Below are 143,614 nucleotides of genomic sequence, written 5' to 3'. Positions count from 1 at the left end.
GACCATGGGTTCAAGTCCCAACCTGAGGTGCACAGTTTCAATCCCACAGTCTAATTAGGCAAAAGAGATCTAACCATCTTGTATAAAGTCCATTCAAATATACCAATTTTTATAAACTGTCACCTCAATTCTATCAACTCTTATACCTTTAATTTTAGCCTTGATTAGGATCCCATCAACGAATCTTCTGAAATAAGAAGTCTCAGAAACTTACGTTTTATCCCCAGCCATTTTACCCATTTTTGTACAAAAGGCTTTGAGATCCCCATTGAGGGACTGAGCCAAGGGACTCAGGCCCTTTTGTCAGTATTTAACTTGATTTATTATCCTAACTGTCCCCAAGCAATTACTGGTCAGGTATCTCAGTGTAATTTTCTTGCAGGCTTTTAAAAAGTTCTTTGAATTGTGGGAAATAGAGCAGACTTGTTCCAGGCCCTTTAATGTTGGGGGAACCACCAGGGGATCCCTTTGTTCCATTCAATCCTAGGTGTGTTACCGAGTCCAAGCTCACTCTGCTCACCACACAGGCCAATAAATCGGACAGCAGGCGTTGAGGCAAGGAAAAGACTTTATTCTTCGGAAAGCCAGCAGACCAAGAAGATAGCAGACTAATGTCTCAAAATAACCATCTTATCGGGGTCTGGATGCCAGTTTCTTTTATAGAACAGAGAGGGGGAGGAGATGAGGAAGTAAAGTAAAAAGGTCATTAGTTTTGCCTGGCTTGGCCAGCGCTGGGGAGGGAATGTATTAATTCCTTCTTTTCGGCAGCCATTCACAGGTGGGCACGGTCAGATTGCCTCCCTGTGAGCTGAACAAAGGCACTTTAGTTTAACATTCTGGCAAAGGGGCAGGGTTCCCTGAGGCAGGCCACTATGTATGATTATAATAATAAAAGCAACGAAAAGCAAAGGTTACAGTCGAAGAAACAGATCTGAAGAGTCAAAATTGGCTCTTCCCTGTTACAGGTGGTGTTGTATTAAAACCTTTGTTTTAATTCCATTAATGTCATTTTTATTTATTCCATTTCTTAATAACCATCTAAAGATGTCCATCCTGGACATCCAGTAGATGCTGGAGAGGGTGTGGAGAAAAGGGAACCCTCTTGCACTGTTGGTGGGAATGTAAATTGATACAGCCACTATGGAGAACAGTATGGAGGTTCCTTAAAAAACTAAAAATAGAACTACCATATGACCCAGCAATCCCACTACTGGGCATATACCCAGAGAAAACCATAATTCAAAAAGACATGCAGGGCTTCCCTGGTGGCGCAGTGGTTGAGAGTCCGCCTGCCGACGCAGGGGACACGTTTCGTGCCCCGGTCCGGGAAGATCCCACATGCCGTGGAGCGGCTGGGCCCGTGAGCCATGGCCGCTGAGCCTGCGCGTCCGGAGCCCGTGCTCCGCAACGGGAGAGGTCACAACAGTGAGAGACCCGCGTCCCGCAAAAAAAAAAAAAAAAAAATTCTTGCAATAAATGATTTATTTGCTTTCATTTATATAATATTTACTATTCATTAGACCTTACTATGTTTCATTTCTCTTTTCCTTACTTTCTCTGTGTTTAAAAAATTTTGTAAATTATTTATTTTGGGGGGCCTTGCCATGTGGCATGTGGGATCTTCCCCAACCAGGGGTCGAACCCGTGACCCCCTGCGTTCAGAGCCCAGAGTCCTAACCACTGGACCACCAGGGAAGTCCTATCAGAATTTTATAATCAGTTTCTTGTATGGAATTCTTTGTGTTTGTTAAGAAATGTATTGAACTTAATTTTTGACACAGTTGATTAATTTTGTGACTTTTGAACTTAAAGATAAATTTCCTCCAAATGTTTTTTTTTTTTATTCAGTCTGAAATCTTCTTTATCTCTAGATTTTACTGAAAAATGTTATTTAGTGACTTAAATAGACATCAGATTTTCTTGGGCATTTGTAGTCTCTGTGGTTTGTAAGAATATTTAAATTTTTCATTGAATTCCATTTATTGACTGAGTTATGTTTTATGGTGTTTGTTGTTATTAGGAGGCAAATATGGTAACATTCTATTTCAGCAATTCCCAAATAAGATTTAATAAGTAGTCTCTATATATTCTATCCCTCTTAGGACTTGTAACTAAAAATTTGTAAAACTGGAGGATACATTACATATATACACACATATATAAAATGCATATGTATATTGTATATATGTATGTAACATATAATATACAAAAACTTTATAACTCATCCCCCAATTTATAGATAATAGTGATCTCTTAATTTTCTTTGGGACAGGAAGGATTAATTTGATAAAATGAGCAATAAGACAATGGCTGAGGATAAAAAAAATCACTGAACATGTTTTGCCTGCCTAAAAGTAGTTCTATAGATAATTATTTAAACAAAGCCTACTTAAGTTTATTTTAAAACTGCAAATATAATGTTGAAGTCATCATTAAACATGTAATGTTGAAATAAATGGAGATGAACTCTAAGAAAAAAAAACAAAAACTATTATCTAGGTACTTCAGAGAGAAGCTAAAACACAGGATATGGGGGAAGGCCTGTCCTGGGAAGGCCCCATAAGGTCCTGCTCCGTTACAAGTCCAGGATTTTCCTTGAAAACAATTTCAAGTCTGTTGTAATAGTCATGCACAAGTTTGTTAGTCCTTGAGTGCATGCTTTGATTTTATTCCAATCAACAGGTTTTGGGAAGGCCCAAGGAATGGCTTCATGTAAAGTTTTTGCTATTTCTTTGGCTTCAGAGCTGTCAGCTAGCATGAAACATTGAAGATCCTCTAAAGGATTATTCCAGCCAGCTTTAGCCATCCAAAGTTGGGCGATCAGGAAACACAAGCTCATAGATTTGAATGACAATGTTAAATTCCTTTGCAAAATGGTGAGGGTTCTCAGTAAGCTTGGAAATCCCTTTGGCTATAGCTAGCAATTCTGCCTTAGTCCCAAGTATGTAAATTAGATTTAAAAGGGTGCCCTCATTATTAGGTTTCAATTTAAACGTATGATTTTGTGTATTTATTTATGTATTTATTTTTTGGCTGCACTGCACAGCTTGCAGGATCTTAGTTCTCTGACCAGGGATTGAACCCGTGACCCCTGTAGTGGAAGTGCGGAGTCCTAACCATTGGACCATCAGGGAATTCCCTAAACCTGTGAGTTTGAATTGGTTGAATGAAAGAGGTTGGGGGTGGAGGATCAAGGGAGGCCTCAGGGTTTGGGGAGTAAAAAGGGAGTTCAGCAAGGGAAGAGGAAAAGAAGGAGGGAGATGGGGGGAAGTGTGGAGGACAGACTTGAGGAGCTGGAGGGGGTGACAGAAGAGTTACCAGTCTTGTAACTGAGAAATCTTTTTCAGAAAGTTTAGAATTATTGTCTTGGAAGGAACTGATTTGGGGATCAAAGAATTGTAATTCAGGTCACATAGATTCTGGTAGCAACCTAAACAGCGTCCTGCTGGGGAGTAAAAGTCAGGAGCTTTTAAAGGCAAAGACGGGAGATTTGTATTACAAAGAATTTTAATTGTAGTTGGAGGCAGAAGCTAGTGTTGACTAAACAGGTTTGATAAGGCTAACACTAGAGGGAGGGGAAAGTCCGGTTCATAACTGTGACAAGTTTCAGGTGTTCTTGCAGAGTCCTTGGAATATTTGTGGTTTGGCCCAATTCAGAAGTCCATGGTTCCATCCGTGTGTGAGGTTCACCTCCTTAATGGGTTCCTGGCTCCATTTTAAAACCCCTTGACATAAGTGAATCTTATGTCAAGATTCACAATGTGAAATCACATTTCACCAAACCTTACCAAGGTCTTACTTCATTCCCACTCTAAGGTTATAGGATACAACACTAGGCATGCACAATTGTGGCCAACTATGTAAAATTAAATTTAAACTGTGTTTAGTTACATTTCAGAAGGACAGAAGGCATGATTTAATGTGTAATATAGATTAAAATTTTACAATAATGGAGCAGGCTATCTTCCTAATGTTAGTCACTGCCATCTAAAGGCATTTACCAAGTTACGTGCAAGTGATTCCATACAGCATGAAGTAAAAAGCCAAGTAAAAAGCCTTTTTAAGTACTGAGGGAGTTATAAAATAAGATACTATATAATACAGTCCCTGGCTTTAGCAAGCTCAAATCCAGAAAAGGGATAAAATATGCAAAGGGAAGTTAAATAACATTGCCAGGAAGAGTTCGGCTAGTGGTTCTAACAGTGCTACGAGGTCAGAAGAGAGAGAGGTCTGTAGGGGCTCCAGTCATGGAGAAAGACTAAGGAAGGAGGTGGGAACTGAGCTGACTTGGACCCTAAAGGATGGGTAGTTAGGCCTAACAGAGAATATGGAGAGCAAATCTTAGCAGATCATGAGTTCGATTGCATGATAAACATGCACATGGCATCCTGGCTGCACTGCGAGGATTAATGTGGTGTGATTTATTTTCTGCTCTGCCAGTCCTCCTCTGCTCTAGTTATTGTCTCTACTCTGTACACTCAGCCATGCCCAGCTCCTTCACCACTCCTGACCAAAGGGGCACTGTCTTAGTGACCTCACCCTCCCAAGCCTGGACATGAGGAATTTGACTTGCTATGGCAGTGTGAAAGAATTGCAGTCCAAAATAGAACTGGAGGAGATAAAATGGAGAATCTTTCATGTGTGCCCTCAGGAAGACAAAATTAAGGACTAAGAGACTGATTTCCCATAAATGACTGATTTATCAAAAACTGATAGTGTGGGAATTTTCTCAGATGATGGGGTTGGATCCGGAGATTGTCTCCTATTGACCTTGGGAAGTTTAGCCAGAGGCAGGCAAGGAAGAGGACCCGGATGGTATTGGTCTCACAAAGTGGATTGAATTGAGCTTTGTTTGCATGACTTGTTGGCCTGAAACAAATAGACTGCTAGATATTTTTCCAGCAAAGGTGGGATTATTTCAGATCAGTAGAGAATCGCAATTCAGGGTCTGCAACCATGGCGAGCCACATGCAAGTTCCCTGTACAGTAAGGAAAGGAGAATGCTTTTATTGAGGGGAGAAAGAAGTTGGGAGGGCTATAGTAGACAAAGAGTCCGTGGCTTTTCATTGGCTGAGTCCTTTTCAGGAAAGGAGTCTTTCTTCTTCCTGTTGCGTTTTGCTGTTGCTGCAGGGTGTGAGAGCGCCCCCTGCTGGTATCCGAACTCTTTAATTGCGGTTTCTGTTTATTAATTTTTTTGCTTACTTTACAAGAAAATGAAGAAATCATAATATAATATTTTTGGTAATGTTTTTGTAATCGTAATAATCAGTATGAATTTTGTTAGTTTAAATGTATGAATGGCTAAGAGACCCTGATATATTAGAGAATCTGACTTACTAGACTTGTGATTTTAATTTATGTTTAATTTCTATTCCACTTGTAGTTTTTTTTGTCCTTTTGTTTGTTTGTTTACGTATTTATTTTTGGCTGATCCGCACAGCATGCAGGATCTTAGTTCCCTGACCAGGAATCAAATCTGTGCCCCCTGCAGTGGAAGCATGGAGTCTTAAACACTGGACTGCCAGCAAAGTCCCCCATTTGTAGGATTTTTTTTTTTTTTTTTTTTTTTTTTTGGTGGTACACGGGCCTCTCACTGCTGCGGCCCCTCCCGTTGCAGAGCACAGGCTCCAGATGCGCAGGCTCATCGGCCACAGCCCATGGGCCCAGCCCCTCCGCGGCACGCGGGATCCTCCCAGACCAGGGCACGAACCCGTATCCCCTGCATCGGCAGGCGGACTCCCAACCACTGCGCCACCAGGGAAGCCTCACTTGTAGTATTTTTATTGGAAAGCTCTGTATAGGGAAAACTCTTCCTCCCATGTGTTTCTTCTTTACTCTGACACTACTATCACACTGACAATGCTTCCGACACCAGATGTGTGGGATTTTTTTCCATGTCAAGCAATTCTGTGACACCCTCTGAGTGTCCAACAATTCAACTCAATTTTGACACTATCTACCTGGAGATAGCATCAGATCCCACAGGTGAAGATCTCAGTCCCACAAAACTGCTCCTCTCCCCACTTTGGATGACAAATAAATGCAAGTCCAGGTTGTCGCCTATGCTTCTGACCAATTGATTGACTCTAAATCAAGGTTCCCATGACCCCATCCTTGGTTTCGATTAATTTGCTGGAGCAGCTCATAGAACTGAGGAAAGCAGTTTACTTACTGTTTACTGGTTTATTATAAAAGGGTAAGATGAACATCAAGATGGAAGAGATGCAGAGGGCAAGGTATGTGGGAAAGGATGTGGAGCTTCCATGTTTTCTCCAGGAGCACCACTCTTCCATACCTGCAGGTGTTCACTGGGTGTTAGAGAAACTCTCCTAATCCAGTACTTTTGGGATTTTTATGGACGCTTCATCATGTAGGCATGATTGATCATTAATTTCATTTCCAGCCCCTCTCTCCTCTCTGGAGAATGGAAGTGAGGCTGAAAAGTCCAAGCTTCTAATCATGGCTTGGTCTTTCTGGTGGCCAGCCCCCATCAGCAGCCCACCAAGAGTCACCTCATTAAAAGTGACTAATGACACTGCTATCACCCGGGAAATTCCAAGGGATTTATCAACTCTGTGTTAGGAACTAGAAAGACATATATTAAAACAAAGGATGCTCCTAGTGCTCTTATCAATTAGGAAATTACAAGGGTTTCAGGAGATCTGTGCCAGGAATGGGGTGAGGGGCAGTGACAGAGACCGATATATATATATTTCTATTATCTCACAGCTGTAAAAGAGTTTCTTTGCAAACAGTATTTCACTGTTTAAGAAAATCTGTTTTAATCAAAAATTTTGGACTTATTAAGTTTGTAAGTAGTGTTTAAAATACTTTGGATGATTTGTTTTGTTAGATTTTTAGCAGTGGTGCATTGGTAGATGTAGCATTTGCCAGTTTCACTGTGTACATGTTCCCATTATGGTCAATTTCACGCTACCTACATGATGTCACTGAAGATGAGATTGAAATTTGAAATTAACAACGTTAATAAATTTTGTATTGATTTAAACACAAGTAACCATGTTTTCTTTTGTTTTCCTGAGCACAAAACGCTCCCTTAACATTAAAAAACAAACAAAATAAGCTCAAATGACTATGGCTGGGGGTAGCGGAGCCATCAGGGGTAAATGTGTGAATGGAAATCTCTTCTTTAAATTTGTTGTTATGAATCTCACCATCTTTTTTTGTGTGTGTGTGGTACGTGGGCCTCTCACTGTTGTGGCCTCTCCCATTGTGGAGCACAGGCTCCAGACGCGCAGGCTCAGCGGCCAGGGCTCACGGGCCCAGCTGCTCCGCGGCACGTGGGATCTGCCCGGACCGGGGCACGAACCTGTGTCCCCTGCATTGGCAGGCGGACTCTCAACCACTGCGCCACCAGGGAAGCCCGAATCTCACCATCTTTAAAACCAACATGCCAAATCTGATAAATGCATTCAGGTAAAGGGAATAGGAACAAGATGTAATATGGATAATTTAGTGTGATTTGACATTGGTTATACTTAAATCACTCAACAGGCAAATTTTAAGCCAGATTAAGAGAGGCAGGATCTAATTTAGTAAATCTGTGGAGATGTTTTAGGGCAGAACGCTCTTCCCACTTCAGAATTAAATCCCTAGCACATCTGCACAAAAATGTACACATGGTTTCCACCATCTTTCCGTGCCACTACAATGGTAGGCATGAATGTCCTGGCTGATGCTCTCAGGAGCATCAACAATGCCAAAAAGAGGCCCAAATGTCAAATCCTTACTAGGCATTGCTTCAAAGTCATTGCCTGGCTTCTAACTGATGTTGAAGCATGGTGATATTGGTAAATTCGAAGTCATTGATGATCACAGAGCTGGGAGAATTGTGAACCTCCTGGGCAGTTAAAGTGTGGAGTGATCAGCCCTAGATTAGGTGTGTAACTCAAAGATCAAGAAAAATGGCAGAATAATCTGCTCTTGGTTTCATCGTGCTGATGAACTTAACTGGCATCATGGACCAAGAGGAAGCAAGACAAAAACACACATAAGGGAAAATCCTTAGGATTCTTTTTCTAGGAATGTAACATATAGATACAGATAAATCACTTAAATGGGGGGAAATATACACCATGGGAGGATTCTGATTTCCAGCTTCCTCCATGCCTGTGTTCCCAACTTAAACTTTCCACAGCATAGAACAGCATTGCCTTGGCCACTAGGTGAACAGACATGGTAATAGTGGTGCCAACTGAAAACAGTGTTGCTAAAATTTACCTCTCTCCATGAAACATGGATTTTACATCTAGGGACCTTGTTCTGGTTTGTATCTTACCCTCTTAGACTTCAGGAAACCTTTGCTCAGGAACAGCCACATCACTGTTAATAGTATCTTGGACCTTGGCTCCTGGGTGTCATTCAGATCTCATATCACTGAACTATTACTCATTCAAATTGGTCTGACTTGGCATTTCACATCCATAATGTAGCTCAAACTCTTCTTGACTCCCAGCCAAGTGATGTTCTCAGTACTGTCCTCTCTGGCAGAGATTAAGGTTCGTGTTATGTTATATATCCATGATATAAAGTATGATTCATGCCTAAACTGGAACATAAGTATCTACCACTGAAGCCTCAAGGGAGAGGAGGCAAGGTTAAGAGATTAAAATGATAATACAAAGAGATACTGCTGAACTTTCCCCTTTCTGTACTCCATTTGTTACTTTATGGAACTTTGTTGAAAGAGGCATACAAATTTTGTCAAATCCTTTCATTGGAAATATCTTACTTTTCATAAATCATAGAAACTTAAAGTCAGAAAAAATCTGAGATCTAACATAGCTCAATTTTCCATGGAGTTTGGGAATCTAATCCACAACATACCTAGTCCAACACAGATGTTTCATCTAACTCTTGTCTAGATATGTCACGTGGTGGTCCATTCAACTGTTGGCCACTTCCTTTTATTTATTTATTTATTTTGCAGTACGTGGGCCTCTCACTGCCGTGGCCTCTCCCGCTGTGAAGCACAGAATCCGGACGCGCAGGCCCAGAGGCCACGGCCCATGGGCCCAGCTGCTCCGTGGCACGCGGGATCCTCCTGGACCAGGGCACGAACCCGCGTCCCCTGCATCGGCAGGCGGACTCTCAACCACTGCGCCACCAGGGAAACCCTGGCCACTTCCGATGACAAGAAATCTCCCTCTTGTGAGGCTAAGAGTAATTAGTATATGCCATTGTGTACTGCCCTTTAGGGACATCCTCAGACCATCTTCCAGGGAGGGACTTTACCACCATAAATTCCATCTAAAAGAGCTTGGAGTAGCTCCAGGACAATCCAAGCAGGTTTAAATAGACACGATGGGATTAAATCTAAGATAACATGAGAATGTGATATGACTTTGAGGAGATATGAGTTGATAATAATGGCTATTGGTAATATTTTACTGAGTATTACTGTACATCAGGGATCAAGGAACCGTTTAAGTACTTTATATTTATTAGCCATTTATTTCTTACAACCATCTCATGAAGAATATTGTCTTCATTTTCCCTGTTGAAACTGAGGCACAGAGTAACTAGTCCAAAGTCATGCAACTAGTAAGTCAAAGAGCTAGGATTTGAATCCAGGTCATTTGGCTCTGGAGCCTGGATCCTTAACCACCATAGTAGACTATCTCAGTAACTGTAACTAAGAATGCGTAAACCGGACTTCCCTGGTGGCGCAGTGGTTGAGAGTCCGCCTGCCGACGCAGGGGACGCGGGTTCGTGCCCCGGTTCTGGGAAGATCTCACATGCCGTGGAGCAGCTGGGCCCATGAGCCATGGCCGCTGAGCCTGCGCGTCCAGAGCCTGTGCTCCGCAACGGGAGAGGCCACAGCAGTGAGATGTTGGGAGCCAAGAAGTTTTCGCCATTAGAAGATGGCCGACATCCTGCTTCTCTTCCTGCTTAATGAGATAAAAGCCCGCGCCTAAAAACGAAAGCCCGCGCTTCCAACGAAAGCCCGCGCACGCAGCACCAATGATAATTTGCCAAGTACTTCCCTTATTCTGGATCCCGCCCCCCTTTCTCTGTACTGTATAAATACAGCTACTGCAACAATAAAGGTTTGAGGCTTGATCAGGATTTTGTCTTGCCTCCATTCTTTCGCGTCTCCTGCCCCTTCTTCTCTTTTCAACCCCTACAGGTTCCTCCTCGGACTCACAAGGATTTGTCCTGCTGGTCGGGACTCCCGGGGACGCCCGGGGCCGAGCACAGTGAGAGGCCCGCGTACCTCAAAAAAAAAACAAAAAAGAATGCCTAAACCATGTGCGAGGTGTTATTTACTCACTTAATCCTCACAACAACAATCTAACGAGGCATGCACTATTACAGAACAGCTAAGTAAACTGCCCAAGTTCTCACAGCTAGTGAGTACTGAAGTTGGAATTCAACTCCAGGTAGTCTGGCTCTAGATCTGATACTCTTCTCCACTATTCTAGATCCTCTTGGTGGTATGCTCCATGTAGATGATGATGGTGTCAGATACAGAACTTTGTTAAGTGCAGGGAAGACAAATGACAAGGTGGAAAAGAATAAGATAGGCACCAGCTGGTAAAAGCATGGAGGGAAATTTTTTTTTTTTTTTTGGTGGCACTGAGCAGCATGCAGGGATCTTAGTTCACCCACCAGGGATCGAACCTGTGCCCCCTGCAGTGGAAACACAGAGTCTTAACCACTGGACCGCCAGGGAAGTCCACCATGGAGGGAAGTTAGATGCTAACTGGTATTCGGGACACTCAGAGGACTCCCAACTCCCAACCCCAATCATTCTTGCTAAGGACATAGAGAAGACAAATTATCTCTAAACAGATGGAGCCTAAAGAATCAGAAAGAATAGCCTCCCTGCAGGAGTACATTCAGGAAGCTGCCTCTGTGCAGAAAGGAAAGTTATCTTTCCAGTCTGGTAGAAGACAATCTCCAATCTTCACTGGATAATGGGGAAATGAAATCTAATATAATTTGCCACTTTTTGGTTTCAGGAAGGGGGTGAGAAGTTTGCAGATACCTGAATGTTTACTGTGAACATGTGGATTGGAGGTACTACTGGGGCAAGTAAAGAAAGGTCCGTTTAAAATTCTACTCATTGGTGATGATCATTTTGAGATGTGTAGAAATATCAAATCACTATGTTGTACACCTGGAACTAACATGTGTTGTAGGTCAATAATGCTTCAAAAAAAAAAAAAGAATCAAAAATAAAATAAAATTCTATCCACTGGATTACTTTTTTAAAAAAATTTATTTATTTTATTATTTATTTTTTTTTGGCTGTGTTAGGTCTTCGTTGTTGCGCTCGGGCTTTCTCTAGCTGCGGCGAGTGAGGGCTACTCTTCACCGAGGTGCACGGGCTTCTCATTGCAGTGGCTTCTCTTGTTGTGGAGCACAGGCTCTAGGCACACAGGCTTCAGTAGTTGTGGTGTGTGGGCTCAGTAGTTGTGGTGCACGGGCTTAGTTGCTCCGTGGCATGTGGGATCTTCCCGGACCAGGACTTGAACCTGTGTCCCCTGCACTGGCATGTGGATTCTTAACCACTGCGCCATCAGGGAGGTCCCTGATTCCCTTTCTGAACAGGTTTTTGTTGTGTGTGTGTGAGCTATGTAGAAGGTTTCATGGTTCATGAAGGTATTAAAAAAAAAAAGGCCTCAGAATAATGAATAGTGAGTTGTACTGAATATTAAGCAATGCAATTAGTTCATTTTTCAGAAATCCATATAATAGACATCTTAACTAAGAATGAAGGTATTAAAAAAAAAAAGCCTCAGAATAATGAATAGTGAGTTGTACTGAATATTAAGCAATGCAATTAGTTCATTTTTCAGAAATCCATATAATAGACATCTTAACTAAGAATGAAGTCCTTTGGATTCCACATTTAGTTATTTTTTTGTTCATTCAGAGGACATCACTCAGTCATCTAAAATAATATCTAAATCAATGTTTAGAAAATCATATTTGCAGAGGAACTTTACAATTTTTTAAAAAAAGAAATGGATTCACTTTAAAAAGAAGTAATTATTTAAAATATCCAATGCTTGTTACTTGCAGTCATTCAGTAAATATTTATTGAACACCTACTGCTAAGTACTGTTTCAGGTTCTCAGTATGCAACAGCAGCAAAGCAAAACAACTTTCAGCCCTGCCCTCACAGAACTGACGTTTTAGTGGGGAAGGAGGAAATGACCAACAACAACAAAATGACATTTTAGAGTGCTAAGCATTCAGAAGAAAAATGAAGGGGATTAGGAGTGGAATGTGCAAGTTATATAGGATGACCAAGGAAGACATAAAATGCACAGATTTCTTCAGGTTTAGGATTATGTAGTATTTCACCTGCACTGAGACATATCTGATATATTTTTATATGCTACCAAAATAATGATGTTAAGAGGCAATAAAAAGAAAGTGTACTGGGTTTTAGAGTTCTAGGTAGCAACACTTTTTAAAAAAATAAACTTTTTATTTTTGGCTGCATTGGGTCTTCATTGCTGCGAGCAGGCTTTCTCCAGTTGTGGAGAGTGGGCGCTACTCTTCGTCGAGGTGCACGGGCATCTCATTACAGTGGCTTCTCTTCCTGTGGCGTACCGGCTCTAGGCGCATGGGCTTCAGTAGTTGTGGGGCCCCGCCTCCAGAGCGCAGGCTCAGTACTTGTGGCTCACGGGCTTACTTGCCCCGCGGCATGTGGGATTTTCCTGGACCAGGGCTCGAACCTCTGTTCCCTGCATTGGCAGGCGGATTCTTAACCACTGCGCCACCAGGGAAGCCCTACCTTTTAAGATTAAATCCATTGGGAGATACCCCTAGTTTCAATTCCACTTTAATAATGAATACTTGGAGTCTTTTTTTTTTTCCTTCAAACTTAGTTTCCCAAGAAGTAGCAGGACTGACTTTTCCTGTAGTCCAGGAACACTGACAAGGCTACGTGTGCTCTTGAGAGTAGGCAATATGTCTCATTTTTATTTTTTATTCCCCAGAGTCCATGACAGTGTGGGGCACATACCTTTCAAAGCAAGTATGGTGCTTGGAAGCCACTGAATGTGTGTCCAGTAAATACTAACTGCAAGTGTTGGTGCAAGGGAGAATGTTGAGCAACAGGGCCTGCTCAGGCACAGCACATCCCAGAGATTCCAACTTCACAAGGCCAGATTTCTGAAGAAATCTCTTTATTTGGATCAGAATGCTTTCTGGTGCTCTCCCTCTGCCGAGACAGCACGAATTTATGAAACGTGCTCCTGTCTGCTTTAAAGGCTGCGTCCGATGTTGACAGCTGCATTGGGCCGAGAGGCCAAGTTTGTCCTCTGCCAGTGTTAGACCTGTCCCTAGAGGAGCCCCTCTAGGTGGAGAGACTCACGTCTGCCTCTTTGTCTCCCCCGTTTCTCCTAGCCCCTCGTTCCCAGTCCCGAGTTGCCCAATTCAAAGGTCGCCTCCCGCCCGCCCACGCCCAGGTCGGAGGACTTCTGGCCACAGCATCCATCCAGAAGAAGAACACCTAGCGCAGACCTCCAGCTTGGCCTTCCTCCTCTACCGCCCCGCACACTCACTCCCGCCCCGCCCCTCCGGAAGCTCCCCGATTGGCTCCGACGGGCGAGGGTGCCGCTGATTGGCCAGCGGGCCTCCACCGCGCAGTGACGCTGCTTTCTCCCGGCCCGGCCTGCCCCTGAGTGACTGCCTGCCGGGCAGCGCACGGGAACGAGGACTTTGCCTGCGGACTCAGGCAGCGCGGGTTGCAGCTCCCGGTTCAGACCGAGGCTCACTCGGCCGGGGAGAGGGTCGCAGGAGCAGTGGGCCGAGGGGTAGGGCTTGGGGTGCAGGGAGGGCCTCGGGTCTTGGGCTGCGGGTGCAGGGCTGGGAGGAGGGCGGGGGCGCCAGGCGGCCCCAGGGAGCCCAGGGACATGGCACTGCCCGACGATGAGGAGGGGACAACGGTGGCGAACGGGCACCCGCCCGCGAACGGATACCTCCCGGTCCCGGGGGACGCGCCCGCTGGAAAGGTGAGTGCGGAGACGCAGAACGGGCCCAAAGCCGGCTGCTTGGCCCTGAATGGGGTCTCTCGGGACAGCCCCAAGGCCGCCTCGGGAGCTCTGGACCGGCCGAAGACTCCGCTGGCCCCGGAGGAGGAGACCCAGGCCCAGTTGCTGCCCAAGGACTCCGGCGAGCAGACGCCGGCGGTCGAGGGCACCCTGGTGCCCCGGACTGCGCTCTCCGCGCGGCGCTTTTTGGTGCTACTGATCTTCAGCCTGTACTCGATGGTGAACGCGTTTCAGTGGATCCAATACAGCATCATCAGCAACGTTTTCGAGGGCTTCTACAACGTCTCCTCGCTGCACATTGACTGGCTGTCCATGGTATACATGCTGGCCTACGTGCCCCTCATCTTCCCGGCCACCTGGCTGCTGGATACCAGAGGCCTGCGGCTCACCGCCCTGCTGGGTTCCGGCCTCAACTGCCTGGGAGCCTGGATCAAGTGCGGCAGCGTGCAGCAGCATCTCTTCTGGGTCACCATGTTAGGCCAGTGCCTGTGCTCTGTGGCCCAGGTGTTCATCCTCGGCTTGCCCTCCCACATCGCTTCAGTGTGGTTTGGGCCCAAGGAGGTGTCCACAGCTTGCGCCACCGCCGTGCTAGGTAATCAGGTAAGGACTAGGGTAATAGATGAAAATCGGATCCTGAAGGACCAGATAAAACGTCATAGGCCATGTGAGCTAGGTATATGGATCCTTAGGAGGCATTCTATAAATGAAGGAGAGGAGGTGAGCAGTCATAAAATAGGAAGCAGTCTTGGATTAAAGAGGGGTTTTGATTTATTTGTGAAGACAGACCTTTCAAAACCAGTTTAAAATGACTACCTGGTCATCTTTGAGAATTACCTGTAAAGTAATTAACTGTACAGGCCCATATTTAGGCCTAACATCATAAAAAACTTGTCAGTGCGATAATGAATGAGTCTAAAGTAGGTATTATTTTTGTCATCAGTGTATTCTTTGCAAAAGGAAGGTGCTGTGTTCTGGGAAGTTTGTTCTTATTTTGAGTGGTCCATGTAAACAGCTTCTGTTTAATTTTATATATTAGCAGTCAGCAGAGTGCCTGGTACATAACAGACGTTTGTAAATGATCGCTAAATAAATATAGTGATAAAGACCTCACAGCATTACTGAGTCCTATTACCAAATTTTAACGGTAAGAAAATGCAAGACAAATCATAGATCATAGAATCCATTGCAAAAGCGTGGCTTATTTTGCCAAGTCTCCATTAAACTGTTTCCTAGACTTGCCAACACCATAGGTTCAAATTCATTAGCATTCCAGTAGCATTATTAGGTAGAATTTGTGTGTGTGTGTGTGTGTGTGTGTGTGTATGTGTTTTAATTGCAGAATGGTCCTTTTACTGTAATTTAAATTTTGCATATGGAGTCCTATGATACTTTATGTAAATTATTTCGAGTGTTCATTCAGCTCGAGGAGAATCAAGTTAAAAACCTGTATAACAGGGGACTTTCCTGCCGGTCCCATGGTTAAGACTTCCCCTTCCAATGCAGGGGGTGCAGGTTCGATCCCTGGTCAGGGAGCTAAGATCCCACATGCCTTGGGGCCAAAAAAAGCAAAACATAAAACAGAAGCAATATTGTAGCAAATTCAATAAAGACTTTTAAAAGAAATTGCTTAAAAAAAAAAAAAAGACCTGTATAACAAAAATGTTACTTCTCTCTATACATATATCATGTAGCTATGTAACAAAAGAATGTTACTCTTTTACTTCTGGTCTAACACTTGTTTCAAGATCACAGATCTATTTAAATTCCATGTAAAGAGTAACTTTACATGTGGGCTTATTGCTTTATATTTATTTCCTTTAAAAGTACAGAAGAAGGGATAGCTTGAAATATAGTTGTATATCCAAAATAATTTGTGACTGATATTTTAGTTGGTTGCTTCTGCATGTTTGGATAGGAACTGTTTCCTTCAACTATTTTTTCATTTACGAAATTATATGCAAGATTAATACTTCATTGAGCATGATGGAAATATTATCAACTCCATATCTATGGATTATCTATTTCATGGATAATAAATGGAAATGTTTTCTCATAGGCAGATTTCCCTCTAACACTTGGCACACCTCTGGGCCTTCCTCCTACATTCTCCCTAAGTGTTCAAATCCTTCCTTGACTCTAGTAGCTCTGTACTTGCTCACGACCCGCAAGTATGCCTAGATTATGGAGTGATCATTCATAGTAATATTCAACATTATTGAGCATTCACTAAACCTGGCACCATGCTAAGTACTTTCACACATTGTTTCGTTTAGTTTCATTATGTAAGGTAGGAACTATTAGTCTCCTCATTTTATATATACAGAAGCTGAGACTTGAAGGGATAAAATTATTTTCCAAAAGTCACACAGCTAATTAGCAGCAGAATTCACACTTAGGTCTGTCTGATTCCTGAATCCTATCTTTTAACTACCCATCTACTGTGCCAAGTCTCTAACCTGAGAGAACCTTCTAAAAAAAATTTTTTTTTTAATTTTTTAGCCATGCCGCACGGCTTGCAGGATCTTAGTTCCCCAGCCAGGGATTGAACCCAAGCCCCAGCAGTGAAAGCACCAAGCCCTAACCACTGGACTGCCAGGGAATTCCTGAGAGAACCTTTTAAAACATAGATCAGATCATGTCATAGCTCTGCTTTGAACTCTCCAATGATTTCCCATAGTAATTAAAATAAAATCTAAATTCCTTACTCTGGATTACAAAACCTTACTAATATGTTTTTGCTTCCTTAAACGACACTAAGCTTGCATTTTTCATAAGGACCTTTGCAAAAACATTCTCTCTGTCTGGAATGTTCTTCCTCCTAAGATCACATTGTTATATTCTTATTATCATTCAGCTCTCAGTTTAAATTCATTTTAAATACCATTCAGTGGCATTTCTTCAGGATCCCATTTAGAGTTGCCCAGTCACTGTCTTATTACATCATTGTACTTTAATCCTCTATGTAGTGCTTATCACTGTCTGATATATTTATGTTTATATATTAATTGTTAATTATTACTCTTCTCCGATCCCCACCATTAGGTTGTAAGTTTCATGAAATAGGCACATCGTCTAAATGTACAGCATTCATTAGAGTGCCTGGCATGTTGTAGATTCTCCATAAAAATTTATTCAATAAATTAATGAGCTTCAGACTTATGTAGATACTGGTCAGCTGGATATTTCCACTTGACTATCCCATATGACCCCACCAATCAAAATTTACCTTGTCTCCCAGCTCATTACTCTTCATTTCCACTGCCACCATCTTAGCCTTGGCCACCCGTAGCTCTCACCTAGAGCTTGCTAACTGATTTTCCTATCTGCAGCTCTTGCTCTCTTCCCTCTCTTCTCCACATTCATCCATTGTGGTCTTTCTAATGTGCACATCTGTCCTGGACACTCCCTTGCCCTCTGCAGTGTCTTCCATTGCCCTTAGGAAAAAATTCAAACTCTCTTAAGTGTCAAGTGAGACCTTCCAGTTCTGCCTCCTGCCAATTCCTCAGCATCACCTCTCTGCACAGCCTCCATTCCTCATATACAGACTTGCTCTGCTCTGAGGGGACTTGTGCACTACTTACAGTTTCTCACAAGGTCATGCTCTCTCCTTCCTTTGTACATGATGTTCCGTTGACTGGGAACATATATATATTTTTTGAATTTTATTTTATTTATTTTTTATACAGCAGGTTCTTATTAGTCATCAATTTTATACACATCAGTGTATACATATCAATCCCAATCGCCCAATTCATCCCACCACCCCCACCCCCGCTTTCCCCCCTTGGTGTCCATACATTTGTTCTCTACATCTGTGTCTCAATTTCTGCCCTGCAAACTGGTTCATCTGTACCATTTTTCTAGGTTCTACATATATGCGTTAATATACGATATTTTTCTCTTTCTGACTTACTTAACTGGGAACATTTCTATTTCACTTGGTTAACTCTAATTTCTTATTCAGATCTTTGTTCCTTTAGAAATTTTGCCTCAACCCCAAGTCTATACAAGGTGCTCCTCTAAAGTACTCTCTTAGCTAAGGTGACCATATGCTCCAACTGGCCTAGAATAGTCCAGGTGTACATCTGTCGTCCAGTGCAACTGCTCATGGGGTCCCTTTCACTCTGACTAGTGTTCTTGCTTGAATGATCAATTACATGATCTTCCCAGTCATGGCACTCTCTACCTCTCATCACAGTACTGCTCTTACTACACTTGTAATTACCTGTTTAACTGTCTCTATCCAGCTTTTTATAGGGAGCAAATGCAATATTTGGTAAATGTTACTTCTCTGCCTCAGCCTCCTCTTTGAAACCTATCTTGGGCCCTTCTGTCTCACCTCCGTCCCCCAAAGAATCTGAATTCTCCCTCCACTGATCCCCCTTTAATACTTTGATTTTATTTCTCTTGTTGTGATGATCATAGTCGGCCTAATTTTTTTTTTCCTGAGGTAAAATTCACATAAAAAAATTAATAATTTTAAAGTGTACAGCTCAGTGGCATTTAGTACCTTCACGATGTTTTGCAGCCATCACCTATATCTGGTTCCCAAACATTTTTATCTACCCTCGAAGAAGACCCAGTTCCCACTAAGCAGTCACTCCTCATTCCCCCCTCTCTAGCCCCTGGCAACCACTAATTTGTTTTCTCGCTATGGATTTCCCTAGTCTAGATATTTCATATAAATAGAATCATACAATATGTGACCTTTTGTGTCTGGCTTCTTTCATTTAGCAAGTTTTCAAAGGTCATCCGTGTTACTGCATCTATCAGTATTTCATTCTTTCTAAATAATATTTCATTGAATGGATATACCACATTTTGTTTATCCATTCATTCATTGATAGGCAATTTGCTTTTTTCCACCTTTTGGCTATTGCAAATAGGGCTGCTACGGATATTCATGCACAATATTCAATACCTGTTTTCAGTTTGGGGGTATATACCCAAGAGAGGAATTGCTAGGTCATACGGTAATTCTATGTTTAACTTTTTAAGGAACTGCCAAATTGTCTTCCATGGTGACTGCACTGTTTTACAGTCTTATTAGCAGTGTACAAGGGTTCCAATTTCTCCACATCATGACAACATTTGTTACTTTCTGTTTTTTTTTTTTTTTAAATTATAGCCATTCTAGCAGGTATAGTTTTGATTTGCATTTCCCCAATAACTAATGATATTGAGCATTTTTTCATGTACTTGTTGAACATTTTATATATCTTCTTTGGAGCAATGTCTATTCAGGTCTTTTGCCCATTTTTGAATTGGGATGTTTTTCTTTTTGTTGTAGAGTTGTAAGAGTTCTCTATATATTCTGGATGGTAGATCTTTATCAAATATATGATTTGCAAATATTTTCTCCCATTTTGTATGTTGTCTTTTCTCAGCATTCTTTTGTGTATATGTGTGTATTTTTGTTCTCCTTTTTTTTTTTTTTTGGCGGTATGTGGGCCTCTCACCGCTGTGGCCTCTCCCGCTGTGGAGCACAGGCTCCGGATGCGCAGGCTCAGCGGCCATGGCTCATGGGCCCAGCCGCTCCGCGGCATGTGGGATCCTCCCGGACCGGGGCACGAACCCGTGTCCCCTGCATCGGCAGGCGGACTCTCAACCACTGCACCACCAGGGAAGCCCTTATTCTCCTTTTTTATTGTAAGTAGCCAAAGGGTAAGGAGTGTGTCTTGCACAACTTTATAGCAGCATCATTTGGATGGTTGGAGCTTAGTAAATGTTTATTAACTAGGGAAGACATTTGACAACAATTTTCCTTTAATGGTATGGTAAAAAGACATTAGAACATGGTGCTTTAGAGCTTACGAAAGGACCTTGCAATAGTGGTTGTCTTTATGTTGATTACTTTTTTTTCTCTTATAATAAGAAGAAAGAATTAACAGGACTGTTTATTTTACAGCTTGGAACTGCAGTTGGCTTTTTGCTGCCACCAGTTTTGGTGCCGAACACACAGAATAACACACAACTGCTGGCTTGTAATATCAGTACCATGTTTTATGGAACTTCAGCTGTCGCCACACTTTTATTTATTTTAACGGTAATTGGTAAGTGAATTATTTTCCCTAAAGCTTAAATAGATAAGTGCATGACAAACATATGAAAATAAAAATAACCAACCCTGAAAATTTGTACTGGTAATATCTCAAGTGCTATTTGCTTGTTTCATTCTTGCTGTTCACTTTCTTGTTTAGGTAATGAATGCTACCGCCTAAGGATATGTTATGGTCCGCTACATCCGTTTTAATGTTGTAAAGGGTTTGAAGACTAATTCATCTCATTTGTCTCCCGACTAACTTTTCTTTCCTGATAACTGTTGGTTTCAAACATATTACCTGCCTCCTCTTTGCCTATCCATCTACGTGTCTGCATCTTACACTAACCTCGCCAGGAACAAGTTCTTGTCGTGCTTTGAAATGATGCGAATAGGCTACAACCTTCCTTTAAATGATAAATCCTTCCAGGGATCCCCAATTTAACAGTTAACTGGATCTGAAAATGTTGACCAGTGAATGATCCTGGGCAGCAGCAAGCTGTTCAGCAGAATTTCAAACTGTGGCAACTATCTGCTTGTTAGGCCACTCCAGCAAAGCACTGCTGCCACCACTCGTCCCCGAGTCCTCTCGTCCGGGCCTGTCTCTTGAAGCAGTCAGTCAGAATCAGCTGCAAGCAGCCATCATCAGTTTGGAAGAAGGTTTGGGAAGGTCTGCTTTTTAAAGTTATTTTTAATGGGAAACAATTTTGATTTCAGGGAAAAGAATAGGTGAGGCTTATTTAAGTAATAGAGCTGCTAACATAACTGTAATATTGCCTTTTGGGCACTCAGTATATCTTAAATTGATTTGAAGAAGAAAGGAACTTTAAAGTTGAAAGGCCATCTTTCAATCATTAAAATTTATAATTAAATTTCATTATAGCTGGAGTTTTAAATTTTATATGTTGATTTTTACCATGTTTATAACAGTAATGAAAAATGCAATTTTTTTTTATGATCACCAGATATAAAATCCTCAGTTTTCAAAGAAAATGTATATTAAAGACTATGGAGTGTTTTGATAGAGATGCCTTTATTTTTTAAAATTTTATTTATTTAATTATTTTATTTTATTTTTGGCTGATTTGTGTCTTCGTTGCTGCACGCGGGCTTTCTCTAGTTGTGGCAAGCGGGGACTACTCTTCGTTGCGGTACGCAGGCTTCTCATTGTGGTGGCTTCTCTTGTTGTGGAGCACAGGCTCTAGGCGTGCAGGCTTCAGTAGTTGTGGCACATGGGCTCACTAGTTGTGGCTCGTGGACTTTAGAGCGCAGGCTCAGTAGTTGTGGCACACGGGCTTAGTTGCTTGGTGGCATGTGGGATCTTCCCGGACCAGGGCTCGAACCGGTGTCCCCTGCATTGGCAGGCGGATTCTTAACCACTGCACCACCACAGGTGCCTTTAGAGATGAACTGCTGGACCCAGGGATAGGAAACTCAGCCCACATATTTTTAATTTCCCTTAAGATAATGAACAAAATATTCTCATGGTAGCATTTAAAATATTCTGACATGTCCAATCTACCTATGATTGGTTTTTATGTTTCTGTTAGGGAGTGGCATATTTGCTGTGTGCTGACTACTGAAAAAGGATAAATTATCCCTTGTACTATTTTGGCAGTTTAACACGGTTTTAAAAGAAATCTATATTTTTAAAAAACAAATTCCTATATCTACTTTTCTGGTAGCCATACTTGATGTGCTAGATGAAGTATGAGATATAGTTTATATACATTTTGCATAAATGGATCTTCCATTAGCAATAGGGATTATTAAATTATAAAATTCTCAGGCTTCCCTGGTGGCGCAGTGGTTGAGAGTCCACCTGCCAATGCAGGGGACACGGGTTCGTGCCCTGATCCGGGAAGATCCCACATGCTGTGGAACAGTTGGGCCTGTGAGAGGCCGCAACAGTGAGAGGCCCGTGTACCGCCAAAAAAAAAAAAAAAAAAAAAAAATATATATATATATATATATATATATAATTCTCTTTCCTTTGATTACTATGTATCTTTGCATAAATTCTGGTTTTCCTTTTTTTATCGTCTTCAATTGCTTGTCTCTTTGGAAGACGTGAGAGTAATAGACTATATAAGATATCTATAGATACAAAATTATATATATTACACGTGTATTTAAACATATATGTGTATATATATATATATATATATATATATGAGATGCTACAAATATAAGATTTTTATTTGTCAAAGGAGTGGGACAAAAAACATAGGTATGACCATTGGCGTATCACCCTGTATTATTTAAGAAATTAAAAGAGAGCTATTCATGTACATAATTATTTATGTACTCATGGCTTATGAGTAGACAGTGGAAATGGAAATGGGAGGTGAATGGAATGGAAATAGAATAGGAAAAAAAAAAAGCTCATTGTCAAGTTTTGCTTGGTGACCTATAAACTTAGTCTTATGATACTAAGCATAGTATAAAAGCAAGATAATATACAGTTGTGATATGAAAGTCTAGGTTGAAAATTGTGACGTTTAAATTAAAAATTTACCTGTTTTCCTTATACCTAAATATTTGCTATTAAGGAAAATATGGATTATTTTAAAAATCCTAACTTTCTTAAAGTTCCTTAATTACTAAGAGACAATGCTACTTCCTTCTAAATTCTACCCATACATACTTTGGAAGCCCAATCAAATCTTATAAAATAATCTAGTTTTGTGCTGATGCTTTTCAGCAATGTGACATGTACCAAACTGGTATTCAGAAGTCTTCCTAAAATACTAACTTGAGGAGGGTTCATGTCATGTAATCCCATTACCCTCCCTAAGTGTAATCCATCTAACATTTCTAGGAATTAAGCCCAACCTTCCACTGAATTTCACACTAATACCCCATTATTATTGGGAGAATACTATTACAGTCTCTAACATTTGATTGACATGTACCAAACATGTTTAAAAGCACAACTGCATGCTATATTTCATTTAATCCTCAAAGCCCTATAAGGGCGGTACTATTATTATCATTCCCATTTTATAAATGAGGAAACTGGGCACAGAATTTAAGTAAATTTAACTGACTCATGGTCACAGTTAGTATATAAATGCTAAAGATGAAATTTGAGCCTGGGCAATCTAACTCCATTAATAAAATGTTACATATACAAATATATCATTTTAATTTTTACTTAGTCTGATCATTTGTTTCAATTCCTCTTGTATAAGTGGTAATGCTGTTGTATTTGAAAGCTGTTCTTCTTATGCAGAGCAGTAAACTATATCACTTAAGTATGTCAGTTAAAATCCTTATCATCCTGATTCACTAAAATGAGTGGATGACAGAAACCAAAAGTAATGGCAGTCAAAATATTTAATATTAAGGTATTTAAATACATGAGTATAAAACATGCATGCATAGTTTTACTTTTGATTCTTATATTCAGGATATTTATATATTGGCTCCTATTATAAATTGTTAATAGAAGTACATTTTACTTAGTGTATAAGAATTTCAAGCCCTGAGAAAAGTCTCTGATTTATTTTTAAATATTTATTTATTTATTTATGTTTGGCTGCACTGCACAGCATGTGGAATCTTAGTTCCCCGACCAGTGATCCAACCTGTACCCTCTGTAGTGGAAGCCAAGTCCTAACCACTGGACTGCCAGGGAATTCCCTGAAAAGTCTCTGATTTTTAAAAATAAATATTCCTCAAAAAGACAATGTATTTTGTGTAGTACTCAATAATTACAAAATTCTTTTACACATATCATATAGTCCTCATACCAGCTTGTTGTTATTATCTCCATTTTATGAATGAGAAAGCAATAGCTGAGAAGCAGGAATTGATTTCTTCGAGTCATATAGTGAGATGAGGCAGAGCCAGGATTCAAACCTGTGTTTGTCTTATAATAAATTAATATGTGTAGTGTCCGCTTGAATCACAAAGGCACAAATAATGAAATCAAAAGATAATATTATAACCTGATTTCAAAAAATAGAAGTGGTCCTAAACACAATAGATTTGTTATTTATTCATCATGGGAGAAAAAGTTTGAATGTGGTGCCCAAAATCCTTTGGCTACTTTCCATTCCTATTGCTAAGGGTGGAGAATAACTTTTACTAATTAATTATTGTATTAGTTATTTTATTTGCACAACTTTTTGGTGGGGAGAAGAGAAGTTAGAAGTCTATTTTTCAGTTTCAAAGGAGAAAGAAAAAGCCATATTTCATCCTTTGAAAGGAGGAATGAGGCGTAAACAGGGTCATAGACCAATGGTTTTTTTGTTCCTCTTTTTTTTTTTCTTTATAGACTTAAGCCTGACTTTACTATATTGTGTAGCTGGTAGATAAAATCTTGATTTTGTCCAAGAGAGCAGTTAACTTCCTGAAACTAAGACATAACACTTGTATTCAGAAAACAAGTCTAATGGAATTAAAGACTACCAGAACTTGCTTTTATTTTGCATTTGAGTTCAGATCTGAGCCATTTAGACTTATTTTATTGTAGTAAATAAAAATCTAAGTAAGAGACTTAGAACTCATTCAATACCCATGACTACGTTGTAAGCATAGTTTTTACATTCTGAAACATTGTTTTACAACATGTGAGTTCTGTTTTACCAATATTAATAAAAAGAAGTATCTCCTATCTTAACTAGGATGCAAAGAGACTTTCAGGAGAGGACAACAGGTGTCCTCAGCAGTGCAAGGAGCAGATAGGGTGAAAGGAAGGGGAGGGGTTGCAACCACTTAAAACGTTTTATGTCTACCAGTCCTCCAATGTAAGGATATTGAAAAGTAAATATGAGTTATGTCTCTGCTTCAATTAGTTGTAAGACCTATAAAAATAGAAGTCTAGTTTGTTGTTTTATTTATATCATAATTAATCCATGTTTTGGTGAGCAAAGAGCTGTAATTTTTAATTTTTAGCAGCAAATAGGAGAATTAAGAGAATTACAATATTGTGTGCAAGTTTTAAGAATCATTTCTTTCTTTTGCAGTGATTTTCAAACCTGGCTGACTGTTGAGTTTTGTGTAATACAGTTCTAAGGTTCTGTTCTGAAGGTTCTGATTCACTGAGCCTTCTCTAGAATCCCCAAATCTGTATTTTTAAAAAATTTCTACATGATTACAGTTGACAGTCAGGTCCATCAGATCTAGACCACTTTCAAACTACAAAGCAGGCTTCTTTGTTGGAAGAAAGAAATAGCCACTATTTAAAAAGAGAGAGAGAGAAAGAGAAGGAGGAAATTCTAATATTTTAGAAAATATTACTTTCTTCTGAATCCATATACCTTCTTTTTGGCTTTTGAATTTACCCTACTTTATTGATTCTAAAGTGTACATTTTTAAAATGACGTCTCTGAAATTGAGGTGCCTTTAGTAATCAATCAATGGCATCTAAGATGACTAAGTTCTGGCGATATGATGTATAACATTATGCCTATAGTTAACAATACTTATTGTACACTTAAAAGTTTGTTAAGGGCTTCCCTGGTGGCGCAGTGGTTGAGAGTCCGCCTGCCGATGCAGGGGACACGGGTTCGTGCCCCGGTCTGGGAGGATCCCACATGCCGCGGAGCGGCTGGGCCCGTGAGCCATGGCCGCTGAGCCTGCGCGTCCGGAGCCTGTCCTCCGCAACGGGAGAGGCCACAACAGTGAGAGGCCCGCGTAACGCATAAAAAAAAAAAAAAAAAAGTTTGTTAAGAGGGTAGATTTCAAGTTAAATGTTCTTCTCACAATAAAAAAAATCAATGGCATGTAACACTGGTGTCAATTGAGGTATGGTTATGTGAAAACTGTCTGTTGATGCCTGCCAAGATCATTAAGGGCCAGCATCAGACCATTTTAGATTCAGTGAAATACAGCATTTTTCCTGTATGTATTTGAGTTTAAAATTTTGAGTCAGTACTAAAACTAGATTTTAATTTCTGATGTACCACTCTTAGCAGGTCAGCTCTTCTATCAGAAAGTCTTGACTCCTGGCTAGCCATACCCTACAGAAATCTCTGCCTAGCCATCTGTTGTAGGAAATTAGTAGATCCTTCCCTGCCCAGCAAAAGGGCAGTCTCTAAATATCTGGCTGAGAAGGCTGTGCGATCTTTCTCTAACTACATAGTAATGGGCAGTGCTAGAACTTACAGTATCAGAAACTATGTATCACACTTTTATGTCTCCCAGCTCTACCCCTAGATTTTCCATATGCAGCTGAAGTGAGTCGGCAAGCAGGACCTAGCTCTGCTCCCATGAATCCACATGGACCTTTTCAGTTCTAGAGGGGTAATTGCAGCAGATGATAAACTTTATATCAAATTTCAGAAGAAAATAGATACTAACTCAAGACAGTCCTCTAAAAGTTCAATAAGATACTGGCTTGCTCATATCTGATATTACCTCTAATTACAGATTGAACCAAGTTTAGAAATACAATTGTTGAATACTTAATATAATAAAAATTAATCTTGCTTAACTAAAAACAGAATAATCACTGGGCAAAGTTGTGACATAGTATTGATGGTTTTACAGTTCAGTTCTGTGAATTGGCCAAATCTCTGAGTTTTAGTCCATCTCAGAGGGTTGAGATGATAATATCAAACTATTCTTCACTTAGAAATGAGTGAAAATGAAAAGCCTTCCTATAAAAGACTTTTACTACCTCTTTAAACTTAAACTGAATTTAGTCTGCTCACTAAAGAAGACTTGTATATTGAATTATCTTTTCATGTATGTTTCCAGCATTCAAAGAAAAACCTCAGTATCCACCAAGCCAGGCTCAAGCAGTTCTCCAAGACAGTCCCCCTGGAGAGTATTCCTATGGGAAATCAATAAGGAACCTATTTAAAAATATTCCTTTTGTCCTTCTATTGATCACTTATGGTAAGTGGTTTTATTTTTGTTGGTGTCTGTGTAAACCTTTGAGCATTACAGGTTATTTTCTTATAATCTAGTAGTTTGAGCTAGATTATTATTATAATTATTATATAATATTATTAATATATAATAATATATTAATAACAATATATTATTATATAATATTATTAATATATAATAATGTATTAATAATAATGTATCATTTATATATTATATAAAATATATTATATTATTTTCTTATAATCTAGTGGTTTGAGCTTTAATTAATGAGATAATGAGATAGGTTTATTAACTCTATAATAATAGCATAGTCATAAACTTAAATTTTTAACCAAAAGCAAAAACTTCAGAATGGATTTCCTTGCATGTTTTTAGAACAAAAAAAATTGGTGGATATTAAAGAGAGGAGCACTCGGGTTTTTTTGTTTTGTTTTTGCGGTATGCGGGCCTCTCACTGTTGTGGCCTCTCCTGCTGCGAAGCACAGGCTCCGGACGCGCAGGCTCATTGGCCAAGGCTCACAGGCCCAGCCGCTCCGCGGCATATGGGATCTTCCTGGACCGGGGCACGAGCCCATGTCCTCTGCATCAGCAGGTGGACTCCCAACCACTGCGCCACGAGGGAAGCCCGAAGCACTCGTTTTTTAAAAAATTTTATTTAATTAAAAAAAGTTTTTTTATACAGCAGTTCTTATTAGTCATCCATTTTATACATATTACTGTATATATGTCAATCCCAATCTCTCAATTCATCACACCACCACCCTCCCCCACCACTTCCCCCCTTGGTGTACATACGTTTGTTCTCTACATCTGTGTCTCTATTTCTGCCCTGAAACCGGTTCATCTGTACCATTTTTCTAGGTTCCACATATATGCATTAATATACGATATTTGTTTTTCTCTTTCTGACTTACTTCACTCTGTATGACAGTCTCTAGATCCATCCACGTCTCTACAAATGACCCAATTGCATTCCTTTTAATGGCTGAGTAATATTCCATTGTATATGTGTACTACATCTTCTTTATCCATTCGTCTGTCGATGGGCATTTAGGTTGCTTCCATGACCTGGCTATTGTAAATAGTGCTGCAGTGAACATTGGGGTGCATGTGTCTTTTTGAATTCTGCTTTTCTCTGGGTATATGGCCAGTACTGGAATTGCTGGATCATATGGTAATTCTGTTTTTAGTCTTTTAAGGAACCTCCATACTGTTCTCCATAGTGGCTGTATCAATTTACATTCCCACCAGCAATGCAAGAGGGTTCCCTTTTCTCCACACCCTCTCCAGCATTTGTTGTTTGTAGATTTTCTGATGATGCCCATTCTAACCAGTGTGAGGTAATACCTTATTGTAGTTTTGATTTGCATTTCTCTAATAATTAGTGAAGTTGAGCAGCTTTTCACGTGCTTCTTGGCCATCTGTATGTCTTCTTTGGAGAAATGTTTATTTAGGTCTTCTGCCCATTTTTTGATTGGGTTGTTTTTTTTTTTTTTAATATTGAGCTGCATGAGCTGTTTTTATATTTTGGAGATTAATCCTTTCTCCATTGATTCATTTGCAAATATTTCCTCCCATTCTGAGAGTTGTCTTTTGGTCTTTTTTATAGTTTCGTTTGCTGTGCAAAAGCTTTTAAGTTTCATTAGGTCCCATTTGTTTATTTTTGTTTTTATTTCCATTACTCTAGGAGGTGGATCAAAAAAGCTCTTGCGGGCTTCCCTGGTGGCGCAGTGGTTGAGAGTCCGCCTGCCAATGCAGGGGACACGGGTTCGTGCCCCGGTCCGGGAAGATCCCACATGCCGCGGAGCAGCTGGGCCCGTGAGCTATGGCCGCTGAGCCTGTGCGTCCGGAGCCTGTGCTCTGCAATGGGAGAGGCCACAACAGTGAGAGGCCCGCTTACCGCAAAAAAAAAAAAAAAAAAAGCTCTTGCTGTGATTTATGTCAAAGAGTGTTCTTCCTGTGTTTTCCTCTAAGAGTTTTATAGTGTCCAGCCTTACATTTAGGTCTCTAATCCATATTGAATTTATTTTTGTGTATGGTGTTAGGGAGTGTTCTATTTCATTTTTTTACACGTAGCTGTCCAGTTCTCCCAGCACCACTTATTGAAGAGACTGTCTTTTCTCCATTTTATATCCTTGCCTCCTTTGTCATGGATTAGTTGACCATAGGTGCGTCATGGATTAGTTGACCATAGGTGCGTGGGTTTACCTCTGGGCTTTCTATCCTGTTCCATTGATCTATGTTTCTGTTTTTGTGCCAGTACCATATTGTCTTGATTATTGTAGCTTTGTACTATAGTCTGACGTTGGGGAGTCTGATTCCTCCATCTCCGTTTTTTCCCTCAAGACTGCTTTGGCTATTTGGGGTCGTTTGTGTCTCTATACACATTTTAAGATTTTTGTTCTAGTTCTGTAAAAAATATCACTGGTAATTTGATAAGGATTGCATTGAATGTGTAGATTACTTTGGGTAGTATAGTCATTTTCACAATATTGATTCTTCCAATCCAAGAACGTGGTATATCTCTCCATCTGTTTGTGTCATCTTTGATTTCTTTCATCAGTGTCTTATAGTTTTCTGAATATAGGTCTTTTACCTTCCTAGGTATTTTATACTTTTGTTGCAGTGGTGAATGCGATTGTTCTCTTAATTTCTTTTTCTGATCTTTCTGATGTTTCGTTGTTAGTGTATAGGAATGCAAGAGATTTCTGTGCATCAATTTTGTATCCTGCAACTTTACCAGATTCATTGATTAGCTCTAGTAGTTTTATGGTGGCATCTTTAGGATTCTCTATGTATAGTATCATGTCATCTGCAAACGGTGACAGTTTTACTTCTTCTTTTCCAATTTGTATTCCTTTTATTTCTTTTTCTTCTCTGATTGCCGTGGCTAGGACTTCCAAAACTATGTTGAATATTAGTGGCGAGAGTGGACATCCTTGTCTTGTTCCTAATCTTAGAGGAAATGCTTTCAGTTTTACACCATTGAAAATGATGTTTGCTGTGGGTTTGTCCTATATGGCCTTTATTATGTTGAGGTAGGTTCCCTCTATGCCCAGTTTCTGGAGAGTTTTTATCATAAATCAGTGTTGAATTTTGTCAAAAGCTTTTTCTGCATCTATTGAGATGATCATATGGTTTTGATTCTTCAATTTGTTAATATAGTGTATCACATTGATTGCTTTGCATATACTGAAGAATCCTTGCACCCCTGGGATAAATCCCACTTGATCATGGTGTATGAGTCTTTTAATGTGTTGTTGGATTCTGTTTGCTAGTATTTTGTTGAGGATTTTTGCATCTATATTCATCAGTGATATTGGTCTGTAATTTTCTTTTTTTGTAGTATCATTGTCTGATTTTGGTATCAGGGTGATGGTGGCCTCATAGAATGAGTTTGGGAGTATTCCTTTCTCTGCAATTTTTTGGAAGAGTTTGAGAAGGATAAGGGTTAGCTCTTCTCTAAATGTTTGATAGAGTTCACCTGTGAAGCCATCTGGTCCTGGAGTTTTCTTTGTTGGAAGATTTTAAATCACAGTTTCAATTTTATTACTTGTGATTGGTCTGTTCATATTTTGTATTTCTTCCTGGTTCAGTCTTGGAAGGTTATACCTTTCTAAGAATTTGTCCATTTCTTCCAGGTTGTCCATTTTATTGGCATAGAGTTGCTTGTAGTAGTCTCTTAGGCTGCTTTGTATTTCTGCAGTGTCCGTTGTAACCTCTCCTTCTTCATGTCTAATTTTATTGATTGAGTCCTCACCCTCTTTTTCTTGATGAGTCTGGCTAAAAGTTTATCAATTTTGTTTATCTTCTCAATGAACCAGATTTTAATTTTATTGATCTTTGCTATTGTTTTCTTTGTTTCTATTTCATTTATTTGTGCTCTGATCTTTATGATTTCTTTCCTTCTAATAACTTTGGGTTTTGTTTGTTCTTCTTTCTCTAGTTCCTTTAGGTGTAAGGTTAAATTGTTTATTTGAGATTTTTCTTGCTTCTTGAGGTAGGCTTATATTGCTATACACTTCCCTCTTAGAACTGCTTTTGCTGCATCCCATAGGTTTTGAGTCATTGTGTTTTTACTGTCATGTTTCTAGGTATTTTTTCATTTCCTCTTTGATTTCTTCAGTGATCTCTTGGTTATTAAGTAGTGTATTAGTTAGCCTCCATGTGTTTGTATTTTTTATGTTTTTTCCCCTGTAATTGGTTTCTAATCTCATAGCATTGTGGTTGGAAAAGATGCTTGATATGATTTCTATTTTCTTAAATATACTGAGGCTTGATTTGTGACCCAAGATGTGATCTATCCTGGAGAATGTTCTGTGTGCACTTGAGAAGGAAGTGTAATTTGCAGTTTTTGGATGGAATGTCCTATAAATATCAATTAAATCTATCTGGTCTATTGTGTAATTTAAAACTTGTGTTTCCTTATTAATTTTCTGTCTGGATGATGTGTCCATTGGTGTAAGTGAGGTGTTATTAAAGTACCACACTTTTATTGTGTTACTCTCGATTTCCTCTTTTATAGCTGTTAGCATTTGCCTTATGTATTGAGGTGCTCCTCTTTGGGTGCGTATATATTTATAATTGTAATGTCTTCTTCTTGGATTGGTCCCTTGATCATCATGTAGTGTCCTTCCTTGTCTCTTTTTTTTTTTTTTTTTTGTGGTACGTGGGCCTGTCACTGTTGTGGCCTCTCCCATTGTGGAGCCAGGCTCCAGACGCACAGGCTCAGCGGCCATGGCTCATGGGCCCAGCTGCTCCGCGGCATGTGGGATCTTCTCGGACCAGGGCACGAACCTGTGTCCCCTGCATCGGCAGGCGGACTCTCAACCACTGCGCCACCAGGGAAGCCCCTTCCTTGTCTCTTGTAACATTCTTTATTTTAAAGTCTATTTTATCTGATATGAGTATTGCTACTCCAGCTTTCTTTCGATTTCCATTTGCTTGGAATATCTGTTTCCATTCCCTCACTTTCAGTCTGTATGTGTCCCTAGGTCTGAAGTGGGTCTCTTGTAGATAGCATATATATGGGTCTTGTTTTTGTATCCATTCAGTGAGCCTGTGCCTTTTGGTTGGAGCACTTAATCCATTCACGTTTAAGGTAATTATCGATATGTATGTTCCTATTACCATTTTCTTAATTGTTTTTGTAGGTCCTTTTTGTCTTTTGTGTTTTCCACTTAAAGAAGTTCCTTTAGCATTTGTTGTAGAGCTGGTTTGGTGGTGCTGAATTCTCTGAGCCTTTCCTTGTCTGTAAAGCTTTTGATTCCTCCATCAAATCTGAATGAGATCCTTGCCGGGTAGAGTAATCTTGGTTGTAGGTTCTTTCCTTTCATCACTTTAAATATATCGTGCCACTTCGTTCTGGCTTGTAGAGTTTCTGCTGAGAAATCAATTGTTAACCTTATGGGGGTTCTCTTGTATATTATTTGTTGTTTTTCCCTTGTTGCTTTTAATAATTTTTCTTTGTCTTTAATTTTTGTCAGTTTGATTACTATGTGTCTCGGCGTGTTTCTCTTTGGGTTTATCCTGCCTGGGACTCTCTGTGCTTCCTGGACTTGGGTGGCTATTTCCTTTCCCATGTTAGGGAAGTTTTCGACTATAATCTCTTCAAATATTTTCTCAGGTCCTTTCTTTCTCTCTTCTCCTTCTGGGATCCCTATAATGAGAATGTTGGTGAGTTTAATGTTGTCCCACAGGTCTCTTAGGCTGTCTTCATTTGTTTTCTTTTTTTTTTCTTTATTCTGTTCCACGGCAGTGAATTCCACCATTCTGTCTTCCAGTTCACTTATCTGTTCTTCTGCCTCAATTATTCTGCTATTGATTCCTTCTAGTGTATTTTTCATTTCAATTATTGTATTGTTATCTCTGTTTGTTCTTTAATTCTTCTAGGTGTTTGTTCTTTAACTCTTCTAGGTCCTTGTTAAACATTTCTTGCATCTTCTTGATCTCCATTCTTTTTCCGAGGTCCTGGATCATCTTCACTACCATTATTCTGAATTCTTTTTCTGGAAGGTTGCCTACCTTCAGTTCATTTAATTTTTTTTCTCAGGTTTTATCTTGTTCCTTCATCTGGTACATAGTCCTCTGCCTTTTCATTTTGCCTATCTTTCTGTGAATGTGATTTTCGTTCCACAGGCTGCAGGATTGTAGTTCTTGTTTCTGCTGTCTGCCAGCACTGTCTTCTTTTGTGAGTTCTCCTAGGGTGTTTTAGGTCCTTTATAAATTATAGTTGTGACCACCATAAGCATATGGAAAGTGTCATCAATAATTCCTTTCTTTGACCCCGTGCAAACTGTCATGTATTTTGACTACTCTATCAACGTCTCATCCTTCTGGGTCTTTCAGCATAGCAGACAGATATTCCTCCTAACACTGTAGCTTTGACTGCAGGCACCAACACACTGTGTTCCCTTCAGAGTTGTCTGACAGAGTATTCTTCTGTCCTTATATTAACACTGTTTATTAACCAATACCCCCTATTTCTGTCTTACTTGCCTTCAGAAGTCACTCACTGCTATTCTTTTCTTTATGTTTTTGGGGGGCAGTGCACACAAGAGTACATAATTGTTTTATAAGTTGTAACAAGTTATGCTGTGACCTAAACTCTTACCCTTTTACTGGGATTACTTCCCCCCACCCCTTTTCTTAGTGGAAATTATTAAACACAAAAGTAGAACATTTAATTTAATGAATTCCTAAGTACCCATCATCACCCAGCTTCAACAATTACCAACAGTTCACCAATCTTGCTTTTATTTCCTCTGCATTTTTCCTGGAATATTTTACCTTTTTAATTTTTTTTTTTTTTTTTGGCTTTGGCCACGCTGCAGCTTGTGGTGTCTTAGTTCCCCAACCAGGGATCGAACCCGGGCCCTTGGCAGTGAAAGCACAGAGTCCTAACCACTGGACAACCAGAGAATTCCCTGGAATATTTTAAAGCAAATACCAGATGTTATATCATCTCATAATTAAATACTTCAGTTCTTTTTCTTAATTTTGGTTACCTCCACTGCTTAACTTAAACCTAAAATTCATAACTAGGAAGCAGAGAAAATATAGTGGCTCACTGTTATCTAGTAGAGCAAATTCATTTCTTTAGCCTATCATTTAAGGTGGCTTCTTTCCTTCTTTTATACCTCATTGTTTCCCAATACAAAATTCTCTTTTAGCCAGAATTATAACCAACCCTGTGTCACATACACAGACACACAAACATGCCTTCACATGCACATACACTGTTAATTCTCATCTCCGTAATACATTTTGTGCCATTATTTCTTCTACCTGAAATGTGTCCTTTTTTTCCTTAAGCAGTCCTATAAGAGCTAGCTTAACGTTTACCTCACTTATTGTTCATTGTATTATTCATTCATTTATTCATTTATCCTACCAATAATTATCAAGTATCTACTAAATGTATAATAGTGCCCTAGATGCTGTGTGGATTAGAAAGAAGCATGATACATGATTTCCACCCTGAAATAATTCAATTGAGGAGTTTATGTAAACCTCTGAAAAGTAAACAATAGTGTAAAAGTTATTTATCAGAAAGATAATGACATAAGAGAAGTTGTATGGCAAGTGCATGCTAAAGGCCTTCAGAATACATAATTGGGACAAAATACAAGAAAGGAAGGGGTGTGGATGGCAGGGAGGGCATCACAGCAAAGATGGTGGTTGAGGCTGGCCTTGAAGGACAGGTCAGATTTGGATAGACAAGCGGGAAGAGGGTAATGGCATGAGCAAGGGCCTTAGATGGCACTGTCTCTGAATATTCTGATTTCTGTGGAGCTTTTATGTGTTTTATAGCACATTATTTAGCACCTGGTTATGCATAAATCGGTAAAAATTTGTTTGAAATTTGTAAAGGACTTCCATATATATTATTTCAGCTAAATTTTTGAGATAGAAAGATTATTATACTTGTTTTAAAAATAAAGACTCTGAGTTCTCATTTCTTTTTCTTTTTTAAAAAAATATATTTAAATATTTATTTATTTGGCTGTGCCAGGTCTTTTTTTCTTTTTGGCTGCATTGGGTCTTCATTGCTCAGTGCAGGATTCTCATTGCGGTGGCTTCTCTTGTTGCGGAGCATGGGCTCTAGGCGTGCAGGCTTCAGTAGTTGCAGCACGCAGGCTCAGCTGTTGTGGCGCACAAGCTTAGTTGCTCCATTGCATGTGGGATCTTCCCAGACCAGGGACTGAACCCATGTCCCCTGCGTTGGCAGGCAGACTCTTAACCACTGTGACGCCAAGGAAGTCCCTGTGCCAGGTTTTAGTTGTGGCACGTGGGATCTTCGTTGCCGCATACGGGATTTTCATTGCAGCATGAGGGATCTTGAGTTGTGGCATGCAGGAATCTTTTAGTTGTGGCATGTGGGCTCTTAGTTGTGGCATGCGGGATCTGGTTCCCTGACCAAGGATTGAACCAGGGCCCCCTACATTGGGAGCATGGAGTCTTAACCACCGGACCACCAGGGAAGTCCCCTGAGTTCTCATTTCTTAATTCTAAATTTTATTTGTATAGGATTTAAAAGGTACAAAGGACATACAATGAAAAGTCAGTCTTCTCCTATCTCTATCCCCAGGTCATCCACTCCCTGGAAGGAATCACTGTTACCACCTGCAACTTATTTGTTATCATCTGCAATTTATTTGTGAGGCTAGTATAACCTTGATATCAAAATCAGACAGGGACAGTGTAAGAGAAAAATTATAGGCCAGTTTTACCTATGAACCTAGATGTAAAAATCCAAAATAAAATATTAGAAAACCTAACCCAGCTATTTATAAAAATGATAGTGTATCCTGACGAAGTTTGGTTTATCTCAGGAGTGAGAAATGATTTAGTACTAGAAATGTATGCATATAATTGACCACAGTAAGAGATCAAAGAGGAAAATTTACCCAATGGCTGAGGAAAAAGCATTTGATAGAATACAATACCCATTGGTTAAAGACTCTTAGCCAATTGTGAGAAAAATGAACTTTCTGAACCTGATAAAGTTTATCTACAAAAACCCTATAGCAAACATCATTCCAAAGGCAGAACCTTAGGAACATTACCCTTAAAAATCAATAAGAAGGGCTTCCCTGGTGGCGCAGTGGTTGAGAGTCCACCTGCCGATGCAGGGGACACGGGTTCGTGCCCCGGTCCGGGAAGATCCCACATGCCGCGGAGCAGCTGGGCCTGTGAGCCATGGCCGCTGAGCCTGCGCATCCGGAGCCTGTGCTCCACAACGGGAGAGGCCACAACAGTGAGAGGCCCGCGTACCGCAAAAAAAAAAAAAAAAAATCAGTAAGAAGTATCCCTTAAAACAAGGATGCCTATTGTCACCACTTCTATTCAACATCCAACTGAAAGTCCTGGCTGGCCCACTAATACAGGAAAAATGAAAAGTATATGAATTGGAAAGAAAAAAGATGCTATTATTCGCAGATAATATGATTATGTATACCAGAGGTCAGCAAACTGTCTTAGGAGCCAAATCCAGCCATTGCCGGGTTTTATAAAGTTTTGTTTGCTTACGTATTGTCTATGGCTGCTTTTGAACTACAAGAGCAGCAGAGTAGCCACGTCAGAGACCATATAGCCTGCAAAGCTAAAATATTTACTGTCTGGTCTTTTACAGAAAATGTTTTTGCTAACCCCATGGTCTATAAAATAATTCAAGAAAACCTACAGACTCTATTAGAACTAATAAGGCTGGGTTCAGAAAGATTATGAGATACCTAACAATGTGAAAATATCAATTGCATTCTTATAAAAAGATATATTTTATAATAGCAACCAAAAGTATAAGATACGTAGGAATAAATCTACCAAAAAGAACTTAATGTAAATCAGCTATACTTAAATGTTAAAAAATAACATTATAAAACATTGAAAGACATAAGAGAAGACCTCAATTAAGTGGAGGGATATACCATGTTTTTGGAAGACTCGAGATTGTAATAATGCCAGTTAACCTTACAGGACCACTGTATTAACAAATGCCAGTTATGGATTTGGACTGATGGAAAGGCCAGACACAGACACAGTCTTCAGAAACTGAACAGAGTTGACTTGTTGAAGGAATTAGAAAGAGGGAGTTGGGAAACCCTGTGGAGAGTTCAATAATATTCCCCAGGACAGTTGGAGAAGTTTCTCCTTATTCGTCACCGAAGGGGTGCATAGTTAGGGATCACAATGTCTGAATGAGTGAGAGTCATATCACACCTTTTGGAATTGTACCTGTCCCCCTCCATGCCTAGTATTATATACAAAAGATTGGAGCAGACTTGCACATGGGATAGTCTGGATAGGTACTACACTCCTAGGATAGGTTTTCAGGATATTTTAGTGTCCAAAACTCAGGAACCAAATAAACCAAGAAACTTTTTTTTTTTTTTTTTTTGAGTTAGGGCTATTTGGAGAAAGCATGATCCCTCACTGTCCCCATCTGTAGCTACTTGCTCTCTGAAACGCAGACAAATACCATACTCTAGATTCAGCTAACAGTGTTCTTTGCTATTATAATTCTTTCTCCAGATTCTGGCTATCCTCACTGAGGTCTGGAATAGATTTGAGATCACCGTAGGGTACAGTGCAGTAGAGTACACTCAAGCCTCAGCACAGGCCTCCTTTATTTTCCTTGGCCTCCTCAGGCTAACCTGGGTCCCTATGCATTCCTGAGCTCGGTGGGAAGAGAGTAACAAAGGCTAGTTACCCAGGGATTTTTGATAAGATCTTTAGACCTAGGCCTCATCTTGCAATCTCCAACTTAAACAGGGTTTGCAATAAAACTTGGCTAATTCTGAAATTACTGTGAGATAAGTAAGGGCCAAGAACAACAATGGTAATTTTGATAAAGAACAAGGTAAGGAACTAATTCTCAGATATCAAGATTTATAGAGCAGTGGTAATCAAGATGTCATGTATTAGTAAGGGATAGGCAATTAGATCACTGAAACAGAATAGAGAGCCCAGGGACCTAGCCCTGTGTATCAGTTGGCATAGGCTAGGTTGTATTATAGCACTGAAACCCCACCAAAAAAAATCTTAGGGGCCAAACACATCAAAAGTTTATTTCTTGCCAATGCTACCTGTTCACTGTGAGTAGGCAGCAAATTACTCAGGGATCCAGGCACATGTCTCCATGATTACTCAGGTAGGAAATGAGAAGTATCACTTTTACTCACCTTTAAAGTCATATGGCCATGCCACTAAGTGCCTGTATAGAGAAAAACTAGAATATTTGCAGACAGCTGTGATGACTAGAACATTATGCATATATGAAAACTTGATATTTGTAGCAGAGAATCTACATAGTAAATTGTCCTGGGACAATCACTTAGCCATAGAGGAAAAATAAGGTGAAATTAGAAAATGAATTGTGGATTAAAGATCAAAGGGTAAAAATCAGAACTTTAATTTTTTTTTTTTTTGGCCACACAGCACAGCATGCAGGATCTTAGTTCCCTGACCAGGGCAGGGATTGAACCCGTGCCTCCTGCAGTGGAAGCATGGAGTCTTAACCACTGGACCTCCAGGGAAGTCCCCAGAACTTTAATGTTTTAGAAGCAATAAAGGGAAGGGAAGGGAACCATCTTTAGTATTCTTAAAAGAATTTCCTAATGCAAAAAACATAAACCCTAAATAAAAAGATTGATAAATATATACATTAAACTAATGATATTTTCTAAAAGGACATGACATAAGCTATGAGAAAATGTCTGCAATGCATATAACCAACAAAGGCTTCGTACTCACAATATAAAAGTGACCCCTACTAATCACTAAGAAAAGAGCAGTCTGGGGAAATCAGAAGGCATTATATGTTTGTGTGTGTGTATATTGCTCATGTATGATGCTCAACCTTACTAGTAATTGAGGAAATCCGAGTCAAAACCAAAGTAAGATACAATATCCCACACATTCAAATTGGCAAAAAAAAAATTTTTTTTTAATCTGATGCAAACAAATTTGGCAAGGATGTAGAGTAAAGGGACTCTCTTGGTAGTACAGCAAGTCCCCTACATATGAACCTTCAAGTTGTGAACTTTCAAAGATGCAAACGTGCATTCCATCAACGTCAGGTGTGAGTGAAGTTGCAGCTTGCCCCCCGTCTCCTATTGCTGACGCTCCTTCAGCTCTACCATCTCCCACCTCCTCTCCCTCCTCCAGTCAGTAACTCTTCTTGCCTGTTCACTTGATGCCAGCCCCTGTATGTCAGCTGTTGTACCGCACTACTGTACCTTTCAAGGTACTGTACTGTAGGATTAAAAATGTTTTCTTTATTTTTTGTTTGTTTTTTATGTATTATTTGTGTGAAAAGTATTATAAACCCATTACAGTACAGTACTATATAGCTGATTGTGTTACTTGGGTACCTAGGCTAACTTTGTTGGACTCACGAACAAATTGGACTTACAAACCCACTCTCGGAACGGAACTCGTTCATATGTAGGGGACTTACTATATAAACTGGCACACCCATTTGGAAGAGCAGTTTGGCTATATCTAGAAAGTAGAAGTTTTACTCCTAGGTACATACTCAGAGAAACACTTATACATAAGAACAAAAACATAGTATTTATTGCAACATTGTTTTAAATAGCAAAAAACTGGAAAAAGCCTTAACATGTCTATTGACTTAGGACAAGAGATAATTAAATGGAAGTATATTCACACAATGTACTATTATACACCAGAGAAAACTGATGAGCTAGAACTAAAAGTATCAACATGGTTAAATCTCAAAACCATGATATTGAGTGATATGAGCAAATTGCAGATGGATACTAATACCATATTATTTATATAAAATTTAAATACATGCAGAATAATTCTCACTGTTGTGTATTGATACACATATGTTATAATATCTACGATGATAAACACCAAGATCAGGATGGGGATTACCTCTGAGGAAGAATAGGATTAAGGAAAGTCTAAAAAAATGAATCTACAGCAAAGATGGCAAAATGTTAATGTTTAGCAAGAGGGTGATGAGTAAGGGTATTTGTTAAATTAGTCTCTGTACTATTTTGTATGCTTGAAATATTTAATAATAGAAAAACAATAAACTTAAATTTCAGCTAGGTTAAAAGACTTAGACCTAAAGTTACACAACATATGTGAAGAAACTCCATGATTCAAACCTAGTCATATGATTCCTGATAACCAGCTGTTTTTATTTTTCCTTTTTAAGTATTCTTTAATTAACATTGTCTTACTAATTGCCTTATAAGGCTTCGATGCAGGGGTGAGATCTCTGAAAGAAGGATTCTGTCTTAATGCTTTAACATTCATTAGCTTGTGTAAGCGCTCAGGAAGCAATCCGTTGCTAGATTGCTGTATACAATGTTATGCATGGGACTGTGATTTCTGGTCCATATGTCTGAATCTAAATAATAGTAAATGATGTAATGACAGAATTTTACAATCACAATCTCTAGTAAGTTTAGGTGTTACGTTGATCAGTCCACATCCTGAAAGGGAATAGCAAGAGGTCTTAATTTCTTCTGTCAACTGTCTAAGAAGACATTATATTTTCACAGCTGTCACAGAGTGTTCCATATTACTTTATGAACTAGTACATGGTACATTGATAGTTTTCTCTTTATTTATTGTAGGTATCATGACTGGAGCATTTTATTCAGTCTCAACATTATTAAATCAAATTATACTGACATACTATAAGGTAAGCTTCTGCCTATATTGTGTTGCATGCCTGGCCAAGAATTTTTCTTTAGCAATATAATTCCCGTTAGCATGATCATAAGGCTAAAGATTTATGACCTTGTTGCTGTAAAAGATTTATATTTGTTTTCACTGAGAATACATTTAATCCAGTTTATAAAACAACATGGAAAGCAGAAGTCATTATTGCTTTGACAATACCTCAGTCTTTTTAAATTTTTTTTTTAAAGAGATAGTGTGACTGGTTATATGAAAAAAGAAAAAGAACAAACTTTAAAAGAAACCAACACAAATATAAAGATGTAAATATCAAGCTCTGATCTCTCTTTGCTTTTGAAAGGAGAATGCAGTTGTAGTATGTAAAAGCTATCAGCTTAACTTCCTTTTCAGACATCTGTGAATTACTTAAGAATTCTAACAAAAATTACTGTACTTTCTAACCATGGAAGATCAAGAAAAATTCCCTTTTTGATTTCTCCCATATATCAGGGGTTTTTTTGTTTGTTTGTTTTAATGTAGAATGTCCTTTAATATGTGCTTTTCCTTCCTCTACCCCATTCACCTTAACACATGTACTGAATTCTTCATGTTATATTGTATGCTTAATTTTATCTGCTATTTCCATTGACTTTGAGAAGGTATTGGAATGTGAAGGATCTGTTTGAATTAGAAGTATCTGATCAACTTCTTTTGAAAAACATTTTAAGGGAGAAGAAGTGAATGCTGGAAGGATTGGGCTAACGCTAGTGTTAGCTGGAATGGTGGGCTCTATTCTTTGTGGTTTATGGCTGGATTATACCAAAACATACAAGTAAGTGAAAGTAGGCAAATGGATGGTGTACAACCTAAGGTATTTTGGTTTTGAAGGAACCTTTACTTTTTATTTTAAGAAATTTACAAACTGTTATTATTACTAAAAGACTTGGATTCTAGACACTCTTAGGTTCCCTTAACTTTTGAATACAGTAGTCTCTGTATTATCTTATCGGTCTTGTTTATTTCAACTTTGAGAACTTGGATACCTTATGAACTCTCCTCCCCTCTAATAATGCTCACATATACCTCTTCAGAATGGATCATTTCTATTCTAAAAAGGGCCCTTTCTGAGAAACATTTGACTTCTGACAGAGACTTTATATTGCTCTTTTCTCATGTTATGAACTTAAAAACAAACAAATAAAAAGTTGTTCTTTCCTATCAAAAGGCTTTTTGGTAAAAATTGTTTGGCTAAAATGCCCCCAAACTGTAGTTCCACTTAACTATAATACTGTAATACATAATATGAAGATGCTATAGTAATTGTACATCTTTATGGAACCAGAAAAATGCTAATACAAAAGAAAAAGTGAGTAATACCAACTAGGAGACTGAGAAAGGGGTTTCAGAGGCAGCATCTTTTGCACTGGGCCTTAAAAGAATGGCTATATTTCAAAAAAAAAAAAGAAGAAGAAGAAGAAGAATAGCTACATTTCTTAACAGACAGAAACTTCCCATCTGTTTGGGAGAAATGAATGAATGGAACTATGAATGAATGAAGTAATGGAACTATGTCCTCTGCGCCTTTCAAGGCCTAAGGTATATTTGATACCATTATCTAAACCCTTTCAACGTACTGCTGATCTTGAAATTCTCCAAGATAGTTCTCGTGTAATTTAAGACAGCACTTACTGTGGCTTCATTAATACGTAATGGTAGCTTAGAGTAAAACCCATTAAATTTGTAGATGAAGGGAGCATATGTAAAGGATTTATATTTATTAATAGTCCTTTGGTCCATTTTATAATTAGGAAACTGGATTGGCATAGAAATGTTCTTTGTTGCCCTGGCTTTCTTCTCAGGATAACTACCATTCATTCACCAAGTTCCTGTTTTGTTTTTTTTTTTTGTTTTGTTTTGTTTTGCGGTACGCGGGCCTCTCACTGTTGTGGCCTCTCCCGCTGTGGAGCACAGGCCCCAGACGTGCAGACCCAGCGGCCACGGCCCACGGGCCCAGCCGCTCCGTGGCACGCGGGATCCTCCCGGACCGGGGCACAAACCCGCGTCCCCTGCATCGGCAGGCGGACTCTCAACCACTGCGCCACCAGGGAAGCCCAATGGGAAGTAATATTTGATCCCTGTCCTTAGGATCAGGTGTTCCTGATAAGGTGTTCACATATATAAAGTTAAATAATAATATAACAGACTAAAATAGATGTCAAGTGCCAATTATGTACATAGAAAATGATTAGGGAGTTTGGAAGAAAGGAGAATCTTGTAAGCTGCAGTGGTTAGGAAAAACATTTTGGAAGAGGTGGAATTTGATCTGTATCTTGAAATACGGATAGGGAACTATCCCATTTGGTGGCACAAAAATGATTTTATCCTTATGGGTTTTGCTTCTTGTCTGAGCATTGGATATGATGTGAGTTTTGTTGTCTGTTGCTGTTGAAACTTAAATTTAATCTTTCAAGTCCATGCCTTGGTGGAAACATTTTCCATAGATAAGAAGGGGTTAATCTTGAAATCTGAAGGATTTATTACTGTATGGACAGAGCATAGCTAGACATGATTTTTATATACCTAAGAAAATCAGACAAAATACTAACAATTTTGTTGTTTTTGTTTTAGACATACTACTTTGACAGTTTACATTTTGTCTTTTGTTGGAATGGTTATATTTACTTTCACACTAAACCTTGGGCACATTATCATCGTGTTTGTCACTGGAGGGTTGCTTGGGTAAGCATCACATGTATTTAGGAGGAATGATAGCATACTGTTATAATTCTGAAGTATCACTACGGTGGTTTTAACTTTTTTAAGTTCATCTAAAAGTTCTTTAATATTTTATTTTTAGTTGTTTAACGTCTTTATTGGAGTATAATTGCTCAAAAGTTCTTTAATATTTTAAACTTTAAAAATCTGTCTTGTGCATGTCAATGTGTAATTCTTTACAACTATAAAAATTAGCTTAAAATTATTTTTTTGCTATACTATAGGTGAAAAATGGATAAGCCTTACTTAATCCAAGTAACTTTACTTGGCTAGAAAGACAACTGACTTAGAAAACTAGGGGTAAATTTTTCTCAGGAAAAATAATTAGAAACTGTTTTGCTTCCTAGTTCATGGTTTTGCTTCTCAGTTCTCATGTCCTTGGGTTAATTGGTGAATCATAATAGTACCTTTCTTTCACATACCAACCTCAAAACATTCACTTACTTGATAATTAGAATAGGTCTGAGAAGTTAAGCAATTGCATCAATATGTGATATTGTCCTTTTAATGATTCTTTCTGTGATTTTGGATTTATTTTCTTAGTTTCTTCATGACTGGTTACCTCCCCTTGGGTTTTGAATTTGCTGTTGAAATCACTTACCCTGAGTCTGAAGGTACTTCATCTGGTCTTCTTAATGCTGCTGCACAGGTAAACCTCTGATTTCTCTTAAATCTGAGACCATTAGTTTACCAAATAGTCTAGTGGATAATGAGTTTGACCATAGTTTTTGTTTTAAAACTTCCACCTTTCAATGCCTGTTTCTAGAAGCCAAATCATATGAATAAAATAGTTAAGAAAAGTTCTGGGGAAAACATTATATTTGTTTTAAAGAAGCAAACAATAAAAATATTTCTCTTACTTTATTTTAGATATTTGGAATTTTATTCACATTGGCGCAAGGAAAGCTCACATCAGACTATAGTCCTAAGGGAGGGAACATTTTCCTCTGTGTTTGGATGTTTGTAGGCATCATTTTAACAGGTAAATTAGGGAATTTGCCTGCCAAAGTACTCGTGTCATGTTGTCTTTATATTTAATTTTCATTTATATTGCTTCTCAAGGCTTGACAGAACTCAAGAAAAAAATGAGATAAAAAGCAGGATATTATTGTTTCCCTTCAAGGATATGAATCTACGAATTCATTTTTCAGGCTTCAAATTCAATGCAATTACTATGCATAGAAAACAAAACCATTGTAACAAGTGTCAGTAAAGGCCTGGAATGGACAGACCTGGCCTCAAGTTGTGATTCTGCTGCTCACTAGCTGTGTGACTTTGAAAAGTTACTCAGCCTGTCACATCCTCCCTTTCTCATTTATATAATAGGGTATTAAAAGCCTGCTTTATGATGGTTATACAATTTTTTGAATATAATTTTAAAAACACTGAATTGTATACATTAAAGGGGTAAATGTTATGACATGTGAATTGTATCTCAAAAAAATGTATATTATAGATGTAATATAAATATGGTAAAAATAGCAAAAAGAAAGGGGGAAATGCAACTATACTATTGTAAGATTTCTACATCTTTCTTGAAGTAATTCTGTATAAAGTCTAAGAAGATTGTGATAAATTAAAGATGCACAGGGTACTCCCTAGAGCAACGAATAAAAAATAATAACAAAAAAAGGCTGCCTTAGGGGGTTGCTGTGAGGATTAACTGAGATGGTTGATGAAAAGCTCCTAGTATAGTGTCTGGCACCTAGGACATGTCTGATCATGTATCACATAGGCTGCTTTTTTTTTTTTTTTGCTGTACGAGGGCCTCTCACTGCTGTGGCCTCTCCCATTGCGGAGTACAGGCTCTGCACAGGCTCAGCGGCCACGCCTCATGGGCATAGCCGCTCCACGGCATGTGGGATCCTCCCAGACAGGGGCACGAACTCGTGTCCCCTGCGTCGGCAGGCGGGCTCTCAACCACAGCACCACCAGGGAAGCCCTGCTTTTATTTTTCTTAAGATTTTTTTTTTTTTTTTTGGCTGCGTCGGGTCTTAGTTGTGCGGCATGTGGGATCCTCCGCTGTGGTGTGCAGGCTCTTTGTTGCAGCACACTGGCTTCTCTCTAGTTGTGGCCCGTGGCTTGTGTGCTCAGTAGTTGTGGCACATGGACCTAGTTGCCCTGTGGCATGTGGGATCTTAGTTCCCTGACCAGGGATCAAACTCATGTCCCCTGCATTGGAAGGCAGATTCTCAACCACTGGACTTCCAGGGAAGTCCCCTTAAGATTTTTTTGATGTGGAGCATTTTTAAAGTCTTTATTGAATTTTTGCTTCTGTTTTACGTTTTGTTTTTTTGGCTGCGAGGCATGTGGTATCTTAGCTCCCCAACCAGGGATCGAACCCACACCCCTTGCATTGAAAGGCGAAGTCTTAACCACTGGACCGCCAGGGAAGTCCCAGGCTGTTATTATAATGTGGTAACCATGGGACGAAGTCAAATGGTGGTGGTGGAAATAGCGTGTGGAATTATTTGCCAGTTCTTCTTAGGTTTAGTCAGAATAGACATGGGCAGGAAAGAGAATAGCGCCCGATCTCCAGAAAAAGAGCATGTAAAAGAACTTTTATCCATAGTTTGTCCAGGCACATGGGTGTAAGGATGAATTTCAAAGCAAGATTTATAGGGAATTCCCTGGCAGTCCAGTGGTTAGGACTCTGAGCTGTCACTGCCGGGGCCCGGGTTCGACCTCTGGTTAGGGAGCACAGATCCCACAAGCTGTGGGGTGTGGCCAAAAATAAAAAAGCAAGATTTATATCCAGTAGTGCTTCCAGGCCCATGTTGGCCTCAAATGTTATTTCACTTTGTTAATTTCTTTCAGAGTCCCCTTGTCAACATGAGAGACAGAAGCCATGGAGACTTGAAGAGGGATTATTTTTTTGATCTGCTGTAACTTGATTCAAGGATAGAATCTAACAGAAAGATATGAATCAAGGCTTCTTTTTATATTCGTTGAATACCTGATCATTCTTTTTGAAACCCCCAATGTGATAAGTGCTTACCAGTGACAAGCACTTATTTTGGAAATACACAACCACCTAAGGTCACTATCATTCATTCATTACACTCAAAGGGACTAAATGTACCATTTCCTCAAAGAAAAACATCCTACCAGGGAAGTCTTTTCTTCTTATTCTCTTCAGTTAGTAAAACAAAGCGTACAAAACAGAATGTTTTGTAACTGAATGTATGTAATTTAATACATTAACTGTCTTAACTACTGATCTGTCATAAATAATTCCATATTTGTTCTTAATTTCCAGGGAAGTAACACCTAGCTATCAAATAGTGTTTCTGTTGCACCAAAAAAGGGAACAGTTTTGTGTTCTCTTTTCACATTATCTTATAGTAAGATTCATAAATGTTAATTCAAACAGGTGAAGTACAGAAAATTAATTAAGAAGTGAAAAAAAGATCTTTAAAATTAGTTTTACATTGATACTTTTGCCACCTAAAAATGCTAATTAACGTCTCTCATATGTTGAATATTTTACTGGAGAGATGATGGATTTATATCCAGTAGTTATTTGTTTAGACAGAGGAAAGGAGGCTGGGAAATTCCTGAGGTGTGGTGAAGGTGGTACCTTTTCTTTTTACATTTTTTTGAGAATTGTTGGCAGGTCTTGTTTTGACAGGGGAATTACCATTTAAATGCAGTGCATTCTGCTTTTCCAGTATTGACAGCTCTCTGTAAAGTCTATTATATAGGCTCCTTAGCCCATTTATGTCCATTGAAAAAAGTGTTTCTAAACACTTCACAGTGTTTCTAAATTCTATGATTAATATTAATGGTAGGGCTTCCCTGGTGGCGCAGTGGTTGAGAGTCCGCCTGCCGATGCAGGGGACACGGGTTCGTGCTCCGGTCTGGGAGGATCCCACATGCCGCGGAGCGGCTGGGCCCGTGAGCCATGGCCGCTGAGCCTGCGCGTCCGGAGCCTGTCCTCCGCAACGGGAGAGGCCACAACAGTGAGAGGCCCGCGTAACGCATAAAAAAAAAAAAAAAAAAAAAAAAAATATTAATGGTAAAGAAATCCACAGTTTCCCCCTATAAAAAATGAGTAGCCTCTTTGATTTGGTGGATTGTACAACAGTGTCGAGCGGATCAGCCGATATCGATCATTGCTGCAATTTAAAGCATGACGTTTTAATATCAAGCTGCTTGTAAATATGAGCTTGTTATACAACATCACTTTAAAATCATTTAAATGCATTTAGAAAGGCCATTTTACATATATCCAATTAGTTCAGCGTAAATATCTGAATTTCTAAAATATTGGTATCAGTAATGGAACAGAATTCTAAGGGGCCGTGTGGATTTCTAAAGAAGCATTAGTCTAATTTTTAAGACTGATTTTACTTTCACCTTTCAGACTTTGCTTTATGACTGATTAGATTAGTTAACTACCCACAAACTTTTATCTTTTCTTGTTTTACACTCTCTTTGTGCAGTCTGTGGCCTTAACTACCACATTAATCTGTACCTCCATACCCTGATCGCTTTTACATTTCAGACCAATATGTCTAATCATCTGTTTATCTCTGGACCTGGATGTCCCATGGGATTTTATACTCAACCTATGCAGAACTGAACTCACCACCTTCCCAATCACACCAATTCGTCTTGTATTTTCAGTTTCAATAACTAGGACCTCCATCCATTCAATTGCCCAAGCCAGTCACCCACTTCCCCCTCCCTAATCCCCATTTTTCATATCCTATCAAACCACTGAGTCTTTTTTTAAAAATATTATTTACTTATTTATTTTTTGGCTGCGTTGGGTCTTATTTGAGGCACACGGGGCTTTTGCTGAGGCGTGCGGGCTCTTCGTTGCGGCGCTGGGCTTCTCTCTAGTTGTGGCGTGCGGGTTTTCTCTTCTCTAGTTGTGGCGCACAGGCTCCAGAGCATGTGGGTTCTGTAGTTTGCAGCACGCGGGCTCTCTCATTGAGGCGCACCAGCTTAGTAGTTCTGGCATGCGGGCTTAGTTGCCCCGCGGCATGTGGGATCTTAGTTCCCCGACCAGGGATCGAACCAGCATCCCCTGCATTGGAAGGTGGATTCTTTACCACTGGACCACCAGGGAAGTCCCTCAAACCACTGAGTCTTATTGGTTCGATTCTAAAATATCTCTGAAACCTGTCCCTGTATCACCATTTCTCACACATGCAGGCTTTCCCACCTCTCGGCAGGATGAAAGCCTCTTGACTGGTCTTCCTGCCTCTAGCCTTGTTGCTGATGACGTCCCCCGCACAGCTGCCAGACTGAGTTCCCTAACGCACAGACCTGATCATGTCCGCCCCTACTCAGACGCAATGTCATCCTGCCAACCCAGCCTCCCATCTCGCCACCTGCCTCTTGTACTTGATGTTCCAATGATCCCAAACTACCTCTAGTGCCAAGAATAGACTGTACTCTTCCTGTCCTGGTCTCTTGGCATGTACTGGTTTCCGCCTGCCTAGAATGCCTTCCCCTCTCCTCTTATCTGCTTGACAAGTTCCAACTCATTTTTCAAGTTTCAGTTCAAACATATCTCCTCTGGTAAGCCTTTCCTGATTTCCTTCTGACATAGGCATTTTTTTCCCCACACTTCCGCGACACTGTGCATGCCTGCATCATTGGAGTTGTTATACAGTGTTATAATTGTTTGCATGTCAGTGTTTCCCTAGCCTGGAGTGTCCTTTAGGGAAAGAATGGTGCTTTTCATCTTTGTGGGTTCTTAGCATCCTGTATTTGTTCACTAATGAATGACTTGCTAATTAAGTTAATGGCTTAGAGAGATACTGTCAGTTTTTCAGGCTACAAGAATGTTATGGAATATTATGGTACTGTAGAGTGCTAAATTTGACAGTATCAAAAAAGATTTTGTACTGCTTAGAAAAAAGTATATTTATACATACTCTACGGTAACTCCATTGATGCTTCTCTGTTTGCAGCATTAATCAAGTCCGATCTGAAAAGACACAATATAAATAAAGGAGTTACAAATGGCGATATTAAAGCTGTAAGTAGTGAATACTTTTATGATTATACTATTGAGAAATGTGTGCCTAGAGTGAGTATAAACCCGTCTACCCCATCAGCTTTTTTTTTATTCCTGTGAATCTGTCATAATGGCATATGCCAGATACGTACTATAAATTTTTTATCCTCTTATTCTTTCTACAGGTACCAGTTGATAGCCCCACAGATGAAGAATCAAAAACTATTCTGATGTCCAAGCAATCAGAATCAGCAATTTGAGGTGAAAGGAAAAGTTAATATCATGTGATAATTGAGTAATAAAGCTTAGTTTATAGGTTGTGGGAATGGACACTTACTTGAAAATTATTGTATGACTCCTGTATGCAGTTACTGTTCTTATTTGTTAATTTAAGCAATATTTTGCTTAAAATACTTTTGTTTACATCATTTTAACACTACCATTTATCTAATGAGTGTCCCATCTTATATTATTGACCTAAAAGTAAGCTTCTTGACATTTGGTTTTTAAAAGTAAATGTTATTTTCCTAGAAAATGGAAGCTTAGAAGGCTTTCTAAAGTGATAATATGGAGGTCCAATCCCTTCAAGTCACATAGGAGTACATGCAATTTGTTTATATAAAACTATCCAGTGGAACCAAGTGTATAATGTATTCCTAATTATCTCCCTTTCCATTGTTCAGACCAGCTGTCCAAGCCCCCTCAGTGTGAATACAGTCTACGAATATGACACTTCTAACCCACCAAATGACACTATTGGGATGAGACTTCCAGATGACCTCTTAAGATTTTTCCCATTTCTTACATTCTTGTTAGAAAATACTTTGTAACAGGTACTGTCAGCGACCATAAAAACTTTTCTGTGTGCAGACGGAACCCATAACTTTGGTCTTAGGCATATGTTCTCATTAAGCGAAGTAGCTCAGACACAGACTCATTACCTTGAGTTCTTCTTTGTGCTGTCTTCCCATTCATCGCAAGAATGCTAACGCTATATTTTTTCACTCCAACTTGATATAGAGTAGTTTTGTATCCACTACCTTTTTTTACTCTTTTTTTCTTCAATATATAACTTTCTAGTAAGAAAATTTCATCCTATGTGTTACTGGCTTTTTCATGATTTTTTGTATCACACCTTATACTTTTGCCTTGAAGATTCCTGAGATAAGGAAATCTGTAATAACTTCAGGTAGCCTAGGTATTCCCATTTAGTGGAGACCTCTTGAAATGCTGTCTGTTCTAATTCAGCAAATCATTCTTTATGGAATCTTTATCATTCTTTGAGGAATCCTTTGCCCAGGTCTGTGCTCCCTCAGTGTGTTGGGGGAGTGGATTCTTTTCTTCACCACAGAATGTGCATAGGCTCCAAACTGTTGGAACATCTGCTCTTTTACATGCTCAGGGTAAGGAGAATAGGACCAAATGCATTTCCACAGTGCCTACTACTGCATTTTGTTTACAGTGAGAATCTCAATGTTGTACATGTCCTGGCTCTCTAAGCTGATAGGGAATATCTTTAGAGTAATGGCATTTAAACAGCCATAATATTTATATTATGTCCACAGAAACACAAAAAGCCAATCAGGTATTCCCTTGAATATCCTTGAAGTGAATTAGCAATTCTGATTTGGGTGTACTATATGCATCGCTTTATACTGAAATTATAACATTCTCTGTAACCAAACGACAGTAAATTATGTGGAATCTTACCCTGGAGAACGTGTTACCGGAAGAACTTAGCTGGGAATCAGGAACTTCAGGTCTATGTCCTGGATCTGTTTCTAGTTTCCCTGTAAATCAGCCAGCACTTTCCTCATCTGTATAATGAATGTGTAAAATTTGATCTCAGAGATCTTTTTTGAATTTTAAATGCACTCATCGGGGGATAGACCAAATCATTGTACCACAGGAACTTAAATCTAGCTGTAGAAAAATTCCCTGGACAGTTGAATGAACAACTGTGGTTGTTACCTTGTAGATACAGGGAACTTAAAATCTGTTTTTAGAACTCCCCTGGTGGCACAGTGTTTAAGAATCCGCCTGCCAAGGCAGGGGACACGGGTTCAAGCCCTGGTCCGGGAAGATCCCACATCCTGCGGAGCATCTAAGCCCACGCGCCACAAATACTGAGCCTGTGCTCTAGAGCCCGCGAGCTGCAACTACTGAGCCTGCGAGCCACAACTACTGAAACCCATGCACCTAGAGCCTGTGTCTGCAACAAGAGAAGCCACCACAATGAAAAGCCTGTGCACCACAACGAAGAGTAGCCCCTGCTCACCACAACTAGAGAAAGCCCTCACGCAGCAACGAAGACCTAACACAGCCAAAAATAAATTAATTTTAAAAATATGCATGACAAAATTTTTAAAAAATAAAATCAAATCTGTTTTTAGCCTTTTTGTTCAGTTGGTGATAGCTCAGGCAGAATAGGCTGAATCATTAACTTCCTTAGATATTTACGTCACAGATTTTATGGCCAAAAATATATTTTAAGGTACCTCCTCTAAATAATTGTTTTTACTTTTAAACAGTCAATGTTATTTCAAATAATCATATACTTGTCAAGTTCCTGAGGTTTGAACAAATTACAGATAAAAGTTGGAATATTTTATTTCTAAAAAGCGTATATACATATATGTCATATGTATTTTTCCTTGTTGATTAGAAAAAGAATGAAATATGTTGTGACAAAACACAAAATGAATTGATAATTTTTCTGTATTTTGAATTAAATTTGTCTGTAATACATCAAACAAGAATGTCATGTAATTCTATGTCGTATCTTTGGAATATGGAGTTGGTAACTATCACTTGTGTAAATTTTAATCAAGTGATTTTAGAAAGAAACTGGATGCTTTCAAAAGCTCTTGTATTTATAAATGTTGCAAATATAGCTTTTACCTTTTGTGAATGTTGGAGAAATGTCTTTAAAAATGTGTTTTAAAAATATGTGTAAACATAGAGTATTGCCAGAAGAATGCCTGTCTGTCTTAAGTCATTTTTCATGTTCTGATTTTTGCTTTTTGTACTATTTAGCTGTATGCTTGGTCTTCAGTTATTTCAGACTTGAGATAAATTTATTTTTTTAAGGTTAATTTTGTGTGGCTTTTTTCTTTTTAAGTTATGATGTTTTAGTACACATGGGGAATGGAAAGGGATTATAACATTTCAGAATGGGCCAAGGGAGAGAGGTGGTTTGTAGAACACAGTAAGTCCCCTACATATGAACGAGTTCTGTTCCCAGAGCTCATCCCTAAGTCCAATTTGTTTGTAAGTCCAACAAAGTTATTTTCACTTTTGTTTCCATTGTTATTGCTTGGCGCTTCTTAGCAGTAGTACCAGCTACATCCCTGCTGCTTTCACACTTGCTTCCAGACATCCTAGGCTTGAAATAAATATGCTATACTACTGTACTCTATATAGTACTGTACAGTAAGGTACACAAAAGCACGTGATTGGACATGCAAATGCACGTTCGCATCTTTGAAAGTTCGCAACTTGAAGGTTTGTATGTAGGGGACTTAACTGTACAAGGTAACAAAGCCCACCAGGGTCAGGGTCCAGATCAGGTTCAGGGCTGAACCAGCAAAGTAGCCAGGGCTCAATCTCTTCCCCTTACTTTGGTGCCTGCCTCTCATTGGCCAGATGGGTGGCCCGCCATGAGCCATCATGGACACTACATCTAAGCTCCAGACTGTTCTCTGCCTTTTTCTCCTGGTAGCACGTGCCTGTGTGGGACCGTATATCCTAGAGTATGTGTCACTGTTCCTCAAGGCCTTGCTGATTAATGTAATAATATCAATCTACAAGTTTATTCATTGAAAATAGGGTAGGATAAATGTTCATTCTTCATAAGATTAAGTGAGATAATACATGAAAAGTGTTTAGAATTAAGCTTGACATAGTCAACACTCAAAAGTTGGGTATTGGGACCTCCCTGGCAGTCTAGTGGTTAAGACTCCACACTTCCAATGCAGGGGGTGCAGTTTCGATCCCTGGTCGGGGAATAAGATCCCACATGCCACGCAGTGCAGCCAAAAGATTTTTCTTTTTTAAAAAGGGACATTATTCTAATACATTAATGACTGGTAACTAGCAACGACTACCACTTACACGTATTTAAATTTGAAGAGAGACGTTCAAGTGACATATCAAAAGAATACCAATGAGGAAAATCTGAAGTCCTGTGCAGGGTCAACAGAGACGATATTTGGGGAGAAGGGAAGTGGTGGCCTGCACCATTCAAATCAAACCGGGCAGGGGTCTGCCCACTCCAAATCCTCCCGAAGCTAGTCTTGTGTACTAATAAATGGGTTAGTGTCTATTAAGGAAACTGTAATAGAGACTGGAGGCCAGATGAAAGATTGGTCTAGGGCAGTGACTCCCAAAGGTTTTGATCTCAAAATTCTTTTACACTTAAAAATCAATATGTATCATATTAGAAACTAAAACAAAACTACTTTATTCATTTAAAAATAACTTCATTATATCTTAACATAAGTTATATCTTTATGAAAATAACTATTTCCCAAAATAAAGGTGGTGAGAAGAGTGACTCTTAAATGTTTAAAGAATGCAAAACTCTTTAATGTCTGGCTTTATAGAAGACAGCTGGATTCTTAGATCCTGGGTTCAATCTGTAAAGATAAGCTATTTTGACATGTTTGAAGGAAAGCTTTGCAGGTATCTGGAGCTGGAAAGGGAAACGTACTAGTCTTTTCAGGTAATTGTGGATATTCTTTAATACTATACCAAAATTCGAACTGGTAGTGTCTTAAAAGTTAGTTGCTATGTGGAATCTGAAACTTTGTTACATTAAAATCTAATGGTCTGTCTTCTTGTTTAAATAGATCTGTAACCATGCATGATTTTGTAATATTATGCATTGACATTTGGAAAATAGGATTTCACTGAATTATGCTGCTCTTCCAAATACTGATATATTTCATTATATGGTGCCAGACATATCACCTCTGATCTCATCAGAAAGTCTTTCAAGTATTGGGAAGCAGTCAAGCTCATACAAGTCTTCTGAATCTTGTTTTGGCAGAGGCAGGATTTCCAAAACACTAATTTTAGTTTGAAAACTTGATTCTTATCATTGGCAAAAAAAATTGTCAGTTGTTTCTTGAAGTGACTCGCTTCGTTGTCTCTTGAGAAAATATCTACTAAATGCCCATCTAGGTAACCGTAATTTATGTCAGTCATTCTTTCAAGTGAAAATGATTTTCTGTGAAAATAAGGCTCTAGTTCAGCTTGCAACTCAAATAATTGTACAAGTGCTTTTCTGCGAAACAGCCCTCATACTCTGGTGTGTGGCAGGGTGTGTTATGCATACTTTCCATGTCATCACAAAATATTAAAAAGTCATATACCCAAGGATTGGGATTCAATAGCTCTTACTCCTTCACTGAGGATATTCTTAGGTGAAACTGACTTTTTTTAAACTGCAAATGTGTGGTGGTGAAGGATCCAATGACCACCAGTAGTATAGTTTGGTGCCACAGCCCTATTCGGGCTAAGATGCCAGCAGTTTTACCAGTTACTGCTTTTTGCAAATGTCACCCAGTAAAAAATGCAAGTAACTTCTTTGTATTATTATTATTACAAGAATTTTGACATGGATTCCCTGTAAAGGGTCTTGGGGACTCCCAAGGTTCTGCCAACCGCACTTTGAGAACCACTGTTCTAGAAAAGAGATTGGTTTTTAATCAATGATTGACAGTGTGAGAAAAAAGGAAGAATGGAGAGTAAGAGGGGGTCAAGGATCAAAGGTGTCTAATAAGGAGACAGAAGAAAGAATCATTGGAGACAGAAGAGTCTGTGAGAAAGGAAGGCAGAACTGGGTAGTTTTATTAGTTACCCTATAATAAACAGAGACTTCAAAATCTAAGCCCTTTCTTAGATCCTATTGAAAAGCGCTAAAATTACATTTAGATTTTCAGTGGAAAAAAAGACTTCCTTTCAGAAAAAAAGTACCATTCTCATTTTCCACAGCAGGCAAAGATATATAGGTAAGTAGCACATTTCTTTTTTTTTCTTTTTTAATATATTTTCTAATTTTAACCATGTGCATGTTATTGCATGTATTTATACCTTATTAAAGCTTAAAAATATTATCCAAAATTAAAATCTGGATTTCTTACTGTTTTTGTAAAATCTCCTATATTGACTTCATCACTTTGTGCCACACCCCCTGGGAGGGTCACCTTGCCTCAGTGGTCAAAAATATAAATAAGCAGGGCTTCCCTGGTGGTGCAGTGGTTGAGAGTCCGCCTGCCGATTCAGGGGACACGGGTTCGTGCCCCGGTCCGGGAAGATCTCACGTGCCGCGGAGCGGCTGGGCCCGTGAGCCATGGCCACTGAGCCTGTGCATCCGGAGCCTGTGCTCCGCAGCGGGAGAGGCCACAACAGTGAGAGGCCCGCGTACCGCAAAACAAAAAACAAAAAACATATATATATATATATATATATATATATATATATATATATATATATAAGCAACCAAGACTGTTCCCACCTGATTCAACAGGAATATTGTCTGGGTCACAAAGTCCATTACTCGATGAAAAGATATCCCTTCTCTCTATTCTCATTTTTCTGTCTGCACAGAAATGGCCTTGAGGAGGACAGCCCACAGAGGCTACAGAAATCCACAGAACCTTCAGATTATTTTCTCTTGTAATGTCCTCTGCTATACAAGCTTCACAATTCAGGAGATCTGAGAATTTCTGTACATGCCCATCCTTCACAGCCACAATGACTGGAACATTGTCATTGTGGATGCCCCTTTAAATGAGGCACATTCCAGCCAGCTTGTACTAGTGTCCTCCTCCCACTATTAATCCAATGTTTTCCGTAACAATTATCATTCCCCCTATAATCTTACAACCAGTGATGCTATGCTACAGAATTCTGCACATAAGGGCACATGGCTCTACTGAAGGACCTGGGAGAATATTCTCCTCACTAATGCTGAGCTCAAGGCAATATCCCCTGTGAACAAGACAACAATTTCACGTTACTCTCAGAAGCAACGAAGGTTGTCACAACAATTGTTCCTTCCCCAGGCTGACCTCTGAACCAAGAAAATATGGCACTCGGGCCACAAATTAGGACCAGAAAGCTCTGTAGTCTTCCCTTGGAAGCCTTGGGCAATAATGCAAACAAGGCCAAAATGGAGAGAGGTATATCTGCTATCATACCGTGCTCTTGAGGCACACAAAGCATGGGATTCCCAGCAAAAGCCGATCACTCCTTTATGTTAGCAGAACCCAACTGTTTTCAAATCATCCCATACAGTGAATGGAACCTCAAGATTTAATGTGGCTTAAACAGTGAGACCTTTATAATTGCACAAACCAGAGCAATGGGAGGGAAGCTACTCCTGGATTGGTGACTTGATGGCTAGAAAATCCTATCATAGGAGTTAATGTGAGGCCAAAAATATCCCTGAATAAGGTCGTCCATTTTTGCAAGTCACAAGCAGAGTCCTTTGGGCCAAAAATGGGTCAGGTCGGTGACTTAACTCATCAGAAAAATGAGAAAGGAGTGAGTGCTCGGGATTCTCACAATCCCTCCTGTGAATGGGAAAAACCAAGGTTTCTTTTCCTGAACACACTGTGGCGGGTGAATGCTGTACACTGTGAGTACCTGCCAGGTGGGAGACGTGAAATGGCTTTGGCCACAGAAACTGTCAGTGACAGAAATCTGGCAAGGGACCTGGGCAGGTTAAAAAGTACAATGCAGGTCCCACATGCCTGGGATGTTTGCAGATGTTTGGATGTATGAGGTTCAATTCAGATGGTACCACAAGGAGGGATCTCAAGTGTTGACGTACTGAAAAAGGAAATTGTACATCCCTGCACATGTAAGATGTTTTTTTCCTTCTGAAGTCTGTGGTTCCAGAGTCAAAACCTTGGGCCAATGGCCTTATCATATTCATTGCATTAACAAGGCCTTGATCCAGTGCAAACAGTCTAGTGTTTGAAGAGACTGGAACTGTAGTTAAAGAACTCAGCATATTCCCCAAATTGTAAGGCCTTTTCTCAGTGTGAACTCTCCGATGTGTGATGAGGTTAGAGCTTTGGCTAAAGGATTTCCCACATTCACTGCACTCATAAGGCCTTTCTCCAGTGTGAACTCTCTCATGTCTAATGAGATGGGAGCTTTTGCTAAAGGATTTCCCACATTCGCTGCACGTGTAACACCTTCCTCTCGTGAGGACTCTCTGGTGCTGAACAAGTGTGTTTGCCACTGAAAGATTCTGGATAGACTCCCCATTTATAATGATTTTTTTCCCCTTGGAAAGGGAGCCTCACGCTCAGTTCCACTATTTTTGTTTGTTTGTTTTTTTGCGGTATGCGGGCCTCTCACTGTTGTGGCCTCTCCCGTTGCGGAGCACAGGCTCCAGACGCGCAGGCTCAACGGCCATGGATCACGGGCCCAGCCGCTCCGCGGCATGTGGGATCTTCCCGGACCGGGGCACGAACCCGTGTTCCCCGCATCGGCAGGCGGACTCTAAACCACTGCACCACCAGGGAAGCCCCAGTTCCACTATTTGACTTCTCCCAGGTGCATGTGGCCTGTTGGTGAAGAAATCCTGAGTTGCCCAGGAAGTCCTTCCTGACATCCCCAAAGGTAAAGGGCTTCCTTGATACATAGAATTTGCAGCTGTTCACAAACAAGGCTCTCCTCACATCACTTCTCAATGGCTTGTCTCCAGTGTGCTGCTTTTGGTGATGGAGGTTTGCTCTGAAATAGAATGGTTTCTCACACGCCCCACGTGAGTAGTTTCTGCCCACAGCATACCGCCTGGTACTCAGACAAGTGAAAAATGTCACTCAAGATCGGGCCACACATCTCATAGAGGTTGGCCTTCTGGGTAGACTGACCCGCCTTAACAATTCTGATCTGTGAGCTTCCTTGATCAGAGACACTCTGCTCAGATAGTGCCTTGCATCCTCTTCTGCACGCCAACAACCCAGGGGAGTTGTAAGTGCCAAGTCCTCCAGCATCACGTCATGGTACGGGCATCTCTGAGCCTCGTCAAGGAGACTCCATTCCTCCAAGGAAAAGTTCACGGCCACATCTGCAAAAGTCACGCTGCCCTCAGGCGGGTCCCTCAGCGCCGCCGCCGTCATTGGACTCTGTGGGCAGAGCGGGGCCGGTAGCGGTGGGAGAGGAGGCGGGACGCGGACACGGCGGTCCCTCTCCCGGGCCTGGCGCGGGGCACCCTGAGCGGCGTCGCCGAACCTCGGGCCAGCCTCTATGTCGCAGGGACAGCCCCTCCTCTCGCACCTCTTCGGTCCCGTCACCTCCGTCCCTATCCAGCGTTGCGGAGCTGAAACAGGCCAAGGCCAATTAAAAACTAATATTTTTTTAGAATTAAACATTTTTATTTATTTAGGGCTGCGGTGGGTCTTAGTTGTGGCATGCGGGATCTTTCGTTGCGGTGCACGGGCCTCTCTCTAGTTGTGGCTCAGTAGTTGCGGCATGCGGGCTTAATTGCCCTGTGGCATGTGGGATCTTAGTTCCCCGACCAGGGATCAAACCCGCATGCCCTGCATTGGAAGGCAGATTCTTAATATCTCACAGGAGATAAAATACCTTTGGGTTCCTAAAGAGAGATAAGGTGTCAAAGTGCACTGACCATCAAGGAAGAATACCTTATCTTAAATCTGTACAAAGATCTATAGATGTCCTGTGAGCAGGTTTGAATTGGAGGAAGGAGGACATGGGTCTGGAGGCCCTAGAGCCTTGAGAAAAGAGGAGAATGGGATTCAGGAGAGAGGAAAAAACGACTCATAAGGTAACGTATATGAGCTTCATTTCCTATTTAGACAAACGACAGATCAGGCTTCTGCCTAGTTCTGTTCCATGTATTCATGTGCACTTTTCCCTTCATTCCTATTATTTTAATCCCATGGTGAAATGGTCACTCTAAAGAGAAATGTCAGAAACCAGTAGACCCTTGATTTCTGGTTGCAGCCTCCAGGTTTCGGTTGACACATGCTGCTTGAGTACACCTTTCTCAGGGAAACATCTGATTCCTCCAGGGATTGAAATGGCCCCTAACCCCCTGAGATTAATGGATAGAATAAATTTTCATAACGCTTCAGAATGTAAAAGAGTGAAGCTGAAATAAGAGTAACAGTGGGCACTTCCCTGGTGGCGCAGTGGTTAAGAATCCACCTGCCGATGCAGAGGACACGGGTTCGAGCCCTGGTCCAGGAAGATCCCACATGCCACAGAGCAACTAAGCCTGTCCGCCACATCTACTGAGCCTGTGCTCTAGAGCCCAAGAGCCACAACTACTGAGCCCGAGTGCCACAACTACTGAAGCCCATGCGCCTAGAGCCTGTGCTCTGCAACAAGAGAAGCCTCCGCAATAAGAAGCCGTGCACCGCAATGAAGAGAGTAGCCCCTGCTCACCACAACTAGAGGAAGCCCGCAGGGAGCAGCGAAGACCCAACGCAGCCAAAAATAAATAAATAAAAAGAGTGACAGTGATTTCTTTTTCAGTGAAAAGTCTAATCCTTCAAAACATATTTTGACTGAAAACCAAGAGAGGTAAGCTCCAGATCATCAGCTAGGGCACGATTTATGGGTGGACGGAGCTTCCCGTTACACAATCAGCAGCTCAGTATTAGAGAAGGGGTCCCTGGAGACATTACCCATAGGCATAGACTCATTGTCTCCAAACCTATGCAGTGCTCGGTACTATTATTTTTTTTTTCGGTACTATTATTCATGACAGTTTTCTTGTATAGTTAGGCTGTATTATTCATGTGCGTTATTTTATTGCCTCTGCTGCATTGTGAGCCCTTTGAAAGCATCCGTCATGTTATGGCGGGTAAAAACATGTGCAGCCTTTGGGAGCCTAGTCTGAGGTATGAAACCCTACTGCCTATGGTCTTGGGGAAGTAATTGAAACCCTCTGAATTTCTGTTTCTTCCTTTATGAAATGGGATAATATTTCCTTGCTTGCAGGTTTGTGGTGAGGATTAAATTTATGTAGAAGCCACATGGTAGCTTCTGAAAAACTCAGATCCATTATTATTCTCATTGAGAAATGGTACGTATAGGGACTTGCTATAGATAACACTTGAGAAGCAGTTGACTGATTTGGGAGAACTTCAGTTTAAGTGTTTGAACTCGATGTTATTCACAGCAGTTGCCATAAAATCATTAACATCCAAAGGATTTAGATACTTCTGTGTGCATGTGGGTGCAGCTCCGGGCATTGTGACCAGCACATGGAACAAATGAATTCTGAAGAGACAGAGATCTGAGCAAACAGGATGGGAGTCAAGGTACTTTGGCACCAAAGAACAAAACTGAGACGCTCTTGTGAGCAGAAAAAAAAGGTTTTTATGTTTATTGCACAACCCACAACAAAGGAGATTAAATCACAAGCTAGGAAGGAAGCTACCCACAAGTCCACTGCCCTGCCACAACTCTTCATTTCTCCTTGTTCCCTTTTTGTTCACATGAATGTGTAATCTTCTGTAGATATAAAGCAATTTGTGTACTCAACATAATATCATAAGCATTTCCCATGTTGCTACATAGGCTTTGTAAACAATATTTTATTTTTATCCAGTTTTATTGAGATATAATTGACATATAACACTGTATTAGTTTAAGGTGTGCAACATAATGATTTGATTTATATATATAGTGAAATGATCACCACAGTAGGTTTAGTTAATATTCATCACCTCACATGGTTACAATTTTTTTTTCTTGTAAGAGCTACTCTTTTAGCAATTCTCAAATAACCATTATTTTATTTATTTATTTAAACATTTATTTATTTATTTGTCTGTGCCTGTCTTAGTTGCAGCATGCAGGATCTTTTAGTTGCGGCACGGGGGATCTAAGTCACTGACCAGGGATCAAACTCCGGCCCTCTGCATTGGGAGCGTGGAGTCTTAACCGCTGGACCACCAGGGAAGTCCCTGAAACAACCATTATTTTAAATCACTGAATAATATTCCAATAAGGCTGATACACCATAATTTACTTAACGGTTCCCTACTCGTGGCCATTCATTTGTTCACTTAGTCAACTTTTATTGAACATTTACAATTGTGTCAGGGTTTATGACAGGAGCTAGAAATACAAAGCAGTGTCCCGTTCTCATAATGCTCAAAGGCAGGAGAATAAATCATCAGGATCCACAGCACTTGATCAGAGACTGTCCACGTGCAAATAATAACGGACCCGCAAGGAGGTGGCGTCCCTCCTGAGGGACGCAGACACTCAGGCAGACTAAGCTCTCACCCTGGGAATCACACAAGGCTTTTCTTTTCTCTGGAACAGAAGAGGATTTTGATGCTTGTGAGGCCCCAATCTCATTGTTTTATGCCCCGAATGCCTCTCTGCTCACCCCAGCACTCACTCACCCTCACTTTCTAGTTTGTCAAAACCCTCTCAGCTCCCTCCATCTCAAAGAGACAGGAAGCCATGAAGTGTAATCCTGGATTATATTTGCATTTTAAATGGATGAACCTCAGACAGTCTCAATTGTCTGGGAAGACAGACTATGCGAGCCTTTGTACCTCCCTGTGTCCCTGAAGTCACTCTGCGTTAGGCTGGTGCCTCTTTGATCTCCGAGTCAATCTGGGTTTTCCTTAGCACTGAAAGCCTGCCTGCTAGACCCATAGAGGGCTCAGGGCCCGGAGAGCCGGTTCCGCCCCAAACTGGGGCGAGCACGCCCTCTACTGGGTGGTCTCACAAACCGTTTCAGGCAATGCAGAAATCTCGCTGTTTGGGGAATGGGGGATAGGATGTGCGGGTTCATTTCAATCATATCCAGGCCAGCAGGAGTCACTTAACCCAAACACACACACACACACACACACCACATCGCGGGGCAACAACAATCTCTCATACTTCTAGTGACGCTTCCAAGCCAAATAATGGGATGGTTGGTGAACGTGCTGACTTCTCTTAACTGTCCTGCACAATTTCTGTAAGATTGGGAAGACCACAGTGTTTTCTCACTGGAGGCTGCTCCAGTGGCCCTCGGGGTACCTCTGGCCACACTGCTCCAGACCCAGCCCGCTAGCCCAATGGCGGGATTCCTTCCACTGACACCCTTCAGCTTGGCCGTGGGCTTTCTCCCTTCTCCACACCTGCTGACCAAATATCAAGAAGTAGCGGGCCTGTGCTGAATGAAACACGACAGTTTTATGTTGGGCAAGAGGATCTGCACACACTGTTAGTCTCCAAGCCAGGTTACCAGGGAATCTGTGGAAACATATTCTCCAAGTGGGGATAAACGGTCATCTGCACCTGGAAGAGGGAAGGCATTCTTCAGTAGGTGACTTTCCTCAGCGTTTCTCCCTGTCATGTGTTTCTCAGCGGGCTCTCAAACGCTTTTCACCTGCCAACACACCTAGAAAAGGATACTCTTTGTACAACACACTGGGGCAGATGGATGAGACTGATCTGACTGGAGGCCCCCTGGGGGGAACCCGCCCCTGGGCCCTGCCTCCCTCACCAGGGCTCAGGGCTCCCTATCCTGGCAGACCTTACCCGGGGGCCCTGCAATCCGGGCCTGCCTCAGAATCCCCGGGAAGGCTTGTTAAATCACAGCGTGCTGCGCGTCACAGCAGAGGTTGTGATTCTGCCCGTCTGTGCCCAAGAATTGGTGTTCCTAACAAGTTCCAGGTTATGTAGATGCTGGTTCCAGGACTGGGGACCACTCTTTGAGAACTCCCACCCTACAGTAGCTGCCTCTGGCCTCGCGTCCCTGGGTGGGCTGAGCGCATGCCGCCTCTTCAGGGGGGCCTCCCCTGGCTCAGCACTCCCTCCCCACGCATGCGCCCCCTGGCTGCCCTAGAAATGCTTCCTCCAGGCTCACTGGAAACAGGCCCCGGCTGTTTCTTTCATGATCTGGATGGGAGGCTTTTTTCTTTCCCCTGGTGAAGAGGAACAAGGTAGAGACTGGGTTTCTTAGCCACCTGGACAGTTCCAAGGCGGGCGGGTGCATCTGTGGCTGCGGAGGGAAGGCACGCAGATGGCGCAGGGGGCCCATCTCCAGCCTGCCCGGGACACAGCCACCACCAGGCACCTGCTTCTGTGCAGAAACAAGCCGAGCACCCATGGGAGACACGGGGAGGGCCAGGCTGGTCCCTGGAGAGTGTCGGCTGGCGCTCTTCCCAATCAGACGTTTATCTTCCTACCCTCCCCTTGCTTTTGGACCAATTCAGAGAGTAGGGTGGATTTGAGATGCGAGCGAAGGACTCTGCTTCAAGGAAAGGAGGGTTGGAAAAACCAGCTTCCAGGAAAGCTGCTTTCTCCCTGGTGAAGACAACACTAACACACACCCTGTTTCCGCAGCCACTAAGGGAGGGAGGCAAGAAACACCCTTAACAGGACTTCCCTGGTGGTCAAGGGGGTAAGACTCCGCGCTCCCAATGCAGGGGGCCCGGGTTCGATCCCTGGTCGGGGAACTGGATCCGCATGCATGCCTCAACCAAGAAGTCTCATGCCACAACTAAAGATCCCGAATGCCACAACGAAGACCTGGTGCAGCCAAATATAAATAAATTTAAAAGAAGAAAAGAAGCACCCTTACCTGGTTTGGAGAAAAGATAGCAAAGGAGAGAAGAGGCTCTGTCCCAGAAACTGGGCGCAAAATCCACCACTCTCAACAGGGCAACCTCTTAGGCTTGATGCTACGGCCTCTTTCCGAGAGACTAGAGGAGGGAAAGCGATGCTTGTGGTCTTGATTTTTAATGTCTAGGAGTCACATAGTGATCTGGGATGGCCACACTGGGTCAGACCCACAGAAGACAACCACTTCCCTGAATTACATATTCACCTCTAGAACTCTCAAGTATGGGTTTGCCTAACCCTTCCTCTGCCTGTTTATGTTTTCCCTCTATTATTTATAAGGATAATGAATTGTATGATTAGACTTCCATTTTTTTTTCTTCTTCTTTAAATTCTCTCTTAAAATTCAAGATCTTCTCTGGGTTTCTATCTCACAGGTTAATTATGGGATTTGTTTGTTTATTCGTTCAACAAACATTAAACAGTACGTTGGGCCAGTGGATGGGTTGCAGAGCCAAGCAAGACCTGATGCCAGTTTTCATAGTCTGGTATGGAGAATTTTAATGGTGAGAAAGTGCTAAGGAGGGGATCTGTGCCGCGTGCTGAAGCACATTAGCAAGGATGAACTCTATGGGTGGAGGTGCCGGTGCGGTGGGCAGGGAGTTGGGGAGGGAAGGCTTCGGGGTAGAGCTGCTGTTTGAGCTGAGTCTTCCAGGAGCATCCCCTAGCCCCCTGTGAGACCTCCCCTAGTTTTCTATCGTTTCCAGACAGGAGCTTCTGCCCTTAGCAAAAGTTCCTAATGCATTTAAAACCCTATCTCCCTAGTTCTGTTTTTATTCTCGAGTTTCCTTCTACACTATTTCAACTGACTTTTCCAAAAGGAATACGTGGCTGGTGTATGTAGTGTGTTCCTGTCACTTCATCACCTCCCAGGGACTAAGCGAGTACTTTAAAATTGGGAAAGATTCTCCTGAATTTGAACGGTTTGCAGGAACTCTGTTTGGGCAGGGCACCAGATCCCAGGCAAAACCCTTTCCAAAACTCAAATTCAGTTTGCACAACAATAACCAGGGATGCTTGTGATGAAAAACCAAATCAAACCAAAAAAAAACCTCACAGATTGTTCCAGCCCACTCCCAGAAATTAATTCCTTAGACCAAGGGTGCGGCTGTGGAATTTTTCACAAGCATCCCACTGGTTCCGGAAGCAATTGGCCATCTTTGCCTCTGAAGGTTCTTACCACCTATTTGGAGGACTAATTGGGCTGCTGATAAGTAGGGAGATTCCTCCAGAAAACAATGCTTTGGGGGGGTTGGGAGGATCCAACCAAGTCCCTGGCGTAAGAAGGAGCCAGATAACCACTTGGGACATCGTCCACAGCTGGGAAAAGTGCTTATTGGAGGCCTCGCTGCAGAAGCGTCCACAGCAACATCACTGATCCATTAGCAAGCAATGCTGGTCAGGCTCCTGGCTGAAGGGCTAAGGTCCTTCTTTAGGAGGAGGCAATAACATACTCCGTCTGTTGAGAGCATTACAATTCCCAGAGGGCTTCACTGCATGATCTCATGTGACCATCACAATCACCACGTGTGGGAGGCAGGTTTTGATTCCTATAACCATGGCAGCACTAAAAGATGGCTGGAAGAGGCTTCAGCATCGCCCTGGCTCCCCGTTCCCCAACCCACCCCCAACAAGCCTGTAAGCTAAGCAAAATGTGTATGTGCTTGTCGACAATTTCCCAGCACCTCCTTCCTTAGGGCCCATAAGTGCCTCCTATAAAGAACTCTGGAGCCTCACTGATTACAACCATTTTGCAGAAGAGTAAACTCAGACTCAGCCTTGCCAAAAGTTGCAGGGCTAGAAAAGAATGGAGCTGGGACTAGGAAAGATTTGCAAGGCAGGCCTTTCGCTTGCTGCATGTTGCCTCCTTGGGAAAAGAAGGGTCAGAAAACCCAAGCTGGGAGATGCTGGCAGCTGCCCCCGCCTCGGGCAGGCACCAGCCCACCCCGGTGACCCAGAGGGATGCACGTCTCTAAGGAGAAGTCAGCGCTGATCATCAGCCTTGAGGGGCCTCAGGGGCTGGCTTTCTTAGCCCTGGAACGAATCTGCTGCTGGCACTTCTGCCTTCCAACACCCACGGGACAGCTGCCTGGATTGCTCCCCGGCATCGGTCCCGTGCAGACTCCCACATCCGACCTGTCTGGGGCAGCCACTGCTGGCGCCCTCAAGGCAGTCCCCTTTCTATGCCCACTCCATCCTCTGGGCCTCGAAGTCAGGCATATGGCGGTGGACACTCTGAGCTGCGAATTATGTCAGTGATTGTAAGCCACGCTGGTGATTCCCTTGGGGATCCTGGGAAAAAGTCCAACAAGCCACACCCACCTGCTCCTGAGTCAGACACCCTGAGGGGGCAGGAGGTTCATATATGTTAGGCTCTTTGATGACATCCATACGTTGAATAAAGCTTAAAGTATAAATCCACTCATGCTTTCCCTGTGTTTTTCGTGTGTTTATTTTAGTGATGGTTATGTAGTTTGGAGTCTGCAGCAGAAAGTGTATCTTAAAAAGCTCTTTGGTTTCAAGTGACCTGTGGCATGAGGTGGCTGTGGCCCACCTGATGGACCCAGGAGAACAGTGGGGCATCTGGGCATCACCTCACCATCCCAGGCTCAGCTCGGCTTGGCTGGGCACCTGCACCTGGGGCTCATGGTGGCCAGGCTGCTCTGTGCTGCACCAGGGACCTCATCTGTCCCTCCTCTGGGAGAGCTGAGCTATTGCTTTTCCTCATTCTCCACCCTCCCCAACTTGGGCTCTGCTCTGCAGCCCCCGCTGGGAGCCCTGAGGGTGGAGACGGGCACCCTCTGCATGTAGCTTTGCCCTGGTGAGAAGGCTTTCCCTCTGACCTGGGAACACAGGCCAGTGTTCCTGGTTTCTGAGTTGGTTGGAGCATCTTCCCTTGTCAGAGCTGCTGTTGAGCCACCAAAGAGGGCCCTGGGAGCCGAGGGCAGGGCAGCTAAGCAAGGATGCTCTCTTGCTGTTGGATCCCACAGGTTTCTGGGTGTGAGAACTGCCTGGCATGATAGCCAGCCCAGAAGGGTTCTGCGGTGGGGAAGTGGGCAGCAGGGAGAGATGGACAGAGAATACAAAGGCTTTGGTGTTCGATCTTACTAGCTGGGGGCTTACTAGCTGTGTGACTTTGGGCAGGTTACTAACCTCTCTGAGCTGAGTCTTGCTGGGAATTCGGTGTGAGTGGGCTAAATGAGACGGAGATCACGGGTTCCCCACACAAAACAGGATGCCCTACAGACACTGGTTCTCGTGCCCTTCCCCCTCCCTCAGAGTCTCCAGAGCACAGTCAGGACAAGCCAGATGTGTCAGGACCAAATGAACAGCCTACTCAGCAAGCTGGGCACCTCCCCCCAGAACCCCGCAGCTGCCAGCTCCTTCCATAAAAATGCAAAATCAGAGCCAGTCCCCCAAGCACTAAGCCTCCTGCCCTGCTGAGTCTGAGGTGGGTGGGTGGGGGGGCAAGGGAAACAGCAAGAGGCCTTTGTCTCTGGACATTTCCTCCTGGTTGAGCTCAGGTGGCGAACCCCATCTCTGCAGTGCTGGTCACAGCGGATCATCTCTTGTTCTCTTCCCCCCAGGCTCCTGGCAGAGACCCAGGGAGGGCCAAACCAGGTGAGCCCTGGGATCTTGGGGGCCTAATTCACAGGATCCGGCTGAAGTTGTGTGCTCTCCCAGGGAAGAAGGGGCTCTGCTTCTCCTGGCACCCCCTGAACTTGACGGCAACTTTTGGACCCTGACCCCTAATGGGGTCATCAGTGTGAACATAAAGGCCTCTTCCAGCCAGCTGTGCCCACTCCCCATGAAAGCCCCAGGTGGGTTTGCCTTTCTAGAAACAGACTTTGGGTTTGTCTCTGGGCTGGACTCTAATCTAAGTCTTAAAAAGTGGCTGCGAGGCAGCCTCGGGTGAATCCCCTGTGGAGCCTGTGGATTCCCCAGTGCTTTCCAGAACTTGTTTCCTAATCTGTGTATTAGCAGTGCTGCCTCCTCAACCCCAAGTTTGTCCTGCGCTGGAAGCTGGGTTGTTGTTCACGCCGCGGCCACTGGGTGGCAGAGTGAAGCACTGTCCTGTCGGCGCCCTCCACCTGGGGCTCCAGCACTACAGCAGGGATTCTCAGACTTGTGTGCACCAGAATCACCCAAGGGCTTGTTCAATTGCTTTTGTCCTGCCTCTTACTAGCTGTGTGACTTTGGCAGGTTACTAATCTTTCTGAGCCGATTTTCTGATCCAGCAGGTCTGAGGTGGGGCTGAGAATTTGCATTTCTACCAAGTTCCCAGGTGATATGGCGGCTGCTGGTCAGGGGACAATGTCAGGGGCTAAGAGCCCCTTCCAGGCCCCTGGGAGCCCAGCGCCTTTGATCCCCGTGGGATCAAACTCTCTGATTTCACAGGAGGTGTGTGGAGGTGGCCATGGCTGTCCTTCCTGTAAGGCTCCTGCGCCGGCATTTCTCGCCTTACCCCCTCCCAACATCCTTTGTCATTGTCCCTAGAGCATGTCTCCACTGAAGCCCTCAGTGGGCAAACAATCAACCTTTCTGCAACCACAGAACCCCAACAGAGGGTAGGCGCCATTCGAGAGAGAACAGGAATTGGAGGAAAGTAACTGGAGAAGGTCAGAGAGAAAAGAGAGAGAAGACGAGCCCTGCACATGCGCAGTGGTCCCAGTGCTGCTGCAGATGGGATAACCACTACCTGTGCTAGGGCTTGAGATGGGAGACAATCCTATTGGCTCCCTCCAGCCCTTCTATTTTTTTTTTTTAAATTAATTAATTTATTTATTTTTGGCTGTGTTGGGTCTTTGTTGCTGCGCACATGCTTTCTCTAGTTGTTGAGAGCAGGGGCTACTTTTTGTTGCCGTGAGCGGGTTTCTCACTGAGGTGGCTTCTCTTGTTGCGGAGCACGGGCTCTAGGAGCACTGGCTCAGCAGTTGTGGCTCACGGCCTCCAGAGTGCAGGCTCCGTAGTTGTGGCGCACGGGCTTATTTTCTCCGTGGCATGTGGGATCTTCCCGGACCAGGGCTCGAACCCGTGTCCCCTGCATTGACAGGTGGATTCTTAACCACTGTGCAACCAGGGAAGCCCTCCAGCCCTTCTTCACAGCACCTTTCCCAGGCTCCCTGTGGCATGACTGGGCTCTGGCCAGTGGAATGCCCGTGGAAGTGACGCCATTCCCACATGGCCCACTAAAGCTCCCAAGATAGTCTTTCTCTCTCTCTCTTAGCTTGTGTGCCATGTGGTTGTCAAAGCCCTGGGCTGCCTTGGGGGCCACACCTTGAAGATGATGGAGCCTCTGACATCCTTCATGACTACATGGGGCAGAGCACCCCCTTCCCCCGCTACCGTTAGACTTTATGAGAGAAGAATGAACTCCCACAGAATTAAGCTGCTGAGATCTCAGGCTCTACCTGCAACAGGATGTAGCATTCCCCAACCAATGTGTCAGACATGGGAAGGGAGAAAGACAGCAGATGCCACCACATACAACATACAACCTTGCTGGTCACTCCATCAGTCTGATCGGAACAAGCACGTTTAACATCTGCTCTAGGATAGTAACAGTCACCACCTAGTGGGTGTGCTCATGGGCCAGACACTGCTTTCCCTTCATGAATTCATTTGTTCCTTGTAACAATGCGAAAGGCAATGCTGTGATAACACCCATTCTGCAGATGCTCATCTGAGGTGGGGGGTTGGGATGCTAGATATGTGCCCAAGGTCACGTAGTGATGACCTCTGGTAGGAGGGCAGAGGCAAGATCTGAATCCAGACTGCCTGTCTGTAGCCCACACACTCCACACTACACCAAGCCCCCCAAAGACTCAAGCCCCGGTCCTCGGCTGTGAGGGGCTTAAGCTGAGTTGGGAAGACATGGTGTGTACTTGGGAGTATGGATTTGGGCTCACGGAAAAGAATTTTTCTGGCCCTAAGTTTGCTTGCTAACTGCAGATATGATGATCCCACAGTTGTAGGAGGAGGTAGGGAGTAAAGGAAGATGGGATTAATACAACAGGGACAGACCCCTGATAACCTTAGGAGTTTGATGAAATAATGTGTAAGTTTGGGAACTCTGTGTGAATCAACACATTCCCAAAATTTCCTTCCCACTCTCTGCACCATCCTACACCCTCCTCTTTAGCTTTGTGATTTCAGGTCTGTCCCAAGAGTTGAACACAGAAGAGGGTCTGTCTCATTCCAGCCCCTAGAATGGTGCTAGGCATACAGTAGGTGCTCAATAAGTATTTGTGGAATGAATTGAAAAGGAGAAACAGCTGGCTGGAACTTGGCAGCAAGAGCCTGTCCACTTGGAGCCTCAAATCATTGAATGCTATGGGCGGTGGAACTCTCAAGTGGCCATCTGGTCCATGCCTTGCTTCCACCGAGGACTGCCTGCCAATCATCCCCTCTCTGCTTTCCTTAAAGACTTAATATATGGCAGCAGGGCTGATTGAGACCTTGAGAGACCACGTAGCCCTGTGGATCTCAAACTTGGACCCATACAGGATTTTAGTTTATGGGATACTGATGCCTGGACCTGCTCTTGGAAAGATTCTGATTTAGTTGGTCTGGACTGTCGCCAGGTATCAGAAGTTTTAGTAGCTCCCTGGGTACTTTTAATGTGCAGCTGAGGTTTAGAACTAGGGATCTAATACAATCCCTTCATTTTATAGACCGAGCGTCAGAGAGGGGAAGGGGCGGGGGTGCCCAGGATTACTCAGCCAGTTCGTGGCAGGGATGAGCCCCAAATCCAGTGAGCTCTCTTCTCTACTTCAAAGGCCTCCCCATCATCTCTTCTGAAAATGCATTTTTCGATCTCCCGTTTTTTGTGGCCGAAAGTTCTTCCCAAGGTGAGGAACTTTAAGCTTTTCCTTGATCTGCCCAGAGTGGATTTAGCTTTAATACAGAGTTTCAGTGCAGCCCCCAACGCAGCTTCACCTAGGTCCTCCTTCCTGCTCTGTGAGGTCCTCCCTTTATGACCACTTGCAGGTTCTTCCGTTTCTGGGGGAGGTCTCCCTGTATGCCTCTCCGGGAGGGTCTGCTCCGCTAGCCTCCGCTGCCCAGCTCCCTTCTGGCCTTCTTTCCTCCACCTCACCTGCCTTTAACCCACCCATTCTTCTCCAGGTCAAAGTCCTCGCCAGAGCATTCCCCCAGTCCCAAGCTGTCACCAGCAAGACCTGGCAGACAGTGAGTTTTGCCTCCTTCTTTTGCATGTCTCCTCCTTGGTGACTCCCGTCCGGCTCTGCAAAGGGAGAGCTGGCCCCAGAAAACCAACTCTGTCTCCCTCCCAACTGGCAAAAGCTAACTTGAGTCATGGCCTTGGAACACACATAATGGCTCTCATTTGTTAAAAAAAACAAAACAAACAAACAAAAAATCCCCCACCAGCAGCCAAAAACACACACTGACAGAGGCTTTGCTGAAAGATGATACAAAGTAGATAAACTGTTCCTTAATCAGCAGCTCAGTAAATACTCCCTTCCTAGGGGAGCCTGTCTGAGACTATTTTGAGCAGCCTGGAGAGTTTTTAACCCTCATTAGCCCCAACTCAAAATGGACCCACCGGAATTTTTACAGGCAGCTATTAAGCACAAGAACTTTCAGTGCATTATTGCAAACACTGTTACTAATTCTCCCAAGCCCTCCCGAGCAGACGAGGCTGCTTGGCTCCTGTCTTCCGGGGGTGAAATCACTGCTCTCTCATTCCTGACAATCTCTCCACCTCCCAGCCAGGCCCCTGGGCTCTCCAGGTCACCCTCTGCTGATTTGTAGAACTTGGCGGATGGTTTCTCTTTCGAGCAAGTTACAGCCAACAGTATCCTGTGGGTAAGGAGCTCACACACAACACTGAGACGCCTGATGATGTATGGGAAGGCTGAGCAGTGCCTCTGAACCCAGCAGGGGCTCCACACACAGCTAACTTATCATCTGCCAGTGGCTTCCTCCTGCAGCGTCTTATTTAATCCTACCACAACTCCTGCAAGGTGGGTATCGTTGGACTAGTTTTCAGAAGAGGAAATGGGCTCAGGGTTTCATGGCTCAGCCAAGTCTGCACATCATTCTTTGCATGGACTGTGCTTGGAAACATTTCTGGATCACGTTGGTGATTATTTTCCTGAAGACAAGGGACTTAAGAGACACCACAGGAATATCTCCAAAGGCAGAGAATCATGGCCAAGTGGAGAGGAAGGAAGAGAAGGCAGGGTAAAAAAATCACCTAGTCCAGAGGGGACATTGTACACCAGACATGGCCTGTAGACATGTTTTAATTGGCCTGCACACTCTTTTATGATGTAATTTGTTGCCAGTATTTGAAAAACCAGAACATTTCCCCAAAGGATCCAGACTTCTAAGTTTGTCTTGAAAAACAGTAACCACTTGGCCAACGATTGGTGGAAGCAGACTAGGGCCTCCCTCCTCTTTAGAGAGGGCAGTGGTCTCCAGCGTGCCAGGGTCCCCACTCTGCCAGCTTCACCTGTTTCTGTGACCTGCATGACCTCTGTTGACAATTGAGTTTATGGCCCCTGACTTATTTCCTCCTACCCCCTTCCTATAAGAAAAGCAGGACCCTGCGAGGTGACAAGATCAAAGTCAAAGGCAAACGGGGTGACCTAAGAAAACCACTCCCCTTCCCTATGCTGCAATTTCCTCATCTATAGGATGGAAATATTGATAGCGCTTGTCTTGGCTCGGGCTGATATAACAAAATACCACAGATTGGATAGCTTAAACAACAGACATTTATTTGCTTACAGATGTGGAGGCTGGAAAGTCCATGATCAAGGTGCCGGTAAATTTGGTTTCTGGTGAGAGCTCTCTTCCTGGCTTGTAGACAGCCACCTTCTTGCTATGTCCTCATGTGGCCTTTCCTCACTGCATGTGCTCCGGGAAAGGGCAAGCTATCTGGTGTCTCTTCTTATAAGGACACTAACCCTATTGGGTCAGGGCCCTACCCTATGACCTCATTTAACCTGAATTCTTTCCTTAGGGTCCCCATCTCCAAATATAGCCACACTGTGGGGTTAGGGCTTCAACATACAAATCGGGACAGGGGGACACAATTCAGTCCATAATGGCGCCCAATTCCTAGGGTTGCTGTGTGAGGCTGGACTGAGTCCATGCAGGAAGAGCACTCAGTGTCTGGCACATCATATGTTCTCAGTAAATGTTAGCAGTAACGTGTGATGATAACATTCAGGGTGTGGACTTCCTCTTTAGCTTTTCGTAGCGCTTCCTCTACCGAAAGAGATGTTTGTCATGGGTACCCGCCTGGTCCCCAAACAGCTGTTGTTTTTGATAAGGTCGAGGAAAATGTTAAAATTAAAAAAGGAACATATGTTGGCACATTTCTAATGCTGACTCTTTCCTCAAATTGGACATTCAGGGAGCATCCAGGGAGACTGTCAACAAGACGCCCCTTGGTCCTCTCCTCAGGGAAGGTTGAACACCTCCCTGCGTAACTTGGGCTCACATTCCCTATTCAGTATCCCCCGGAAGACAGTCAGCCTCTGAATGTTCTTAGCTCATGGTCTGGATACATGAATGCCTTGTTTTCCCTCCTGTGTTAAGTCCTCGTTCCATCTTATCTGTCTTTCCCTTTCATCTCCAGGTATGTAAGAGTCCCTGGAAGGCACTGGGCCTGCGCCCATGCCCTGAAGATCAAGGTGTACTAGTCATCTTTGTTTGCCCCCCAGCCCACTTTCTGCTCTGCTCTCTGTGCAGGAGGCCACCCTCGGTGGACTGGGCTCCTGTCTCCTGCCCTCACCTGCTCAGGCCTCAGGCAGGTAACAGCTTCTCGGTTCCGCCCCATCCCTGGTGTTCCCCTTTATCCCGCCTATGCCTCTGTCAACAAGGCCTTCAAAAAATATCTTTCACTTAAACCTTTTTTGAGAGTCCCATCTGTTTTGCGCTTGACTCCTGACTCATATAGGAGGAAACTGATCTGTACATAGATTTTTTTTTTTTTTGCGGTACACGGGCCTCTCACTGTTGCGGCCTCTCCCGTTGCGGAGCACAGGCTCCGGACGCGCAGGCTCAGCGGCCATGGCTCACGGGCCCAGCCGCTCCGCGGCACATGGGATCTTCCCGGACCGGGGCACGAACCTTTGTCCCCTGCATCGGCAGGCGGACTCTCAACCACTGTGCCACCAGGGAAGCCCTGTACATAGATTTTAACAGGACAGTAGAGAGATCTGAACCCAGAAAAACTTCTCAGTGGCTGGGGTGATGGGTCACACACTCATCCTGCTCAGGGATGACTGTCCTACTCCAATTTCCATGAATATTCCAAATACACATTCTGTTGCAGTCACCAAATACCTAGAGATGGCTACCTGCCTCAGCCGGGATGTTGCAGGCAGAGCTAAGATTGGTAGATGGCGCGCCCTTCATATCACATGGGTTCCTGGACCTTCAGAAACTCTCAACTGTAGCTCCTGTATGGACCCCAATCATGTGTCTCCATAGCAACTGCCTTAGGTCTCATTCGTCAGACGGGGCAGGCCTGGGTCACTGTGTTCCCATTTTCCTTTGGGAAACAGATGCTATCTTGTTAATTTGCTTCATTTTAGTCTTCCTAAAGTGCCAGAGAGCCAAAAGGGGAGCTTCCTCACATAACCCCAGCTGTCCCAAGGCATCTGAGCAGTGGCTCCTCTCTGCGTGAATCTCAGGAAGCCCACAAAGGCCAAGTACAAGTTTTTGCGAGATGGTTGCTATTAGAGACTGAATTTTTGTGTCCCTCCAAAATTCATATGTTAAATCCTAATCCCCAATGCAGCGGTATTAGGAGATGGGACCTTTGGGCAGTGATTAGGTCAAAAGGATGGAGCCTTCATGAATGGGATTAGTATCCTTGTAAAAGAGGCCCTGGAGAGCTCCCTTGTCCCTTCCACCAAGTGAGGACACAGTGAGAAGCCAGCTGTGTATGAACCAGGAAGTGCGTCCTCACCAGACCCTTGAATCTGCCAGCACTTTGATCTTGGACTTCCCAGCCTCTGGAACTGTGAGAAATTAATGTTCGTTGTTTATGTCATGCAGTCTATGGTCTTTTTGTGAAGGGGCGAGCACAGAGCCTCTGACTGCAGTGTCCGGAAGAGACACCAGGTTTCTCCTCTGACGGCTGCCACTGTAAATCTACAGCAGATGATCCTCTTCCTCTCTGGGCAAAAAGTAGCTGTAATCCAAGAAAGTCTTAAATTTCTGCTCCCTCTAGCCAAATGTCCTCAAAGCACCTTAGCACTCTAAACCTGGCAGGGAGGACCATTGTCCAGGGCCCGTTGCTGCCAGTGGATCATTCCAGTGTGGTTCTTTCCCTGGCGGCTCCCCTGGTCTTAGTAATTTTGTTTCTAATTCTCCTCTGTGCTCCCCCTTCTCTGGCCTCCCCTCTCCAGGGGATAGGTTAGAAAAATTAATGAACCTGAAATTCAAGGGACTTCCCTAGGAGGCAAAAGTTTGAAGCATCAGGACAGTAAAACTTTTTGATCATAAAGACGCCTGGGACTTATCTGTGATGAGCATTTACATCCATGTTCTTCTTACTATTAAAAAAAAAAGAAAAGAGTTGGATTAAGATAATCTAGTTCTTTTATTTACTTATTTTGGCTGCTTTGGGTCTTAGTTGTGCATGCGGGATCTTTTGTCGTGGCACGTGGGCTTCTCTCTAGTTGTGGCGTGTGGGTTTTCTCTCTCTAGTTGTGGCATGTGGGCTCCGTAGTTTGTGGCACCCAGGCTCTCTAGTTGTGGTGCGTGGGGGCTCAGTTGCCCAGCAGCATGTGGGATCTTCGTTCCCTGACCAGGGATCGAACCTGCGTTCCCTGCATTGGAAGTCGGATTCTTTACAACTGGACCACCAGGGAAGTCCTTAATTTCTAGTTCTGACACTCACTAATTGTATCACCTTATGCAAGTTACCTAACTTATTAAACCTCAGTTACTTCCTTCGTAAAATGAAAATAATAATACCTGCCTCACAGGGCTAGTAAAATAGGCAGTTATTATGTTTTCAGGGATTATTCAGTCTGCCCCCCTGTTTTAACCTTTTACTTTGAAATAATTTCAAACTCACAGAACAGTGGCAAGAATAAGAATAGTGCAAAAAATATCCACATACTCTTTACCCAGATTTATCAACTGTTAACATTTTACCTTATTTCTTTTATCATTTTCTCTCTCTGTACACACACACACACACACACACACACACACACACACACACACAGTGGGGTGTTTTTCTGAACAACTTGAGAGTAAGTTACACATATAATGGCCCTTTGCCCTGTATACCTCAACGTATATTTTCTAAGAAAAGGAATCAGGATATTCTCTCACATCATGGTAGGACAGTTATTAACTTCTGTAAAGTTAACATAAACACAATTCTTTTACCTAATTGAACACCTAGATTCCAATTTTGTCAATTGACCCAATAATATCACTTACACCATTTTTTCCCCTATAGGTCAAGATCTAGTTTATAATCAGATATTACATTTAGTCATCATGTTTTTTCTTCTTTTTTCTTTTTGTTGGCCGTGCAGCATGTGGGATGTTAATTCCCCGACCAGGGATCGAACCCGTGCCCCTTGCAGTGGAAGCATGGAGATTTAACCACTGGACCACCAGGGAAGGCCCAATCATCATGTTTTTTTAGTCTTCCTTAATCTGGAACGTTTCCACAGATTTTCTTTGTCTTTTATTACATTGACAGTTTTAAACATAAATTTTTTTTTTTTTTTTGCAATACGCGGGCCTCTCACTGTTGTGGCCTCTCCCGTTGTGGAGCACAGGCTCCGGACGCGCAGGCTCAGCGGCCATGGCTCACGGGCCCAGCCGCTCCGCGGCACGTGGGATCTTCCCGGACCGGGGCACGAACCCGCGTCCCCTGCATCGGCAGGCGGACTCCTAACCACTGCGCCACCAGGGAAGCCCCAGAATGATGATTTTCTAACTGTAGTACTCCTTTCACATTTATATTCTTCTCTAAGCAAGTCTTCCCTTCCTCCCCACTTACTTATCTATTTATAATCAATATAGACTCATGGATTCCTATTTTTCCAGTGCTTTGTATTTCATTATTGTAGTTAATTATTTTGTGCTCAGATCGTCCCAGATTTGACTCATGGGAGCCCCTTCAAGCCAGCTTCCAAGGGGTAAGGTCCAATATAAATTTACCTGCCACCAGGTGGCTATATGGCTTTGTTGAGGAATGCTGCTGTATTGGGGGCTCAGCGTCAGTCTTTTCTGTTGGTCAGTTGGGTTCCTCAGCAACAGCAGTCACTTTGGGCCAGATCTCGTTTAGATTTGGAAAGGAGGAAGGGTCTGTGATTTTTCACTATGGTGCCTAAAGTTGGCCTTCTGCTCACAGCTCTCTGTTCTGTCTGATGATACAAATTGTGCAACGCTCGTATTGGCTGCTCATCTATCTCACCTCTGGTAGGGTGACCATGGGTATCAGTTTGACTGGGATGGTTCTGGTGTATACCTATGCTCCCCATGTAATTATTACTAGGACCCTTGTAACTCTTAAAAGTGGCTCAATTTAGACAACAAATTCTATGCATACCCTCCCCCTGGGAACACCATGACTTATTATCCAAACACCAGGAGTCCCTGCAGATATAGTCACCCTAATCTTCCCCCCTCCTTGCTGTCCATTGTGGTAAGTATTCCACCTCGTCCTTTACGATTAAGTGCTTTGCAATTCTGTGATTTTTATCATCTCCACGGAAAGTATGGAGCTCAGTTCCACAGCAGCTTTCTCCTTCCCATCGACCCTGGACTACAAGGATAGCCACTACCAGGTGCTCAAAAAACCTCCTTGCTAGTACGCTCTTTATTGCTTTAGTGAAGGGAGTGTCCTCTGGGCTGGCCCAGGGAACTAGTCAGGTGGAGGGTTCTTGAGCCACGTATAATAAATGCTTCTAATATTCCTTCCTTCCTGAGACTTCTGACCCGTTCCTCGACACTACACAAGGAAGTCTGGCTTCTCCACTTTGCTTACTATAGGCCGTCGATGAGACCAGGCTCCAAAGAGCCATCCCAGCAAACTATCGGGACAAACTCCGAGCATCCTTGCGAAAACATTAAATCTCGAGTTCTGTGTGAGTATCCCCAAGTCAGTGGATCCTCCCAATTGAGCTTCCTGTTGAACCCCAAATATAACATCTTCCAGATCCACTCCCACACATATTTCTACAGTTCCTGCCAGTACGTGTTAGCCAAGTCCCGCAAGATCTTTGGCAGGTATGCTTTTTCTCCCTGGAAGAGGACTTTTTCCTGCCAGTGTGGGCTGTGCTGCAACTTGACTCTGGGTTTTGGCAGAGGCAGTAGTGGTGGGGCCAGGTCTCGAGAAGAAGCAGCAGCCATGGAGAAGGGGACCTGGTTTGGGCAGGAACATTCAGGGGATCTGAAGGGTCAAGATGCTCATCCACCGAGATATGCCCATCCCAGGTCTCAGGGTTCCAGTCTTTCCCTATCAGGGCTCTGCTTTGACATGGTTGCCTATCAAGGCCATGCGTTTAGTCCTTTTTTTTGCAGTTCTGCTACCCTGTGATCAGATCTTGGGCTTGATTTTATAAGTCTCTCCCACAGTTTCAGGAAATAAGACTTTCCCTTAAAGCCACAGCGGCTCTCTGGCTTTCAGAGCATTCCATGAGTTGGTAGTTAACTGCTCTGAGCCTGTCTTTTTCTGTTTCCAAGGTCTCTGGTACCTGTCATTAGCACTGTTTCCAAACTGACTACCACAGTCACTTGCTCTCCCAATGTCTCGCTCTCCACTCAGTTCACCCCAATTAACCAAGTGAAAGCTTGGGTGCGATCGCATATCAAAGCTATTGCCATCTCTCTTATCACCAGCAAAGGACTCTATTGATTTCAGACACCTGGGAGATACAACCCCAAAATCCATCCTGAGGACTTGCTTTTTGAACCTCTTGTGGAACTAACTGTCTTAGCTCTGTTTCTCTACAAAACGTATCTGAAGCAAAGACTAAATCTGACTGAGAAGGCAGTAAGAGTGAGCGAAAAGGGGAATGAGGTGGGCTAGGATGAGAAGCAGTGCAAGACAGTGTGTTATCACGCAGGTAACTGCTTCACCACCCACCGCAAAGAGCCCTGGCAGGTTACTCAGGAGGTATGTCTGCTCAGCCATGCAGGACATCTCCAGACAGGCTGTGTTAGAAAATCATGACTTGGAACAGTCCACAGGGGGCAGGAAGGAAAGAGAGTTTATTTGCCCAGCTCCCTCTCATCTCTTGTTTCTTATTGGTCAGAATGTTCCCTAGAGGGAATTAATTCCCTCGGATTCCCCTTTGATGGCTGCTTAGAAGCCACACCCTGCAGTGTGGCATTTCTTCTGATCCAGAAGTAGTGGAAGAGTCACAGGCTCCGGACATGTGGTCAGCCAGCTTGGCTGTGCAGCAGCAGCCTACAGGGACCTGACTGGGCCAGTGACTATCAGTCCTAGGTGGCTGAACTACACAGATTTGGTCGGCTGTGCAGGGAGCTGCGGAGGCAGGAGGAAGGCAAGGTCTTGCCGGTGCGATTAGGCTCATAAGGTGCGTCTGATACATCCATCAATAGGCTATTAACATCAACAGGTGGTAGACCTAGAAATATGATCATCGGGTTAGGATTTCGTGTTATTTATCTTTGAGACCCCAGCGACTGGCACTTGAATCATAAGATACCATCTGAACCCACTTTTTTTTGTTCCAAACCTTCCCACTACATGTCTCTGCTATGCCAGTTGTTATGCCAGTGAATGGACATGACCATGCTCTCAGAGGTTGGGCAGCTAGTCATTGTGTGTCCCTGTTCAAGTTGCAAGTAGGCCCTGCCCCACTGTGTGCTATGTCATTCTCACTAACCATCTGAGCTATGGTTACCAAAGGGAAAGGGTGGGGGGATAAATTAGGAGTTTGGGATTAAGATATACACACCACTCTATATAAAATAGGTAGCCAACAAGGACCTATACTCAATATTTTGTAACGATCTATAAGGGAAAAGAATCTGAAAAAGAACATATATATATATTTGTATATATAAAAGAATATGTATATATATATATAACTGAATCACTTTGCTGTACACCTGAAACTAATACAACACTGTAAATCAGCTATAGTTCAATTAAAAAAATTAAAAACAAGCAGAAAACAACAACAACAAAACCCCAAAACCCATAATCTGTCTGGCCTGTGTTCACTTGAGTGTCATGTAACACAAAATACACAAAGAAATGAAGAACAGAGTTGGCTGGTCCACACAATTAGCACAATTCTCAAATGCAAAAGAATTCTGAACAAAAGGGCCCTTCTCCTTTCCAGTCCTTTCAATGCGACACTGCAGCTCACTTCACAAGGCTTCTTACCACCTCTTTGGAAAATTAGCCAAATCTCACAACTCTCTTCATGGACCATTTCACTTGCCTCCCCACTGCACCCCAGCTCCTAGGGAAAAGAGAACAGACAGTTGGAATACTGGAGATGAAAAACAAAAGCGTTGCCCTCAACTGTCAAGGAGTCCTGAGGTGCCTGGGGCAGGAAGATGAACCGATAATCCTCTCTGGTCCCTAGGATTTTGATTCAGGTAAAGCAGGAACCAGGCCCTGGTTTGACAGGGACATTGTAGTTGTTTGGATTTGGCCTGAGTCGGGACACTGGGAATCGATGCCAAGGACAGTGAAACATGCCAGACATTCTTCGATGTTCACCAACTGGTCTGATCACTTGAGCTTTGAGAACTCAGTTTTCTCCTGAGGGGTGGTTAGGCCATATACTCATCCTCTGTATAGAGTTCTGCATCCTGAAATCCTAGTCACCTGGGACTTGAAACCCCTGGGGAAGCAAGAAGGGGACAGATTCGAGAGATGAGTGAGAAAAGAAGGGAGGAAGAATGTTCGAGATGAGAAAACAGCTCACCCTCTGAGGCATGTTTTCTCCTAATCAGGAAATGAAAACTGAGGCAATTATATATTGAGAGGATAATTCTCTTTCAATTCCCTAATGTTTTCTTCAAGTGTGCTTGTTCCACTTGAATTATTCAGATAATTTCCTGAATATTATTCTTAGGGCCATTTCCTCTGTCTATCCAGACCTAAGTTAGTCTCCTTATGGAATCTATAAAGTCCTGGGCATGGGCTCTGTCTGTAGCTGTGCAGGACTGGTCCAGAATCCAGGTCTCCTCACCCAACACCTGGCTCTCAGCTACCCTCCAACGCTCACCTCTCACCACGCCCTCCTCTGAAAGAGAAGTTCCAGGGTTAAGCATCCAGATAGAGATCTGTCATCAGTGGTCTTTGATGACCGCATTCTTTTTTTTTTTTTTGCGGTACGCGGGCCTCTCACCGTTGCGGCCTCTCCCGTTGCGGAGCACAGGCTCCGGACGCGCAGGCTCAGCGGCCATGGCTCACGGGCCCAGCTGCTCCGCGGCATGTGGGATCTTCCCGGACCGGGGCACGAACCTGTGTCCCCTGCATCGGCAGGCGGACTCTCAACCACTGCGCCACCAGGGAAGCCCTGATGACTGCATTCTTAATTCGAGGTTAACTTAGCATTGCTGTCACAGCTGCTTCACTCCCCTCAAAGCTGGCGGGCTGGCCTGGAGTTTAAAGAGAAAGCATATTATGGCCAGGTTCCCAAGTGTCCGTAAAGGAGGAAGTCAGAAGATCACAGAATCTTAGAGCCAGAACAGGCCTTGGAGAGTGAAGGGTCTGCTCTCCTCTTTTCATAAAGCAGCTACGGCCCAGAACAGGCAAATGGCTTGTCCTGGATCACACAGCTTTGCCAAGTGATAAACCTGGACTTAGGGCCAGACCTCAGGTCAGTAGTCTGGTGCTCCTCCTCACCTTGCTCTTCTTTTAAGAAAAAAAAAAGAAGAAGAAGATGCCTTTAAGGAAAAGGTGTTTCCCTGGAGAGTGTGGGAGGGTCTCCACTTCACAGTGGCTCTGAAGCATCTCTGCACCCTCTCATAACTCAGTAGCTGTGACAGAACAGTGGGGACCTGGCTGACCACCCCGGCTTTAGTGTCGCATATCAGCTTAGTTTAAAGGGACTTTATTAATCATGACTAATGTCAGAGGATATATGGCTGTGTCCCCTTCTTAGTTTTGGGGAATTTGTAATGTAGGATTAAAAAAAAAAAAGATTTAATATTGTGCCGTCACGTTTACATGCCTGCCTGAACCATCCATCACTGCCTGGTAGCGGCAGGTGACTGTGTGCCCAGCCTTCTTCAGGGAATGCTGTCCTATGACAAGCCCTCCTCTACCTCAGGGTCACTTCTTGGGTGGCTTTAATTCTCCTCTGCTTCCCATAGTTGCTTCCCCCGTAGTGCCGCGACCCCTGGGGAAACTCTGTCTTAAGTCCCAGGGACAAACGCTCCAGCCCCGCGGGGCTCGCAGGACAAGACAGCGATCGGATTTCGCGCTGCGGCCCAGCTCCCCCTGCTCTTCACCCCTCCCGCCCGGGAACCCCGGGAGCCAATCAGAGCGTCGCGGAGCTCCGGGTTGTAGAGTCCCGCGCCCGGGACCCGCCCCTCTTTGTTGCGGTGGCCAATGGACGCAGTCGGAACATCGGCGGCTGCCCGGGTGACTCGCTTATATGTCACAGAATAACATTAGAGGATGGGACATGGAATGAGGCGACGGCCGCAGCGGCCCCAGCAGCTCCCGCCACCCCCGCCACCCGGAGAAGCCGTGCAGCCATGAGGCCGACCGTCCAGAGGTAGGGTCCGTGAGCTGCGGTGCGCCCTTCCCGCGCCCCGCCTGCAGCCATTTCCCTGGGGTGCCTGGCGCTGGAACTCAGGGAAGGGGGCGGGTGGAGCCACTGCCACTGGAGCCTGGGGGCCGGGGCCGCCCCTCGTCCGCCCAGCTTCGGGAGGGCTTCTTGGAAGAAACGCGGCCGCTTTTGCAAGCCGAGGCTGTCGCTGGTCTCTCGCGGCAGCCCCGGGCGCTCACGTGCCGGCACGTTCTGGCTCGGCTCGGCGCTCGGCCACATCTGGCGACCAAGGGACGTGTGGAGCCTTGCGGGGACCTCCTGTTCCATCCCGCTGCACGAGCTGTCTTTCTTCTCCCTACCCCGTCCACTCCGCAGCCTCCACGCTCCTTGTCTTTCCCTTCCGCGGTTTAGGTGGGTGTGAAGCTTTGTGGCAAAATTCAAGTCGCCTTTCTAGGTAATGGCAGGGCTGGAAGCTCGTGTGCAATTCCCTGGTGGGTGGGGGGGCGTCCTGTCCGCTCGCGGGGGGAGCGGACAGGGAAGTGGGGACACGTCGAAGCCCCCACACCCCCGTCTTGGCCACGGCCCCCTCCTTGGTTCCTCCGGGTGTCTACTTACCCGTGGTATGTGCTGGGTCTCACTGATTTCAGGCACGGCCCGTAAGCGGAGTTCCAGCCGCCGCTGCCCCTTCGCGCGTCCTGCGGCAGCCAGAAGCATGGAGAAGGCCGCCCCCGCGGGGCGCTGATACCCGTGCCGCGCCCGCGCGCACACGCCCCTCGCCGCCCTCCCCGCCCCTGCCCCACCATGACCGGCTCGGCGGCCGACACTCACCGCTGCCCCCACCCCAAAGGCGCCAAAGGCACCCGGTCCCGGAGCAGCCACGCGCGGCCCGTGAGCCTCGCTACTAGCGGGGGCTCTGAGGAGGAGGACAAAGACGGCGGGGTGCTGTTTCACGTTAACAAGAGCGGCTTCCCCATCGACAGCCACACCTGGGAGCGCATGTGGATGCACGTGGCCAAAGTGCACCCCAAGGGGGGAGAAATGGTGGGCGCCATCAGGAACGCCACCTTCTTAGCAAAGGTTAGTGGCTCTGAAGGAAGGGGGAGGCGTGGGCAGTGATGGGACCATTTTGCCTATACGTAGCAATTTCCATTTTCCTGGTCCTGCTGCAGACTCCCTTCCCCTCCTCATTTTTCGCAGCAGCCTCCACCCCCTTTGCTTAATTGAGATGTTTGTCTTGGACGTCTTAGAAATGGGAGAGGGAGAGAAAAGGGGCTTGCTGTCCTGGGACTGTGTGGTCGGCTTGTGCCAAGGTTTCTTTGAATCTGGAGTCAAACTCTATCATTTACTTAGCTCCGTGTACATCCTGCTTCAACGAAGACTGTAGCCACCAAGTAGCACCAGTGATGCCAAGCATGCATAGGCCCCCTAGGGATCCCACCCCGCTTATCCTCTTTGGAGTCTCTTGGCCCTCCTCTGTCCCCGCTTCGCAAATGATTTATTAGGCTATGGATGAATTTACAATCAACCAGTCAGACTTCTCAGCGTGAATCATTCCTAGACTTTTTGCCAATTTTTCTTTTTTTATGACAGTGACTTTCACCTCTGAAACTTGCAAAACAGTCAGCTCTCTCTTTTCCCAGCTTATCTGAGCTCTGACAAAAAAGAGTTTTAACTGTGGCTTAAAAGGGACTTTCCAGTACACATGATGAATGAATCTCACTGGATAGAGAAAGAGGCTCAGGAGTGAAACTCTTTCTACCTTGGAGAGAAGCCAGTGAGCCAATTGGGTTTGGTGGCCAAAGATAATGTTAGTAAGATGGAGGAAGATGCGCAGCGGTCGCTGTACGAAGCACGAAAATGCAAACTGGAGGAGAAACGCCGCAGAGCCTGGGGGTTGTAGCATGGCGGATGGTTTCCCATCCATCCTGGGGACACTGGTATGGCCAAGAAGATTCCTGGACAGGTCTAGGAATGCCAGACCTGAGACCTGGAAGGCCATCTGGTCGAGCCCCCAACCTGGAGCATCTGGTGACCTGAGCATCTGAGCCTGCAGGCCAGAAAGCTGTGTGTGCCCTTGGGAAAAATGACAGAGCCTGTAAGCTTCCTGCTGTAGTTGGTTACGGTGTTTTATTACCCTGCTGGTCAATGAGATCTTCATTATGCCCAGCGAGAATCTTGCCTGCTTTTATGTCAGCTATAATGACCCTTGCTGAGTCCTCCTTGAGGACTCAGAGCCTGAGAACAACCCTGATACTGGAGTGCAGTTCTGACTTCGGAGTCTGTCCTCACTTAAGTGAGCCTTTTTCATTTAGCATCCTTAGCACCTGATTGTGACTTCTAATTGTGGCTTCATCTTTCTCCCAACATTGTGGGTGGGGACCCCCTCTTTGTGGGAAAATCAGACAATGTCAGGGTTGGTAGAGACCAATCCTGTACCTCTCAACAGAATCCCTTCCTCTTTCTGAAGGCCTCCTGGGAATGGGGGCCTTGTCGCCTCACAGGGCAGCTCCTAGGCCTGGCCAGATTGGGTCACTGGGATACTCTTCTCTGAAACTGAACAGAGCTCCTCCTCGGTCACATGTCACCACTGATTCTTGTGCTCAAGAACCAAAGGGCGGCACACATCGACTTCCTGTGCTACTCACAGCTCCCTCGAATGTTACGAGATGGTTCTCTTGGAGTCAGGAAAGGACCTGGAGTGAAAAAATCAAGGGACTGAATTCTGGTTGTGCTACCTCTAGCTTTGTGGCCTAGGTCACTCACTGAAAATCTCCGGCCTTAGTTTTCTGACCTATAAAATGTGAGTAGATCAGATTTCATGTGAAGCTCTTTCCACCTCTCATATCCCGTGGTGTTGTGACCCATTAGTCTTCAGGTTCTGGTCATCTGTGTGACACGTGCTCTGGATTATTCTGCATCTTCCTTTAATCCTCTTTGTCCACAGGTAGTTCCTTTCACCTTTTCTTACGTGTCATAGTTCCCAGATCAGCTCATTTTCCTCCTCCTCTTTCTAGGACAGTTGCTAGTTTGTCATCAGTCAGTCCCCGAAAACATGAGCACAGTAAGAAACACCATGTTCTAAATGTTGTCTGGGCAGCTTAGAACATACATTACTGCTTCCTGAGACTCGTACTTGATACGTCCGTTATTGTGGCTGAAGTGTGGGTTCTTGAAAAATGAGCTTTCTTTCTTTTTTTTTTTTTTTTAATATAGCGGCCATATCATATTGTACTTTCATAGTAACTGGAAGGTCACATGAAAACTGCCAAGCCAGGGCATCCCCGGGCTGAACATGGGCATTGGCTTTTTGAACCTAAATAAAGAGCTTCACATTTCTCTCTTACACTTGATCGTAATGCTTGGTTCTCCATCCTCAATGCCCGTCACAGCATCCCCTCTCTCCCTGGTCCTGGCATTCCCCAAACCATGACCCCTATGCAGGCCCTGGGATGGGGACAGCTTTGGAAGTTCCTGTTTCCAGGAGCCACTCCTCTCTGATTTGAGGGCTATTCCTGCACTCAGCTCAGCAGACTTTTTTCCTCTGGGGCCAAGTCCTTTTCTCCTTTAATCAGATCAGTGTCTTGCTGAGGAATTTGTACAGAAGGGGGGTGGTGAAGTGGTGGTGGAAGGGTTGGAGTGTTTCAGGGAGGTGAACCTTTTTTGGCAATTGAATTGTGGACTGAGAAGCAAAAGACGTGGCCAGGGGAAGGTGTCAGAGGCCTAAGAGGAGGACTGAATGACACTTTCTTTGACCACAGGACATTTTGTTAGCAGCCGTGGTAATTTCTGCCCAAAGATCCAGGTGCCCCCACTGGGGAAAGCGGGACAGGTGTCACCTGCCCTGCAATCCTAAATTTGTGACTGCAGCCTTCTCCCCTGGTGGTTACTGAGTCTGAAGTTAACAGTTGACTAGGTGAAAGCCAGGGTTTTTCAGGGAAAGTGCAAGAAAGCAGCACGGGTCAGTTGGAGGATAGTAGAGGTTGGGAAGGGAGGGGCAGAGAGGATGGCTGGCCCAGAAAAAACAGCTGGGCCGACTAGGAAACAGCACCTCCTGCTTCTCGACTGGCTGGAGCCCGACTCTCCTGGGGCAGACAGCCAGACGGATTGAGCAGGAAACACCAGGCCGTTTCTTGCAGACACCACGTTTTTGTGGCTCATTTTCACGCTGATCCCAAATTGGGAAATAATTCACATTTAGAGGACTCAGCTTTGCGTGAGTGAAGAAGAGTGAGGGCTTTGGGGCCAGACTTTGCTGTGGTCAGGGCTCCACTCCTGCCCCCTGCTGGCTTACACAGGCAGTGCACTTTCTCCCCTGTCCTGCGTTCAAAACCATCCATATGTCTGACCTTCCTGCTCAGCCCAAGGTTGTGACCGCTGGACCAGGTCACTATCAACAGATTCCTGGCTGCTCCTGATGCAGGGGCCTGGGGCCCATCCTTGGCCCAAGAGTGATGTTCCATGCTCGCCCCCCACCCAAGGTTGCCAGAGAAATTTCTGCCTGGCCCCTGCACAGTGTATATAATACATATTCAGAGCAGGGACGGCAAAAGGCTTCGCTTTCTCCTTGTACTTTCTTGTTAAAGACTCCTGGTGCCTGGGGCTCTCGATGCCTCCCTGGCTCCTTTCCTGGCTTCTCCCTTCTTTCCACACGGTGATGCATGGTGATGATACACATTCGTGTCCTTCCACATCCCTTCTTGCATTCTTCTGACAGGGCATTGCATTTGGCAAGAATGGAGTGAAAGAGCCTGTCCACAAAAGCTTGCCTGTGGTTTGTTTCATTTTTCTTCTTGAACAACCGTATTCCTGTCCACTCCCCTCCTTCCCCCCCTATTCCCTACCCTCAGGGACCCCACCCCCTAACGGTAGGCACAGTGCCTGTGTGGAGAGGGTGGTTTTGATGTGTGCCCCCTAGATTCTGCCATCATCAGCTGGGCTGTGGTTTGAGATGGCTGGATGCGGGTGGCAGGAGGGAATCTAGAGGGCCAGGGCCAGGGGAATTCTAGGTTGGAGTCTCGGCTGAAACGGGGCAGGAAAATAACAGGAGAGACTCTCAGGACCCCAGTCAGGGAGGAGGAGAAAAAAAAGGAGTGTGCCCTGGTCTTTTCATAAAAGGTTGTACCAATTAATTTTCCCATCATGCCGTATGAGAGCATCCTCACCAGCACTGAGTATCCACATTTCAGAATATCTCTGCTAATTGGAGAGGACAAAAATGACATTTTGCAGTGGCTTTAATTTGCAGTTCTTAAACTGTTGGTGTGCTGGAACATTTAAAAAAAATATTTATTCCCTATTTGCATTTCTTCTTTTGTGAATTGTCTTTTCATGGCCATTTAAAAAATTGTGGTAACGTATAATTTACCATTTTAACCATTTGAAGTGTACAGTTCTGTGAATTAAATATATCCACATTGCTGTGCAACCATCACCACCTTCCACCTCCAGAAATTTTTCTTCTTCCCTGACTAAAACTTTGTACCCATTAAACACTGAGTTCCCATTGCTCCCTCCTCTCATCCCCTGGCAACCACCCTTCTACTTTCTGTCTCTATGAACTTGACTACTATAGGAATCTCACATAAGAGAAATCATCCAATATTTGTCCTTTTGTGACTGGATTATTTCACTTAGCATAAGGTCTTCAAAGTTCTGGCACGTATAGCATGTGTCAGAATGTCCCTCCTTTTTAAGGCTGAATGATACCCCATTGTATATATGCTACATTTTGTTTTATCCATTTATCTGTTGATGGACACTTGGGTTGCTTCCACTTTCTGGGGCCATTTTCTTTTCATTGAGGCCTAGAGAGCTTTCTTATCACTTTGTATGAACTCTTCATGAATTAAGGATGCTAACTCATGGTCACCACATGTCCACAGGGGAAGTGGATGTTTTCGTCCTCTTCCATCAGGCTGAGAAGGCATCTTGGTGATGCCCCTGAGTTGAGTGTCTGGGGGCTCAGGCCCCGCTGATTCTGTTTTCCAGTTACTGAAAAGTGGAGGCCATTCAGGCTCCCCCATCTAGACCTCTGAAAACACACTGTCGATGAATAATGATAACACAGCTAGCACTTAAAAAACACCGAGTGCCAAGCCCCAAGTTGCCCGCTTTATACATTAGGTCACATAATCCTCACAACCAGCTCAGAAGGTTTGAAGTAGGTGATCTCCTCTCCTATGTTATCAGGAAGGAACTGGAGGCTTAGAGAGGCCATGCAGCTTGCCTAGGGTCCACAGCAGTAGGTGACAAAGCAAGGACTCATAATTATACCCCAAGGAGCCTGCCTGGTTTATAGTCCATCATCCTGTAGGGCCTTGGCAGCCCAAGGTGCTGGTTGGGAGCTGCCCCAGCCTGAGCCCCAGCCTGAGCCCCCGCCAGCTGTCCCAGACGGCAGGGTGGGCTGTAGCCAGATGACATCATCCCCTCAGCAGTCTGGGCTTTTCTCCCACCACAGCCCGGTTCCCCAGCTGGGGTTTGGGGAATGTGACTGCAGCTCCTGCACTCACTCTTAGCCCGGGGCTGAGGTAACCAGGCAGCTGTTTTTAAAAGCCCTGGGGCGCCACTGGGCTGCTATTCTGAGGACCGGCTGCCGCCTGACTCCCCCCATCATCTGGCTCTTGTGGGTTCTGCTGGGCTTGGGGGAGTTGCAATAACTTGGTGGTCGGCCCCCAAAGCTGAGCCAGAGCCAGGTCACTCCGGCTTCCTCAGGGCTTTGGCCAAGGGACATCCCTCTGGGGATCCTTCAGGCGGCTGGTGATTCTCCGGGGCGTTGTCCCATGCATGCCAGGGTAGAGGTGTGCTCCTGCCTTCATAAACTGTGTCGTTCGCCACCTCCCTCTTGTACCTGGCCTAGAGCTGGGAACACTGGAGGTGCGAAAGGAATGGTTGTTCCGTCTCCCCTGCTTCCTTACTTCTCTGTGAAAGCTCTGGCGCATTCTTATGCAGAATTCCAGGTGTGGGTAGCTCAGTGGATGTTACTGCCCAAAGCAGGGACGAGCGTCCTCATGTTTGCTAGGTCGGAAACACCAGGACGCGCTTTGTATTTTGACGCTGGGCTGGGCGGGGGTGTTGTGGGAATGGCCGCATAAGCAGATGTTCAGATGGGAACATTTTGCTCCCAAAAATGACTCTCCAAGACAGGAATGTGATTGGAGTTGATATGTTGTAAACAAAATGTTTGCGGAACAGCTGTGTGAGTGTGTGCACACAGTCTCACATTCTCTCTCTTTCACACATGCAGTCATGAACACACACACACACACACACACACACACACACACACTCTGCACCTTGGCTGTGAAATAGGATGTGTGACTAGTTCCCTTCTATTTTAAGTAAAAGCAGCAGAAGGTGTAGAAGTATGAAGAGCCTCCTGCTTCAGGCCCGGGGGACCCACTCGCCCTCCAGCTTGTCTGTGGGGCCTGAGCTTGCAGAGCTGGGGACAGAAGTGGGGACCGTCTGTGGGCAGTGTCTGGCGCTGGTGCCCAGCCAGGCCGCCCAGTGCTGTCCCTCAGTCTGTTCACCAGTGGCTTCACCTTCCATCAGCTAAGTACTAAGTCCCCAGGGCCTCCCTTTCCCTGTTTTCTTAGAGGGTGGAACTAATCTGTCCTGCGGCCCCTTCTGCCCCTCCCTAAGAGGCTTAGTCCTCCTTCCTGCCAGAGCTACAGACCCACGTGGGCTGAGTGTCTCTGTCACCAGCGCCCCTCCCCCGCACCCATCAGACAGGCCGAGATTAAGGGACTGGGTAACACAGAGAAGAAATAAAGCAGAAACTGCTCCCTTGCTTCCCAGGAGTGACTGGATTGGAAGCCCCTGCTTCCTCTCGCTCTTGGCCTGGTCGGCAGGGTTGCTCAGAGCTGGGTGGTGTCTCAGCTCTAAATTCCCGAGAAGAGGGACTTACCTCCCCCTTTTCAGTCCTGGCCCGCCATTGCTCCCTTCCCTTCCCAGCGGGGGTTAGAACTTCATACTCTCAGCTGGTGAATGTTGACCAAGAGGCAGACTAGGAGATGCCCAGGCAGACTGGGCAGCCGGGTGGGGTCAAAGGGTAAAATGGCTCATGAGTGAGAGGAGCCGCACTTAGCTGGGAAGATTCAAGGCAAGAAGGGAATCTTTCCTAGTGCACTCGGGGCTGGACTCAGGCAATGGATGTGATGGGCATTGCAGGGGGTGCTGTTGAAGAGAAATGGCCTGTGTAGCGCCATGTTGCATTCCTTCGGGGCGCCATTCATCTTGTATTCAGTGGTGCCCTGGAGTGGACACATACAGTGGTGACACCAGCCGTGCAGCAAAAGTGTAGTCGTGCAGTAGAAGTGTGAGGATTGATGGAGCACCTCTGAACCCTCTTGGACCAGGCCTGGGGAGGAGGGTACACTATAGGACGTGGTCCTTGGCCTCAAGAAGGGCTGAGGCTCCCATGGGGAGGCGGGCGGTGTTCATACCACAACACATAAAGGGTCATAGAGAGCCGCTGCGACCCAGGGCGGAGTGTGTACCAAGGGAACGCAGAGAGAGGACTGGCCGGTCTGGGGAGACCTTGTCCAGGAGGCTCCGGTTGAACGGGTGCCCAGGCCAGCGTGGCCATCTGCCTTCAGGAGTAGCTCTGCATCTCCTTGATAAAATGATCTCTCTCTACTTCCCTGCAGCCTTCGGTACCCCAGGTTCCCAACTACAGGCTGTCGATGACGATCCCAGAGTGGCTCCAGGCAGTCCAGAACTACATGAAGACACTACAGTATCCTTCCGACCAGGGTCTGAGCAGACCCAGCCCGGGGACAGGCGTGATGATCGCAAGCCTGGTGGCGGCTCTGTCCCCACCTGGTCAGCAAATGCTGTCTGAGGTTGGCGAGGCTGGGCACGGAGGGATGCCTTGATGTGAGAGTCCAGAAGAAGTGACACTGGAGGACGTCATTGCAATGATCAGACCCTCTCCGTTTAAGCAGGGTGTGGGCCGGGACGGCAAAGGGCAGCGGAGCGGCAGTGGGCAGCACACGCCCCTCTTCCTTCCACCTACTCTTTCTCCACCTCCTCCTCCTTGGTTATCCTTGGCTCCCTCCGTCTCTCTTCCTGTACCAGCTTTCTTTCTCCCTGTTCGTTCCTAGTCTTTTTTTTTTAGTATATCTGTTTATTTATTTATTTATGGCTGCGTCGGGTCTTGGTTGCGGCACACGGGGTCTTCGTTGAGGCGTGCGGGATCTTTCATTGCAGCGTGTGCTCTTTGTTTGGGCGCGCAGGTTTTCCCTCTCTAGTTGTGGTGCACGGGCTCCAGGGCGCGTGGGCTCAGTAGTTGTGGCGTGCAGGCTTAGTTGCTCCGTGGCATGTGGGATCTCAGTTCCCAGACCAGGGCTCGAACCCGAGTCCCCTGCGCTGGAAGGCGGATTCTCAACCACTGGACCGCCAGGGAAGCCCCCCTCCTAGTCTTCTGTTCCTTTTCTTTCCTTTCACTTTTTGCCCTGATCCTGACCACTCATCATCTACAAGAGGCCCACCTGGTGTTGCCTTTGGCGGCTGGTGCCCTTGGTCCATTCTGCATGAATGAATGGGGCCCCGGGCTGGGGGCCCTCTCCCCTCATGTGAGTTTGAAGAAGAGCTGAGAAGTCCTGTGGGTCCAGGCTGGGTGCAGACCAGCGAGTCTGTGGCCCCTTTTCTCCCCCAGTGTTCGCAGTCAGGAGTACATCTGTTCTGAGCGCCCATATGAGCTACGTTGTAAGAACCAAGGGGCAGGGTCAGATGTTCCCCTCGCCACGGCTGGTGCTTTATCAGGGATGGGAGTCAGACGGGAGCCGGGCCAACAGAGGGAGGTGTATGTGAGTGGGACAGGCCGTTTGCCCAAGCGAGTCCGTGAGCATCTCAGCTAAGCCAGCATCGCACTCCCTGCCGAGGCAGCTGCCGCCATCCTAGCCCCCAGCACATTGTTCAGGAGGTCTGCTGACCTCTGCCCTTCCTCCCTAAAGGCATAGAGCTTAGCAGAAAGGATTTCACGGGGCACTGCACACGTGTCCCACGTGCCTGGGAAGAGGCCTCCCCTCTCTGTGCTATAGGCAAGAAGCTTTCCTGTGGACTTCTGTGTTTTCCCTGAAGGGAAGGGTCCTACCAGATGAGAACTGCAGCTCGTTTGGGTGGGCAGATTACTTGATTAGCCTCTCAGTTCCCACTTCACGGACTGTGAACTCCCCTGCATGGCATCTTCCTCGTAGAATCCTGAAGCGACATTAGAGAAGATAACACCAGCCTCCAGGGGTCAGGCGGACAGTTCTAGCCCCCGGAAGGCTGATGCCGGTGCTGATCGCCGAACTGGGACCACACGTGGGGAGTTCCATGTGGCCCAGAAGCATAAACTCCTGCCAGAGTCAACCTGGACCCCAAAAGCTGAGCCTTCCTGGATGTGATCGACTCCTCACGGAACGTTCCAGAAGGTGACAGAAATTAGCATGGCTCCCCCCTTCTATTTAGGACATGGTCTTCACAAGGATCATCTGGCTGGAGATTAAAGAGGACGAGCCTGGCCGCCAGGAATGCACTGATGGGGCAGATTTGCATGTGCTTTACATATCATTGGCTCATTCTGCCGGAAAGGCTGCAGCCCATTCTCAGTCCTGAAGGATCTGCGTTTTCTGACCCACTGTGATGTTCACTGAGCGAGCTGGTTCAGTGACTGCAGAGAGGGCTGGAGAAGGGAAAGCACCACCATGCTACTGGGATCAGGTTCCAGGTCACCTGACCATTGGAGTCACCTCTTTGCTCTACCTCCTGACCAGCCTTTTATTTAGTTCCTTGGGCCTTCCTACTGCTTTGTCCTGGTGCTAGGGTATGGGGACCGATTGGGGCCAGCCCTGACCACAGATGTCCTCAGCTGGGGACAGGAAAGGACAAATCCTGCCTTCCCTTCTGACAGCCTCACAGCGTTGGCCAACTGGAGTGCTGACCTTGCACTGGGTTCTGGAAAGAGAAGTCCCCAGCCCCGAGCCCTGCTGTGTAGGGAGCAGAGGGTGAAGTCTCTCTCTTCAGGCAGCGTTTACAGGAGGCTGTCCTCCCCAGCTCACTTTCAGGGGCCCATAACTGTAAGGAACGGAGAAAGAATGGTCAGGTAGTTTTTTATTATTTTATTAGAGGTTTGTCTCACTCCATGCACTCGATGTATAAACTAGATATAGGAACAGAGGGAAAATTGGGCATATAAATAGAACTTTTGCCAATTGCATGCTACTTTAAATATACAAGGAATCTCACTATTTGAATGAAATCTTTGGTAAAGTGAAAAATCATTTCACAGTGAGGCTACATAGCCCTTCATTTTTCTCTCTTATCTCTAGGGTTTTGTATATTGTATTTTTAAAAATCTGGGCAAGCCTGTATTGTTATTGGTTATTCTTATGGCTCATGCTGGTAATTTCTAAACGGTGAGCTTGTTAAAATCATCCCCTGGCCCTCACCCTAGAACTTCCAATTCGACAGTCCCAGGTGGGGCGACTCTGACATCAGGGGCTAAGACCATGGCCTGAAATCAGAATCTCTTAAGAATGGAGCCCAGAATCTGCTTATAACGAACTCTCCAGGTGATCGTTACATATGTTTGTGTCTTAGCGGCCAAGCACGTCTTTGCCCGGAGAGGAATCCCAACCCTTGTCGGGAGGGTGTGCAGTGCATTGAGGTGATCATTGCCACTTTTCTGCAGCTGCCCATACCACTGTAGGGGCACACATCTAACCTCATACTTCCTGCCTGGGCTACAGGTTCATGCTTCATTAGCACCTTCCCAATGTGCACTTTTTCTATAGGATTTTGTTTGAGGCAGGAAAAAGAAACGTATAAAACAACTTTTCTTCAGGCTCAGAAAAAAATCAAGATCCAGTCTCAGAGAGCCCGGTATCTGAGAATCTCCAGTCTCCTTCAGAAGCCCTCCTGGTGCGGGCTTGCCAGTCCCTGAGACCTTGTGGGCAACCAGCTAAATCCCAGTTTGTGGTTAGTGCTGTCATCTTCTCAGATCTAGTCATCAATGTCAGATACCAGTCCAGGCATGAAATGAAAGTGCTGTCTCCACAGTAGGCTGGGCTGCAGAGTCCGTGCTCTTGAGAAACCCTACTACCATCTATCCACCTTCCATCCGTAACCCTTCCATCCTTCCTTTCACCCATCCGTCAACCTACCTCTCTGTCTGTCCAGCCACCCAACCAGCTTTCCATTAATCCATGTGTCCACTCTTCTATCAATTCCATCCTTCCTTCCTTCCTTCTATCCACCCATCCATTCACTTATTCTTCATTTATTTAATAATATTTGCTAAATGGAATATGTTGGGATTGCGCCAGGCTTTATGGGTGACACAAAGGTGATAAATGGTCCCAACTCTCAAAGGGCTTTTAGTCTAGTAGGTGAATTAAGACATGTAGTCAACTAAACAAAATACAGAGCAGATTGAAAATAGCTATTGTATAGATCCAGGGTGCTTTGGGGCCTAAGTTAGAAAGTAGATTTCTAGGGCAGGACAGAGAGGAGGAAGATACTGTCGGCGATCTTCTGGCTACAGGCCACCTTCTGGAAAGCCCCCACTTCCTCATCCCTTTGAGAAGTCCCTCTGCTGGATTACTGGGACCTTTGGAGTTTTCTGTCACTTTCCCTTTACATACTTCACACAGATACAATCATACAGGGACCCAGTTCTTTGAAATTAGGAAAATGAGACCGCTGAGTGGGTAAGTGGTGCATGATCCGTGGGCCAGGTGGCCGTGCTTCTACCTGAGAGCGGTCATCTTTCTCTCCCACTCTCTCTCCTCCATCCCGGTGCTCAAATATTCTGGTCTGTAAGGGGTAGGGGTGCCCCGGGCCGGGTTGGAGGTGGGGCTGAGCTAAGCTCAGTGGTGGAGACTAACTCAGGGGTGGGGCAGCCCTGTGAAATTTGTTTTATGTGGCCTTTTTCACTTGCTCCGTGGTGACACCCGTGTCCTGGGTTAGTGGGAGGGTGCTGTGGAGTAAAAGGACTAATCTCCCGGAACTACGTCTTGCAGAGAGGAGTGGAGAATTTAGGAATTTAGTTCCACCAGGTGCGGATGTGCTTTGCGAGCCTCCTCCGAGGCAAGTTCTGCCCTTTCTCTCTGTTCTCCTGCACGCTGCCTAGTGTGGCGATGGGCATGCCTGGTGGATTGGCACACAGACCGACTGCATAATTAAATAAGTCTGAGATCCTTTGCTGTGCTCTACCCTACAGGTTAATGGAAACAGCGAAAGAAATGACTCGGGAGTCCTTGCCTATCAAATGCCTTGAAGCTGTCATCCTGGGCATGTATCCTTTAAGTGATGTAAGCTTAAATTTACTCCATAGATGATGGCTTCACTGTGGGGCTGCTTGTGCCATTTTTTTTTTTTTTTTTTTTTTTTTTGCTCGTGCCTTTAACATCCTAGATCCACAGAGATGATGCCTGTTGTCTCCTTGGAGGAAAGTGTCAAGCCCTCCTGGTGCTTCTCTCGAACTTTCACCATCTGGAGTTGAACCAAATCAGAGCTTGGACCATCATCAGTGTAACTTGTGAGCTGAAGCCTGCATCACGGCCAGCTCCCAGGCCAGACGCATTAGTCACGAGGAGAATTACAGCTTCAAGGGACTAGTGAGAGAGTGTGTATCTTTATTTTTTGCATTAATCTGGCATTGCAACAGGAAAGACCCTCCAGGGAAAATGGGATTATCCAAAGCCATCTCCAGGGAAAGTTCTATGAGTGGATTGTGGAGGAGACCAATGGCGTAATGTCCTGACCCTACAGGATGTAAAGCTGAAACAAGGGTCTGGTCTCTCCACACTTTCTGCTCGGTTTTGCACCAGACTCCTGGATCCTCAGCCTGAGGGGGAATATGGTCCAGAATAACTGTGATGGCACTGACTTATTAGTGGTGGTGGCAGTAGAATATGATCTGGTAGAAAAGCAAAGAAACTCCCAGTCCTGGGGCGGACGGCTGGGGTGAACCGGCCAAGGGAACACAGTAAGACATGAGCTCGAGAGGTGATCCCAGGTTAGGACAGGTAGGTCCTTGAATGCCATTCTGAGAAGAGTAACTTTTTCCAAAGGCAATGGGCAGCCCAGCCGAAATCTCTGGAGCAGAGACAGGACATGATGAGGTGTGCACTTTAGAGAGGTAGTTCTTGGGGCCAATTGAAGGGCAGCCGGAGAAGCGGGGGCTGCATCTGCAAGGCCAGTTTGGAGCTGCTACATGAGGGCAGTGGTGATGCTTGAACCATGGTTTTGGCAATGGGAATCGATTTGAGGGGACCGTTTCAAGCGATCTCGAGGAGATAGAATTTACAGGACTTGGAGGCCAGAGAGGTAGAAGGAAAACCAGGAGAGAGAGCAGATACAGAAGTCAGTGGGAGGACTGGTGACTCAGAATCGGACTGGGGACAGTCGGCTGTCATCCTGGGCATGTACATGTCATCCTGGGTCTGGTCTGTTCTGCCGGCCCCCTGGACATCTTCGTGGGGAGGAGAATTTCCGCCCCTCTAGTCTGCAGAGCGCTGGCTGGCTGGATCTGAAACAGGACTGTCCGCAGGTGCCCAGGCTGACGTCTGAAAAATGGAAACTTGAGCTTTGTGGAGGCCTTTGCCCAGCCCTCCAGTCATACCTCCTCCCTGTTTCCCCACCAAGGAGATGGACCGCATCTGGGAGCCCAGCAGGAGGGCAGGATGGGGGCGGTGGCGGGGGCAGCAGATGGCTCCGGGCCCCACCCTTTGGAGGCAGGAGTCAGCACAGCTGTTGGGCAGAGCCTCCTGCAAGTTTAATGGGGTGAACAATTGTCGGGGATTTGCTGGTGATGGGTGAGGGAGACCATCACCACGGGCACCAGCTGCCGTCAGATCCTGTGCTGACAGAGGTCGCAGGGCCCCCGGATGGAGGTCATCTTGCTTCACGCGGCAGTCCCGTACACAGTTGTCTTGTCCCCGAGCAATTATATCAGTCCAAGCCGAAATTAGCTTAGGTTACCGGAGTTACCAATAAAACCTTTGCGGTTGGGGAGATGGACCTGTGGCCAGCCTTTGGGCCTGTCCGAATCAGAGGGTAGCGTGCTCTGGGTTCTCCTTTGTTCTAACCGGTGTGTCATTTCAGAAAAGTGGAGGGAGGGTGGAGAAATACAGCTGAACTCAGGGAAATGTGACTCTTGCAGACAAGAAACACAGCTGAATTCTAAAAGTTATGGCCTCTTTGTCTTTGCTCTGTGTCAGCAGCCCTGTGGCCTGCTTTGCTCCCAGGCACAGTGAAGGATGGACTTGGGTCATCGGTCGGCCTCCCATGGGCCCTTCCACAGGTCCTAGGGGACAAGCGGTGTGTTGACAACTCTGAAACAGGTTGGCTTGGCTGCTGCTTGGAAGCTGTGTCCACGGGCTTGTCCTTGTTTTCTCTTGTTTGACGTGAGCTCCGAGTTCAGGATTCATTCGCGAAGGGCCACTTCTTTTGATCTTGCTTTTTTGATCATGCTGGAGAGATAGACTTTTGGTTCCAAATTATTTTCTGAATCATGGCAGCTCTTTAGGGGGCCTCACTGGCCCTGGTGGGGCTTAATCATGGTGCTGAAGTGCTGTGGTTTGTTCAACAACAGGTGTGTAATTAGAGGCAGGGGAGGCATAGCCCCAGCAGGCTGGGTACTGGGCAGATCTTCCCCAAGCTTGGGGCACTGCTGCTCCCTTTTCCCTAGAAAAGCTCAGGCTACTTCCCAGCCCTCATCCATACCTCTTAGTCCCCTCCCTCTCCGTTCACAGAGGCTCCAGGTCCCAAGGCTTTACTGATGGCTGTAGTGATGGAGCAAATCCAAGTGATTGGTGACTTGTCACAGGAGGGACTGGTGGTCCCTGCAGTCCCCTCCCCACTCTTCTCCCCTTGGCTGACTCTGCCTGTCCTGTGGGACTCATTCTGGTCCCGAGGGCTCTTCTCTGCTCTTCCTGAGGTGGCAGGGATGCCTCTCTCACAACACACGTCACGTTGGGATGGGTTTTTTTTTTCAGTTTGAGATAAAATTGATTTAGGGCACCGTGTAAGTTTAAGGTGTACAGCATAATGACTTGACACATATATTGCGAATGTGGGGTTTCTAAGAACTGTAAAATATTCATAACACAAATTTACCATTTTAACTATTTTTAAGTGTACAATTGAGTGGCATTGAGGACATTCACGCAGTTGTGCAACCATCACCACCATTCATCTCTAAACTTCGTCTCTCCCAACTGAAATGCTAAACCCATTAAACACAGGGTCCCCAGTCCCTGGCAACCACCATTCTACTTTCTGTTTCTATGAATTCGACCACTCCAGGGACCTCATAAAGTTAAATCATAACAGTATTTGTCCTTTTGTGACTGGCTCATTTCACTTAGTGTAATATCCTTGCGGTTCATTCATGTTGTAGCATATTGCAGAATTTCCTTCCTTTTTTATGACAATAATATTCCATTGTCTGTATATACCACACATTGCTTACCCATTCATCCCTTGATGGACCCTTTGGTTATTTCCACCTTTTGGCAATTGTGAATAATGCTGCTGTGAACATTGGTGTGCGAGTATCTGTTTGAGTCTTTGCTTTCAGTTCTCTTGGGTATATACCTGAAGTACCTGAAGTACAATTGCTGGGTCATATGGTAATTCTATGTTTAGTTTGCTTGAGAAACTGCCATACTGATGGTATTGTGTGCACTTTGAGTCTGTCTCCCTATCAGACTTCCGGGGAGTCTTCATCTTTGGCTCTGCAGCCCTACCTAGCAGTCTGTCTGGCACAGGAAACACTCACCCAGTGTTCATTACACTGACTTAACTGAGGAATGCCCTTGTTCCAGCCCCAGAGAACTCGCCCCAGAAAGCAAGTAAGAATTTATGTAAGAGGACTTAGAAGGATGTGATTTCACTCCCTTACTGCCAGTTTATCTCATATGATAAAGTGAAGAGAAAGCAGGTAACCATTTTTATAGAGAGGAGCCATCTGTGATTTAATTGAGGGTAGAGGACAAGTCTTCTTTCTTTTAAGGGCACTGGATTAGCCCCACACCCAGTGCAGACATTTTTTTAAAAAAATTATTTTAAAAGAAATTTTAATATAATTCTTAAAGGTTACTTTCCATTTACAGTTATTACAAAATATTGGCTATATTCCCCATGTTGTACAATACATCCTTGAGCCTGTCTTACACCCAACAGTTTGTACCTCCCACTCCCCCATCCCTATGTCGCCCCTCCACCCCACTCATAACCACTAGTTTCTTCTCTATATCTGTGAGTCTGCTTCCTTTTTGTTATATTCACTAGTTTGTTGTATCTTTTTAGATTCTACATGTAAGTGGTATCATACAGTGTTGGTCTTTCTCTGTCGAGTACAGTCTTTTTAAACGTAAGGAAACGTATCCTCACAATCTAAGATTCATCCTTTCAGCAAGCACTAACCAGGTACTTCTGTGTGCCAGGCCTGTGCGGTGCCTGGGGATACCAGGATGCAAAGCACAATTCCTGCCATTACAAGATACAAACGCACACATGTGCTCGCGCATACACACACACACACGAAGCGGGATGAATAAACACCAAGTGCTGTGGGAGTTCTTGAAGGGGGTGTGGGAGACTTAACCCACACTGAGGAAGGTCAGGGAAGGTATCACACCCAGGAAGTGAGGCTGTTCCAGTCAGAGTGCAGCCTGTGTAAACAGAGTGAGCCCAATAACATCCTTTTTAAAAAAATAAATTTATTTAATTATTTTTGGCTGTGTTGCGTCTTCGTTGCCGTGTGCGGGCTTTCTCTAGTTGCGGCGAGCAGGGGCTACTCTTCGTTGTGGTGCGCGGGCTTCTCGTTGTGGTGGCTTCTCTTGTTGCGGAGCACGGGCTTTAGGCGCGTGGGCTTCAGTAGTTGTGACACACAGGCTCAGTAGTTGTGACGCACGGGTTTAGTTGCTCTGCGGCATGTGGGATCTTCCGGGACCGGGGCTTGAACCCGTGTCCCCTGCATTGGCAGGCAGATTCTTAACCACTGCACCACTGGGGAAACCCCCAATAGCATCCTTATCGCTCATGATTCTTAGGAGACCCTAAAGATCTCTGCCAGGTTTAAATCCCCCACAATATAAGACTGATGTGTGAGTGAAGCCATAAAAGAAGTTATACTACGATGGAGACATGAGGTCATATACAGTGGGTTTAGTAGCTTGTTTTTGAAAGTTTCATAGGTCACTTTGGTCTCATGGCCTTGTAATGTAAAGGTCATTTAAAATATTCAGTTATATTTGACTTCATATTCTGGGGGAGTATGTGCTGAGGGCAGTGGGCACAGATCTTTGGGTTCTTCATGGTCTCAGGGTGTATCCTTCAAAAATGTCACAGGTCGGGAGTTCCCTGGAGGTCTAGTGGTTAGGACTCTGCGCTTTCACTGCTGAGGGTGTGGGTTCAATTCCTGGGTGGGGAACTAAGATCCTGCAAGCTGCACTGCAGGCAAAGAAAAAAAAAAAGTCATGGGTCATCAGTAGGTCAGTGTGTGAGCCCAGAGTGTGGGGGAGATGAGACGGTACAAAGGGATGATGAGCAGGGGCTGAATCATGGCAGGACTTTGCTGAGGGATTTGGACCAAGTCCTGGAGAAGATGAGAGACCCTGAAAACTTAGGCAGAAGAGTGACATGTACCAAATTTTAGCTTCAATAGATCATTCTGGCCACTGTGTGGAAGGTAAATTGGAGCAGGGGCAAGAAATGGTGAAGACAAGTTCTCAGAGAGTGGAGAATGGTACCCACTTACTGAGCACTCACCGTGCACAGGCCACCACGTTAAGAGCCTGGATTGTTATTTCCCTTAGAAAAGGTCTGGAGACACCAACGGTCTTCAGCAGGGTGTATTTGAACTTCCAGTATCCCTCTCCAGAGGAGTTGGGTCTTTGAGTCTCCACGACCACGCCAGGGCTGTCCAGAAACTTCGAGGTGGACTTGAGGATGTGGTGCCTCCTGTCCGTCGTTGCAGCGTGTGGAGTCAGTGGGGGTAGTTACTTGAAACTGCACCATGTGGGGTTGCTGGGCCCAAACTGAGTTAATGGTAAGAGGCTGGGTGGCTCAGTCCAGACGGGCCAACACGTGGAGGGAGCTGAGCTGTGACACCAGCTGGGTTGGGGACTGAAGGGAGCCTGAGGTTCGGATGCTGCAGGCAGCTCTCTGTGGTACCCAAGGCTACCGGCATGGGTATGCTGGGGCCAATGAGAGGAGCAGACAAGGCGCAGATATGACCCATTCTGACACCATTCTGTCCCTTCCCATCCTGTCAGTTGGTCTGTGTCTTACATCTCCACTGCCTTGCCTGGGCTCTGGTTGTCATTTCTCCCAGCACCATTGCAGAGGCCTTCAATTCCTGGTCTGTCCCACATACTCCAGCCAGAATTAACGACTGAGAACATCCTTCCAATGGCAGAAACCAACTTTTAATAGCTTATCATCCCCTGTAGAGCACCAAGGGAGGATAAAGTACGTTGTTAATGGTTTCGTTTGCATTTATTTATTTACTGAAGAAGACGACAAGTCTTCCCTTTTTGTCCCATATTAATTTGGTTTGGTATGCACCATGTAGCGGGTACTCAAAGATATCCAGTGAATCCTTTATAAGAGGATCGGCCTGGAAAGGGCAGGCCTGGGCCTGCTCAGAGGCAGAGGGGTGGACCCACTGACCGTATGGGCTACCTTCCTTTCCTGGGAGTCCAAGTTCTGGTGTCTTCAAGCCTCGTTTCTCTTCCTTGACTCAGATTCTCTAAGATACTTAACCAATGGACAGCCTTCCATCGAGCGATTCCCCATCAGCTTTAAAACCTACTTCTCAGGAAACTACTTTCACCATGTTGTGCTGGGGATTTACTGCAATGGCCGCTATGGCTCACTGGGCATGAGCCGGAGGGCTGAGCTGATGGACAAGCCATTGACCTTTCGGACTCTGAGTGACCTCATCTTTGACTTCGAAGACTCCTACAAGAAATATCTTCACACAGTCAAGAAGGTCAAGATTGGGTTGTATGTCCCCCATGAGCCTCATAGCTTCCAGCCCATCGAGTGGAAGCAGCTGGTCCTCAATGTCTCGAAGATGTTGAGGGCTGACATAAGGAAGGAGCTGGAGAAATATGCCAGGGACATGAGAATGAAGGTAGGTGCAGGGGAGGCAAATGAGCAATGTAAGAGAGTTCTTTCCTCGTTCTCGCCCTCTCTCTCCCTCCCTCCCTCTCTCTTTCTCTATTGCCACGTGCCCCGTGTTTCTGAGATGGTCAAAAGTTTCTTGAGGTTACCTTGCTTAGTAGGCACCCTGTTAAAAAAATGTCATTCAATTTTTGACATGGACAATTTAAGTCTCTCTGCATTTACTACTTTAAAAACTAGAGCTAAGCTCAATTTAGGTGTTGTTGCTGAAGCAGAGTCTTGGCCTGCAGTTCCTTCTACGAGTCAATCTAAAATGTTAGTCATTTTATACTAAGGCTCTAGTTTTGTCTTATTCTGTTTTGTCTTTATAGTAAGAGTGGCCAGTCATCTCAGTTTCCCTGAAACTGAGGGGTTTCTGAGGAAATGAGATTTTCAGTACTTAAAGCCAAGAAAGTCTCAGGCAAGCCAGGATGAGTGGGTCACCTTGCGGTATAATCTGTTTCAGAGTCGTGTTTTATCTCTGCTTTGCTTTGTAAGTTGCAAAGCCCTTTGGCATAAAATTCTGACCTGGAGTCACAAAAGCAAACAGAGGAGCATGTGCTCTGCTGGCTTTATATAAACTACACTCATAAGCCCTTCTTCCTTCTACCATGTCACTTCCAAGGTGACAGGATGCCTGTTTGTCCCTGCTCCTCCAGAGCTCGTGGAATCACTGAGAGAGAAAGCCTGTGTGTATGCTGAGACCCGCAGGGGCAAGGGATTATGCCGAATTCAGGCTTGGTTGTGGTTAGCACCTGGGGACTTCACTTGGCAGCACCTGTAATGGAGATCCTGGATCAGCTGGACCCACTCTGCGCATGCGTGCGGGGTGGGAGGGTCAGAAAAGGAACAAGCTGGCTTCTGGGGCAACATGGATGGGACTTTGCCTTTGCGAGAGGGGAATTTTCTGAGCAACCGAACAGCCCCAGGAGGCTGAGACATTGGGCTCTGCTCCTCTCTCTGCCGTGGGGAAAGGGGTACAAGTGTAATCCTGTCATCCTCTGGGAAGTGGTACCTCTGCTTCTTGTCAGTGCAGCATGAGAGAAGCACATCTGTGTGTCAGGAGGAGGCCTCCAGCTCAGGGCTTTCTAAACCCCGGGATCACGAATGGGCAGGGGTTGAGATGCTGGGCTGTAGGGAGGTGCGAGGCTGGGGCTGTTAGGAAGCAGTGTGGTAACTCCTCGTATCTCCTCCAGCTCCTGAAACCTGCAAGTGCCCACTCTCCAACCCAAGCGAGAAGCCGGGGAAAATCACTGTCCCCCCGACGGAGGCAGGCGAGCCCCCCAAGACGGCTCGGCAGGCAAGACAAGTCGTGAGTAGTATTTCCTCTTCCCCAAATTAAGGCCTAACACACACGTTTGGGAGGTTGTCCTGGCCCTTGGGGATGAAGTTGTGTCCTGGGCTCGGCATTTGAACCAAATGGTGATCTCCAAGAGATCTGCCCCTCGTTCGGTGGACATCTCTTATGGCCATGCACATCACCCGCAGTGCTCTTAACCCTCCTGACTGTCAGATGGAGACACAGTTGGAGGGATAAGTCCCAGCTGGTGTGAGATGGAGAAACAGTGCGAAATCCCAGCAGCATGGAAGGAGCATTGGCCTTAGAGTTAGGAAACCTATGTCTGGAGCCAGCTCAGCTGCTTAAGGAGCTATGGGGCCTTAGGCATGTCATGCAGCCTTTCCGGGCTCAAGTTCTCTCACCCCAAAAATGAGATTGTTAGAAGTGATGAACTTGCCTAAAACCTTAGCCTTCTGTGCCCAGCAGAAAGCGCGATCGCCCTCCATGGATGGTGGCATCAGAAATACCACTAGGCTCATCCTCTCCCCTGGTTGACTGTATCCTCCCCTGTTTTAGCCCTGAAGCTAGTGATTCCACACCTGCATCTTAGTTCAAAATGACCCACTTAAGAAGTGATGGATTGGAGATGCTGAGGCTACCCAAAGTAACAGGTGATAATCCACTGGCAAATATGTGGGTCGTAATTACACTGGGAAAAACGACTACTTTGATTAATAGCAGCAGCATGCTATGTCTGTCACATGGGTTCTCGCCGTGCAGGGCACCGAGTGGTACAGGGCACAGAGGTCAAGCTTGGGCCCCGGCTCTGCTGCCTATTAACCTTGCAGCCTGGGCAAATCCTTCGGGAGCCTGAGTTTCCTCATCCGTCAAAAGAGGATAAAAATGCTTTTCTTGCCTATATCACAAGGTACTGTAAGGATCAAGTTAGAAGACGTAATGAGAGCGATGTGTTAATGGTGAACTGCTGTACACAAGCATGTTACTGTCACATCAGTTCTGTAGAGGGAGAAGGGAGAGTTTCACGGTTTTCCTTTTTAGATGAAGCAACCAGAGCACGAAAAAGGTTTGTCACGTTTTGCTGTGTCGTGTAGCTGGCCAGTGATGGCACTGGGGCTAGAACCCAGGTCTCTTGACTCTGGGAAGGTGGCGGGGGAGGGGAGCATCGGTTCTGTTTTTGGAAGAATAGGACAGGACCACGTATTGTCAGTTCTGAGGAAGGTTTCCTGTTCATCTCCCCTCCACCTCCCACTGCCAATCCCAGGCTTCAGCATCGGCAGCCAGGAAGGCCTTGGGCAAAATGACTGCAACCCAGGGTTCGAAAGGGGAGGAGTGACAAAGCAGGAGGGTCAGGTGCTCCTCCTGTAGCTGAAGGTCAGTCAGGGTGCTTTCAACATAGGTGTGTCCTTTCAGGGAGCAAGATGGCTTCAAGCCTTTCATACATGGCCTCTGACCCTGATACCGACGAGTACCCTTGACCCTGACCCTAACCCTGTGTCTCCTCCTCTCTAACATCCATTCATTGCTGTCCCTGAACAAAGTAGCAGTTGTCTCACAGGACTATGGACATGTAAGCCCTTCCGAGAGGGTCATTTGGTATAGAGTGAGTGACCTAGAAATGGGAATCTGGTGGCTCCTGAAGCAGGGAAGGGGGCCCTTTAATCTGATAGGTTATCCTTTCTGCCCGTGGAGGCCTGAGTGAGTCCTTTCCTGAGGGGCTCCCACTCTTCAGCCAACGTTGAGCAGTGCATAAAGTCTTTCTCTCCCCTTGAGACCCTGGCGTTCAGGGTACATGAAACCCTAGGCGTTCTACCTGACGGATTTATGCACAGAATGGCAGCCGTTGGTTTTTTTTTTTTTTTTTTTTTTTTTTATTTATTTATTTTTGCGGTACGCGGGCCTCTCACTGCTGTGGCCTCTCGCGTTGCGGAGCACAGGCCACTCCGCGGCATGTGGGATCTTCCCGGACTGGGGCACGAACCCGTGTCCCCTGCATTGGCAGGCAGACGCTCAACCACTGCGCCACCAGGGAAGCCCCAGCCGTTGGTTTTTAAGGCGATTCCTGTACGAGTCATTTTACTTGGATCCACAGGAACTTTGCGGTCCAAAATACTCTAAGTTTTTAACCAGAAAAAGTTTACTGTGATCGCCCAGGGATGGTAAAGCCAATAAGATCTTAGAAACTGGTTGTAGAGACAAAAGTCAGGATGACAAGCTGCTGGTGATGGTGGTGGTATTGGTGGTGGTTTGAGTGGGGTAAGAAGGTGAATTTGAGTTTGGACTGTGGACTTTGAGGTACTTCTTAGGCACCCAGGGAGCGGGGTGTTTGTTTTAGAAGTTGCTGAAAACGCAGATCTGGAGTGGGAGGATGTTGGGAAAGAGAGATCATGCTTTTAGAGCCATCCCCTCAGAAGTGACAGCTGAAACAACAGCTGGATACATCTGCAAGGAAAGAAGGGAGAGAAAAGAGAAAAAAAGAAGTGATGTCAAGGTCCTGAGTGGGCCAGAGGAAGAAGACCCAGCGTAGTAGATGTGGAAGAAACAGAGGGCGAGAGAAAGGGTCAGGAGTGTGGAGGCGTACGCCTGTGCCCGCAGAAAACAGTGGGGAAGAGGGAGGGTTTAAGGGGGATGAGGAGGTAGAAGTTGACGACTGTACGTCGTTGGACGGCTTTGATCCTGCTGGGGCAGGAGGCCGACTCATCTGGTAGGAGTGAGGAGGTGGGTTATCAGTACAGGGTGAAAAAAGGGCTGCACACAGGGTCCATCTGAGGAGAGACAGAAGGATCCTATAACCCGGTTCTCAAGCTTGAGCAAACCTAGAACCACCCGGAGGGCTTGTTCCAACAGGTTTCCGGGCCCTGCCCCCAGCCTTCCTGATTCAGCAGATCTGGGTGGGGCCTGAGAAGGTGCCCTTCTCACAAATTCCGTGGTGATACTGATGCTCCGGTCCAGGGACCACACCTGGAGAGCCACTGTTTGATCAATCAATGTGGGAGAACTGATTTGGGGCTTGACTTAAAAAAAAAAAAAACCCAGAACGTCAAGATGAAGGTCCTACATCTGCTGAGAGGGGCGGATGAGGCCATTGAGTGTGGTTCAGGGGCTCAGCCCTGCCTGGTCCTCTGGATAATGAGGTTGCTGGGGTGAGGTTAGAGGGTGTGACCGGGGCCTGGCCCCATGGTTGGGCCCCACTGAAGTCACTCTGGGAGGAACCCAACTGGTCTTTCTCCTGTGGGCCAGATAGAGAAATCTTATTCTCAGTCATCCCCCAGGCCATGCCCCTGCTCTGATCTGCAGCTACTTTGTCGTGCAGCCGAGGCACGCAAGCACACCGGTGCCTGCAGAGGACGGCTGTTACACTGCGGATGTGAGTGCAAAGCCACCCTCTAGTGTCAGGGCCCACCCTCCTGAGGCGTGGGAGTGGGCCTGGGAAGGGGTCAGGACGGAAGACGTGCAGGGACTTGAGATTCAATTCCACCAGCCTTCTTCATGCCCTGAACTGGTCCCAGCTGTAGCCGAGCAGGCCCCAGGAGCACACAGGTGGTGGCTCATGGTTCAGTGAAAATGTAAACTTTCCCAAAAAGGTGAAGAGTGGCTGCAAGCAGCCTCTGAATCCCTTGGACTCATGACCCTTCTCCGCAGCCCCTTCTTCTGGGCAGAGCACTGGTTCCCAGGAGTCTTCCTTCATAAACTCCTCCCAAGGTCAGAATATGGGGATTTTTTTTTTCCCCAGTTAGGGCCAGGTGGCCTTGGTTGTTTGCCCATCAAGGGAACCCAGGTGGCTTGTGGGTTCCTATGGACAATTTGTTTTTTTGTTTTGTTTTGTTTTGTTTTGTTTTTTTTTGCGGTACGCGGGCCTCCCACTGTTTTGGCCTCTCCTGTCGCGGAGTACAGGCTCCGGACGCGCAGGCTCAGCGGCTGTGGCTCACGGGCCCAGCCACACCGCGGCATGCGGGATCTTCCCGGACCGGGGCACGAACCCGTGTCCCCTGTATCGGCAGGCGGACTCCCAACCACTGTGCCACCAGGGAAGCCCCCCTATGGACAATTTGATGTGAGCAAATCCAGTAAGACCACGGTTATTCTTGGTGGTGGAAGCCCCTGCCGCTTCTTTACTCCTAGTGTTTGGAGGTCAGGAGAGGAATCTAGAGGGCAAATACCTTGGCTGAAGTTTCACAGTGGATGGAGGAGTTACAAGGAGGGAAGAGTCTCTCCCCGGTTCCTCCTAAACCCTGACTTGTGGGTTGCGGGGCTGGGTGAGGGATGACAGGGGCCACCATGTGTCGGAAGAGAGGGAAGAGAGATGCAGGAGATGAGAGTAAAATGAAGGCTGTGAGAGGTGGGGACCACGGGAAGAACTGAGCACCAAGCCCCTCCATCCCTCTCCGGCTCCCAGCCTCCGCCATTGCAACAGACTAGAATCCAGGACAGCCTGGTTCCTAGAGGTGTGTCTGGAGAAAAGCAGCTTCTCGGCTTCTACCCATGGCCTTCACCAAGCAGGCTTTTCTCCAGGTAATCTTGCTTTTGGCTAGGAAACGAGAAAGTGACAAAGTTGATTATGACCCCATAACTCCATCCAACTCTGGGCATCCTACTGTAGCATGGTGAGGATTAGCAAGGGTTTGGTGATTCTCACTGTGTTATTATTTCAGCATCACCTACGGCCATCAAGTCATTTCTAAACGTGTTGGGTGCCACAGTGAAGCCAGGGAGTGGCCCAAAGGGTGGAAAATTACCATAACAGGCAAGAGGCCCATCAGCTGTGGGGCCCTAGCCCCTGTCTGTGCGTGGATAATTTTAGTGACTTTATATCCTCAGCCACCACCTCCCTGCAGATGGAGCTACTTCCAGCCCTGCATTCCTCTCCATTTTTGCACATGTCTGAATAATCCTTCTAGGAAGGAGGATCAATGTCACTGGGTTGACAGAGAGTCAGCTGAGTGGGAGGAGGGCAAGTAGCAGTGACTACCTTAGTGTCAGCTGAGACAGAGTTTCAAGAGAGAAACAGGGACCCCTCCACCCCTCCACCCACGAGTCCTTTCTCGTACTCGCTGCTCCTCTAGGAGTGTTTAGAGAAGCGTCCACACGGAACAGCCAGGTTGTTTCCTGAAGTTCTTACAGAGTCAGGGAGATGGAGGTTAGATCTAGGTGTAAAAGGCCTTTTGCGAACTTGAATCAACTCCTCTACAACTCTGGGCCTCAGTCCCCGCTTAGCTCTTCACTGAGGGGTGTTCACAGAGGTTCTCGACAGGAGCCAGGGCGCCCCCTGGGGGAATAGGGTTAGAAGTGCAGTGGGAGGGGAAGGTTTTGCTTATCAACAGTGATAACGCTCCCATTAGGGCCTGGGAGCCAAGATGGTAAATGCCCTGCAAAGCTATGGACCATCCTTCCCCGTAAAGAACCATTCCACCTAAAATGCTTCCACTGAGAACCCCAGATGCTCCCTGGGGTCCTTTCCATCTCTGACAGTCCACAGCTCTTGGCCTGCTGACTGTAGCCTGAACCCGGGGGAGTGGGGGTGAGTGGACAGTGTCTTTCTGGCGGGGCTGCCTGTGTTCGCATGAAAGCAGCTCCTACCAACCGGAGTGACCCCGAGGAGCGTTCTTCTGAACTGGGGCAAGAGTCCCTCAGGACCCGCAAGACCATCTTTCTCTTCTCCCCGCCTCTGCCTCCTTTCTTCCCCTCTGTCTCTGCTCTCTTCTTTGCTGTTCACGATTTTTTTTTTTTTTTCCTTCTCTTTGATTTCCCTTCTTTGTCATCTATCTCGAGGGCACTTCGTGCCTCCAGTGGGCTTGACTCACCCTGCTGGAGACCCTCAGGGTCGCAGAGGTTACTCAGCCTCATGAGAGTTCTCCTTCCACTGCTGGGCCACAGCTGGATGAGGGAATTCCTTCTCTGTTCTATCACCAGGCTCATGAAGATGCCCCCAGGCAACTGGTTGAGTGAGGCCCTCAAGTCATTTCTAAATGAAGTCATAATGTAGTCATAGGAGAAGCAGTTTGATTCCATGATCTAATCACATCGAAGATATTTTGAATGGGGCCCAAGAAGTCATTCTCTATAGACCCCAAATGAGAAAATCTCCCCAAGGGGGGAAAGGGGAAAATTGCCTTCACATGGAACGTAGCAGGGGCACAAAGAGGGAGAGAAAACTAGGAAGGTTATGGAGGGAGAAGTAAAGCCTCCACGATGATGTGGGGTTTCTTTCCAGGAGCCCAGAGAAGGTAGTCTCCAACTCAGAGGCCCGCCCTGCTTCGTTCCCCAGGGGATTTCATGTGGTCCAGGGTCCCCGGGGATGCTTGAGGAAACCAAGATGGAGTGATGGGCCTTATCAGGAAAGACTGCCTCTGGCAGAGTGCATCAAGAGCCTCCAGAGCTGATGATTGAAACAGTCATGTCCGGTTGGGGTTCCTACAGGGGTTCTCTGCCATGGAAAGGGGAGGTGAGGTCAGAGCCCGGAAGCTGTGCCCTGGAATCTCAGTGGCCCATGGCTCTTGGTCTCTGGCCAGAGCTCCTGGCTGGGGAGGGCTTGGAAGAAAGGGCAACGGGCTGGAGGATCTTTTCAGAGCCACATCTCTCTTGCCTCAAGCCTGTCTGTTCACATAGCAGCCTCAGCTGTCTGCCCTGTCAGCTGCCAGCAGTGGTGCCTGCGGTCCTGGGAAGTAAGGAATGTGAGCAAGGAGCAGGACTGGCTTTGAATGAAGGTGACAGGTGGGCGGGAACCACCCACCAGTGTTCGTCCCTGAGGCGTACCCGCATGGGCCATGAGTCCTAAATCAGGCCCTGGCCTGACCTGACTGCTGCCAGACTAGACCAGAGAGGAGGGCCTGGGGTCTCCCTGAGCTTGTGAATGCTGGGCCAACACCATCCCTGATTTAGTCCGTTCCACACCCTTGACGCTGAGGACCGAGAGATTAACATTGCTCCTTTACCGTGTATCCCTTTCTCGAATCCAGAGACCACAAGGATCACAGCTCAGCTGGTCCTTGCGAGCGTGTGGTGTGTGAGGACGGTGCGTGTGAACACGGGCACGTGCACCCCCACCCTGAGGGGCTGTGACCTCAGCGGAAACAGGAGCAAGAAGCATGCGCAGCCCGACTGGTGGTCTGTGCGTCCCCGTCAGGCGGCCCTGAACTGAACAGAGCTGGGCCCTGTCCCTGAATCAGTATCTCACACTCGTAGGGGAGAAGCAAGAGGTAAATTTCCATTGGAAGAAAGGGGAGTGGATCGTGGCTCCACTGAGCTGCCATCTGTCTTGGTAACCCCAAGACTTGCAAGGTGCTTGGCACAAGGTGCCGCTTAATAAATTCTGGTGAATGAGTAAGTGGCGAGCAAGTTTCAGGAGCCCTGCCGTCCGGCTGCCACTCAGGCCCTCTGACCCATCCTACCCAGTGACAGCTTGGGGGCTGGGGAGTTGGGATGTGAGGAGAGGAGATGCCCCAGACACAGCCCTTAGCTGGAGGGACAGAAAGGGGACTGGGTGGTTTTAGGGAAAACGCCGTAGGCTTTTCCTCCACTTACTGCCTCTTTCCCGAAAGCCAGTGTCACACAGACGCACACCAACTCATTCAGCCCCAGGATACGATGTTGTCCCCGCTTCTGTCCCCAACGTGCTGCCATCACTTTCTGGTTCTGATGCTTCTTGGCGGCTTCAACACCAACATCCAATCTAGCTGAGCTCTTCCTCGGCCCTGAGGAAGACACGATGTGCCACCTGGAGATGGTTCACTCTGCCCGAACTGTCAAGGTGTAGTTAGCGAACGCTAGGGTGTGTGGTGAATAGCAGTGGCACGTCTCACAGAATACCTTCTCCGTGGAACAGTTGCCCTGTCCTCCCCAGCCCACCTCCCCCTCTGCACAGCTCCGCTGTGGCTGACTCCTGGGATGCAGGCCTGAGGGTGGGGCTGAGGGTGGACCTGGGACCAGGCCATCAAGCCGTCACCCTGGTTCACCCTGGATACGGTTGGGGCTGGGATTTTCCATTTGTGCTCGGAGAGGAGCGCCCCCTTTTCCATCCACAAAGTGCATCAAAGGAAACCTGAAGTCCCTACTCTGCTTCCCCTAAAGTAGAAGGTGCCCGAGAGCTTTCCAGAGGAGAATCCTTTGACTTCTTTTCCTTGTTTGGACTGGGGAGGGGTTTGGAGAAATATATTGTTCTAAAATAATAACCCTGGATCTGATGCGAGGTTCTGGGCAAGCGCAGACCCGGCTGAATCATTATCCTGGTGCTTGTGTTTCTTAAAAATAACCCCCCTTGCAATATTCTAATTATAGCCAGGGGAGTACTTGGAAGAGGCCTCTCCATACTCAATAGCTCCCCCAGCTCTGGCCCTGAGATGAGCTGGCAAGGACTGAACAGTATTTCTGGCTAGGTCCACGGGCAGGTGGCATGCTGTGATAACCCACTTCTGCCCTTCGCCAGGCCAGGAAATCGTAACCAGTGTTGCTGAGAAAGAAAAGGGTTTCACCTTACGGATGGGTCACCAGGAATCTCAGTTTAACTCATTTTCTGCCAGTGTTAACCTTTTTATTTCCCTCTTCTGGGTTCTGGGCTCTTGGGGGGAGGTGGGAGGGGTGGAGATACAGAGGAAGGAGACAGCTTAGTCCCTTTCCATTGGAAGCCCCCAAGCTGTCTGTCGTTGCAGAACCACATTCAGCTGTACAAGTAGGCAGGTTCCCCAAATAGCTTTCGGAGATAAGGTAAAGCCTCTCTGACACAGAAAAAAAAAAAATTCTTCCTACTTGTTAATTCTTCGAATGGTGTCATGGTGGCTTGAATTCCTGGCTTAGGACTTTGTTAAAATAAAAATATCCCATGACAAACGTAACAGAATGAAGTCCTATCAGCCGTTTACACGTTAGTCAGAACTAGAGAAAAAAATTTATCCAGAGGTACAGGTGCAACAGTGGGGATTCACAGATGAATTCACTTGATCCCTGCTCTGAAGTTGTTTGCAGTCTCTGAGGCAGGCACAAGGATTATGAGCCTTCGAGATTCTTTAGCAGATGTACAAAAGGAAACACCAGCGCATACAGAGCAAGGAGCAGTGTGCTGTGGGGAGAGGAAGTTGGAAAATACTTCAGGGGAGAAGTGGCATCTGGGTTGGTTCTTGAAAGGATGACAAGAAGACAAGCAGGAGGCATTCCAAAAGCCAAGGTGCAGAGGCAGGAGTGGCCTGATGTCATCTTCAGATGCTTTGGGAGGATACTTTGCGTGGGGATGGGGGTCAGTTTGCATCTTGGTCAAGCGCGTGGGCTCTAGATTCTGGGGAAGAACTCTGGTTTCCACCACTTGCTAATAACCACACGACTTTGCTTTGAGCAAGCTTCCTAACTTTCAGTGCCTCCCTTTCTTCCTCTGTAAAATGGGTAGTAACACTGTCAGCGCCATAACGTTATGGTGAGAATGAATTCACCCATGTAGACTGCTTAGAAGAATGCCTGGAAAAAAAAAAAAAAAAAAAAAAGAAGAATGCCTGGCCCAGAGTAAGTGCCTAATAAAAGCTATTTATAACGGTGATTTCTCAGCACCTGGAAGGTGTGGGGAACTGGTGCAAGTGATAAGGAAAGGTTTAGAAAAAGGAGGCCAAAGAGCCCCAAATTTTTATTTATTTATTTATTTTTGGTCACACCGCACGGCTCATGGGATCTTAGTTCCCTGACCAGGGATCAAACCCGGGCCCCTGGCAGTGAGAGCGCTGAGTCCTAACCCCTGGGATGCCAGGGAATTCCCACATAAGAGCCCCTCATTAAAGTGCATCTGTTTTCAAGGGTGCTGAGAGCAGAACATGGGAAAGGTAAAGGGAGAAATTTTCAGGGCACAGAAAGTTCGAAAAATATGAAAATTCTGTTCATCAGGGCTGAGGGGCTCCAAAAGGAGGAAGCCGGGAGAGTGGCCAAAAAGTGGCTTCTGAGGAGGTGGCAAGCGTGTGGTTTGTGCCTGTGGCCTGTTGCTGCAGTGACCCCAGGGAAGCCCTCGTTACAGGGCTGAGTGGGTAGGGTTTGTTCTCTCCTTGACCTACCCTGTCGCCTGTCCTGCCACTGACTTTCCAGCAGGTGCTGTTGGTGAGAGGACCGAGGGAGAGAAAATAGGTCAGTGCAGATTTATCCCAACACCTGAGAAATGATACGAAGCTAGGGTCTTACTAGCATTATTCTCATATAGGAAGGGCAGCACCTTTAGAGTCTCATAAGGAGGAGAGATGTGACTTGGTGTTGAGGAAGATGCCAGGCCAGGAAGAAAGCATGTGTGAGAAAGGTTCGGAAACTGGGATGAGCTAATTGGTAGGTGCTGCGAGGACTGTGGAGCAAGGGATTCTCTTGTTAAGCACAAGGGATTGCTAAACTTTCAGAGGCAACGGAGATCTAAATAGCGGCCATGGTGGAAAATTATTTCAATTGCTATAGGGAATGATCCCTATTGAATCCTTTTCTAAAGCAAGGAATGCACATGGGTACTTCAAGCTTATCCTTTGGACAGTGAATTTTTTAAAAAAAATAAATTAATTTTATTTATTTATTTTTGGCTGCATTGGGTCTTTGTTGCTGTGTGTGGGCTCTTCTCTAGTTGCGGCGAGCGGGGGCTACTCTTTGTTGCAGCGCGGGCTTCTCACTGCACTGGCTTCTCTTGTGGAGCACGGGCTCTAGGCGCGTGGGCTTCAGTAGTTGCAGCACGTGGGTTCAGTAGTTGTGGCTTGCGGTCTCTAGAGCACAGGCTCGGCAGTTCTGGCGCATGGGCTTAGCTGCTCCACGGCATATGGGATCTTCCCGGACCAGGGCTTGAACCCGTGTCCCCCGCATTCGCAGGCGGATTCTTAACCACTGCGCCACCAGGGAAGCCCGGCCAGTGGATTTCTGACTACTGAATTTTCTAAAAGTGGGGCACACTGCGGAGGGGGGAGTAATTTACCTTTCTAACCACATTTGCCTTAGGCTGACGCTAACTTCAGGGGAGTCCACTTGAGGGAGAAAGTCTCATATTAGCTATTTGTAAAGACAGCACCACGCCAGGCAAGGAGACAAAACAACTTCTTTCAGGCTTTATAACAAAATGAACAAGATATTGATACATATGGACTGTGAATCTGGCTTGTCTGCAAAAACCCTAGTTCTCCCCACATGAGTTGGCCAAGGACTAGGGCAGAAATACAAGTTTAAGTTTGAATCCTCAAGCAAAAGCATGCTCCCTTTAGCCGTCAACTCAAGAATGGCTCTTGCAGTTGTCCCTGGGAGCCACTCCACCAGGCCTGAGGCAGTGGCTCTGTTTATAGGGAATGGCTAATCTCTAGGGCATGTATGCGCTGGAGGACACCATTGCCCTGAAGGTCAGAAGCCTTAGGCTTTTTGATACAATGAAGGGTGTAGGCAAGGAAGTATTGGGATTTCTACCCACAGTCGACCATATTTATCAGCATCATCTGTGTATCCTGGGCACCATGAGAAGATACACAAAGGAATGAGAGGCGTGATTCCTGACCAGTAAAGCAGGGCACGTGGTCCAGCTGAGAAGTAAGCCCCGTGCAACGGGGACAAGAAAGGTTACAAGTTATTTTAGCAGTGCCAAGTAGCAGGTCAGGGAAGCTTTCTGTACCACTTCGGATAATCTAGTTTCAGAGGGGATGATCATAGACTGCTAATGACCGTTCAGAAATGGGACATCTCTGAAAACAAGAAAGGGAGGGAGAGAGGGAGGAAGAGGGGAGAGGGAGGGCCAGGGAGAGAGAGAATGAGAATGAGAACGTGAGGGGTGGTAGAATGTGTTGCTGAAACTAAGCCTGGTGTCCTTCATCGAGCAGCACCCTAAGTAAAAGCTAGCTGTTGATTTCTCGTTCTAGCAACACTGAATGACTTGGACCACATTCATGCCAGGGGAAAAACAAATTTACTGCTAGGAAATCTTTCAACGGTATAAACCAAGAAACTTTTAAACAATTATATTTTCATTTTGGTCTCTCTCTTCTTTTTTTCACACTTAAGACAAGGTTCAAGTGTAACCTAAAAATGTCTTTGATCTTCTTGTAAAAACGTGAAACTTTTCGATTAGAACCCAGACATACTGGTTTACAATCTGGGTTATGTCTTACCAAAGAAGGTGAAGAGGCTCATTTTTTTTTTTTTTTTTTTAAAGGAATTTTGCCTTTTAAAAAATTTCATTTATTGTGCGCGGGCCTCTCACTGTCGCGGCCTCTCCCATTGCGGAGCACAGGCTCCAGACGCGCAGGCTCAGTGGTTGTGGCTCATGGGCCCAGCCGCTCCGCAGCATGTGGGATCTTCCCAGACTGGGGCACGAACCCGTGTCCCCTGCATTGGCGGGCAGATTCTCAACCACTGCGCCACCAAGGAAGCCCCGAGGCTCATTTTAAAAATGGAAAAAATTGTGAGCTAAATCATGAGAACACTTAGGTATGATTTTATATTGGGAAGTCACCTAGGAAGTATCTTTAATGAAGACAGATGATGTGCTGCTGAATGATGTCTTTCCCCACCTTGAAGTACTTTCTTACGACTTCCTATAAATGCTTGGGCGTACTGTCATATTGGAAAGTGCTTGAGAAAATGTATTTAGGGAAGAGAGGTGATTTGCCACTGAATGATTTTCCACATTGACCTGCTTTTACAGATGAATTCTAAAAGATTCATCCTGATTTTATACCCTCAAGCCTGGAATGAATAGTGACTGAGAACCTTCACAAGAACCTGAGTCGCCTGAGACATCTTGTAGGTGCTGGGCTTCCCCAGGGCACCGACACGAGGAGGCCAAGGTTTCTAGGAGAATTTGGTTCAGATGTTCAGTTCTACTGTAGTCAAATGTTTTTAGATCCTTGCAAGGTTTACAGAAACTAGGTTTCAGAAGTTAGTGTGACCAAGTTCAGGCTTAAAGTTGAACAAACTCATTCAGCAACCTGTAAATTTTTTTTGAACTCTACATTGAAAGGTTCCTTAAAACCTGTAAAGGTGGACTTGAGAAACAAGAGGTGGAGTTGGGAGCTAAGGCTGGTGTGTGTGTGTGTGTGTGTGTGTGTGTGTGTGTAGGGGGGGCAAATACCAGAAGGGTAGAGGTCCCTGACAATACTGAATGATCTTTCTGTCCCTTCCCCTCTCGCCTACCGTCTTTCTTTTACCCTTAGGCCTGCACTGCCTGAAAAGAAGGTGGCTGATCTCAGCACTCTGAATGAAGTGGGCTATCAAATCCGAATTTAGGCCAGCAATACAGCCAGCAACAGGGCTTCTATGGTGCTTCTGTCTGCACTTTACCCAGCATCTTCAGGAGGAACTGCAACTATTTATTAAGAACTTGTGGATTTTATTTGTAAGGGTTCACTTGGAATAGACTCTGAGTGGGTGGTAACAATGAACTTTAAAAAAATTCACGAAGGGACAACCATGAAAAGGCTAAGTAATAAATCCCACTGCGGTCAGACTGTCTCCCTCACTCCAGAAAGAAAGGATAAGACCGTAACTGTAGTTTTATATTTTCCCATTTACCTACATTCTTTTACTTGTTTTAAACAGCAGTAGTAAATGTTCATGAAACCCTCCCTCCCACTTTTGATATAGTAAGGTAAACTCAATCAGTATTAATGTCTTTTTCAGCAATAACAGCGGCAAAGATTGGTGGGGTCTTTTTGTAAGCAGTCAATATTACCTCAGCATCTTGACATCAGATATGCAAATTTAATGGTGTTTTGTTTTTTTATATTCTATTTGTATTGTTTCCCCAGTATTTTCCATGGGGATCTCCACAAGGTCTGGAATTTTTTTCCTGGTGCACACATGCGATGAAACTTAAGGTATTATATATGCAAGTGTTTTACTAGAAAAGCACTGAAATTCTTCTGGCAATACGGGAAACCATTTTCAGGACCTTGGAGTTACTTCTTTCTTAAATCTTTCTTAAAGCATTCACTGACAGCAGTTTTTGTTCTTTCAAAACAAAAGCACGTTCGGAAGCTAGTCTATGTTCTGTCACTAACATTTAAACTTTGCAGAGTCCAGCAAAAAGCACACAGGGTCATGAACTGTTACACAAATTTAGCAGTATTGCAATTACCTCTGACAGTAACACACTCAAAGGCACAGGCCAGGAGTGAATCAGTAGGTCTTGAGAACCAGCTAACCTTGCTGATCCCATTTCACCTGATTTCGAAACTCCTCGATTCTGAAGGACTCACTGTTGTTAGAGATGTGTTCTGATGTCTTATATTAAGACCAAATACAACACGATGTGATTATTTTCCAGTACCTTGCTTTTAGGTACCACTTCAGGATGCTTAGGAACTGGTATTGGAGAATACAATGAATTAGAGAAGCAGAACCTTAGTTTTAATGGAAAAGTCTTCAGGTACAGTGTTACACCTTATAGTGTGATTTAGTCCACGGAGCACAGTATGAATATCCGGCCTGCATATGGTAGTTACAGTGTAACTTCTGGCTGCAGACCACAAAGAATAACTCTAACAGCATACCAAGTCTGTATGTTATCAAGAGTACAGCTTCCGTTTCATTTGTTTGATCTTAGCAACCATGCCAACTCATGAGACCAGCAGGCATATTTAAGTGAAGTCTGCTAGTCAACAAAAGTGTTATTTCAGTCTCAGTGCTTACCCCTCTGGTTTTCTTTGACTGAAGTGTACATCTCAGTTAGATTAAAATACAGCGTAAGTTAAAAATTCGGAACTTAACCACTTTCCTCAAGAATAGTACTATCAGTTAGCAGAATTTAAAATGAGTTATCCTTAATCTTCACAAGAGGAACCCATTTGCAGCCTCATGGCCACTTGTATTTGGATGTTTGCAGTCGCCAGTGAATCGTTTCATTCTCATTCTAAAACAATACTGACCTAGCTCTCTCTCTAGATGAAATACCATCATCTGTTTATCAATCTGAAAATACTATATCCAATAAGTAGACTACTTATAACATTGCAATCATTCTAAGAGCTTGGAATAGGATTTTCCAAGTATTAAGTACTGTCCAATCTAAAATATGGAATGTCAAGAGTTGCATAGCCTCTTGTTTCCCACAGAAAAGGGGAAAGGAATAGGAATACAACCTGTTTCTAATATGCTGATGTATAAGCCTTAAAACTGCCAACTGGCTTGATGATTCAATTAGTAACCTGATTTATTCCACACTCATTTCTTGATTTTAAGATTCATTTCCCCAAAGCAAGAGTTAGTCACAGAAACATGAAAATTAATTTAAAATGTTCTTGGTTGTTATTCTATTTTTATTGCCTATGGAGTATGTTAATTTCTAAAAGATATGAGAAAGGCAACAAACTCCTACATTCTAGTGAAGTAATTTAATTGATAAGGCAAGGAAAAAAAAAAAGACAGGATTTACCCCCTAGAACTGATTTTAAAACTGGCTATAATTCAAAAGATAAAAAAACAAAACTATGAAGTGATCTGAAATCTAGTTTTTAAAGTTATTAACGCAAGAGAAATTTTATGCTTAAGCCATTATGGCAATACGTGCAAAGTTTAAATGAATGACAGAAAGTTTGATTCTAGACTACATGTTGTGCTGTTTTGAGTACACTTTATTTCAGAAAGTGGTATTCAGTGTTTTCTATACACTCTGAAATCATGAGCATTTCACTTTTTCTAAGTCAATTATTTCATAAGGATTTTATTAATAGAAATTGGTAAATAGAACTTTGGAAATCTTAATTCAGTATTCTTACTATACCCGAGGCTTTTGTAAGCTATAGTTTTATGTACAACCTTGTACAGTTTTTTTGACATGCAATTCAGAATCTTGTTTATTCTTTGGACTTTGTTCTGGCCAACACATTTTTTTAAAATCTTTTAAGAAAAACTGTGATTGTTTTAGTGGGTATTTTTCTAAGTAAATGAAAACTTGTATAATGGTATTTTAGAGAATGCCAGGTAAGTGCATGTTTCAAGTTAATGTTTTTCTCATCACTTGTATGTTTATACACAGCATGGGACTTTAATAAAACCATCCTGGAAACTCAAGGATTGTTTTCCTTCTAAAAATATAAATGGTGTGATTTTTTTCTTATTCCTCTTATTACATACTTGTCCTAGTAAACTAATTTATCACTCGCTCACCCTTGTTGGTAAACTAATTGATTACTCTCTCACCCTTGTCATCCACAATTTTCAGACTCTGTGTTAAACATCACTCTATTTTGGTGTATCTTAATTCACTTATATTTTGGTATCATCCTAAGTAATAAAGGCTGAAAAGGGTAATGAAACAATTTAGAAGAGGCAACAAGTCAGTTACGCAGCTTAGTACATCTACCACAAAATCTTCAGGCACAGATGTACTAGTACAATAATATATTAGGGAACTTACAGGGAAAAAGTGCAAATGACTTGACGTGAATGTTTTTCCAACCCCTTGAATTCTCTGGATCTTAGTTTTTTTATGAAAGCAAAGGGTTAAAAGCAGACAGTTGCTAAACTCCAAAAAAGATGATTTCAAACACGCATACTGATAGCAAAGGCTACATACAGTAAAGCCAAAATTTCATTACTCCATAATATATCCCTTTCCATTTAAAACTTAAATAGCATAGGGAATTCCCTGGAGGTCCAGGGGTTAGGACTCTGCTTTCACTGCCATGGCCCAGGTTCAATCCCTGGTCAGGGAACTAAGATCCCACAAGTCGCAGGGTGCAGCCAAAAAAACAAACGAACAAAAAAAAAAAACCATGCACACACACACTTGGATAGCATAGCGCTTGAGACTGGGAGACTTGGTTTCAGCAATTAACCAAATTTAAATTAATTTAATTTTGGCAGATAAATACAAGGATCCAACAGAGTTATTAACTCTTTGGACCAAAAAAAGTAAAGAAAATGGACGTTAATTTTAGTGGAGCTTTTTTTTTTTTATAAATTTATTTTTGGCTTTTTTTTTTTAATAAATTTATTTTTGGCTGCACTGGGTCTTCATTGCTGTGCACAGGCTTTCTCTAGTTGCAGCAAGTGGGGGCTACTCTTCGTTGCAGTGCGCAGGCTTCTCACTGCAGTGGCTTCTCGTTGCGGGCACGGGCTCTAGGCGCACAGGCTTCAGTAGTGTGGCTTGCACGCTCAGTAGTTGTGGCACACAGGCTTAGGTGCTCCGCGGCATGTGTGTTCTTCCCGGACCAGGGACTGAACCCATGTCGCCTGCACTGGCAGGTGGATTCTTAACCACTGCACCACCAGAGAAGTCCCTAGTGGAGCTTTAAAAAGCTATGATGTTACATGGACCCTTTGGCCTCCAGTACACAAAATAATACTTCATTCTATAAGCTAAAGTAGAAAGCAATTTTATGGATTAACTCTATTGAAGTGAAGCGCATGAAAAGGGCCCAAAATCACAATATATTAATCAGGATACAAAAAATTAAGTTTTCATAGAGGTTTTCAGGGATGTTTATCAACAATACCTATATATAAAGTTAGTTAATAAATTCACACAACACAAAGTAGTAATCAATGAATCTTCATTTTTCTTTCCCCAATACTAAAAGGGGATAAATATACTATGTGCTGTTATTATTCGATGATGACAATATCTGCTAATTAGAACATACAATTTTCTGAAAACTTACTACGAAATGAAAAATCCTAGAACTATAGTTAATACTGTGAGTGAAAGACATTAAACAGTTAAAAGTACTTGCTTATCGCTATAATTTTTACTAGGCAAATCCTTGTAACCCACATGCCTTTTGGGGGTATTTATCTGGTTTATTTTTTTAAAATTGTAGTAAATACTTTAGTAGAAAAACTTTTAAAGTCCAAGACTATAAAGTAGCTGCTGCTTTCTAATTTAAGATGAAGTATTCTATTAAGAAAACCCACTGTAAAAAAAAACCCACTGTAAAACCCATTGTATAATTCAGTATAATTCAATATAAAATTACTTAGTAAAAATGTACATAATTCTTTGATCCCAATGTCTAAAAAAGGAAATTTTCAATTATGTTTAAAAATTTTTGATTCAAACACTTATACAGAGCCAACTACAGGATATTTTAGGCCTGCTCTTCACCACTTTATAAAAAAAATCAGCATCATCTCACACTGCTGCATCATGATAAAACATTTTAGAAACAAAACAGTTAAACCACAACAAAACAAAACAGTTAAAGTTACTACTTACGAGCATTAGGTCTCCAAGTTGATATCTCTCTAGAGTTTTGCTGGCTTCCTCTTATTTCTAAGGCAAAATAAAAATAACCTTATAGCTGCCACTTTGTTCCAAATATAAGTTTCCTAATAAAATAAATTTCTACAGGATTAGTTAAGTAAAATAAAATATCTTTCCCAATCCAGGGATCTTTTCTTGAAACTGAATATAAAAAAAAAAAAAATTACTAGGGAAACACAAGGCATAACCCCAATCTCTGCCTCTCCTAGGTTCCTGCAATGGTCTATGACAGGATGGAAAGTGGGCTTGTGTAAAGCACTTCATCTTACTAGTTATGGTGACCTATATTTCCCCAATACAATGCAGGCATATTACATGGCTCAGGATAGTAAGAAGATGGATTAAGCAATCTGTACAATTTTGGAAAGCATTACTGAGCCCCCTCAAAAACAAACTACAGTGGTTGGCTGGACACTTGTGAACCCGATGATTTCTGAGATGAACTACTTAGGACTCAACAAACATATGATTCTCATGATGAAATTGGGCCTCTGCAAGGGAAATGAGTTGTGGTTTGTAAGAACTCAAAGATATTTTAGATCCACTGTAAAGCTTGCCAAAAACATGAAATTCTTTACTAAGAGGACTAAAGAAACTGCACTATATTTAAAAATCACTGTCAATTTTACTGGAATTTATAATAAATATTTACAACTCTTTTACAATAAAGAGTGTTTAGATCTCACTTGTCAGGAAAATATTTTTTCATTATCAAAAAAAGAAAATTGTTGTAAACTTGTTTCTTCTGCTACCTGTTTCAAGCATTTAACATAACCTCTTCAGAAATTCCATAGCGTAAAAATAAGTAACATGCAAACTCTTAAGAACAACTTTACATTCTTTGAAAAAGAACATAAATGGGAAAGCACAGTATATATGTAATCAAAGAAGAGCAAGGGGCTTCCCTGGTGGCGCAGTGGTTGAGAGTCCACCTGCCGATGCAGGGGACACGGGTTCGTGCCCTGGGAAGAGCCCACATGCCGTGAAGCGGCTAGGCCCATGAGCCATGGCCGCTGGCCTGCGCGTCTGGAGCCTGTGCTCTGCAACGGGAGATGCCACAACAGTGAGAGGCCCGCGTACCGGGAAAAAAAAAAAAAAAAAAAAAAAAAAGAAGTCAGAGCTCAAGTCTGAATTTGGCCAATAAAGGCAGATGATCCGAAGAGTTATTTTCGTTTGGAAGTCCATTAACAGTCCATAAGTCTTGTTCTGTAAGAAGTGACAGTCTAGCTAGAAGTTTCAAGCCACCAACCAAAGCAACTTCGGCTCCTATATTAAAGAAACATATACATATTTAGTGAAACAACAGGTTACTGTAAATCATACAAATGTTTTTTTTTCTTTTAAAACAACAATGATATATAGCTTGACACCCTTCTGGAAGTCTAATATGAAACAGTTTTTAGAATATGGTTAAATTTTTATTGCGATATAACCTAATTATAATTCTCTAACAAACAGAAGTTTCAGATGCTTGTTTTTTTCTATTTCGGATTTTTTTTCCATTTCAACTTCTGCAAATAATCTTTAGAAGAATATATCAATGCGACACATAGGATGTTAAGAATAATTTGAGATTGACAACTACCTAAGAAATTCACCCATCAACCTTTCTGTAGTTGTATAAAATCAGACAGACCAAGCCACATCTGAGTAGGACGTTTATGAGGTGACTGCAGAATAAATTAGTATAGTTTGGTCCCAGACACTCAGTACCCATGGAAATAGAGTAAAAGAGGATGTGCTCTTAATGTTAACAGTAGCGATGCTGGTCCATGGCACACTTCTGCCACCTAGTGAGTGTTCTTCAGTATGACAACTACCAGAACCTTATTACAAATTCAAAGCAAGCTTATTTTGCAGAGTTGATCTAGCAGAGAGGAGTAAACCACCTCCTGAATGTTACTAGTAAGGTTATCCTTGTGAAGGAGAAAACAAACAAACAGATGGGAAAAGAAAAGTAGCACTGAAAAAAGAAAAAGGAAAAGAAAAAAGGGGAAAATCAGGAAAAACAAAATAGCTGTCCACATTTAGGATTTTCAGTTTTCTGAATATATTTTTGACTTCCAGTTACTCTAAATGGCACTTTCTTCTCCATGTTAAGTCCTTTGATTAGTATTTAAAATCTTGGGCTTCCCTGGTGGTGCAGTGGTTGAGAGTCCGCCTGCCGATGCAGGGGACACGGGTTCGTGCCCTGGTCCGGGAGGATCCCACATGCCGCGGAGCGGCTAGGCCCGTGAGCCATGGCCACTTAGCCTGCGCGTCCGGAGCCTGTGCTCCGCAATGGGAGACGCCACAACAGTGAGGCCCGTGTACCCCCCCCAAAAAAAAAAAAAAATCTTGTTTTCATTGAATCATACAAGGAAGAGTGTGTTATCACCTTTGCTTTTTGAAAACACATATATTATAGACTTCTCTTTCCAGGAAGAACCAATATTCCAGGTTCAACATGACAAAACTGTCAATTGTTGGCAGTACAAGCAAGGCCCTACAATGAACGCAACATACTTCAGTAAAAGTTAAGTACAAAACTGTATGATGTTGCTGTCACAAGAAAAACAAATGTATGGAGAGTGAAACCAAAGGGCAATATGAAAGATCTGTACTCTACCTCAGAAGCCGACTGGGACTGGAGGGTAGAGCTGTGGATATAATTCTTGGGTAATAATTTGCTTTGAGGTGTTCCACTGCCTCCAACTTTTGCAGGTGATAAACTGATTTACTCAAATATATCACCAATCTGCCAAATATATTACCAATTTAAAAATATTTTAAATTTCTAAATCTAAACATCTAGATGTTTAGCTAGCTTTCTCAACTTTAGCCCTGAAGTTTTAGTTACTGTGTTCTCAAGCAGAATTTAAGATTACATGCATTCTTTACCTGGCTGCCCAGCAACACCTTCCTTTTCAGCAGAATAGAAAATATAATCCACAGTTATGGCACTTCGGGAATGACAGGTGGTCACTTCTGGAATTCCAGTGTCAGGAAAATAATGTGAATAAACAGATGACAAGCTGAAATGGTGCTGTAACTTTGAAGATAATCTAAATTGAAAAGAAAAATTATTTAGCATCAAGTTCTTCATGATTTTTATAATTCCTATTGAAACCACTTTTTCACTTAATTTCCAGACAAAACCAGACATTAGGACAATCTTTATTTAAATAGACCATATCACAATTTTGCATTCCTTTATTCATGCAGTGATATCCAAAACCCATTAACAGAGCTGTGATACATGGGGTGGGGTGCGAGTGGGGAGCTCAATACTTAACCAAATAATGTGACTTTTAAAATTAATTATAACATATTTGAGAGACTTCACTTGCGAATGAACACATACTGTTAAACAATTTATAAGTTTTTTGTTGTTTTTAAAAAGGTAAATTAAAGTGGCCTTTAGGAATGCTATTTAGAACTAACAGACTTCTGATGTCAGAGGGTTTATATTTTACCATGACTGTTCTTGGTATGGTATATGAGATAATTTTGTACTGCATCTTTTTTTTTTTTTGGCTGCACTGCACAGCTTGTGGGATCTTAGTTCCCTGACCAGGGATTGAACCTGGGCCCTCTGAGAGCATGTAGTTACATTTACCCCACACTACAAATACACATAATGTTATGGGTAAAAGGTTTAAAAATCATTTCCTACTAACACATCATGAATTTTAAGGATCTTTTACGTCACAAAACAAAATTTAAAAAAACCTTTTTTTTTATTCACCCAACAAACATTTACCAAGCACGTACTAAGTCCCAGGCACTATCTCGTCTTATGCGCTGAGAATACACAAATAAAGATGTTGCTCTGCTTTTAAAGAGCTCATATGTCAATAAGCAAAGGTAATTGCTTCAAGATGCTCTATTTCCAAGTTTTAGCAACTTTTTATGTCTAAGGACTTATATTTACAATATTTTTAAATGTAAAATAGGTCTCCTGCAAACTGTTATCTTAATACCAACATTTCAGTTTACAGAAAAAAGCTATGCATATACACACACTGTATTTATATAGATACTTAAAAGTATCTTTTCTTATACCCCATTTTGTTATAAAAAGATTTTAGAATTACTCAAAACTAAGTAGTTGTTAGTAAGAGTAACCTTTTTATTAGTCTTACTCAGGGAAGTTTTTACTTTGAAAGTTTTAATCACAGATTTTTATATATTCTTTTTCAAAAATTCAAAACAATTGCTTTCTTACTAATTCTTATATATGAGATATTTTCCCAAAACAAGATATACAAAATAAAATAAGACTGAGGAGAAAGCAGATAAAAAGAATGAGAAAATTTAAATGTTAAATGAAAGTCAAAGCTATAAAAGAGCACAATATGAAACAATCAAGACATTTCAAGAATCTCCCAAGGGACAAGATTTAAGTCTCCATCCTGTTGTATTAATATACATCTGTTTCTTAACCACAGCCCTAAACATTCATGATTCTTTAATAAAAAGAAATCCAGGCATCTTCACCCAGCTACCTCTGATGACCTTTTCCTGTAGTTTAAGAGATATGTATAAGTAATTGTCTTTTCTACAGACATATTCTTTTTTGGATCAATTCTCCTATAGATTTGTTTCAAGATCCAGTAAGTCAAAGGAGGCTAAAGGTCCTCTTGAAATCTGAAAGATATTTTTCTGTGATCTTGACCTTTGTTTAAATATGTAATAGCAATAAATTTCAAAGATAATAAATTTACTAGCCTGTTCAGGTTCATGGACAAGCTGCTTCTATAAACAGCAGGGTTTAAGCACTTACTATTGTATGTCAAACACTGAGCTTTACATGCTTTGTCTCATCTAATCTTCACAACAACCCAAATTTAGATAAAGAAACTGAACCTTAGAGATGTTAAATTTCTTGCTCAAAAATCACACAGCTAAAAAGTAGCAAAGTCAAGGTTGGAACTCAGGTCTATTTGACTTAAGAGCCAGCATTCTTCACCAGCATAAAATATCATCAACTTCATTTTTCATCCAAGTGATTTCTTTACTCAACTAAAGTCAGCAAATGTCTATTGTTGCGTTCCAAAACTCACTTTTCAGCTGTTACTAGGACCTCTGTTTTGTCCAGCTGTGTTTGTGTCAGATCACTGTCTGGAAGAACAAAGAGAAATATATTTATACTATCAATGTATTGTTTTGTTCTAGCTTGCCTTAGTATAGTCCTTTTACTCTAGGAACAATATTTAAGACATATCTAGTTTAGATAGATGCCTAGTTAAATGGTTCATTCTGGTATCTATGTTTTGATGATCTCCAGAATTAGCAAAAATAAAACACAAACATTTCCAAAGCAACATGCAAGTAATTCACGCAAAGATAATTTTGGAAACTGAATTTTAAAAAGGTAAATTTAGAGCTCTTAAAAAAAAGGAATAAGCAAACAACTATATGCTTATATGAATATTCATCACTGAGATGTTATCCCTTTAAAAAATTTAGTTTTATGTCTTCAAATGGAACACTATTATCAAGAAGACTGCCAAAATGTATTGCAAACACTTACCTGTCTTTTCTACTTTTGGTACCTGCTGTACCTCATACACACAGTTCTGTGAGATACCTAGGTTTGGGGGCCAAATTGGAATAGATAAAATTCTTTGTCCCCGTGAAGACTGTTCCTGGCCAGATACCTAAACAAAATTTCAACAGGTATCTTAGGTGAATAGATTTTAAATAGTTTGTGTACTGAAAAGTTTATTTCTTAGATAAGAGGGAATCCAAGAATGGTAAATATTACCCTTTATTCATTACATTGATTATTTGTGCTTATAAAATCTTGTTCAAATAGAGTTCAGAAAGCACTTATTATTTACATGTAAATGGAAATCTTTTCCTATGCATGTTTTTGTCTAATTTGGAAATCTAAACGATCTATAGTTTTGGACTAATACTGCTCCTCCTTTTTTACTACCTGCAGTATATTTCCTGCTACATAAAATACTAAGAGAGATCAACTCCTATAAAATTTTAAACTATCATTCAAAACTCAGTGGTGGAGAGTTTATTTTGGTTAAATATACCGAAGATGAAATAATCCAAAGTAAGCAAAAGAAAGTACAATTAAAATAAAAACATGGGATAAATTACACTCAGCTGAAGAATTAAAATATTTATCACTGTATAAAGGGAAGCTTATATAATAAATAAATACTAAATTACTGTTTTGCCAACTATATTGGCCACATCCAGCATTCAAAATTCTATTCTGCCACCTTGTAAGTAGTTCCTTATTTATGCAGTACTCATGTCTGTCAATGCTTTCATTTTTCTTCTCCTCCCCCATTCTGAATTTTTTACTGCCTGTCAATTCCTCCAAGCAAAATGTTGCCACAAATAGATGGAAATTCAATAGGTGAAATTCACTCAAGTAAATATAATTACTTATCAGTAGCTGTAGCTCATCATCACAGGTTGGTAAAGTGAGGGTACTGACTCATCAAGGTTTTCAAATAGCCCTGTGATGACTACCCTCACTTTACAATGAAGAGAGAGACTCAGTCCACCTCCTAATAATGAGGAAGCAAGCACGTACCTTTCCTATGGCAAGTCCTTCATAATTCAATTTCCCTTCCTTTATAAAACTATACAGTGGAGAACCAGGAACAGAATTAAAGTCACCACACATAACAATGGGGCAGAAGCTGCCATCTTTCTGATGGGCAACACTGGAAATCTCTGCCAGAAGCATTGCCAGTTGGGTCAGTTTAATATCACCTCGCCTTGGATTATACAACAGATGTGTGTTAGCCACACAGATCGCAGGGGAGGCAGCACTTGGGATTTTGGGCTGCAAGAGTAACACTAATCCAACATTGTCTCTGTCCAATAGAGGAACATCACGGCGGTAGAATTCCACTGGGTTCACTGATAAGAGGGAAAATTTGGAATGTTTGAAGCAAATGGCACAGCCATCAGGTTTCCTTCCTGTCCGCATCTTGTATTCACAGTGATAACCTAGAGGAAAGAAAAAAATTTTTAATGAAGATGGCTGGTTTTTTATATATGTAAGTATTAGAAGAACTGTGTTTTGCCACACACACAAAATTATATATATGGCAAAACACAGTTCTCCTAATTTTTTGAACAATGTTTACCAAAGTGTATTCTGCAAAACAATAGTAATGTAGGATGTTAATAAGTGTTACAATCAAAAAAGTCTGAGACTGGGTCAAATAGATTTTTTTACTGGCAGACTTCAGGGTTACATACGTATACATTACCACCATTCTCATTTCCATCCTAACAGAAGTCAGAGTCATGACAAAGACAGTGAGGCCTTATAGTAATCTGCCCCCTCACCGCCCCCAACCCCATATCTCTCACCTTTTTGCCTCTAATTCTTCCCCGCTTGCTCCACTCCACACACAGCAGCTTCACTTGCCTTAAGGCACTCCAACTTCAGCGCCTTTCCTTTGCTATCTCCACTACCTGGAAAACTCTAGTCATGGCTTGTTCCTTCACCTCCTTTGTCTTTACTCAAATGTTACCTTTTCTGATCATTTTGTTTAAAACTGAAACCTGACCCATTTGCTTTTCTCCAGAAAACTACCATTACCTAAGGCACTATTTACTTGTTTGTTCAGTTTATTCTTGGCCTCTCTCCACTAGAATGTATGCTCCCCAAGGGCAGAGATTGTTGCCCGTTTTGCTCACTGCTATATTCCCACTGCCTAGAACAGTGCATGGTGTACAGTAGGCACTCAAAAAATACCAATATTTGCTGCATGGATGAATGCGAAGTAGGCAGCATTTCTCAAACAGACAACCTGTTTCTAGAGGTATTCACTCACCAAACAGATTTTCAGCTTCTATCCATTACACACGGTAGACACTGGTATTATATGATGATGAACTAGACATGATGGTCCCTGATCTCATGGAACTCAGAATCTTAGGGCTCTGGGAGTAGGCAAAGCAACTCCTGGAAAGGAAGCTATTAAGGGATTCTTGCATACCTTTCCATCCGAATTAAAATTATGTATTAACACAAAAGGTCCCATTTGATATACCTCAATCTTTTCCTGACCTTTTGAAATGCATATTAAGTTTTTCAAAATTAAGATCTTAGGTCCAAATACACCACACATCTTTGTTATTAGCAAGTTATACTTTAACAACCCATTAAGTAAATCTGGCTAAAGTAAAAGTTACACTGTACCCAATGATTCCAAACTTGGCCTGATCTCTGTTCCATAATGATCTTCTTGCACTTCTTGCAAACAAAGTACCTTAAAAGAAAAAAAATGGCTTGAATTAAAACAAAAATATGCAAATATGAATTTTCTGGTACTTTTGTCTTTAAAAATAGGTTTCTAAAATTCTAAAAACCTGATGAAAGCTGAAATAAAAACTTTTTTTTTCCTGTAATGTATAGATCTATCAAATTAATGTCTCCAAATTTGATCAGCCCCCAAAACCCTGACCTTTAATCACATGAAGCCCTCTTATCCGAAACTGGTATTTACCAAAGGAAATATTTATATGTTGGAATATTTTTCCTGAATTTACATGTTCATTAGTACTAAATCCTTCTAGTCCTTTTTTTAAAAAAATTTATTTATTTTTGGCTGCACTGGGTCTTCACTGCTGCACGCAGGCTTTTCTCTAGTTGTGTCAAGCAGGGGCTACTCTTCGTTGTGGTGCACGGGCTTATTGCTGTGGCTTCTTTTGTTGTGGAGCATGGGCTCTAGGTGGGCAGGCTTCAGTAGTTGTGGCACATGGGCTCAATAGTTGTGGCATGTGGGCTCAGTAGTTGTGACTCACGGGCTCTAGAGCGCAGGCTCAGTAGTTGTGGCGCACGGGCTCTAGAGTACAGGCTCAGTATTTGTGGCCACGGGCTTAGCTGCTCCGCGGCATGTGGGATCTTCCCAGGCCAGGGCTCGAACCTGTGTCTCCTGCATTGGCAGGCGGATTCTTAATCCATTGGCAGGCGGATTCGCCACCAGGGAAGCCCCTAGTCCTTTCTTAAGAGATAATTTTTCGAATGCTATCATCTAAATAAATTTTTGCATGAATTATTTAAATTTTGAATCAAAGGAAATATTTACTGAATACTTAATTTGGTGCCAGTCCCTGTCTCAAAACTGATTGATGCTTAAAACATTTTGGATCTTATTTGAAACATTATATAATTATTTATATCAACAACCATTAGCAAGTTATTCCTCCAAAGTTATGATACCTTGTTAAAAACTGTTCCATCACTATATTTATATATTATTTATTTTTGGGCCACACTGTGGCTTGTGGGATCTTAGTTCCCCGACCAGGCCCTTGGCAGTGAAAGTGCAGAGTCCTAACCACTGGACCGCCAGAGAGTTCCCTCATCACTATATTTAATGTCTTCCCTTCTTACCCTACAAGCAAAAGGGATAAAACCATTTAGTTCAGAAATGAATCCAACTCTTCCTTATGTGAAGAATTTTGATGATATTTTGTACTTACATCTGCATCATAGTGTTTAATTTCTTTCAGAATATTGGGAAACCTAAAACTCCAGTGTAATACTGGCCGCTGGCAGTGTTTATAAAGGTGAGAATTGTCTTCCAATAAATCTTGAGAAAGTATATTATAGGACATCACTGAAAAGTCAAACTTGTTCTCACTGTCTTCACATATGGGGTCATCATTTTTGTCTCCTAGGATCTTCGTTTTTTCTTTATTATGGTTACATATATATTCCCAATCCCGTTTTATTGTGCCTGTTAAAATATATTAGATAAAATACAAAGAATTAATAAAAAACGGATATTTTTCCTGTATATAAGTATTTTCTTGCCTTTTAAACATTCCTATAGGCAATGAACAGAATGTTTTTCCCTAGGAAATGGCAGTGTAGTACTTAATAACTAGAAGTTGTCATCAAATTGATTACAAAGGCAGTAAAATGATACACTGACTGACCAAGAGATACAAAACAGTTTGAAAGGGTCTAGCAAGTCATTCTGGAGGCTGAGAGTGTGTGTTAATAAAACTGACTATATTGGGGTCACGGTTTCTCACTTCCCCACGGTTACGAAGTGGCTCTGCCGCACACATGCTCAGCAACTTCATAACCATGATAATATATTTGTATGTCACAGCTGGCCTTTCAATAAGGTGATTTCACATTGTATTTTATCACCTATTAGTATGATAAGATCATCAAATGCTTAACTAAGTTCCAGAAACAATTCATCTGAGAAATCTGGTTTAGACATGAATGAAGGGTATATAATGACAATAAATGGAAGCAGTACTTACTGGAAGAATGCAAACAAAATAAGCAAAAGAAATATTTTTAATGCACACCAAAGCAAAGGTTAAATGTAACACAGCTACAGAATGCTAGTAAATGATGCCTGACTGACAAACCTAGCATGCAGCAACCAGGAATGTGTGATAGTTTATATTCTGCAAAGACACCATGCACCCTGATAAAGTGATGAGAAGAGGATCAAATAGCATGAGATTTTGCAATTATAGGCAGCCTTTGACTTAGAAATGCCTACTAAAAATAAATATATATATATGTGTGTCACTATACAGACACACACCACTAAGTATATATGTTTATATATATGTATATATACACAGACACACACACACCCCCTTTGATCTTGTCTTCCTCACCCCACCATTAAAGAGGATACTCTTACTGCCATGGAAGCCATGAAAAAAAATGTGGAACATTTTAGAGAATCTATAAGCTCAAAAGAAGGGAAAAACAAGAAATGGGATGAACTTGGGAAACAAAAAGATTTGAAGATGGACTTTTGAGAATGATTAGATGATATGAAAAAAATCTGAGCCCTAGAATATCTCCCTTTTCCTGAAAGAAGGTTTTCACTTCACTGGATGACAATCCCTAAAATTTCACCAATTAAAAATTAAATTGAAGAAAAATATTTTATATATGGGGGAAAAAAGACTAAAGGGAAACATACCACTGTTTTTAAGAGTAATGTCTCTGAGAGGAAGGATTGTGGTAGATTTTTCCAAATCTTCTACGATGACGGTATATTTACAGTCAGAATATCAACACACTCTAGTGGGGAGGGGGAACTGGTTGAGGGCAGTCAAAAGGTACAAGCCTCCAGTTATAAGATGAATAAATACTAGGGATGTGATGTACAACACGATCAATGTAATGAGCACTGTGGCGTGTTCTACAGGAAAACTGTTAAGAGAGTAAATCCTAAGCGTCCTCATCACAGGGAAGAATATTTCTTTACTTTTGTGTCTTTGTGGAATGACGAATGTTCACAAAACTTATTGTGATAATCATTTCATGATGTATGTAAGTCAAATCATTATGCTGTACAACTTAAGCTTATACAGGGCTGGTATGTCAATTATATCTCAATAAAACTGGAAGAAAAAAAGTGTCAGTACACTCTATAAAAATGCCAGTGAAGTAAAAATTTTAAAATATACTCTGGTGGGGCTTCCCTGGTGGCGCAGTGGTTGAGAGCCCGCCTGCCGATGCAGGGGACACAGGTTCGTGCCCCGGTCCGGGAGGATCCCACATGCCGCGGAGCGGCTGGGCCCGTGAGCCATGGCCGCTGGGCCTGCGCGTCTGGAGCCTGTGCTCCGCCGCGGGAGGGGCCACAACAGTGAGAGGCCCGCGTACCGCAAAAAAAAAAAAAAAAAAAAAAAAAAAATATATATATATATATATATATATATATATATATATATATATACTCTGGTAAGTTGACTTTAATCAGGTTTCTTCCCTCAAAATCTAAATGCTGATATCTGCTGCACTGAGGGAATAGGTATTTTGACCAGCGGACAGAAGAGGAAGGTAATTTTTATGAATAGTGAGGTCTGGGTGGAACAGGGGAGTTGGAATTATGATACCATGAAGGTACTAGGAGCCTGAGGAGAAAGGCTAAGAAAAAATGGTGGAAGGAAAGAAAACCAAACTAAACAAAGCATTCAACTATTACATAATTTAGCCTAGAGCTAAAGAGAAGGAAACTATCCCCTTCCTTATCCTTCACTGAAAATGGAGAATCCTACCCCTAAAGGCCACAACTAAAGCAAATTATACTGACTCCACACAACTACCCTGAGATTTATAACATAGCTTCTATGAGGAAAACAGAACTGATTCTTAAGAACTGATTATCTAGAACACAGTTCATTCATAAACTGGGGACTGTCTATGGTTTTAGCCACAAATCATTAAGTCTTTATATGTATACGAGATGGAAAGGGCTCTAGTCATACAAACAAAATGCAAGCTACCATCACAAACTTACAGCACTACCCTGATGGCACCACTGCATTAAAATATGAACGATGGAAGTCTAAAAAAATCATTCATACTTTCTTGTAGAATATGTATATATAAAGGCATATAAAAGCATTAAGATTTGTATAGTCCTGGCAATTAAGAGTTTGTAACCAATTCTTTTTGCAATTCCATGTTTTAAATAACTGAGACCATCAGATTATCAAATTAATACAGTGGCTTTCAGACTTCTACAGCTTGTATAACACTTTGGCATTACTTTTCATGTCATGACCATCAGTCCCTGGTATGTTGGGACTGGAGCTGGGATGATGCGGTAAACACATTTTATCCTGACCACATTTGCTTTTAATAAACATACAGAAATGTATTTGAATGCTAGGGTTCCCTGGAAGACAGTTTGAAAACTACTGAGAGAGTGGATAGTCTCTGGCCTTCACATACTTCACAACATAAATTCACACTACAAAAGCTTATATACCTTCCATGTCAGGAGCAACAAGGTGATCACAGCAGAGAAGACAGATGAATCAAAGAAAGTAAGCAATAGGCCTGATCGGGTTTTTAGGGTGCCTAATTAAAAGGTCATAATTGTGTCACACAAATCCTTCAAATACCACTTTAAAGTGATAGGCAAGTTAGCAATGCTGTTCTCTTGATTGAAAAGTAGTATTAGTGAAATATCAGAAGTCACAAATATGGCTTAACGAAGAGCATTTTCCTTATTCACAATACCTAGGAAGAACGGACATATAAAGAGTCAGGTTGCAATCAAAGCTTATCAGTATGTAAATGTAATTCCCCATCCATTAAAGGGAAAACAACAACACCAGGATTTTCTGAGTACCTACTATGAAGCCAACAGTGTGTTAGGCACTTTGACATATCTCACTTCATGCCTCCACAGGCTTTCAAAGTAGGCATTATTTTACACTGGGAAACCAAGGAGCAGAGAGGTTCAGTGACCTGTCCAAACCCACACAATTAGTGGTGGAGCAGACTGAGAGCAGGGAGCGGTTCCTAAGCCCATGCTTGTGTCACTACACCACCGCTCCATCTGAGAGCACACCTGATTTATAACAAAAGGCTAAACAGAAGAGGAGTGTGTCATCCTGATGAACAATGAATATGTGAATGAGAAGCTATCTCATGTCATCATACAGCCCTAGATTTATAAAGTATGTGTTGTCCTTAGGAACCTAATTTTAATGTCTCTAAATACACCTTTTAATCATTCAAACAAAGCTTTGTTTATAAACATATGTGGTGGTTAAGTGCTATACAAATAAATTTTCACTTTTGAGTGCTTAGAATTTCTACTTAAATGTGTAGTAGAAGTTCTACTTGAAAGAGCACTAACTAATCTAGCTCTGACTTCCAGGTGAGACACTGTGAATGCCATCCTTTGACAAACTTAGGTCAGCTTCCTACACTTTAACACTCACACAGCCTATTTTCGTATCTTCAGTAGGAATGATCTTCACTGAAAACCACAGCTCAGTAAGAAAGACAATTCCAAATTTACTTAGACAACTCATGTATACTTTGGAGGTAGGGCTTGGCTGGCAGCACAGAGAGCCTAGTGAATTGTTTAGAGTAAAAAGAATATGAGAAAAATAGAAATAATCAAGATATCTAGAAAAAAGTGTCTCAAAGTTGAATAAGATGTGGTTAAAAGATAAAACTTCCCACAGGCTCTCGAGATTATGTCTACAGACCCCAGTATGAGAAATATAAATTTAATAAGCTAAAATCTGATTCTGTAAGAAAATAGCTTTCATTTATGATTGTTTCTATTTAAGGAAATTCTTTTGTCTTATATAATGAAGCTAACATTAAAAATGAAAACATGATTTTTTAAAATAGCTCTGTGGACTCCCAAGCATACATCCACCAATTTCTAAGAAGTCTAAGGACCTTTGTTTCAAAAACACTGAATTTGAAAATTATTCTTAAATTAAACTTAATGTTTTAATCTAGTCCTCCATTTGTTTTCCAACTTTAGTCTATATGTAGAGTCACTTCTATTTTTACTGCCAGAAATACACAATTGAAAATTTCTTTTTAAAAGTCTTAATTTTAAAAAAGAATTTCCTTTTTCATCACAGAAAACTACTGGCTAAAAATAAACACCAACACCTCTAAAACCTGCAGGTTTTCTTAAGGATTAAATATGAAAGTTTCAATTACTCTATGGCTTATGTCTATTTCTGCACCAAGATAAATGTCACCTTTACCTTGGTGTTTTCTTCGTTTTGATGAAGGCTCATCACCCTCAGAGTTCATGATGTAACTAGAGAGATGAATCAAAGATGTCTGGCTCAGGTTGTCAGGTCTCCAGTTCCAGTACTGAAACTGAGTTCTAGACTCAAACAAACAAGGTGGTCTCCAATTTAGTGAAAAATGCCTACTACTGAAGTATGGGTAAGGAGCACGAGAATAATGTCCAGGCCACCTCATACAACTAGAAATATGTCTGTTCCAGCAACACCTTTGCAGATTCTCCCACGGTGCAGTCCAGTCTCTGCCGAGACTCTTCTGGTGATGGGGTAACATGGGGTATCTAAAAGAAATAAATACACTCCTTGAGGCACCACTTTTTGTTCAGCTGTAGCACACAAAATCTAAATGTTTCCTCAAGGGAAGGTAATGTCTAATATTTAAAATCTGACTTCTAAATCTGTGAAGGATGGGGGAAAAAGCAGCCATTACTTAACTACTAGTGGCAGTATCTCAATACTCTCCCTAAACAACTATGAATGGTATTCTAAACACTTAACATAGAATCCACCAACCTCCCGAAACACCAGATGCACTTCTAAAAGTCCACACAATTCAACTGTGTTGAATCAATCACCAAACTGTATTCAGAGTAGCTTTCTAGCAACTAATAAAACTCAATGGACAAATAAAATCCACAGCAAACCTAATACTTAAATCAAATATAGAACACATAAGGTGACTACAATTAAAGTGAATCTCTCCAATCTGGGTTTGGAGTAAAAACATGCTTCTGAACATGTTTTTTATACCAAGGTTATATTTTCCAAACATCTTAATAGCTAACAAAAGCCTATCACTACTTCATAAAAGTACCTCTCTTGCTAATCAGTAGGTAGATAATTTATTGTTTCATGATACTCCCTTTCTTCTCTTTTAATTTAAAGCACGCTTCTCCTTGCGGGAAATGAAAGAGAATTACTAGAAATTCACCAACACTCCTAACCCAACAGCATCAATTATCTGATAGGTTATAGCATGAAAAATGTCTCCAAAGTAGTGTTATTATTATTTTGAATAGATTTATCGCTCTCAGGCTCTCCTAAGAAACAACGCAACTCAAGCACCACCTTCTTTCTACTACACTATTCTGGCAAAATGCTAGGATTCTGAGAAAAACTTCTATCCTTTCCTCCAGAATTCATTAAAGGTACATTTCCAAGATAGTGTCAATAATGTCCACTTTTATCACCAAAAGAATTTTGCTTAAATTGTATTTAACTGTTATTTGACTTTTATATGTTACATTTGTTTCATTTTAACAGCATTTAAATTTTTAACTGTTACATAAATTTATTGAGTTTACACATTTTCAAACTGTTCTCTAAACTCAATGTAATTGTAAATCTTTAAAGACATGACAAGGGTAGTGTATCCTGCTTTGTGACAACTCTGAAAGCCATAGAGATTTGGGGCTTGCCCATACATTTTCTATCTTAATAAGCTACCGTACTGAAATATAATACTGGTACTACAAAACATTCTCTATATCTGTAGTTACTGATACAGACTTTTTTTTTTTTTCTCTTAAAATGATGAGCTCCTTCACGGCCAGAGCCTTCTTATTCATTTTAATCTGGGTCTCTTCCCAAGTGCCTAGCACAGTGCCTGACACACAGCTGGTACTCAGGAAACATTGTTGACGACTGTCAAGTCCCAAGACTACAGGAGTTAAAACCAGATCCCCATAACTTATGTAAAAACTAATAGAGTGCTGTGCTTCCCACGTGTGGTACACCAGTCGGTTTCGCGTGGTACACATTTAAACTTAAAATTTTTTAATATCTAAGTATCCATTTCAAAATGTATTAGGAAAAAAAAATCAGTATACCAAACCCAAGATCTCACGGATACTGCTTAGGGAGACTCTAACGTGCGCAGCACCTACTGAAGTGCTTTTTTAAAAAGTGAGTCAATTTCAAGAAAAATATCCATTAAGTAATATAGATGTGGAAAGAAAATTTGGTAATAATCGTAAAGGTTGGGATCCCAGTAACTAAAGTTCGAGAGGCACCAACACAACAACAAACCAGCCCCTCCCTGCAGACCGGCAGCTCCCGGAGGGGGCTGCAGGGTTGGGGAAGGAGGCCGGGGACCCGGAGGCTCAGGCTGGCTAGGAGGTTGGGTTGGGGGAAAAGGGTCGGAACTCTGAGGCCAACCTGGTCCGGAAAGCACGAACCCGGCCCATGGCCGACGCGCTCCGCGCGCGGGCCCTGGACCCCGTGGGCCGAGCGCCCCTCCGGCTGCGCGCCGGGTTTACCTATCCCTCGGGGTCTCCGGAGGTCCGTCCTGACGGTACCGCGGCCCGGGCCCTCTTCCTCTTCCAACCCCCACCCCCCACCCCGCCCCGCCCCGGTTAACCCTGGCCGCCCGCCCCCAGGCCGCCCGCCCCTCCCTCCTCCCTCCCGCCACCCAGCCCTACTGACCTGCCTCTCCCCACCACACAGCGGCCGTAGCCTCTCCTCACACAGCGCCACGCTTCCATTTTCCCCCTCTGCGAGCGTCCAATTCCCAGGCCCCGGGCTCAACCTCAACCGCTACAGCCGATTTGGCGGCGTAGAGCACCGAGGGCTCCCCATCACTAGGCGTCGGGCCTCTCCGCCAGGCTGCAAAGCATGCTGGGAGGTTCAGTGTTGCCCGCCGCCAAGTCCCCATCTTGCGCCGCGTAAGTCACTGAGTTGCCTCTACGCCAAATTCTGTTCAAGAACCATGCGCAATGCGTGTGAAGTAGGGGCAGCCATTTCTGAACAGGGCAAAACACCCGACTTACGTCTTAAAGAAACAGAGGAAATAAACTAAGAGCCGAAGCTTTATTAAGGCTTGTGGGAGGGTTCACTGCAGTTACTGTTAAAAAGAAAAAAAAAAAAATTAATGTATTTATATAATGTCCTTGGGAATTTCCAAAGGTGCATGCCCAAAGTGGGGAAATGCCCTTCTCTGAGTTCTGATAGAACTGTTGTACCACGGGTTATTTTCAATTAATTTTGTGGGAACGCGTCCGCAGAGCTCACTTTTGAACGTACGTGTGCGTCGTCTATGTCTGTCGCTATCAAATTTAGTATAGGACTCTAGATTCTCGGAAAACATTACTTAGGTGGAGAGCCCCTTCAAGAGACACAGAGAGAGAGAGAGAACTGAGGAAGAATAAAGTGGAGGGGGGAAGGAATAGTGGAGGGGGAAAGGCCTGATGACCGCTTTTATAGGCTGTTTGGAAAAGTAGTGGAGCGATTTCTTGGGAAGGCTCCCCCCCTTGTGTTAATAAGAAAATCAGATGCATTTGAAAAACACTTTTTCTCTCCGTATACATATAGTTGATTTCCGTTATTTGTGGTAGTTATGTTCTATAAAGTTGATACCAGCCGGGGTTCTTGGCCTTCCCCCAATCAATAGAAATTGATAAGAGGCCAGATAAGGAATTCAGGCAAGGCTTTGTTGGGGCCCCTGCTGCAAGTAGCGGGGAGCGAAAACAAGTAACAGTTTCCCTTGTTTGCTCCCCAAGGTCGGTGGTGACCTGATTCCTTTTGTGGGGTGAGGGTAGGAGTCTGTGCAGTGGTCAGGCTGGAGGGGCTTAGGTTGTTTGCCCACCCTTTTGGTGGTGTTGAGTGCAGCATGCATGTGCAGTACACCTTTTTTGCTCCCTGCTCTTCAGAAGTGGTAGTTGGGTTTTTTCGGTCTTTTTGTATCATGTCCATAACTTGCCCCAACTGCTCAAGCATGCACACAGTTATTATTAGTCCTTTAGAGTTTCTTTGTATTTTGTTGCTCCAGGAGATGTTTGTCCAGGTGCAAGCACGGCAGCAAAGTGTCCCAGGTCCCAGCCTGTCTCAAAGTTACTGCCAACACTGAATTAATAACTACTGAACCATTGCTCCTCAGGTAAATACAGTTAGGTTCCCCCAAGCCACTGGTCACATTTTAGTCACTAAATCAATACATAACCTTGTTTTATATGTGTTTGTTTAAAGACACTTTATTTACTATATATTTTTGATTCAGTAACATTGAATTCATGACCAATAGCACGAATTCACACCTGAGTGAAGCATATATAACACATGTATTTTCTCCATAAGGCACATCAAGGACTCTAGGAACAATAGCATTTCAGCACTACCTTTGGTGGCCATTTTTAACATATTTTATTTGATTTCTTTTCTTTTATTTCATTTCATTTCATTTTCTTGGCTGCACCCCACAGCTGTGGGATCTTAGTTCCTGAACCAGGGATTGAACCCCGGGCCCTGGCAGTGAAAATGCGGAGTCCTAACTACTGTACTGCCAGGGAATTCCCTGGGGGCCATTTTAAACAAGAAAATCCCTAAGAAAAAAGGCACAAAAATGTGAAAAGTGTGGCACTAAATAGACCGTGAAGAGGACACTTGTTTATGATGTGAGAGCTGAAACAAGAAGGCAGCACTTAGCTTCCCTAGACCTCTCCTGGGAACATGCACGTTAGGCAACCAAATTTTTTGCCACTCTGTGCATGTCCATGAATGACTGCAAAAGCACTGCAAGTATTGATGGTGGACAAATGATTGTCCACCACTAAGTGGGTGGACACAGCACCTAAGCCAGCCTTCGGGTCCAAGCCCTGGACCCACCCCTACCCTCACCCTGTATAAGGAACCAGCTCGCCTCCCCTACTCGGGGAACAAGCAAGGGAACCTGTCACTTGTTTTTCCCTCGTGCTGCACCAGGAGCCCCAATAAAGCCTTGCCTGAATTTCTTGTCCGGCCTCTTATCAATTTCTATTGATTAGGGAGGGCAAGAACCGTGGTGGGTAACAGTATGATTTTACTTTTTTTTTTTTTTTTTGAGAATTATCCTGTAACAGTTTTGCAGTTCCCACTGAGATGCCCAATGTATTCATCTGACAACCAGTTGAATTTCACCACCAGACAAGTACACCTCATGGGTTGCTAAATCCAGGTACTTCTTTTCTTGCTCCCAGAGGTGAATCTGAAGCACAATAGAATTCTTTAGGTCTCTGTTTTCTCATGTAAATTTTCTCCTCCACCAATTTTTGGGGGCTTATATGTGGCCAATAAATTATTTCCCCTTCATGGCAGCAAGGATCAGGAATTTGGTTGTATGGTCTGACCACATTGGTGGGCTCTGTAAAAGGATTAATGATTTATAGAGATCTATTTTCTGTTGAGTGAGAGACAACAGAGAATCTGGTTTGTTGGCTTTGTTTGTTTTTTCATTTGTCTGTTTTCAGTTCAAGAATTCTGTGTCTACTGGGAAGAATAACTCTTTGATATCTAGAATAGTGAATTTTTATGTTTTACATTTCTATGTTTACTCTTGACCCATGGCTGAAATTGTAAAATCAAAGCCATAAACTCTCCGTATGCCTGTGTGTCTATGTGTCTGTTATTTCTAAAGGACTTTACATCTCATTTTGTGAGTATGAGATGTCTTACATCAGGATGGTACTCATAAATTAAATTATAAATTATACTTTTATATAAATTATTAAAGGAGCTCTGTTCTGATTGGTTTATAAAGGTAAATAAACACATATAAATTTAACTTCTAACATTATCTGAAAACAGACATAGAAATACTTTAATGTGATATGCTTAAAATAAAAATATATTATTCTTACAGAAACTAACTCAGAAATGTTTTAAGAATCCAAGTTCAAATAATTAAGGTCAATTTCTAGTGAACAGGTGATTTCTTTTTTGAAATAGTTTAATGGTAATAAGAAATGGGTGGGGTGAGACACTGATTGATATCTCAAAATACCATTCCATCATAATTGCATAGATAGCCAGGGGCTGAGGCAGTGAAGAAGAATGGTCAGGAATGCTTCACCGTTCAAGGTCTCTACTAAAGGGAAATGGAATATTTCGGGCAAGCATACAGAGATTCATCTGCTGCTAAGGGGACTGCTTAAAAGCTTAGGAACTTGAATCAGTTGGGCGGAGGTGTGAGTAGATAATATGGCAATAAGTGTGAGTTAAACTGCTCCCAGAAGCTCTGATGTTTGAAAGAAAAGGGAAGTGCTTCAGAGTCCACATTCTATGATATGAAGACTCTCAAGAATTCATTGCCCACTGGGAAGGAGAACAGCTCTGTAATAACTGGACGGGTGAGTTTCTGTGTTTCTGTGTTTACTCTTGAACCATGGAAGTTGTTCTTGCTGCCAAAAACTAAAGTAGGTAAGACTCCCTCTCCCTTCCACAGAACTGCCAGGGCTGATTATGGAGCAGAGAGGAGGATGGAGAGGTGCAGTGGCATGAAGTCAGTGACTGTCTCTCCTCTCAAGGAATAAGTCACTAGTGGAGGCACTTTTCAGAGTGTGACAGACGTACAGAGAACCTCATTAAGGAATTAAGGGCTCTACAACTAGACATAGAGATGACTAGAGCCATGGAAATGTGGCAGAAGATGAAATAATCCTCAAAAATATGAATTTTGTAATGCCATTTGCAGCAATATGGATGGACCTAGAGATTGTCATACTAAGTGAAGTAAGTCAGACAAAGACAAATATCATATGATATCACTTATATATGGAATCTAAAAAAATGGTACAAATGAACTTATTTACAAAACAGAAACAGAGTCACAGCTGTAGAAAACAATCTTATGGTTACCAGGGGGGAGGGGATAAATTGGGAGATTGGGATTGATATATACACACTACTATATATAAAATAGATAACTAATAAGGCCCTACTGTATAGCACAGGGAACTCTATTCAATACTCTGTAATGACCTATATGGGAAAAGAATCTGAAAAAGATTGGAGATATA

The 143,614-nt window shown here is 43.6% G+C and overlaps 3 protein-coding genes and 1 pseudogene across 9 annotated transcripts; 3 read left to right on the top strand and 1 right to left on the bottom strand.

Annotated features, from left to right (window-relative positions):
- The first annotated feature begins 7,671 nt into the window (after positions 1–7,671).
- LOC116739737 lies at positions 7,672–13,632 on the top strand (annotated as a pseudogene).
- An 86-nt stretch (positions 13,633–13,718) lies between these two features.
- On the top strand, positions 13,719–52,287 carry FLVCR1 (FLVCR heme transporter 1). 4 transcript variants are annotated; one of them, XM_032610684.1, is made up of 11 exons: positions 13,722–14,633; positions 19,942–20,086; positions 26,782–26,922; positions 40,536–40,603; positions 41,310–41,413; positions 43,210–43,320; positions 43,900–44,005; positions 44,227–44,338; positions 49,284–49,351; positions 49,516–49,591; positions 50,014–52,287. In XM_032610684.1, exons 1-10 carry the CDS (start codon positions 13,896–13,898, stop codon positions 49,588–49,590), a joined length of 1,668 nt encoding a protein of 555 aa, XP_032466575.1. In that variant the 5' UTR covers positions 13,722–13,895; the 3' UTR covers position 49,591; positions 50,014–52,287. The 4 variants fall into 4 exon arrangements, 3 of the variants coding, with proteins under 3 accessions (XP_032466574.1, XP_032466579.1, XP_032466575.1); XR_004346608.1 differs by having other exon boundaries at positions 13,719–14,633; positions 49,284–49,591; XM_032610683.1 differs by having other exon boundaries at positions 13,719–14,633; positions 49,284–52,287.
- A 30,298-nt stretch (positions 52,288–82,585) lies between these two features.
- VASH2 (vasohibin 2) lies at positions 82,586–120,118 on the top strand. Its single transcript, XM_032605610.1, has 8 exons — positions 82,586–82,683; positions 83,325–83,754; positions 91,323–91,411; positions 95,313–95,369; positions 95,882–95,956; positions 102,427–102,808; positions 104,034–104,149; positions 117,262–120,118. The coding sequence occupies exons 2-8, from the start codon at positions 83,479–83,481 to the stop codon at positions 117,332–117,334; spliced, it is 1,068 nt and encodes a 355-aa protein (XP_032461501.1). The 5' UTR covers positions 82,586–82,683; positions 83,325–83,478; the 3' UTR covers positions 117,335–120,118.
- A 1,467-nt stretch (positions 120,119–121,585) lies between these two features.
- Positions 121,586–139,497, bottom strand: ANGEL2 (angel homolog 2). Of its 4 annotated transcripts, none has more exons than XM_032605282.1 (9): positions 139,272–139,497; positions 136,803–137,128; positions 131,769–132,025; positions 130,483–130,552; positions 128,857–129,278; positions 127,828–127,954; positions 127,358–127,415; positions 125,193–125,356; positions 121,586–123,578 (listed from the first exon to the last, which is right to left on the bottom strand). In XM_032605282.1, the coding sequence occupies exons 1-9, from the start codon at positions 139,328–139,330 to the stop codon at positions 123,427–123,429; spliced, it is 1,635 nt and encodes a 544-aa protein (XP_032461173.1). In that variant the 5' UTR covers positions 139,331–139,497; the 3' UTR covers positions 121,586–123,426. The 4 variants fall into 4 exon arrangements, with proteins under 4 accessions (XP_032461173.1, XP_032461190.1, XP_032461182.1 ...); XM_032605299.1 differs by lacking the exon at positions 139,272–139,497 and adding an exon at positions 139,106–139,159; XM_032605291.1 differs by lacking the exon at positions 139,272–139,497 and adding an exon at positions 139,005–139,140.
- Between the last annotated feature and the right edge of the window lie 4,117 nt (positions 139,498–143,614).

The sequence above is a fragment of the Phocoena sinus genome, chromosome 1, assembly GCF_008692025.1.
Source record: "Phocoena sinus isolate mPhoSin1 chromosome 1, mPhoSin1.pri, whole genome shotgun sequence".
Lineage (NCBI taxonomy): Eukaryota > Metazoa > Chordata > Mammalia > Artiodactyla > Phocoenidae > Phocoena > Phocoena sinus.
This window is presented reverse-complemented; position numbering and strand designations above follow the sequence as displayed.

What these genes read in the sequence shown, in the direction of transcription:
- FLVCR1 (XM_032610683.1), top strand. Translation starts at nt 13,896, where the DNA reads ATGGCACTGCCCGACGATGAGGAGGGGACAACGGTGGCGAACGGGCAC. An exon ending in CCGCCGTGCTAGGTAATCAG is followed by an intron (nt 14,634 to 19,941) that starts GTAAGGACTAGG and finishes TTTATTTTACAG; the next exon opens with CTTGGAACTGCAGTTGGCTT. An exon ending in ATTTATTTTAACGGTAATTG is followed by an intron (nt 20,087 to 26,781) that starts GTAAGTGAATTA and finishes GTATGTTTCCAG; the next exon opens with CATTCAAAGAAAAACCTCAG.
- VASH2 (XM_032605610.1), top strand. Translation starts at nt 83,479, where the DNA reads ATGACCGGCTCGGCGGCCGACACTCACCGCTGCCCCCACCCCAAAGGC. An exon ending in ACGCCACCTTCTTAGCAAAG is followed by an intron (nt 83,755 to 91,322) that starts GTTAGTGGCTCT and finishes ACTTCCCTGCAG; the next exon opens with CCTTCGGTACCCCAGGTTCC. An exon ending in CTCGGCAGGCAAGACAAGTC is followed by an intron (nt 104,150 to 117,261) that starts GTGAGTAGTATT and finishes TTTTACCCTTAG; the next exon opens with GCCTGCACTGCCTGAAAAGA.
- ANGEL2 (XM_032605282.1), bottom strand. Translation starts at nt 139,330, where the DNA reads ATGGAAGCGTGGCGCTGTGTGAGGAGAGGCTACGGCCGCTGTGTGGTG. An exon ending in ACCAAAAGTAGAAAAGACAG is followed by an intron (nt 127,416 to 127,827) that starts GTAAGTGTTTGC and finishes TTGTTCTTCCAG; the next exon opens with ACAGTGATCTGACACAAACA. An exon ending in AGGTGTTGCTGGGCAGCCAG is followed by an intron (nt 123,579 to 125,192) that starts GTAAAGAATGCA and finishes TCTTTAATATAG; the next exon opens with GAGCCGAAGTTGCTTTGGTT.